This window comes from Seriola dumerili, unplaced genomic scaffold, assembly GCF_002260705.1.
Source record: "Seriola dumerili isolate Sdu_G_001 unplaced genomic scaffold, Sdu_1.0 BDQW01000068.1, whole genome shotgun sequence".
Classification (NCBI taxonomy): Eukaryota; Metazoa; Chordata; class Actinopteri; order Carangiformes; family Carangidae; genus Seriola; species Seriola dumerili.
In genome coordinates, this window is record NW_019174323.1 from 9,390,872 (window position 1) to 9,507,961 (window position 117,090).

Genomic DNA, 117,090 nt, shown 5'->3' on the forward strand with positions numbered 1-117,090 from the left:
CTGTTCTGTGCTTGTACTAGTAAGAACAAAAAACTAAGCACTCATATGGTGCCATCTGCTGTAAAAAGAGCTTCACAGCACTATAGATGTGAACACATCCAAGACAGACACTGACTTAAGAGCTTACATCGAATAATTTTGTACTGTTGATATGGAATTCCTCTGTGGTACACAAAAGGATACCATCCGCATACAAAATCTTCACTCCCCACGATCGAGCGTTGGCCAAAACACTGCTACCCTGCAGTCGTTCCTACAACACACATCCATCAGAATCAAGTCAAGATGACAAACTGCGTCACTCTTCAGTATAATATCACCAATATCCACAAACGAAAACTTAAAGCCTGTACATTTACAAGATAAACCATATTCTGGCTGCATTGACTTACATTGTTGCGAATGGCTTTTTCAAGCAGAGCCTTCCCACGGCTGCCACAAGCCTGAAGAGACAAGACACAGATTTACACTCTATTTCACTCTAGTAACACCCACAGTGATATTTTCCTAATGTGTCATTGATGAAAAAAAGATTAACACAAACAGTATTTGTTTTTGAATGTAGCGTTCTCATAATTTCTCACATGAACTAAAAAGCATCTAAGTATTTAACATTTTAATCCTAAAGCAAGAAATTTATACAATGAGTAAAAATAAATACAGAAATTTTCACCGACACCAAAACAAATACTAAAATCATTCCAGCTGATTTTTGTGATGTCAATATATATTAATTAGGACAATTACAGATTATATAAATATATAAAGGTTACATGAGTAACTGATGTTCAGTACCATTGGTCTAGGAGTTTCTGGGCGCTGTTTTTCACTGCTGAGGACACTCTCCCGACGCTTAATAGGATGTTGGGCTTCTTCATTTCTCCCCTTTGCCCCTCCCTTGGTAACCACACATCTCTCCTCCTTCAGAACCTCTTGGCTTCCAGTCACAACAAAGTTTACGTCCTTGTGCAGGAAACTTTCAACCCTCTTCAGCAGGAAAAAAAAAAGATCTATTCATCAGTGGCTGCTGAGAGATATCTTTCATAGTCAGAAGTTTAACTTGGGCTTCAGTAGGTGTACAACTGATGAAGAAACCAGTGTTAGTTGGGATGCTATCAGTTTAGCTAATACTCCAGTGAACTGTCTGCTGAAATCAGATCCATCAGACCCAAACTACCACATTTTTCTGACACTGAAGTGTTTTTTTCCCTCTGACACAAAATTTTAATCTGACAAAGCAAGGCAGATGAATGACAGTGCAGCCAAATCATGCTATTTTTATTTAAAATGCCACTGCCTAGATCAAAGCCTGATAATAAAGCTTGTACATAAACAACAACCACTGTTCACAGCATATGTAAAAATCATAGGATCCACACAAGCTTACCCCTCCTAGTAGAGATATGGCCTCCAAAAGCAGGGCTGTTGGGCGTTTCTTCACATTGTCAAGGTAAAACGTCTTCCCCTCCAGCTTCTTCTCCCCAGGACACAGTTTGCCTAGAAGGCCTCTCTCCTCTGCATACTGCTGCTTGTGCATGGTCCTGGGGCACTAAAGGAGCTCACAGCTTTACTGGAAAACACCAGAGTCCTACTTAAAAGAGGGAAGAAAACACGTGTTAATGAAATATTACAAGTCTGTATAATTGGTTGACAAACAGTAACTAAAAATATTTTATTATAGCTCTTCTTCTCTACTAACTATTTCTAATATCATTGCTTTCTCCAGAAGTCTTTGAGCAACTTAATACAAGTTCGCCAAAGTGAAACAAGAGTATATCAACCCATAACAAACAGTTAAATATCACTTTCTCAGAGGCAAGATTGAGGTAATAGTTTGGTCAAAACATTTCAAAACAATTTTACAACTTGCCATGGAAAAGTTCATCAGAGCATGCAGCGTTAGTTCACTATCAAACTACATACACAGTGCATGCATTAACATTGCCACCTTGCTATTTAGCTAACAAACTTAGCTGTGGTTAGCATAGCCTGGTAGTTGATCTCCGCTAGCTTAGCTTTCCTCAAAATAGACAACGCCGGGGCAAGAAAGAAAAACGTTTGGCTAGTTTGTAATGAATATTAATCGTCTGGTAAATCGTTTTCCACATCTTCGCGGGGGAAAAGGGAAATAAATACTTACGTTTAGTTACTATGTTACAGAGCTGCGATAAAGAAATTGTGGCTACTGATTCACCATAAGGTGGAGAGGCAACCGCCGCTTTTTTAAAAACACTGGCGGAGACGTCAACGTGAAGTTAGCGTAACATCCGGTAACGCTGCGTTAACGTTCATTTTACATCAGACACCTGTGATTATCAAATAGTAATATCATTGAGCAATAGGGTGAAACGAAATTAAAATCAACTTTGATTATCAGTCTGTTTCTTGCACAAGCCATCCTCGTACTTCCCCCTTAAAGTCCATTTCACGCTGTCTGCTGTATTTTTAAGTTTTACATAAGGTTGTGACAGTACCGTAAACGCAGCACAAAGGCCACTGGCCACTTAACAATTTCGCTACTTAGTTCATTTTTAGAGCTGAGGTATTTTTAATAACAGTAAAAATGTGGATTTAATTCAACAAACACTCGTACTTATAGGCTTTTGCAACTGAAAGAAAAGGAGACCAAGCACAGAATGAGATGGGCATCAATCATAAATATAGCCATGGTCTCTGTTCTGTTGTTCTCGGGTGCAGCTGTAGTTACAAACAAGTATACAAGTATAATCAGTTGTAATTTGTGTATGTAAATTAATTCTCCCCATCAATTTATGTTCTTCCCCTATCAGTTTCAACCAGCGGCTCAAACATTTTAGATACCACAGAAAAAGACGTTCGCCTTTGCCCAGCAGGGGGCAGTGTGCCTGTAAATACAGTAATTCCAATGAAGTGCACTGGCACCTTCAATCTTTCTATTTGCCTGAGATCACATGAATTAAATATATTCATTATTAGTTGAAAATGAAAAGTTCCATCCACAGCATTATGCAAACTTATATTAACATCATGTTTTACAGTCTGTCATGACACCAAATTTGTAAAATGTAAGACAGAGACAGTAAGACAAATACAAATTCTTTATTCAAAACATGCATTTTTGATTTAACAAAGTGAAACACTGGCACGGTGCCAAGAGAAAGCCGTCATGGCATTTGAACTTGAAAATCTGAGTATGTATGGATCAATGACAAGGAAGCAGACTCACAAACTAATGCACGAATGGACTAAAACCTTCATAGCACAAATTTCAAACAAACATCACATATATCAAAGATTGTAACAGGTTGACAACAAGACACTAACAGTCTGAACACTCTATCAAAGCATTAAAGAGAATGTCTCTTCTCTCTTCAGAAAATAACACAAACACTGTAAAATTACCAACTGAAAACATTACTCTCTCATTTTTCTTTATAGCTGGGAACACCATCAGTCCACATCAAACCTGGTTTCGTGAAAATAAAAACAAAATTTTGCATATTCAGTGTTTTAACCCCTGGATAGTAATGAAACTAACCACATAGACAGAAGGACTTAGCTTGTTTTCAGTCCATAGTGACAAATATGAAGCAGCTTTTTGACTGTTTAAAAAGGCACATTGGGTTATAGTATGGAAACCTCAGTATATCCACACTGAATCAAAGACAGCAATAACTGTGAAATAAAACTGTAAAGCACAAGCTGAGGCCACGAACATTTGTTGTTTTCCCAGAAGTGGAGTGGTTTGTTTTAGACCAACTTTATATTTGAACTATTAAAAATCAAGATATTACTACATTAATAAAAACAACCACTTTTGCATACTTGTGTAAACTGTCATCAAAAGTTTACATTAGAGAAAATATGTGTAATATATCCACATTAAAAGTGCTATTTATTATCAGTTTAGGTTTATGGAAGTGTGACAAAGTGTTTTGTTTTTAGTGGACAGAGCTAGCAGCGGGCTGGTACAAGGTGGTTCTTGGCACTAATTTTCACTTAGTATTTTAATTTCATGAATATCATTGAAAATAAGGTAAAGTGGCTGCCCTGTCCTTTTTCAATATGAATGTAAAGGAGGAGGAGATTAACGTTTTACGAATAACAAAAAGTCTTACGGTCTGTACTTCAGATCCACTCAGAGCCCTTTATCACTCCATATTTGCTGCTACTACTGGTGCTGCTGCTGCCTCTGTCTGCATCTGCCTTGCTCGAGGCGTGTTTGTAGGCCTGCCGTTGTTTACGTTCACGGTGAGGCTTGCTGTGATTGTTACTGTGGCTCTGAAGCTGGCTGTAGGCCTGATTGTCAGCTCCCAACATTTTCTGAGGCTGATGGATGTCCTTCTGAGCGCCTCTGGGGGCATCTCCCATACCCAGGTTGTCATCATTATTGGTGTACTGTTGACGCTCCTCGTGGGCAATATTAACATGGTTCTGCCGGCATGCTATCTTAGCATTAGCAAGATCAGTAACGGGAAGTGGTTTTTCATGGTTCCCAGTAGATACCAGAAGAGGCTTGATGGCAATGTTGTACCCTGGTGGAGCTGATGGTGTATTCCAAGAATAAGGGTAGCTGCTGTAATCCTCTCCTCTCAGTTGTGCCTCTTGAGGAGCCCCTTGTCCCTCTGTCAGTCCGTACAACTCATCATTAGGGAGCTGCACCAGGCGGGAGCGTACGATCTCACAGATGGTACCGATGCCCAAGTGAAGCATCTCCCATATATTGAGTGCCAGACAAAGCAGGGACACTGCGTACATGATGAGGAGAAAGATAGTTTTCTCAGTGGGTCGTGACACAAAGCAGTCCACACTGTTAGGGCAGGGCTGGTTTGAGCAAGTGTAGGTGGGAGGTACTGAAAATCCATAGAGAACATACTGTCCACACAAGAAAGCCACTTCCAGTGAGGAGCGGGCCAAGAGCTGAAGCACATAAATGCGCATCAATCCATCTTCTTTGATACGCTTGCGCCCATCATGCCGTGCCTTGACATTTGTTTGCCCTTCACCACTTCTTCCTGTTGCTGCTCTACCACCGTTGCTCTCCACCTCAGCCATTTCATAGATCATTGGATCGTCCTCTTGGTCTTTCTCAGCCTCTTCAATGCCACTATGCTGCTTTCTGGCTGCAAGATAGTGCTTCTTTTTCCTCCGTGAAAATCCACTCACCCCCCCACTGTCTTTACCCTGCTCATCTGCCCGAGCAATCTTGTTGACAGCGTAGCCCAGGTACATGAGTGAAGGTGTGGCAACCAGAATGATTTGGAAGACCCAAAATCGGACGTGTGAGAGTGGCGCGAAGGCGTCGTAGCAGATGTTCTCACAGCCTGGCTGACCTGTGTTGCAGACAAACTTGCTCTGCTCATCGTAGTAGATTGACTCTCCTCCTACAGCTGTCAGCACAATGCGGAAAACAATGAGGACGGTGAGCCAGATCTTGCCCACGAATGTTGAGTGGTGGTGGATTTCTTCCAGCAGGCGAGTCAAGAAACTCCAACTCATGGTAGTGGCATGGAAACTACAGCAAGAGGCAACATACACCTCCTGTTACTCACCTGTAGAGAGAGCAGAAATGGTTAACCTCTTTACATACATCCACATTAATAAACACACTTCATTTAGATCTCCTTATAGTAAAATATTCTACCATTTAAAGACATGCACAATATCTGCCCAAAACCAAGTAGACTTGTTCAGTTTACAGGCACTCCTTCCTTCCCTCCAAAGTCTGATACGTGAAGATTATTTATTAATCTGTCTTAATCTAGTTTTTTGTGTCTGTCTCTCAATTCATCTCTTCCAACATACACAGAATAAACAGACTAGTTTTTATTATACAAAGAAAGAGACCACCCATTATTCTATTGTATTCACTAAGTTTTTTTTAGCCCCCTGTGTTAGCAATGAAAGGTTTGAGCACTTGGCTCTTCTGCCAAAAGTAAAATGCACACTTACAAACCACCTAACATAGTTCACCATGGCACTGATTTGAAACACAATGCAGACAAGCACTTTGTCTTTCCTATACATGGTTATCAAACAGTGTATTTCTCCACAATAACAACACGTTTATCTTTGATTCTTTTAATAGCTGTTCCTTTGAGCGTATGTCTAAACATACCCTTGGCAATAGTACACAAAGGGAAGAGTAATGATGACGATGGAATGTCTAACCATAATTGCTATTGTTAACTGAATGCCCCTTTTCATTTTACATTAGATCGTTACAACATCTGACTATCCAGGTGCTTCAAAGCTATGGACATTTTCTCATCTCATGCCAGTTAAAGTATTATTGACATCATGTACTGATTGCATCATACGATTCATTGTTCTAGCCATTCATTCATTCACTTTTCATTTCATTTTACTAAGCTACACTGATAATATATTTAAACATTGAGCACTTGGCATAGGAAGGTAGTAGTTATAGACCAATTTAAGGAGGCTAATGTGGTACAATACCCCCATTCTCAGAAGTGTGAGTTCTTTATTTATTCCTTATATTCCTCAAATGTATCCACTACTTATACCCAATGATTGTGTGAATTTATAACAAAAAAGTAAATTATTCTATTTTCATAATAATACATTAGCAGACTATTAACAGCTTCTTAACTTTACACATAAGCTGCAATCCTCAGATTCAAATGCAGATCTACCTTCATATAATTTGGTTTTCATATGAGAAGCACTGTGATCAAAATGAATGGATGGAACAATTTGACAAAACAAAAACTAGCAACAGTCTTTGTATACGTGCTACATGCTAGCACAGTTGGGTGAACCATAATTAGCTAGAGAAGGAGGGCTGGAGATGCTCCGAGGCAGTAGCACACTAGATGGCTGGTTAAGTAGTCATATAGAGCTAGAAGAAGCAGCAGACACAATAGAGAAAGTGCAAAGGGTGGAATCACCATGTATGACTGAAATAGGTGCAGATAGTACACCTTCTTTGAGTTCTTAGTTGTATTCATCGATACCCAATAAAATCATTTTTATCTTCTACTGAAGTACACCAAATTTACATTGTGGATATTACTGCATTTAATGTTCTCTTTGGACAGGTTATACCAGTGGCTTTCAAAAGTTGTTGACCAGGTGAGTTTATCTTTCTTAATGGAAAACTCTGGCAACTACATATTACAATGTTATGCTTTGCATGCTGTATATTATTTATTTATTTATCAGCTTTATATCCCAAAACTTTTATCAATGCCACGCGACTGAATTTTTTTCTCACTGCCACTTTCTTCATGAAAGCCATACTGATGCACTATGACAATGAGTCATTGAGCCATTTATAACTGATCCAAAAAACACTTTCATGAAAGCAGGTCCAGCTGCTGCTAACATCAGAGTTAACAATGTTCCTCATGTCTCACTTTGTAAAGAAAAATAAAAAATTCCAGAGTGTCTCATTAAGAGTCACGTGGCTTCTAAAACTGCACATCTGGCCATGTTGTGTAATGTACTATTTGGAGACCCAGTAGCACAGCTATCACCACCCAAACACAAGTCTACCGGATGGCAAGAAACTGGGAACACTCCCTCTTAGAGCTCATTAGCAAAGCCCATCACGGTTTGCTGCACAACAATAGAGTAAAGCAAATTTAATTGCTTACCATTGACTCATGCATTTTTGGTCATAATAATCCTGTGTATACAGTTTAATAATTACCTTCAGAATAACATATACAAATCAAAAATTTAGGTTAATCGGTCATCTTAAATTAAAGGAATAACTGACTCAGTAACAAAATAGTCCGGTCAGGACCCTGCAGGATGAGCTACAGCAGGTATTAGAGTTTTGTCCACATTTTTAATAAATATTAATGCACCTTGTCAAGTTTTTACAATTAATGGCACAGATCATTCCTATTGGTCTTGATAGTATTTTACTCACCAACCAAGTTATTACAGCAGATTTGGAGCCTGCTGTCAAAAAACAACTAAAATCTGTGGCAAGTGGACCAGAAAATAAACCCCACAGATACTGAATGTTTTTGCATGAAACTGCTTAGTCTCAAAATGTACCAAAGGCTCCATAGCCCAGGTTGCTAGCAGTGCCACATTGCATGTCTGAAGTTGGTACAGTGCACTTTCTCCAGATGTCTCCCAGCCCCAGACTAACAGCCTCCAGTCTCCTACAGTGCCAGTAAAAGAACTATTTGAGGAGTGTATGTTAAAGAGCAACCACCCTTATACATGCCTATCTAAGAAGGCTTCAAGCTGTGAATATAAAGGGTTGTGGTTTCCTTCAAAACGCTTTAGGTGATGCACAACCCAAAAACTATCTTGTGAGTATGAAACGCTTAACCATTATTAACTTGAGAGACGACTGTAAAACCTTTTTTAAAGTATTTTTGGGGAGTATTTTTTTCTTGATGAGATACAGACCACACAACAGAACACTGACAGGGTGAAAAAGGGAAATGAGAGGAAGGAATGACACGCAAAAACGACCCTTACACGGATTTGAACCAGGTACGCTACAGGCTCATGGTCAGCATCTTAAATGCAACAAACACCTGCCATGTCATACAGAGATAGTCAAGGTACCATAGCTTTGAAGGCTGATCCAGGGACACACGTTAGCATATGATAATGTGGATTAAGATGGCGCCAATAAGCTGGCTAACATTTAAAATGAGCAATAATGAGGACTACATTAATAAAAAAACAGTGACTGATAATAGCAAGCAGAATAAATCTCTACTTTTAAATCATACGCAAAGGCAGAAATCACCATCACCACCTTTCATACAAGTCCTGGACAACTTCCTAGAATAAAATAATGATATGCCACAAAAAACTATGAAAAAGAACTGCAAGTGTAGTTACCCAAACTTTAGATTCAGCACTTTTCATCACTGTAACAAGTCTTCAAGACACGGAGCCTGCAGGGTATTCTGGGGTCACTTTGTGAGCCATCCACTCAAAATTGTCAAACCACACACAGATGATGCAGTATGTACAACATAATTTGATCTTGACACATGCCTCTAGCAAAGAGAGCTACTTTGTCTGTCTGCATGAAGTCAATAGAAGTACACTATGACTTGAAAACCATTAATTATCTAACTACACCGCTGGGATCTACCAGTATTGCTTACAGGAGTCTTTTGTTATGTTATTTTACCATGGCAGTACACACAATCCACTGACAACTGTGTGCCTCGAGCGTATCTTTGATTTGATTACAAGGAGAGCTCTGAACAAAGTATGACAGAATCCAGGTTTCCAGCATTTATCTTGACCGAGTGATAATAACAAATAATAAAATCAGTTTGTGATGTAGCACATGTATTGGGTGAAAACTGTGTGGACTACAAATAAGCACATATACAGCAGTCGGCACCAGTTCTGCTAGCCCTCCTTCTCCTTCTTACTAACTGCTTCAACTAATCACAATAATTTTAGTGTCCTTACAACACCAGCTGTAAGTCATCATTCTTATTACCCCTTTTTGTTGTATCCTTCTTTTTCCTGGCAAGAATTTTGAGAGATTTCAAACCCCATGTACCTGCAAAGAAAACAGAGATAACACCAAAAACATCTATTTAATCAATATATTTAAATGTTTTTGTTCACGTTTTAATTCATAAAGCCTACTCTTTATAACTCTTTCTCACTTACTGCTGAAAAAATACTGCAAATATAAAGGTTGCACTGCTGTTTCAAATCAAAAGGCTCCAAAAAGGGGCTTATTATTAGATTACGACTTTGTGTTGTACTTGCATTAAAATTCAGCACAAAGGATGATAAAAGGATGACATAGGTACTGCAATGAACAATAGATTAGCTAATCAATTTCACAGAAAATGAATCCTTGGCAAATTTGACAATAGATTCAAATAATTCGGTAGTTAATTCTTCAAAATGATTCAAACACTTTCTCGTTTAGCATTTGCAAATATGTTGTATATCATTATTAACTTAGCTAAGTGAATATCTTTGAGTGTCTGAGTTGGGCCCAAGGAAATTGTCATAGCGTATTTCACTTTTTTCTCACGTCATGAACTAAACCTTTAATTAAAACAGATTAATTGGAATTGAAAATAGTAGTTGCACCCTGAGATCCCATGGACATTAAAAACTTCAACTGGAACATTAAGCTAACATTAACGTGACTTAACGTGACGTCAAAAAGTTATAAACTTTATAAAATTGCTCTATAATGCTTAGTTATGCCAATAAATTGTTATCAAGTCCATATGTCATTTATAATAAATTAAAAGCTTGTAAAACATAACTGGCAAAGATGATGTGGAGGTAACTTAAGATAACCAAACCGTTTGTTAAAGATGACTAGCTTACTCAGCTAACCTAGCACGAAGTCAAAATTCATCCCAAATGACCCTGAAATACACTAATTTCGTGGTATTTCTAGTACTTTACCTTTTCTTTACAGTCTTCTAGTAATTTTTCTTCAAAGTTATTTCCTCAAGTAACGGTAGACTGACACTTATTTGCCTTCCTCACCACAGCAGCATCCTCACCGTTTCAGACGCACATTTGGAGTCGCTCCCATCCGCCAGAGAGCTGGACTGACGTTAGGACCTCACCAGTCAACCGGCAAAATACGGTACTATTGAGCAGGGGGAACAAAATCTTCATCCCCAAATTACAGCAAAACGTACAATATTGTCGTTCACTAATATCCCCGAAGTTTCAGGTGAGTGAAGCTCTTCTTAATTAAAGTGTTAAATTTAGTTTTAATCCTTGAGACTGGACTGGAGAGGGAGAGAGAGCTTGATGGTGTGAGCAGAGGAAGACAAACTGGCTGGTGCAGGGCAAGGAGGGGGTTGTGTGTGTGTGTGTGTGTGTGTGTGTGTGTGTGTGTGTGTGTGTGTGTGTGTGAGAGAGAGAGAGAGAGAGAGAGAGAGAGAGAGAGAGAGAGAGTAAGTTAAACATCATAAAGCATTTTTATTATTGAGATTGTTTTAAAAGGCAAAAAATAAATGCCAAGGTCCTGGTTTACCGTCATTTTCTGCATCATGCAAATGAATACCTTTCTTTACATACATGTATCCATTTAATACAAATCATTTTTTTTAAATATCATGAAAGTTGCCTGCTGTTTTTTTTTTCTTTTGCATCATGATCATTAGTTAGCATGTTCAGGTACAGGCACATGCACATGACCTACAATTAGTGTCACTGGCTGTATATGTCACCTTTTGACCTGCAGTTGAATGCCAAAAAAGTCATCATGTTTAATGTTTCATGAAATACCAGTTCTAAAACTATTTAAAACATTGCACAGCCACAGTCATCATGGAGATGTGGAAGATTATCCAGTGACAAACAAAGACTTTGTCATTCACACACTTTCAATGGCAAATGTATCCACCCCAGACAGGGCAGTTGCACATGTGCTGCTTTATCAACGACTTGTGGTTAGAGAACATTCAGTGAAGCAAAGCATGTCAAAAATGAGTTGTTAAACATGTCACTAACCGACATCTTTTTGTGTAGAATGCTATGGTTCATTGCAAAATATCTGGTTTGCTCCAGTTCCTTCTAGTCAAGCTGAGTCATGAGTCAGGGTTTCACGCAAAGGGCAAACACAAGACTTTTCAAGACAACACATACTGTATATTTACCACAGTTTTCTTGTAGACTGAGTCTGAGAGTGAACAAACACCAACGGTTTGTTTCATCTTCTTCCATCAGGCTTTGGATACAAATCGTAGATCTGTAAAACTTGTGTTGTCAGGAGTATTTTGCCTTCTGCTACCACGCAATGCACCCAACAAAAAAATGGGTGCTCCACCGATTTTACACATAGAGGTCAGTTTATTCATCCTAGAGAAAGACTGCCTGAAAAAAAGAGCTATATAATGCCACCTGTAGTTCTGATGGCAGCTTTCTAAAGTCCCAGAAAATAAAACAGATGATATGATCAGCCAGTGCACAAACTGGGGGTGTGAAGTTTAAAGATGAGTGCAGTTAACAAGCACGGAGGCTCTAATGAAAAACACAGTGTAGTTGCATTGTAGGAATCCATTGTTTTTGGAATCATACTAGAGATTTAAAGTCGGGATATCTCGACTTCTGCTTCTTCAATTTTGATGATTTTTTTCAAAAAGGCTCCTCTCAGAAGTCCCCCCGCTTCATGGAAGTACAAAATTAAAGGAGTTACCCTTTTAATAACACTTTTTGGCTACTTTTGCCCAAAGGTTCGGCTTTGATATATTTCAGCTACATATTTTACCTTGCATTCCCCATAAGATAATATATTTTATAACCTAATATCCCTCACTGAATGGCCTCTGTTCATTTTTCCTCACACTGCTACAGCTTTAGCAGATAACTCATGAATACATGAGGACTTCTCACGTCACAGTGAGGTTTATTGGTGATATTAAACATCTGCGAGGACATGCAGATACAATTCAAACATTGTTTTATTTTCTGTGGCTGGAAAAAAAAACAAAGTCTTTCTACCGTTCATCTCAAGGACGTTAGACAAATGTCAGCTCACACAGCCCACACCTCCCTCATCCTTCTCTCTCCATCTGTTGCTAACTGACTGTTTCTTTCAGGGAGTGCCACTGCTCAAAGCCATTAGTTTGACTTTTGGCTGGCATTGTATTCCTAAACTATCAGCAAAAGAATCGAGCACAGAGGAGTGGAAACACTCACAACCCTAATCAGCCTGATAGCATTTTGGCATAGGAAGCTCACATCCTAATTCAGAGTGACCTCTTACAAGCCTCAAGTCCCTTAACTGAGTTATCTTTCACCTCAGAAGGCGTAATTGAATGGAGAAAAATCGATGAGGTTATCCATAAAAGCAATCATCGGATAGCACTGGCAATTTAAAGCGCTTCAACAGTTGAGTGTCTACTGTTATTGGTGGGGGAAGGGCTGTATCAGCTGGTATCTGGATATTGACAGGGAGGTACAACAAGAGGCGGCGAGGCTGTCATTGACGAGTTGGAGATCCTCAAATACGATTCGTCATCATTCTCCACAAACTGATGTTAATTGGGTTTTCTACCCACTCACTTACCTCTGGGGGTCGTTGGAAATTGGGTTGGGCAGCAACTTATCTTTTGCCTATTTAACCTTAATAGACACAGCATGTACTCTTTCCTTAACAATGTCAGGCCCAATATGACCTAAATTGAAGGATCAATCCTGGTAGGATCAATTGAGCTGAGAGTTGCAGACGCTAACAGAGAGGTTTTCCAAAGAGTGATGGCTAAATCATATTGGAAAGAGAAGAGGTGGACGATACGTACATAATAAAAGCAGTGGGAGTGAGGGCTACAAGTGTTTTGTACAGTCAGCTTACAGTCAGCCAGTGACATTATCATTATGGGTCCTGGACTGACAACAGAAAATATAATGGTAGACAACAACAATGACATGGAATCACCCGAGGGGTGAGGTGACAGAATAAATCAGAGAGATGGAATCGGATGTGGAGGGAGAACAATGTTGAAGAGATTGAATGCAAGGATAGATGTCTATGTTTTATCTGATTTGACAGAGGCCAAACTAGAAAAGAAGAAGGCATTATAAAGGAATGCAGAAACGGGGTTATAGCAGGTGAAATGAATACGAAATGAACTGAACTCCATGCAACTTAAAAAAGCTGAACCAACACATTACTTGTCTGACTTCAGCAGCGTCTCAGACTCACATGATGACATGGAGCACACACGAACACCACGTCATCTCCGCCATCACAGCCTTTGAGCCATTGCTGTCATATTGTCATAAATTCACAGCAGCACTACTGTTTACGCCAAAGAATCCATCCTTCTGTTCTTGTCACTTGGTTTTCTAATTAATCCAGTGCAACACATCTCCCTGATAGCTTGAATGACTGGTGTATTGTAAGAACTGACAGAAGTCTGTCACTGCACAGGACCCTCCTGAGCTTTGATAGAGGTACTCAGATTTGGCGCCATCTTCTGGTCAAGAGATGTACACAGAAGTTATGATTTGCACACACAAACCAGTGGTTCTCAATTTATTTTGGCTTGTGGCCCCTACAAAAAACGCTATGTCCTCTTGTGACCCCTCACCAAAAGACTATTACTTTATTTAAGGGCATCTCAATTAAAGTTGGTATTTCTTGAGGGAGTTTTATTGGCATGAAGAGGTGAAAAAAATCAAAAATATTTCACAAGAAAACTAGAATTACCTCCTGACGGTTGTATGCCTCCACCAATCAGCCAAGTTGCAGAAAATACTTTCACAACCTCCCGCCCCGAATCACAGCATTGAATAATGGCCAGAAGTGTTTTTGCAGAACATTATGATGTCACAGTGAAGTTGACCTTAGACCGTTTGGATATAAAATGTCATTACTTCATTTTATCCTCATAGACATTTGAGTTAAATTGTGTCATAATTAGTGAATGAATTTGTGAGTTGTGGCCAAAAACCTATTTTGTGAGGTCACCGTGAACTTGACCTTTGACCTTTGACCTTTGACCACCAACTTCTTATCAATTCATCCTCAATTCCAGATGAATGTTTGTGCCAAATTTGAAGTTCCCTTAAAGCATTACTGAGATATTGCAGATGGACGGACTCTGGCCCCTGAGTGACACCCGAGTTTTTCTTCCTCAATCTTTTAAAGGGTTAAGCTTATTGTTACTTCTCTCTTATGTTTGACCTTCACGGTGCAGAATGATGTATGAGCAGAGTTTGACACTAGAAGGCTGTTAAGTGTAGAAATCTATGACGGACAAATTATTATTCAAAGCAGTGTATCTTTACATGTCATGTCAGGACATGTCCGGAGGGGACCTTTAATCATAGTCAGGTTTTTGCTGGGAACCACTGCGAACTGCAAACTGTGCGACTTAAGCTCAGATTTTCAAACTTTAAAAGGTTAATTCGCAAAAGTGAATTTCACAGCCTTTAGGCAAGTGATTTTTCACTAAATTCTTTCTTGAGCTTGACAGACACAATACGTGTTCATATCACAGGAAGCTAATGTTTGTATCCCTCAGTTTTCTCTAGCTGTGATGGAAACCTGCAATCCTAGAACAGAGGCATTTTTTTAGATCAGTGGTTGACACACTGTATGTGTGAAACAACACAGGAAATAGTCTGGTAAAAGATACACTACTACAGTAGCCATACCTGTTCAATGCAGCCTTAAAAAAACAGCAAAGATGCATGTGTTTGACTCCACTGGAAATCCATAATCTGGTCGTGACAGGGGTGGATATATTCAAATGACAAATTTCAGCAGAGCCTCACTGAATAAAAGGACACTGATCTTAGACCATAACTCACAAGTCTGCATCTTCTTCTGTATTTACAGGTGGAGCTAATTAATGTGACTTTAGCCTTAAAATGCTTGTGAAAATACTTATCCAGGTCAGAGGAGAAAGCCACTATTGCATTGTGAACTGTTATCGTCCCTTGGCATTTCTGTTATCTAGTCATACCATCCATATCTACTCCCTATCTACACCCAGCAGTCTGCATCCACTTTGAGTGACTGCCCTGGCGTCTGTGTTGACACATTTATTCATCTCATCTCTTATGTCTTCTCAAATCATCACATCTCAGTGCTGCTGTCCATCTTTCCTCTCCTCCCTCTATACTTGCTGACTGTCTTCCCACTGACCCTGCCACCCCCACACTTCTGTCTGCACCCTCATCCATTCTCCTCTAATCCTGCTTCTGTCTTCACTCTGTCCTTTGGCTGTCTGAAGTCCTGCGAGTTGAGAAAGTGGCTTGGATGACTCCTCTCACTCCGGGTCACCTCTGCCCTCCCTCCACTGCTTCTGCCTCTGCTGCTAAATCAACATGTCACCTACTTTGAGACAAAGGATTACATGCTCACTGTCCCTTCCCCTAAATCACTCCCCCATCCTGTTTTTAATTTTTTTGACACTGGCTTGACATTGTCTCACCCTAAACTTAAAACAGTGACTTCAGCAAATACATACCAGCATCACGCCATTTATTTCCTCTCAAAATTCTTGACCCAAATTGGCTCCTTTCTACTGAGACGTTATTGGTCTCTTAAAATGCTACTTTTGCTTTTTAATGTTGTCATCCTCCTAAACACTCAATCTCAACTGACATATCCCACACTATTTTCAAGAATACATTGACCCTTTCCCACAGCATATTTTTATTATTGTGTTTCATTGGCCTAATTTACAGTAGGCTATAGTTCACTCTTTCCTTTTACCAAAACAATGTCAACCTGAGGTCCTTTCAGTACCTGAATTGTCTAGTTTAATATCACATGATCTGTTTGATTCAGTCATTTAGTCTATGAAATTTCACAAAATGGTGAAACATGGTGAAAAAATTGTGGAAAAATGTCCAGTCCAAATAGTCAATCATAAAATCATTCTATTAAATATAAAAATACTGTATTCAAAATACATATTAAAGACGAAAAAAATTTGTTGATTAATTGATTAGTCAATCAACAGAAAAATGATTTATCGTCATTAAAAGTATTTTTTTAAGCAAATATCCCTCAATATCCCCAGATAAAGCTTCTCATTTCTGAATATTTGCTGCTCCGTTTGAACTATATAGGCTATATATCATCATATATAGGCTATATGATGATGATGATGATGATGATGATGATGGTCATGATGATGATGATGATGATGATGATCATCATCATCATGAGCCTAATTGACCGTTCAGGGATATAACTGTGAGATAATAGTTTATCATCACAGTTATGAAGCACACAACAGAAAACAGATGAATCAGATAATGGCTTTATATTCCTGGTACAATGATGCATTACACACATACTTGAAGTTGTGATTAGAAGTACATTCTGCAAAGATACAGCAAACCACAAAAAAGGCAGCATTTTAGTCAAGAAGAGTCCTAACAACACATCATTTTATTTGGTTGTTGTGTCATTGTCTTTAAAATCATATTAAGAACACTATCGTTTAAGGATGTGGGGTCATTTCACATCCCAGAAAATGTCAAATGTCAAGTTTTTCTTCCTGTTTAAGCTTAAATCTATTTGTCATGATATCAAGTATAGTGCTTAATTATTGCACAAAACTCAGTGGAAGTCTTACTGGTACAGTTAAAGTAAACTGAAGTACCTGTGTTACACTTTTAATGATTCTAACATCAGAAGGAGTAAAGCTCACAGAACTTTAGTCTCCTACTCACAAAGCATGAATGGATTAGATTTAGATCTCAAAGAATTTCAGGGTCAAACTCCAGCTGCATTAATTTTTAATCACAAATGAACACTTTGTTCTTAGAGCAGCACATCTGAAAGTGCACATAAACACATTTCCATAAATATAGATTATTACTGTTATGTTAGCTTGTTAACACTTTCTTCTCTACTCCCTGAGAAATTAAAACACTGGTTAAAGTAAATCTCCAGCACTTACACAGCATTATGTTGTTTTTCAAGGCTAGAAGTATTTCATTAATTAGCAAACGCTTTTCATCAGCACCCAAACCTTCTTACTGGTAACTGTAACGGCTTGACGAAGATGTACATGATTCTATATTGTTAGAGATATTTAAAATACAAAATGGATACAAATATACACTCAAATATTTTGTACTACCTCTGGCCTGAAGTCACAATATCAGCGAACCTTAGATAGGCTGCAAAAATCAACAGATGTACAGTACACATGTAGGAATTTAGACCGCTTATTGTAAACATGATGGAAAAATGACAATAGGACCTTGCAACACAATATTCCACCAGTCCCTGAATTTGAACATAATAATAAAATGCTAAAAACAGATTCAGTGAATACAACTGCTCTTCTATATATTCTTAAATACATTTCCCAGTCACTGTCATGAATTTAGTGAGGCAAAATGAGGTTACATGTTGAGTTAATTCTGCAAATATATACCAGAGAGGCTGATGCCAACACCATTCTCTCACACCACTGTACTTGAACTGGGAATACCTTCAAACATAAAGAAGATGTTGGACTTCTTAGAGAACATAAATCTTCCCCAACGTATTCAGCCTTTTATCAATACCAATATTCAATACGAATATTCATTATAAGAGGATTAAGTGAGTGCTAACTAATGACTACACAAACAGAATTTAAAATCTTCAATTGGTGCATTTCATTACAGTTTATTTCATTGTTTCAGAGACAGAGTGTATAATAGTGGGGCCAAAGTGCAGGCATATGGCTACAGCGTTCCCTTTGGATCACATGCTGGTGTAGATTACGTCTGTATAATCAAGCCCTAGATTAGGTTTCAGTAATGAATGGTTCAAGAGTGCACAGGTAGTGTGCCTGCCTCTCTGTCACCTTATCCCTGCTCTACACCGTTCTTGTCCTTGCCCGACACAACATGTGTGGTCTTTTGTTCCAGATAGTGCTATAACACCTGATCCTAGTTATGTGTCCATTGTCGAGGCCTTGGATGAAGTGTTAACGTGCTTTGAACTAGAAGAAGAAGCCATTCAACACAGAGACCCTCCAGAGATGGAATAGGTTTAAGTTGTTGTTCTTGGTCAGTAAAATCTCTGCACTCTATAACAGCACATGTGACCCAAAATTTCACAGCTAACATTGCTCAAAAATGTCAGCTGCAGTGAGATGTTGAAATGTAAAGCAAATTACATTCACATCGAAGGGGATTGGTGTGTTAAATGAGCTGACTGCATTGGATTTAGTTCCACTCCAGAGCAAACTAGACACAATTTTGGTTAAGAAGACCTTTAGTATCTTGATCAGACTTTAGAATCCAAACTTAGTGCATCATTAAATACTGCATATCTCCATTATTGATCCTGATAATCTTAACTACTGAGCTTATCTATTTGCATTCCATTGGGAGTCCTGTCCTGCATACTGCACCTACTACTGCCTAACACTGTATACACACTTAATACTCAATAATTAAGTAGTTCTCTACACTTAGACAAATACGTTTTGGGAAAAATGCTCAATCTCTTCCTTGCTGAGAATTACATGAAAAATACCACTCTCTTTCAAAATATGCTGCTGGTTAGCTTAGCATAAAATTTCTTGACCGGAATGAGTAACTTCCTGGAGTCTGGCTGAGATTCAGGTTTCACTGTCAAAATGAGTTTTACAGGTGCTAGCAGGTGGATTTTGTTACCTGTAGAATGGTTAAGCTAAGTTTTTCCTCCTGTTTCCAGTGTGTGTCTTAAGCTAAGCTAACCAGCTGCTGGTTCCAGCTACATATTTAGACTGATCATCACATCCAACTCTCAGCAAGAAAGCGAATAAGCTTATCTCCCAAAACGTCAAACTATTCCTTTGAAACATTCGATTCAAATAGATGCACACTGTTTGGCTACATCAAGTTGTAACAAGTGTGGCTAATGTAAAATCATGCATACCTGCTGGTCACCAGTACTAGGGTTGGTGCACCTTTGTTATATTTTCCCCCTTCTTTCACGCTCTCTTTCACACACACACACACACACACACACACACACACACACACACACACACACACACACACACACACACACACACAAACGCACAAACGCACACATCTCATCTCTCCATTATTTTCTTCAGGCTGTCCACAATGTCCTCACCACTGGCCCAAGGAACTACATTTGCCTTGAACATGGCTTCCTGGGACTGCTGCATCCCCTGCAGCAGCCGGTGCATGGGGAAGTCCCTCCTGGGGAAGGCCGTGTCTCTGGGCCCCAGAACCAGAGAGGGACAGATGTCATTGGCCCCATCTCCAATATAGAACACCCTCTGGAAGGGGGCACCACCACGCTCCTTTTGCCGAGCCGCCAGATACTCCCGAAGGATCACCTGCTTGCACATGTTGTCAGGACATCGGGAGCACGAGTGGGAGTGGAAAGGGAGCAGCACGAGCCGACCAGTTGCATCAAAACTGGCCGGGTTTGTGAAAATCTTCCGAAAAAGGTGATGCACCCCAGCACGCTTCAGCCACGTCTCAATGAAGTACATGTTGGCGTCTGAGACCACCACTAACTCAAAATCATCCTGGTGGCTCTGCAAATACTGGAGGAGGTTCAGGAGGCCAGGCGTTGGTGGGATCCTCTCTATTGATGAGTGGATGGAGTCCTTAGACACACCCTCCTCCGCCATGTAGGCCAACACCTTCTGCATCTGCTCGTTGTAATGCCCCTCCCTGTAGCTGTTCTTCAGCCAGTCAGGAAGCCGCTGGCCAGGCAGAGCACGCACCACAGCATCATCACTGCTCTCATTGATGATGGTCTCATCAAAGTCGAACAACACCAGGAAGCGCTGTTCCCGTGGCACCGCATGAGTTAAGTTTGATGGAGCTGTCATCTTTGGTGTCTGGAGAAAGTGAGTGGTCCCTCTCTGAGAAAAGGAATGAAACACGATCATAAAGTTGTTTTTTTTCTTTATCAAAGACAACTGATACTGTACAGAACAGTAGTGTGTTATTGCAACCCACTCTAAAAATAAAATGTTAACGGCAGGATGCCAAAACATCACATTGCTGTGTACAGGGAATGAAAGCGCACTGAAACATGCATGGGTTAAGGAAACATCAAAATGTTTAAATACTCTTTATTATGCTGTAAGCTACTGGGGAAACATTTACAAGACACAAGACATTTACAACATTTACAAGAGGAAAGGAAGAGAGCATAGTTTAAATTAAACAAAAGCAACACATAAACAGGATGCCCAAAATGTTTAAATAACTGTGCTGATATGCAGCACACAGTCATACACTTCCTATCCTGATAGCACTTTTCCACAGAGACATTTGTTCATTCCTTTAGGTTTGAGGGGGGAAAAACAACTCACTCGGACATTTGTTTATATATACAGCATGTCTCAGCCAGATCACAGACCAATGCCAGTTCCATATTAACATCGCCAATATATTTGTAGCACAGGGCTTCCACTGTTGGACACGTGTTGTAACTTGAGTGAAGCGGGAGCTGTTATGTCACAGCATACTTTTACCATAAGTGGAACAAACATGAGGGGCAATGTCAAGTCAGCAATGGTGGGATGTAAAAAGCGAATCTATCTGTACTCTACAGGACAGTTTCAATTACTACGTTTGGGGAATTTGTATTTTATGCTACTTTATATTTCTACTCCAATACACACGAGTAATTGCACTTTTTTACTCCTACTACAAAGCCAAAACGCAGTTAATACAAATTTGGTCAAAAGTGAGTTATAGAAAGAATATTTGATTAGCCTAGCTTATCAGAGTAGCTTTAAATACCATATTTAAATGTATTTAGCCGAATTAAATATTATTTAATGAAGCTAACTCATTAGAAGAAAGTGGTTGAAGATATTGTAGAGACTACATTTTCGCTGCACTCTTTAGATTGTCGAAGCATCCAGTGCACTTTCTGTAAATGTTTTTAGCCTTTGATGTTAGGTCTTGGACAATGGTCAATAATTATGTTTTACACTTTATATATCTGTCCTCAGTTTGTCCTCCTTACTTCAAAGCCTTTTTTTTTCTCAACTTCACTGTTTCTGCAGTTACTAGACATACACATACAAAACACATGATCATGTTATCAAATGACACATTCTTGTAGAATACACTAACAGAATATAAAGTAGTTCAAATTACCTCAACCTTGAGCAGATACAACATTAATATTGTATTAATTTATCAGTGACCCTAAATAGTAATAATAAAACAATGGCACAATAATATTCTGCATGAGTACCCTGATATTGATACTCTTGATGATATGCACTTTTTCTTGTAAGTGATTTTGTTTCACAATATGTTTCTACTTTACTTATAGTAAGCCAAAGGTCTGAGAAGGGACCTGCCCTGACAAGGTTCAGATAATGTTACTAGATCAGCCTGTTCGACAAGCAACTTGCACAATCTATTAATGCAAACTGTCTACATCCACACACCACTGTAGCAGAAGGCACTAGGATTATGCCTGACCCTATTGCCTCATAGAAAGTGGAAAGTGCTGCCAAATGATAACATTGACCAGAATTAGATTGGGCCCAAAGAATATACCACATAATCATCAAACAAACAGACTTAAAAATAATTGTATATATTACCTTGTATGTAAAAACACACACATAAAAATATGTTTTGTATAAATTACACATAAATATAGGTATTTATATGCAATGTTCTGGGTTTGCGGGAAGCTTGGCCTGTATGGACATGAGGAAATGCATAGCCTACATACCTTTTTTTTTTTTTTTTTTTTACTGACAATGTCAGCTCATTGACAGTGAGACCAGCTGGTTTGGTGCTCAGGGATCTAAATGTCCTGTAACCTACAGTTTGGTTGCACGGACGCATTGTGCCAAGTGAGCGTGCGCCTGGTCTCCAACAGTAACTACATTATTAATAGGACATATTTACACACTAAGCTATCTAATTTTAACCCCGGAGCGCTATTCCTGTACGAGAGGTTACCACTGAAAGTCATTAGCGCGGCTGTGTCAGGAGTCGTTAGGCTGACCGGGTATAGGCTACTGCACGTCCTAGCGGCAAAGATTAAAAGGCACATTCAAACAGTAAAATCATACACAGAGCAAAAGAAGCGGAGAGAACCCCGTTTGAGGGTTAAGACAGAAAAAGAGGCCTACCGGTGGCGAGCATAAGAGCGGGGATGGTAGGCTAGGTGCCCGGCTCCGGCGACCGCATCCCAGTCAGCATAAAGATTTTTTAAAGGAGACTCCCTCGGCAGCACAGAGGGTATTCCCATTTAAAGCCGCTGCGTCAAGTTGACCCGAGCAAACATAGTACATCCGCCTTCCCCTTTCTAATTAAAAGCACCACAGAAGAACATTCACTTTGGAAGTAATTTACAAAAACAGAAAATAAACCAACGAGCTTAACACTTTATAATACAGCCGTGATTTAAAGTGTAATTCAGTTATATGTATGGCAAACCGTTTTTTATTTTTTTGTTTTTTTTACCGGTTCCCACTGGAATTTAAATGCAGGTAAAATGGAAGAAAACAGTGAGTAGCAACTCAAAATGTTTTCTTTGTAAAATATTATGTCTGAGCTGTTGTATTGGATTGTATTCAAGTTTACAAGTGTACCTAATATCTCAAATACAACTGAAATTGTTATTTTAAAACGAAATTTGTAATTATTTTTTTTAAACACAATTGAGTAAATTCAAATATGGTGAAATCATCATTCAATTGTATGCATGTTATTTACACACTTAAGAGTTGTTCCAAAAGTTACAAATTTATTTCATCATCTATGTGTGAAAAAAAAACTTAAGAATTAATTCTCTTTCACCTGGGATTCGCCTTTTTTTTTTCTTTTTTTGCAAAGGAGATGCTTCCACCTTTCTTAATGTTGTTTCCCACTGGCTTCTCCACCACTGCAGTTCAGTACCACTGATGTAACTATGTCATAAAGTACAGTGTTGTAAATTGTTTAGTGATTTTATATTCAAAGTACATTTTAGTCTGACAACAATATTAACAGATCCACTAATAACTGAGATGATTGAAGATCAAACAGCTGTTGCCCTGCAGAAGAGCCACATGCTGTAGTTTAAACATATGTTGTCACTTTGGCTTGTGCTGGAAAGTTCCATCTAAAAATACATGATGGCATTTCTTTCGAGACAGCAGCAGCTACAAGTATAGGACTGCCATTCACTCCAGACAGCTGAGGCTTAAACAAAGGGCATCTTCTAATTTCACAAGACTGTGTCAAGTATCTGAACTACAAAAGGCTGGAAAAACTAAGATAAATGTCTAGATTTACATTCTGCTGATAAAGAGGAAGGAGATAATGAGCATAATGTTATCACTGCATCAGAACATCAGCTCAGCTCAGCTTCCCCACCCATTATAAACACACTGTAGTCTGTATGCTCAGATCTTTGTGATAATTTGCACAGAAAGATGAGGGAATATAAAATCATACATCTTCAATTTATTTCTAGGTTTTTGGATCAAACTATAGAGGCTCTGTGTGAAGGTTTTGTCTGCGTCTTAGTTTTAATGGGAGATGGGTCCTAAACTCGGCATTCTGTATAACCTACAACACATTTATCAAGGGTGGAGAGTAGCTAAATGCAGGTTCAAGTGTAGCAGGACTAAAGCTACATTATTTTTGCATCACCTGTACATTTGTACAGTGTTTACATTTTATGGCATTTGTACTTCAGACCTTTAAATGTCAGGGTTTCAGATCAGCCAATAAAGCCAATAAATGTGTTTTAAATAAATGGAAGGAAAGCTGAGTGGCATTTATTTGACTCTTTTCCTGTTGCTGATTTATGATTCGATGAAATCTTCATGCGAATGATTAATCTGGGCTATAGCAAAAAAAATTGTTTCATGATTTGAAAAATGCTAAGAATAAAACGCTGTGGTGAACACTGAATTATTGTTTTTTTTGGATGTTTTTTTGCACTGAAAAGGTCAAACTTTAACCCAGGCCTGTTCGGCCAAAAAAAATCCCACATCCCTCATACATGATCATGAGCTGGTCATTGGGGCTTCCTCACAAGAATTGTTTTTTCAGGCAGAACAGGGAGATAAATCAGAGATACTTGAGCAGGCATGTCGAGATCAGATAAAGAAACTTTAGCTTCTCAGATTGGTCTCGACAGGCCTGATACTTTTGCACTGACAGTGGCGACACAGGAACACAACAACTTGTTTATGAAAAGCCAAAATTCTCTGTTGCTTATTCAACTCATGTATAACTACAACAATCCCCATCCAGTTTTACTTAACACAGCTCATAAGATATAATATTGTTGATAATTATTTGTGTTTTAAAAAATTGATGGCTCTGTAGTAACATGAACTATGGGATTTGGAGTAAATGAGTCATAATTTATCAGCGAGGTCCTTTGGGACAGGATAATCGAACAGCTGTCAGTCGCTGAGACTCTGCTCTACATACATGTTAACAGGAGGACCCCTGCTGGTTGCCGTGCATATTTGAGGATAATGCTCAACCAGATAAAAACTGCTTCCAGCTTCAGGTTACTGTTACTTTGCAGGAGAACTGGTCAAATTCACTGGAGGTTGTAAAGTTAAATGTCACTTCAACTAGACTGTTATCACACCCGCGGTTTGTTTTCTTGGCCGCACTTTTCCATTTTGCTGATTTAGGATCACTGCACCAATCACAAGTGGAGTAGGGCTTGATTTCAATAGCATCTAAATATATAATATAGTTTTGTAACCTGTTGTTTAGCGTGGACTCAGTTAACCTTAGGATTTAACATTACCTCACTCACAGTGAAAATAACACTAATTGTAGAAGTCAACAAAAGTCATCATCTCCTTAAAGCCCCTTTAACCATTACGGAAGAGATTCACCAGTTCACAAGCTTAGATGAAGATACGTAGTAACACTTTAATAATACAGGCAGGTTAGTGCCATGTGAACACAGACAGTCTATGCAAGTGTGCATGAAGTGTGTATAAAAATGAAATAAAGGCAGCATTGTTCTATCACACATCAAATCCTTCAGCACTTATTGAGACATGAAACCTGTTCAGAACCTCATGTGTAACAACATGGTTACTTTTAGTAAAAGTTATAAAAAATAAAAAAGAAAGCTAAAGTAAAATAATTCACAAAAATTAAAGTGTGTCTGAATACTTCTTTAACATTTTCTTTTGACTCAAAGGATTTTGACTTTTAAGGCATTCATTAAACAAATGTAACATCTTATTTTGATGAATAAAACATTAGTCCAGACTGTGGAGGATCAACTGTAATTACCTTGGAAACCTGCGTATTTCATGATGTTTCACTTTTAACAAGGCACAGTTTTTAATGGACCACTAGATGTCCCTCGCTGCATGAGTGAATACTCATTCATATACATCAGTTACAGCATATTGATGTCAGATGTTATGGGAAACACTTGTCTCACATTTTAGTGTAGCTTTTAAATGTAGCTGCTATATTCCCTGACTGTTTACATTTGAATGCAATAGCAGGTCTTTGATATAATTATTATATAAATATTTGCAGAGAGGAATTAGCAGACTCCAGTTCCCACTCAAATTCCACATCAGGTCTTACTTCATACTGTGAGAGGGAAACCTGGCCAAACTTAACAATACTTGTCAAAGTGTCCAAAAGAAAAACAAAAATGTCACAAATGTAAATAAAGCATGACATATGAAACTTTGTTACAAGTATTGTTTAGAAATCAAAACAGAGTGTGCTGGAGAGAGAAGGAGGGATCAGAGAGAGACAGAAAGCAGGACAGAGGGTGGAGAGAGGAATGTGAGGAGCTGGTCTAGTGTGGATGGAGGGGAAACTCTTTCTTGTGCTTCGGGAGCGTCTTCTGCGTCACCGCATTGAATTACACCCACAGCTGGACAAAACATTTGAATTACTGAGCTCGAACTCCACTATTATACGCTATCTAAAACTGAAGCTTAATAATCCTTCACTATATGCTGTGAGAGCTTCAAAAATGAATATTGGCTGAGCACAGAAAAAGAAAGTGCACAACAATAGAGGCATGATTAGGACAAGTTGGAGATGAAAGCAAAGCATGATCCCACTTTTTCTTTTCAACTCTTTAACCTACTCCCCTGTGGAGGAATCGCTAAGCACCACATCTTGTACTGCGGTTCTATAAACCTAGCACTGTTCACTTTGATTTTCAGGAGGCAAGAAAAGAATTAGGAAAGCAGCGAATCCACAGGGCAAACTCGAGGGAAGAAAACCTGCTTTCACAAACAGTTTTAGCTCAAGTTCAGTCTGACATTGTTTGGAAGGAAACACACTAGTGATTGCCAAGGCGGGGGAGTCCCGCTAAATGTTATTCACAGTTGACTTGATGGCGGTGGTGAAAGGCTTAAATTTGGCACAAATAAATGAGAAAAGTGCAGTAAGATACTGACCAGGCCATTCCTCACAGCCAAAAGAGACTATTGTCTAACAACACTCATCAAAGAAGAGAGCATGCGAAAAGACACTTTCACCCACATCGTTACAGACATTTCATTAATGCATCTCAATCTGTTAAACTAGACTAAGGTTAACTGCTGCTATTTCTAATTACTTTTACACTGATAAAACACATTTGGGTGGGTAAATTACAGAATTTGATCTATTACAGTTACTAGTTACTTACATTAAATTAATAATCTGTAACAGGTCGCAAGAAATGGCCAAAGCTTAAGTCATGCATTCTGACTACATTCAAATTACTTGGCCAGATTTTAAGTATGATACTGATGGAAGAAAAACAGGAGAAAAAAAAAACGACCACCAGACCAAGATCTGGAAATGTATTTAACGTTTATATACAGACTCGTCTTTTTCTGACACGTTTGATGACGACAGAACCAGAGCCAGTATGTATAAGGCCAGTCAGAGAATATGTTTGATCTTACATGTGTCACAGTTCTGTGAATTAAGTAATTTTGCTTTTATTCCAAAGAATACTAGAGAAGAAGAAGAAAACGTTCATGGATTCAGCAAGAAGACAATCAAAATTTCATATTATTGTAGATTTCAATGTTATAGAAGTTTATGAACTTGCCAGTAAACATTTTATGGAAGAGCTCCATTTTTACATTCCTTATTTGTTGATTAAGCAGATAACTGAATCACACACAAAGCTCTTTTATGCCTTTCCCTTGCATTCTGCAATATAATAAAGCATATATCATGTTAGCTACAATGCATGATGAGTCTTAATCATAACAAGCTGAGCATAAAGCTGTGCACCAATAAGAAGTATAAGACCACTCTTGGGACCATTTCTTAAAAGTTTTATACACACTGGCCCTGGTTTGTTGTTATTACAGGTATCATATAATGTTAGAGCTGTTGTTGAGTTGTTATCATCTGTAATCACAATACATTATTCCTTTGGTAATGTATGAGAATACAGTGAACTTGTGTTGCCAACATAGACACCACACCATAGACATATTGCACAACAAAACTTTAGAAACATTTCAAAATACTGACAAAGAATTCATGGCATCTTGTTTTTTCTTCTAATTTCCTTTCTCTTTTTTTTGACAATCAAACAATATGGAAACTCGTTGAGGAAGTGTTTAAAAATACTATTTAAATAAACACTCTTACTCAATCCTTCTCTGCTTTAACTTCCTCTGTGGCCTCCTCTTTCTTCTCACTGACTTCACTTTTTTCCACATTCTCTCCCGGCTCAGCGTTGGACTTTGGCTTCTCTTCCTGCTTCTTGGGTTCAGGAAGAAGGATGACTTTCCCGATATTTTGGCGCTCGTGCATGCGCCTCATGGCATCAGTTACCTGAAGAAAGACAGGATGTGCACAAAAGTTCATTTTCCGCCTAAAATAAGAGCATATCTCTCACTGTAATGTCCAAAATCTGTTCAGAATTTTGCCACTAACTTTGTGAAAAAGCAAAAACAAGAGAATTTGTTTTAAAGGACAGGTCAAAGGTGTCTGACTGAACACAAAATTAACATATATTCACCATAAAAGGCAATATAGCATTTTAGCTCATGGTTGCTTATTTCGCTATGGTAGCTAACAGTATCCAGTGGTTGTTTGGCACGGGGATACCTGATGGCTTTGGAAATGACGCTGATGAGAATGAATCAAAACAGTAAAGTTGTAGGTTGTAAAAACAATGAGCCAAAAGACGCTAAAATGTTCAGTAAAGTGAGCTGTTTTACATGAGACATAATCATTTGATCCATGTCTAACACTGATTAGAGCAGCTTTAAGAAAAGTACCAACAAAAACAGGTTCCCTGAGTCATCAGTTAGTCAGGTTAAGCCAAGTTATTGTTGTAGTTTAGTAGTTTAGACGGATTTGTTTTGTTTAAACTAATGTAATATAGGTTTTAAAGATTTGAATTGTTTAATGTTATGTTTTTTTTCTGTCCAGATTTTTACCATCTTGAGACCACAGAAACCAGACCAGGAAAAATGTGTTTTCACTAAACATGTCATCCCTTTGATATGCTGTGTTTTTTTACATCTACAGTATAAATAACCGAACCAAAACAGCAGCATATCCAGAGTATATTTTCTTTTGCAGTGACTACATGAACACGCACTAAGGACTGATGAGTCATGGGGAGGAAGGATTAATGAAATAAAAACAATGGATATCTCTGCTCTGTATCTGTGCCATAAATCATCTGCACTTCCTATTATTTCCTGCCTCAGTTATTGTCTGTATCTTGCTCGCAGACGCACAGCCAGGATTGTCTTGCATCATACTCCGGCCTATCCTTGAAACCAGTCAGAGAAACTCAGACATCCCCGCTAGTAGTGGATGCCACGGCAACAATTAAGATCGTCACCTAGCAACGACCCTTAAGTACCATCTCATCTACCACATCTACCACAGCACATCATTGATGGAAAAGAGGAAAACACCGGGAGGAGGGTTTTTTTCAGGTTGGGATGCAGGAGAAGCTTCAGTGGAGCTTCTGTTTTACTGCATCTCATGTCTGTGAATACTGTCCAGTGATGGAGGAAGTATTCAGATCCTTTCCTTAAATAGTAATACCACACTGTAAAAATACTCCATTACAAGTAAAAATCCTCTATTGAAAATATCACTCTAGTAAAAGTATGTAAGTACAATCAGGAAAATGTACTTGAAGTATTAAAAGTAAAAGTATTCAGTCTGTGCAACTGTTACATTATTATATATTTATATCATTAGCTGTATTACTCATGCATTAATGTCTAAGCAGCATTTTTATGTTGGAGTTGGTTGAGGTGGAGCTAATTTTTAACTCTTTTAGTTATCAAATTAGTTTAAGCTCTACTTGTGTTTACTGTTGAGTAGTTTAATTTATAGCAAAGCATCATATTCAATATATTCTTCATATGTTTTGCATGCAAATATTCTAACCTGTAGTAGCAACTACAGCTGTTGGATACATGTGGTGGAAAAAGCTGCAATATTCCCCTCAGAAATGTAGTGAAGGAGAAGATGGCTATTTCCACTCTTTATGCTAAGCTAAGCTAACTGGCAGCTGGCTGCACAGCAGATTAGTAGTGGTAGATACCTAAGCAGTGCTATCTGGCATGCCACTATAGTGGTAACTTTTAGCGATAGAAGATTTACAGTGAACATGATCAAACTAACCTCCTCAAAGTGATAGCATGAGTCGATGCGGGGCTTGATCTTTCCCTGCCTGTAGAGCTCCAGCAGCTTGAACATACACCTGCTGATTAGCTCCTCGTCAGTTATGTAGCCCAGGTGGAAGCCACAGACGGCCTTGTTGGCCTGCATCAGTTTCAGGGTGTTAAGAGAGAGCTGGTTGTACCAGGTCTTTGCCATGGCCAACAGGTTCTTCTTCTGGCCCGTCACACAATTGGCTGCACCTGGAATGACGGAATAGAATAGAAAATCACACAGAGAAGAAATCTGTTTAGTGGTGCCTTTTTCTTGATATTGTTTTTGTCTTTTTGCAAACTTACCGGATATGATATTGGTGTACACTACCTTGGGGCACAGTTAGTATAAAAGAAACAACATGTGCCCTAACACATGTCAAACTGTGACCTTGGAATTCCAATTAAACTTAACAAAAAGGAAATATAAAAACAAGTCCGCACTTTGTTTTCATTTTTTCCAGCTGCGAGGAGCTCATCCATATCCTTTCATTGTGAGACGATAGTGCCCATTAACACCACACTCATAAATGTTTCTGCTGTTGCTTCTCAAGTGTGAATTAACTGCAGAATCAAAACCTGGTTAGAATTAGTGTGTAGTATCCAAGTGGGACATTTAGTCTGAGGATCTCTGGTTACTGGTTAGAGCTGATTGTAGGACTCTGATTTTAAATATATGAAGGGAGACATGTGGGGAAAAGACAGGGACAGCATTACAATGACCTATATTTTATCTTATTTGTACAAATTAAATAGCTTGTGTTGGAGGAAAAAATCTATTTTGCTCCCTTCTTTAAAATTTTTTTTAGTAATATTCCTTTGGGAGGCCTGAGAGTAAGAGATACTGTATCAGCTACTGTGTCAAATCTCATACCTAATCACTATTGCATGTCCTTTCAGTTTTAAGATTATGGAAAACACCATTACTATGATTTAAATGGGATAAAATTCAAGTCATTCCAGCAAAAACAAACCAAAAGTACAAAAACATTAACGCAGACTCTGTTTCTAAATGTCTTACCAAAGACTATAAGCGTTCCCAATGGTTTCAACAAACTAAAGCCTTTCTGGGTGTCTGAGCCACCAAGTGGGTCGAGGACGATGTCCACACCTGCAGAGAGACATAAGGTGAAGAGCTTTTCATGTCTCTGTATCAATTTTCATATCGAAGACACAAAAGACTGGCGAGGAAAGAAAGGTGAGGCTTCGAGGTTTTTGTGCTTAAACACTACAGTGTGCAGAACAAGAATTTGACAGGAGTCTCTTTTTCTCACCCTTTGGGTTGATTTTGCGGATTTCCTCCACGTAGTCTTTGGTGCGGTAGTCAATGGGGTGAGTTACCCCGCCTTGAGCAATGGTCTCATGCTTGGAGGCTGACGCTGTACCAAACACAGTCACATCCTGCACCGTCTTACACAGCTGGGTAGCGGCAATACCCACACCACCTACAGATGTGCAGACAGTAGCACAAACAGACTTGAGAACAGTAGCAACAGTCAGGTTTTCTTTTCACTTTCAGCATCAGACCTTCTGTGTGTTCCCTCTCAGTGATTTAATCATCAGACAATAAAATTACACTGGCTTTAAGTGCTGCGTTAGCACAGTGCTGATCTCATAGAAAGAATGACTGAGTACAGCTACTTCCTGCCTGACTCACACCTGATTTAATAAGCACCTAATAAATAAGAGAGTTGATTGAACATATCTTTCCACTATCTTCAACAAGGACTGTAAAGCAACACAGATTCCTTCATTGAATGATCTGAACAACTTCAATCCATTTTTCCTCTTCTCCTTTTAAAGATAACTGAAATACAGAGAAGTATAGAGTATGTTTATATTATACACATACCATTATATATACACAAGACTTTCATATACAAGTGGAAACTGGATTTAAAGGGTTTAAAATGTCACCCATAGATGATAGATTAAACCTTAACAGCGGTGGGATTGGGGTAAGTTTCATTTCTAATAACAACTCCAGGGGCGGTAGTGGAATTGAAGTGAAGCAATCTTAGGGTGGTTGACTTCTTGGAAGACTGAGGAACAAACACCTGAACTAGCAAACAGCACTTCCTGGTCTCTATGGCTTCGTAGCATTTCTTTTTTTTTTTTCTTTTTTTTTTTTTCAAAAATGATGACCGCCTGGGAGTGCTGGATCAACACTAATCCTCCATGCCCTCTTCTTCACCCTGGCCTCGTGTGGCTGATTCATACAGGTCAGCTGACAACCACCCACTCAACACTGAAGCATGGACACAGAAGAGCACTAGAGCGTGATGGTGGATGTTGAGATGCTGACAATAGCTGACCTTTATACTTGGACTACGAGTGGCTGTCATATCCTGAGCAGCATCTATTAACGCTTTAATCTTGACTTTAAGAGTGAAAGAAGAAGAAAAGACACAATCACTCCTGAGAAAATATACTTTTCTGTTGCAACTCATGAAATCTCCATGGTTATACAACTGAACTGTCTTTGGTGTGAGGAACATCTGAGCCTGTGTCTCAGGTTTAAACATTGTTAAAATAGCAGTAAGTCACAGGTAATGTTCAAACAGGACTTTATTCAGATTTTATCTAAAACTTAACACCAGTGGACATTTTGCTACAGCTTGGTGGCTAAAGTCATAATAATTCTGATCCTGTTCTGATTACTTTAATGCTACTAACACCTAGTTCATTTAAACACCTGAACACACGTAGGAAATGAGACATATTTGCTTGTTACAGTGCTGGAGCCCCTTTTTGAAATGTCAGCTGTTGCCAAAGCAACCGTGCCTGCACACTACATCCTCACCTGTGACCGATGGTCTCTCGGCTGATAATTTTTCAGCACAGAAATGTGGCTGCATTCAGAGGAGTGATTAGTGACCTGGAGCTTTGTTACTCTTCACATGTTGCCCGGGAGACTGGGGGAGATGTTTATTGGGTTTATTACACTGAAACAATTAAATCACAGGGGAGACTGTCTGCCCAACCTTGCAGCATGGTGAGTGCCACTGATAGAATTTGAGGAGATTAGTCATGTTTAAAATCACAACTTTGATTTATTTCTCCATGAAACTGAAAAAAAAAATTTGCTCATCACAACTTTCAAGAAAAGAAAATAAGAAAAAAAAGAATATATCTTCACATTGCTTGATTTTTGGGCATTTTTTTGCCAGATAAATGACAACTAATTTATTATTTATATTTTTATTACTGGATTTATCATAACTAATAATACATAATAATATACATCTAATTATTATATTGTCAGATCAGACACTGATCATTTGAGAAAGGGGAACTATATCATTTATTTGCACATCACAGTGTCAGTCAGTCATCACTGATTTTATTTTGACAGAACAGGGGGAAATGATGCAGGATCCTTCACTCTTTACATTGGGCTATATGTACTGTATATACTGTATGCATCTTACCTGCGGCCATGTGTATAAGAATGCTCTTTCCTGGCCTCACGTTGGCCATCTCAAACAGCATCATGTAGGCAGTGATGTAGTTAACAGGAAGAGCGGCGCCTTCCTCAAAGCTCATCTGCTCAGGCATGGGGAAGGTGTGGTCAGCGGACACAACGACCACTTCCTGCCACATGCCGCTGCGACTCAATGTGATGACACGGTCTCCCACCTGAGGGAGGAGAGGGAGGAGAGGGAGGAGGGAGAGAGTCACTGAGGGGATCACGGTGATGATGATTATTTGCGGGCAGCAGAAATATTCATTTCCTGATGTTTGTCAAGATCTTCACATCAGCTTAACATTTAGAGGGTTGGCTCACCAGGATTACTAAAAAAAACATTGTATGTAGCCATGCAAATATTTTTGGTTTAATTTGTCCAGTTTTTGACAGTTTTGTCTTCACTCCAATACAGTGGAGGTAAACGGAAATTTTTATATGTAGTTTTCACAATATTGAAAAAGTACATTTAATTAAGGCTAAGAGTTAACGGCCATGTTAGGGACTCTGTGAGGCCGAGACAGGAGCGTGCACGCTACAATAATCACAGTAACAATGATAATATGCTGACGCTAAGCAGGTATAATGTTTACCATGATCACCATCTTTGTTTAGCATGTTAGTAAGGAAACATGGTAACAACTGAGGCTCAACAAGGGCGTCAAAAAGCCAAAAATGTTAACCTCATGGGGGGTGCTAGCTAAGTGCTATCATTGGGATTCATCCTCTGTGAGCCATGAATGTTTGTGCAGAATTTACAGACAGTCCAACCAACAGCTGAAGAGAGATTTCAGTCTGGATCAAAGTGGTTTGCCTACTGACCAACCCGCACTGCCATCCATAGAGCAGCACTGCTAGAATGGCTAAAAATTAAACAAAAAGTGTCTTTCCAGGGTGAAAAAAAAGTCCCTGTAGCTGTGAATAATCTGCAGATGTCACTGTGAACATTTGGCACAGGCGCTACTTCTTCAGTGGAAAGTAGAAAACGAAAATGTAATCACATCCATTGCATTAGGGTGGAAGCAGAAATCTGAGAGACATATCTCAAATAAAACTAAAACTAGCTGCATGAACATTAGAGGTGGTGAGAAAACATGATTCCTAATCACTCCAGGTGAGCTGCCTCTGAAAGACTAAGAAGGGAAGAGTATGGGACAGACGTGTGAACATGTGAGAGAGAAGTAATTGCTTCTTCTGTGAGCTCAGTTTCTTGTGTCACTTTGCTCTTGACTATTGGAGACAGTGAAGCCGTTTGTTTTTCCACCTACAGTTCATCTGGTGGAATCAAATGACAAATTGAGGTCAAGCAGTCAGGAAGCAGGAAGTCATCTGATGTATCTTTGATTTGAATGACACCAGGGCCAGTTATTACACTGCTGCTCTATGTCAATATCCACATTCATCCTTACAAAAGACTCGTAGGTAAAAGTATAGAAATTAGCGCTGCAGCTAATGATCACTCTTATGATTGTTTATTCTGCTAAATATTTTCTCAGTTAATCATTTGTTCCTGCGTTGTGTGCAGCTTTCTCCCACAGAGATGTGCTCTCATTAAAGTATCACCGCCTTGTCCAAAAAAAAATAAATAAAAGTGAAGGGCACAGGAAAGAAGTCTAATCTGACTATGAATGCTGCACTGCTTCCTGTTAAAGCAGCTTCATGAGCACTGAGCCACACCCACTTCCTGCTGCACACAAACCCGTGTCAACAGACAGATTTATACATATATAAAAATATTAAAAACACGCACACATGCACAGGCAAAACTGACACATTTTGGGTGATTGCTGCGGGGAGATAACTCTTAACACTTCCACTTTTGATGGTCTTTGTGTGTAAACTTGGATGACATGCTCGTTTTTGGGTTCATAACATTTCTCAACGTCTGGTGTTATGAAACACTTTCAAACCCCCTCTGGGTGAACTCAAAAACGCATGACAGTCAATTCAAAAACAGCTGAGCTCAGTTCCTGGAAATCTGACGTGAACTTAGCCAAAATAATGTTCGAAAGTAGGACAGTGAGGTTTGTGTGGAAACCATTACAAAGTTTATGCCAGCAAACTAAGTGTGACAGTACAGCTTTCCCCACTGCTTGTGTCAATGCATGACGATATAAACACGGTGTGAGACGTGTCACTTCTTGCTGAAATCTTTATGAACATGTTTAACTATCACCGTCTAACTGGACAAACACTCCTCAATAGCAGACAAGAAAAAGCATCTCCAACCACGGCAAAATATGTTGCTTTGTGTGTTTTACAATGCTCACACACACAGACGGGCCGTGCTGGAAGAAGTACTCAGATCTTTTGTATAAGTACAAGTACTAGTACCATAATGTAAAAGTACTGCATTCAGATTCCTACTTGAGTAAAAGTATGAAAGTATTAGTGTGACTAGTGGCGAGTGTAAGCACTGTTTTACTGTTGTAGCTGGTCAAACTGGAGCTTTGGAGGTTCCCAAAGTAAGGGTCAGGCCGATCCAAAGGGTCACAAGATCTGAGGGGTCATGAGATTATTAATGGAGCAGGAAGTTCTTCTCCACAAATATCCAACCTTTTGGTTTTTTTTTTTTTTTACACACATTTCGCTAATCTTTTCTGTTATTTATAAAATATTAGATAATTTTACTCCTTTGGGAACAATTATTGAAACGTGTCTCATAGACAAATGAACGTTGACCCCAACTACACATTGTTTGTTTGTTTTATGTGTATGAAGTCACAAGCCAAAAAAGTAAGTACTTAAAAGTAAGTAAAGTTTATCATATTCTGTTTTAGGTCAAATCTCCATCTGCAAAGTAGCCGAACTAAAGCTGCCATGTAAAAGGGAAACACTCATGTTACTCTCAAGTGCATGTACCTCAATATAGTACTTGACCGGCGAGCACTGTACTGACCTAGCTACAGAACACGTTGCTTCCCTCATCACATAACAGAAAGTTGATTAAAGAGCTTATTTGCAGAACAGATGGTGTGTGTCTTTCAAAGCGACCAGTTGGAACAGTTTAACAAAGAAATCGTGGCTCTCATCTTCCAAATATCAATCAAGAAGCGTGAGGCGTAATCACAGTCCGTCCTCTGTGACGAGGTAATGCAGAATCTGGAATCTGAAAATGCAAACTGTAATGGGATCCTACATTAACACATCTGCTCTATCTGCTTCCCAAGTATCGTATGAAGCAGCCACACCCTTCTGGGCTAGTCTGGAGAAGCCTCTCTGCTTGGTCTGCCCTGTCAATCTCTGAAAACACCGTGGCTTCCCCCTCTCGTACTGTCTGCTGCTGTGTGTGACTGCAGTACGAGTCCCACCACAGCCCCACCCAGTTTCTTACTCTAACCTAAACCAACCACCTCCAATCCTTAACCCAAACACATTTGCCCCCCCCCCCCCCCCTAAACTTATCAATTTTTATACTCATACATTTTAAATACCCTGCTTCCTGCACTGCTATATCTGGTGTTCTGTGGTATCTCATGTTTTGCTGCTTCCTTCCAAAAAAAAAAAAAAGGTGTAGGAACGCACCACTCCCCTTGTAGGATTCTTGTTCTCCGAAAATGGATAGATGGATGGAGGGAGGAATGAGAGGAGGGAGGGATAGGAGTGTAGTAAGAGCCAGAGGAGGAGGAGGGGGGAATTCCATAGTGACACTGAGGGTCAGGGAGGGGTTTTAGTCATACTTACAGATGGATGCATGTCTGCATGCACACAGCCGCGGTTTGAGCCTCATTTGTATTGACATTACATTGGATTCACAGAGCTGAGCATCTGATGTTCTGAAAAATATGAACCATGCAATGTTTGGAAGACCAAGAAGGTTGTTTTCCAAGACTTAGTACTGAACTGAAGATTTCTCCAAAATCATTAAAGACTCTTACAACAATTTGGATAAAAATATATTTCATTGGTTGCAGCATAAAAAAAATAAAAAAATGTATCCCATTTTACAACTTGCGATCCCGTTTCCTATCCAGAAAGTACATATATCCTTATTTTTTGTAATGATGCAAAATATTTATGTGTTATTTGGGATGAAAATATAAATTATTGGACAGTAACATCAATATATACCAACATTAGTAATAAGAAATGTTTAAATTTTAGTTCACATTGTGTAAACTGAGCAAAACCATGTCATTCCAGGCTTCCATCCTTGTTTGGATTAAAAAGGTTCAACGGTTTAAAATCATTTTTTATCAGGCAGATAAAAGAGATGATGGAATATTTTTTCGTCCAGATAAAATAGTCTTTTGAGGATTGTGCAAATACCTTCAGAACAGCAGAAAGTGTTGTAAAGTGATCTTCTGGGAATACATTTTTTCAGAAACCCAGATGCATAGCAGTGTGACTCGAGAGGCACAAAGCGGGGGTAGGATGCACAATAATGAAATGTGCGAAGTTCACTGAATGCTTCATTTGTCTTGAAAACATTGGCGCAGACGGCAGATCAGTTTCCACTTATTTTGATCCTGCAAAATGTTTCTTTGCTCTGAAAGGATGGCAATATTCAGAAAAATATGAGAGGATCATCATCAGAGTTCTTCCTTGATGTATGCCTGGGAGTCATCTGTTGCTGAGATTTCCATACAAAGCAAATAATGCGCCTCTTATCAACCCAGTGACACAGCTGCTGAGTCCCTGTTACTCATTCAGCTGTGGGTGTTTTCCCTCATCCATATACATGAGTGTGCGCACACAGTAGCTACGTAAGCACCTCCAGTTAAAGATCAACAGAGATGGTGTAAAAAGATCCTGCTGCTTTGATTGTTTTAACCAGCGCAGGAAAACACACCTGAACCTGCCAAAACTAGAGAGTTTTTGAAAAAAGCTGTGACGTAAAATCATGGAGGTCGCTTGCAACGGGGTCACTTTGCCTTCATCCTCTATCTGTTCGTGTAAACATAAATGTCGTACACATAACCTTAGCATCCTTTGGCCTCAGGATCAGCTCTGCAGTGTCTCTGGAAAATGTGCTACAACTAGAGGACACAGGTAGGCTTCACACAGACCAATCTGTGCATGACTGGATTTAAATTACAGGTACTCACATCTCGCATCCCCAAAAGCAGAAATGGCATAAAAACAAACTCCAGGCTCTCAAATGTGGACATTTATTGGGTTTTATGCATTTTAAGGAAGCACAGAAACATACTATCTAAATGTTTTGCACCTTTTCATCAGACTTAATAAATGAAAACTCCATAAAACCCGACCTTTGGAAAGCTCTTATCAAAGCAAAGGTAAATGTACTGTTGTGCCAGGGAGAAACACTTCAAGGACACATTGTAAATCAAACACTTACTATTCATAATGGCAGGATGTTACATTTTCCAGTGAGACAGCCTCTTTCCACGCAGTTTTTCAATTATGGAGACTACAGTACATTAATAGATAGGACAGATGGAGGGTATAAGAGTGGCTGCTTTTTTCAGTCTGCATATAAATCATATTGCATACAGATGTTTTAAAACTTAAAACAAAAAGGGCAAAAATGTCTTAACTGATTGTTAATGGTTCAGAAAGGAGTGTCCATAAAAAAACACGTCATTTAAATAATTTTGAAAATTGTTTTGTGTCTACAAAGCATTTAACTGGGTCTTCCAAGAAGTCAGGGAACATATTAATATGCTTTTCACATCAAAGGCCAAGACTTTATAGGTTTTCTTGATTTCTCTACAACTTTCACAAAAGAAAGGGGGTGGGGACTAACGAGAGACATAATCTGGTGTAGTGTTTGGAAAAGATTAGGAGCATGTTTTGGCCAGGAATGAGAACTAATTTGCCTTTGAGGATCAACTGGCTGCAGATTTCCTCACACTCTCAGTAACTTGTGAGTGAACTCAGCTGCTCAGTTTAAATACACTGCAAACTACATCCATAGCAAGCAGCTTCGCAGCGCATGTGGATGTTGATAATGGGTAATGTGGTATGTAGTGGGCGTGAGTGCATTCAGCAGGCCTTTACTCACTTTCCTGTCCTTCACATCCTCCCCGACTGCCTCGATGACACCGGAGCCCTCCATTCCCATCGTGACCGGCGGGGCTGGCAGCATCTCGTACAGCCCCTGTCTGCCCAGCAGCTCGGCGAAGTTGAGCCCGCACGCCTTGACGCGCACCAGGACCTCTCCTGCCTTCAGCTGCGGCTGGCTCTGCGTCTTCACCTGCAGCCTGACTTTGTCGTAGCCCCCGTACCCCGTCAGGACCAAAGCGCGGCAGGAGAGGGGCTTCTCCTCGGCTGCTGCAGGGCTGCTCCCGGGCTCCTGCGGAGCATCCGAAGCAGCCGGTGGAGGCTCATCCGGCTTCTTCTCCTGCTCCGGCTGTTGTTGCTGAGTTGGAGCTTCTTCACCAGACATGATAACCACTTGTGATGTGCGCTCTGTAGGTTTTCAGCCCAGATCAATAGTTCAGCCTGACTGGGCGTTCCTGGAAAAAAAGACTAGAGGAAAAATAAAAGAAGCCTGTTGAACGCAAATATATCCGTTTCATAAAATAAGATGCTCCTCACTGAAGACAGTCAGATCCTTTGCAAAATGAGATTATAACTGCGTGGTTTCCTGTGTGCGCGCTGCACTCAACAAGTGCCCAGTGTCAAGACGGGCACAATAAAAACACCAATTCCAGTTTTGATTTTCACAATAAAACACCTCGATTCTTCATTACGATTTTCTAGCCTAATCTTGAATTCGTAATTTCGATTAAGAAATCCTAAAATCGAAATTACACTCCTCATTTAATTCCAGGGTGATACCCTATTGATATTTCAAAGATAAAGAAAAAAGGCAAAAAAAAAAAAAACATTTAAAAAAGCATTGTGCTGGTGACAGACATACAGACAGATAGGTAGAAACAATGTCAAATAAATAAGATTTTATTAATGAATCCATTAGCATTTTATCTATCAAAGTTAGTCCCAGCAAACCATAAAGTTCTCCTGATGCTTTGGGCGTTGTTGTGGACGGGATCCGGTTTTTAACACTGATGTTTTATAAAAGAAAAAAAAAGGTTTTATTTTGAATGTGAAACCAGGAACCTTCCGGTGCATTTCTAGTTGTTTTCAGCTGACTTGACGCAGCTCACAAAGTGACCAACCCGTTTTGTTGGCAAAAAGCTCAGAGATGTGAGCCAGAGGGCTGCGGAGAGCTTCAAACCCCGGACACTGGAGCGCTGGGAAGGCGAAATGGGATCATTTGAGGTCTCATGCAGCTCCCACCCACCTGCCTTTCAAGTTAAATAATATTAAGACCACAGTATCTGTTGCATGCAGATATGGATTAATTATTGGTCACTACTTCTCCTGCAATAAAAATGTCCCAGTCTGAAGTGGGCTCACCCCCACATACCCCCCATGTAGCTTTGAGACATTTTTAAGTTATTTGAAAGAGCCTAATCTTACTGCCTTAAGAGAAGAAAAACAAGAGGAGTGATATAGTCTATTATTTGAATAGCAAATGATGTATTTCAGACTTTAACAGTCTGTAAACCTGGATGTGAAACACCTGGCACAGCTGCACAACTGATATTAAGACATATTCAGGGGAAACATTTGCAGTGAAGGCCATTTCCTTCACAATGGCAATTACTTATCAGCCAACACACAGAGTCTCTGCACACACACACACACACACACACACACACACACACATCACACACCCACACTACACACACACACACACACACACACACTGTTGTGCCCTGCAACTGGAGCTGCTTTCTCATCTCGTCACAGTGGTAGAGTTTGTCAGACAGGAAGTGAACGGATGGTGAGAAAGAACAAGGTAATTTTCAAAAGGGAAGGGAATTTCTTTTTTTGATATGAAGACGTGTGGAAGGTACTTAAGTTGCTTTTTTACACTTCCTTCATTCATTCCAATCAAGCTGAGAGGAAGCTGCCAGGAGTGTGTCTACTATACAGACATGTACACTGGTAAACACATAACCACACTAGCATCAACTCATACACACATACAGTGCACAAGCTCTTGTGTACACACAAATACACACAGCCTGTACAAACATGGTGTTAGGTGGGAAAACAAACAGTAACTAAGTCTGGTCTGAGGGAAATGTGGTAAGTAGTCTCAGATGCCACACACACATACACACACACAAACACACACACACACACACACACACACACACACACACACACACACACACACACACACCAGTTTTTCCTGTCACACTCAGGATGTTTTTGAATGCACAATGTGACTACTTGTTGGTGAAAAGAAGTTGTTGTTTGAAAAGGTTCTAGGTTCTAGCCTTAATAACCAATCAACAATTTTTACTCTTGCACCATATTTTCCTCATAAAAACTGTCCAGATTGAATTCAGACCTACCTGTGAACTGATTTAAAGGGAAGTTCACCCAAAAAAAAGAAAAAAAAAACACCAGCAAAAGTAAAAATAAACAAAGTAAGAAGTTGTCTTCATATATTTTTAAAATCAGATGAGCAAGCCATCACTCACCCTTTCAATATTTGATTCCAAAAATGTAAACAGTTAATCTATAATGAAGCATATTTACTCAAGTATTTTACTACACTTCTATTCCTCATCATTTCAGGGGCAAATATTTTACAACAGACAAAAGCTGCTGTGACTTTTTATAATATGATGCATTATAACAGATGAAACTCCACAAAAGTATATTTAGTAGTTAAATTTGCCACAAAATGAAAGTTCTACTAAAGTGTACAATACAATGACAAAGTGTTCGATTATTCTGACATGAAAAGGAGCCATACTGCATATTAGGTATGTTTACTTTTGATAGTTTCGGCACATTTTGCTGAATATAACATTCTTCTATACTTTTACTTTTGTAAGATTTCGAAGGCAGGGTTTTTATTTGAAGTGAAGTATTTTTCCCTTCGTGGTATGGCTACTTTTACTCGTGTACAGGATCTAAGACAGAAATGTTGATTCCTCAACCATCATGAGAGCATGGAAGGGAACAAAACATACTGTTAAATAATAACAACAATCATGTGAAGAACAGAGTGGGGTCCATATTTACTGTACAATGCAGTCTTATGTGCCTACTTTGTTTGACCAGAAGATGGCGCTGAGGCACTTCTCAGAGGTTGTTTCTATTAAGCAATGCCAGCTCACTGATCCTATTACAAATGACAAACAGCCTATGATGAATTGAATAATGTAATTAAATAATAAACACGTACAGTCATTCATGGGCTACCGAAATAGTCAGAATACACACGTCTGGGCACAGTAAAATGACAATGAATCGAGTATCTTTTCGTGAGCCTGTGTTTGTGAGTACACACTATACTGTGTAGTACATTGGTCTGTTGACTTGGGTCATGGGGATAATGATAAAGCAAAACAGTACAATTTCATGCAGGTTTTACTACATTAAAGATATGTCAGATTTTCTCTGCTGTGTGAACTGGGATCATTATAACTCAGAATGTGGGCAGTGGATAAACATTTACAATTCACATGTGCTACTATGGACTGTTTGGGACAATTGATATTGATGTTACAGTTCATAATGTAATGTCTGTCGCTTGAAACGCAAGATGAGTACATTAAGTCAGCCAGAGACAGCCAGAGGAAGACAGGAAGTACGAGGGTTTTGCCTTCGAAATAAAAGCATTATAAAAATAATAGGCCTAATAGTGGTAAGTATTAATAATAAATAGACCTGTTGATTTGTTTTTCTGTGTAAAAGTTTTCCAGCCTTAGTAAGGTTTTTTTGTTTGTTCTATTCATTTACATTGGCAAATACGTAAACTGTATGTCTCCTTATTTGTTTGCAGTTTTTACTTTGAAACGTCTAACAGGAAATTCGTTTTTAATGACGCGATTCTGACAGGTATCACCAGTGTGCCTCACTTCACCGGTGGAGCAGAGGAGCGCAGCATTACGCAGAGCATGTAGCCGAAACTACACCAGACTGTGGAAGTTGAAGTTTTCGCTTTGTTTTTACGACATTTAGATCTTTGCCTCGTCCCTCAACTTGTTCGGAGCTAAATGACAAGTAGGCAGAGGCACAGAACCATTGAGTGATACAAGGGGCACGATGGAGAGCAAGGGATTACTTCGCTGTAAGATCGTGGTGGTCGGTGATACGCAGTGTGGCAAGACGGCTCTCCTCCACGTTTTTGCCAAAGACTCGTACCCAGAGGTAAGAGAGAACATTTCATACGGAGAGACACATGAGTGATGACTGCAGCGCAGGCGTGTGGAGTCCCCGAAACCACACGGCGCGACAAAGTCTCCATCTGCCCTGAAATTTACACCAAAACTTCTAAACCTTTTCACACCATCAGTTGGGAGCTGATTGATAACTCACAATTTATTCATTTACATTAATTTCTTTTGATGTATTTTTCCTCCTTTATTATCACGAGCTGACACGCTGTATTAGACCAGATGTTGCCCAAAGGGGATTTCGTTACAGAGGTTAAATCTTTCTTCATCATATAACTTTTTTGCTGGATCTTTGTTGTCAGTTATTATGTAAAAATGGGCCAAAATCAAATATAGACTCTTTCAGGCTTCAGATTCGTGTCCATTCAGCTGTGAACTTGTCACAGAAATCCGGGCCCTCTGCGCTTTTACGCATCAGTCCGGTCTGTAAATACGGAAGGATCACGGGTTTGACCACAGCAACAGTCACAGTGAGCACAACTGCCTCTTAGCAACACAGTGAATCACCAGTGTTTTCATATGGCAGTTAAATACTGTGAATGTCTTAATTAGAACAATCAGCATTAAACCGTTCACACAAGAGAGTTTATCCTTACTGACTGGATGACTTCCTCTTAATGATTTTCATCATAAAAAAACAAAAAAAAACGACACGATAAGCAATTTGAAGTCATCAGGAAGAATAAAGGTTTGTAATATTTAAACCTTAAATATTTTGGAGCTAACGAACACTATCCAATGAGCAGTGAACATTTTGGACAATATCAACTGAGATTTTAAATGGATAAATATTAGAACATATAATTTCCATCAAACCTGTGTTGTAGTTTTGCCAGTATGTTGATAACAATTCAATATCAGTACATATATAATGCAGTTAATTTGTAGATATTGTACTGAAAAAAACAAAACAAAAAAAACTAAATAAAGAAAAGATGTACAGATGTGGGCTAAAATGTCTTCTGTAATTGTTGAGGTTTTCTTTTTTCAATTGAGCTCTCAAACTGTTGAGGATAATGAAATCAGGGCTTGTTGACCTAAATTTCTGAATTTGGAAATAGGTCAAAGCTTAGAATTGGCCTCATCTACTTTCCACGCACACAGGCCTCTGATGTTCATCACGGCACTATCATCTGCACCACAGCTACTTGAATTAATTAGTTTTTTTTCTTCCCCCCCAACCATCACACTATCTTGATGTCCCTTAATTTGATTGTTTCGTGTAATGAAAATCACAACAAACTTCCAATCTAATTTTCGCCACGCACACGTCTCGTTTCAGAATTATGTTCCCACGGTGTTTGAGAATTACACAGCCAGCTTCGAGATCGACAAGCAGAGGATCGAGCTCAACATGTGGGACACGTCAGGTAGGACGCACTTTGGGTTTGGTTTCACCTCTGCTTTGTGTGGCCAGATTATCGTGCCAATGAGATTAAACCTGAGCTGCATCATCATCCTGTGAGGTTATTCATACGAGTCCTTGGAGCGTGCGCCGAAAACATGAGCAACCACAGCTGGAGTGTCGGGAGTGTGGTGAATGAGATTTTTCTAAGATGTGGACACAGCGCTGGCAGACGCTGAACTTGTCTCTGTTCATACAGTGTTTATGTAACTCCACTCCTGTCACCACCTTCACAGTCAATGTGACACTTGTAGTTCGTTTTGAACAGCCACTCCAGAGTTATATCAGCTCTGTGAGAGGATAAACAACTCCTCATTCAACACTTGCCTGCTCCAAGTATCTGTCACATCATAATCAACACTTAAGAGCTTGTAAAGATGGCGGCATATGCGACTTTATTACAGTTAGAATTGGCATCATGAGTTTTTCCAGTGTTTAAATAAGTTGATTTTGTTGTTTTGAGTTAACAAGTGTTGATGTCTGAGTTGTTTGTCCACTCCTAGTGCTGATGTGGCTTTGGGTCAGCTGTTACAAACTATAAAGTTAAGGCTAATGTGTGAGTAATAAGTCATTTTGTATTTCTGAGACAGAGAGAGAGAGAGAGAGAGAGAGAGAGAGAGAGAGAGTTTGTGGAGCTCAAACAGTCAGATTCTCTCAGTCTCCGGCAGAGAGCTAACTTTCTCCCTTTGTCAGCCTTTAGGCCCTTTCACATTTCATTTCCACTTCCACAACAGCACCCGAAAACTTGTTCTCACACAACCAGAAAGCAGCTTTGATACGCAGCGTTCTATTAGCCACCACCCATGCAGACAGACAGAAAGACCAGCTAGACAAGCTGGAGATTAAGAGCTGCAGCTGCTGAGGCTGGTGTTGCCTGTTGGTTCGCAGTGGGTGAGGCCACTCCACTGTGTTTGAACAACACCCATTTAAAATTAGAGGTTGTTTCTCTCTCTCTCTCTCTCACACACACACTCTCACACACACACTCTCACACACACACTCTCACACACACACTCTCACACACACACTCTCACACACACACTCTCACACACACACACACACACACACACACACACCTTTCTCTCACCGAGCTATGTGGTGTTTAACAATTATACCATAGCAATGCTTAAACAGTAATTTACTCCACCACAAGAAAAAATGCAATTAATCCTTTTGTGTGAAGCATGTGTCATTCATTATTATGTCATATTAACACAATAGAAAGCAAACATAGTGGACATAGCATTCTCAGGTGTGAATGAATGAACTTTTATGAACAACTTGTATGGTATTTCTGAAAAAGAGCCTGCATGCTCAGCACAGCGTTGCTTAACCTTCTCCATAAATAAATTTAACAAAGTCTATTCCTATCTGAGCATGTGTGCTACTGTCAAACAAAATAGGTATTACTTTTTAATAAGGATTATTTTTTAAAGGGTTTTACGAGGATACAGATCAGCCAAAGGAATTCTTTACATCCTTGCAACGCAAATGCTGAAAATATTAATGGCTTCTAACTTATGAAGCAATAACTGTTAGTGTTTAGTGTTTATATAACCATTCACTATAAGTTAGAAAGTTTGCTAAATTGTACTGAAAGTTAAAGCGGTAAAAGTAAAGAAAGGACCTTCATGGCGCCAGGGTTTAAAGGAATAGTTCAACATTTTGTAGTATTAATAATAATAAGCTGCAGACAGGAGGCGGTTAGCTTAGCTTAGCACAAAAACTGGAAACAATATCTGCCTAAAAGCACCTGTAAATCTCACTGATTAACACCCTATATCATGTCTGTTTGATATGTACAAAAACCAACAAATTTGCATGTCTGTCAGAGACAAAGAAAAAGGAGAGAGACTGGAGGGAAATGATAGCAAAGAGATATGTGGCAAAAAAAAAAAAAAAAAAAAACACAAATTATCTAGATGTGAAAATTGTTCAAATTATGCTAAGTGAAATTGCCTTCACTTTCTGTCTGAACACACCTTTAGAGGAGCTAATAACCAGATTTTTTTTTTTTTTTAACCTTTAGACAGAGGCAGTTTCAGCTGTTTCCCAATGAAATCCAGTTTTTATCTTACGCTAAACTAGCTAGTTGTTGGCTGTAGCTTCATATTTGCTGTATAGACAAAAGAGTGGTGTCACTCTTCAAAATATCACTTGATCACCTGAATGATCCACATTATGACAGGTGATCCATGTCTGACCTGAGCTGGCTTCTTCCAGCTCTCCATAAGTCACTGAGAGGAGACGTGTGCGTTGCCTCGCAGCACCCCTATGAGCTATTCTGGGTCAGTCTCAGGAGACAGGTGCATCAACACCTACATGAGTATTAAATTCCCTCTGGGACCTGCCTCTTCATACTAATGACTGAATAGGGAGGTGACTGGCACTTGGCATGCTTACAAGGATGGTTTCGTGTAAGCCTATAATACCCTTAAGTTTTTATGCCTCGGCGCCAGGCATAATGTTTTCAGGTTGTCTGTCCGCAATGTACGTACTGTATGTCCATCAATCCATCCATACGTCCCATTCCCACACTAATGACCCTCAATCAACGCTGTAACTCAGAAGGGGGAGATTGTGACCATATTTCCTGCGATTGATTGGCAGAGGCGGTAATTCTAGTTAACGTTTGGTCTTGCTTACATTTGCTGTTTCTTATGCAATCACAGTTGTGTTTGAGTATGTGTCCGTGTGTGTGTGTGTGTGTGTGTGTGTGTGTGTCCGTGTGTGTGTGTGTGTGAGTGCATGTATTCACAGGCATGTGCAGGCATGCGTAAGAGACAGCAGGGCAAATGTTTGTAAGCATTCAATTTGTCTGTGTATGGCATGCCACTGTGTGCAGCTTGCATGACAGCAGGTGAACTGAAGCATTGAGAGCGAGGCCGTGACTGAAACTCAGACATGAAACAATTATCATAGATAGATCTGTTGTGTTTTCATCACCAAGTATCATAACAGTTTGTTTTGAGTGCTTGAAATAACAGCAGCATTATATAAAGTCACAATAACAGGCTATTTTCAGTGTCAATGCTCCATCAAATTTCAGACTTGTCCTGCTGACGTCGTATTAATTATACGTTTTTTAAATTCATTCAGAAAGTGCTTTTAACAAAAGAGATTTGTTGTAAGTGGCTTCAGAGAATCGAAAGACACAAATACAGACGATAAAAGCACAGACTCTCAGATATTTTAAGATATAAAGGCCTGTGTGGATGACAGAGGAAAAGATAAGATTAGATGAAAGGGTAGATAGAGGAGAAGAGAAGGAGCAGGATGAGGGTTGTTGTACAGGCCCACCGAGAGGAGAGAGTGTTAGGCAAGGTGCCAGGACGAGCCTCCGAGCTACCCGCTCATTGTGCAGAAACAAACAGTGGATTTAATTAATCAGGCACTTGCTGGGTGACCAAACACTTGCCCCCTGTCTCCCTCATTCTTCATCTCGCTGCACCACCCACTGCCTCCTCAACCTCCTGCCTCCTTCCTTTACATCCAAACATGCTTGTTTTCAGACTCCCTGTCTCGTGGGTTAAACTCTACTCCTGCGTTTTTCTTTCTTCCTGCCAAACTAAATTGCTCCTTTAGTCTATTTTGTGTGCATCTCTGTTATCCCTTATTCTTCTCTCGATCTTTCTTCCATCTTCATCTCTTTCCTTTTCTGTCTCTCATGTATTGTTGTAGGTGGCACAGAGTCGAGATAAAGATCAGAGCAATGTGAGTCAAGCTGAGATTCAAAGTTCATTCTTGGCCTTGGAAACAGCAGTTGACAAAACAGCCTTGTCTCAAGGTTGATTTAGAAGCTGTTCATGGAGCTTTTGATTGTATCACTTCCCCAGCAGACAGGTGTCTGCACAGTTTTCATAGAATTACAGATGTTCAAATGTCCCCTTTTTCTGAGCACTTTGAAGGCTTTTCATCCATGCTGGGTTAAAAGATGAGACTCAGAAAAGTCAAGTGAGAGTCAAGTTCAAGAGCATTACTGTGGCTTTGCTGATCTTCAATCGTGACAAGGGGTTAAAGTGCTACAAGGCCAGAATAAACTTAATAAGAGGCAGTGGGGCAAATAAAAGCTTTGGGCCCCTATTTCCCTGTTGGAAATCAAAGTGCCTTAGCCTGATAATCAGACTAAATTACCCTTTTGTATTCATGCTAGCTGTCAGCAGCGAGTGACATATCCATCCCACAGACCCTCATTGTCAGTCAGCACGGGGAAGGGACAGATATATATGCTGATTCTAAAGTTGTTATTTCTGTAAATTGACTTGCAACAACCTGTCTAGTTGCATCAATCTCATCCACGCCCGCCACCATTTTTGTTCCTTTTTTTTTTTTTCTGTTGCCATTTTACCAGCTGTGGCGCAGGAACATGATGCCCTCCATTCATAAATCTGTGACTTTTTATGACAAAATCAGTTCACTCAAATTGAACTGCAGTGATACGTGAATTGGGGGCAAAGTAAACCATCATGAATTTAATGAATAATGAGTCAAGTTTAACTTTGTGATACATCTTTTCAATAAAGCGTGTGACCTTCTTGTCCTGTTAGCAACTGAGCTAACTCGCTTGTTAACTGACCGCTAGCAGGGTCACTAGAATGAGAAGGTGCCCTGAGAACAAAATGTCAAGGGGCGTAAATGCAGAGAAAATACAAACAAGCTTAAAGAGCTGTTGAGATTACCATTAGCTTTGCTAGCTAGCAGGTTAGCGGCCATCTTCAGTTCACCAACTACCGCTGTTCATCATCACAATGTTATCAAGGTTTCACTTTCTGGCACAATTTCTGCTCATAACAAATTACTCAAGTAATAATTCTCCTTCGTAAGAAGCTTCTGCAATATTTTAATGTGCAATTGACCTTGTGGAGTCATCAACTCAAGGCAATTGTTCAATCAAATCACCATAAAACAAAAAACAAATTAGACTCATAACTGCAAGCATTGTTGATTATGATTACGCAGCGGTTGTGCAGTGAGGAGCTGTTGCTCTCCAAATAAAAAATAAAAGACCCAGGTCCTAAAATGTGATCCCAGCCAACCTTATGTACTATAACACAGTTTTCATTTCTTGATTTGCCCTTCTCTGCACTTTTTCTCTTCCTCTATTTAATTTCATCTATTTCAAATATCCAGTCTGGCTGCCAACCTCTCACCAGTCTATTTCTTTCAAGGTCAGGAGTCCCACTGTATTGGGGCAGTGCCCCCTCAGCACTCTTGGACTTGATTAGCTTACCCTGCGTTTTCTTTGTCTGTCTCTCTATCTGTCTTTATGTCGCTCCCTTACTTGCTCAATCTTTTTCTCATTTCCTCTGAAAACCCCATACTCCTTTCCTCCGTGCATGCTGGCGCTTAAGACATCACATATGGCTTACTCTAATCTGTCTTTATGTGCTGTGACAAAAACAGAAAACTTGGTGGAGAATGATTTCACCGTTGATTGATTTGTTTCTGGCTCACCATCCTGCAACGTAGCAACAAATGATCTTTATGCAGCATGTATGAGGTGTTTCGTGGACATCTGTGTGCCACTGGCTGTGTGGTATATTATCTACCAGTGTGTTTTTTTTACCAGTGGATTTCCTCTTGCATTGATTGCCCAAAACGACTGTGTGTTAGAGTCAGAGCAGCTCTGACTTTGGCCTAAAGGAATTCACTTTTCACAAGCATCTGTGTGAAGCAATTATCACCCAATTTGCCAATGTGCAGTTTAAAAAGGTCATAAATTACATTAATATACAAACTCCAGGGGTGACCTTTTTATTCTTAATCATCTGGTGCTGACTTTGAATATGCACTAAGATCACGATTTTCTAGAATCCAAGGTTATTATAAGCCATCAAACATGTAGTGGTGGTATAACAATTTCTTTGTGCAAAGCACAGTGCACAATAGGAAAAAGATTGTATTTACAATGTGGGGCAAGGGAGCCATATGAATGCTAATGTTGCTCCGTCTGCCTGATGTGAAAATTGGCAGATGTTTGCCATGTGATGTTTATCATGTCAACTTAAGGTAATAAAATGTATTTTTTTTAGCTTGTTTCTGCTATTGCCGGGTTAGAAGTCTTTGATTAGGAGAATTTTAACAACATATTTCATATTTTAACTTTAGTCACCTAGTGACTAATTATGCTGAATAATTAGCAATTTCTCTACAACATAAGAGCTTTACTCACGCTGCAGTAATGCACATAACAAGGTTTGAAATTGGGGTTTGAAGTTTTATTTTCTTATCTTTGTTGGACACATTAAGAACCAGTGCAGAGAAAATGTCATTTTAGTTTAATTCTAAGTTTATTTTCCTGTGTTGCTGGCGGATGAGAAAAAGCGGTTTCATGCCTCCAGGAAACTCTTGCCACAAAAATACAACCTCCCAAAAGATGCGGGTTTCACAGCTGAGAATGTGAAAATGTGAGGTAAGAGTCAATCAAACAACTGGCTCAACCTGCAGCGTCACACCTTAAAACAGCGAGCAGCAAAGGAACGCATTGAGGTTTGCTGCCTTGAACTCCGTCCTCCAGGCAGCTTCCTGTTCAGAAGCATGAAACCTGAATTTTCTGTCATAGTTCCTTCAGGGCCAGACGAGTCAACGAGTACATGTCCCAACATGTTTTTAAACACACGTACCATATATGCGCTGCTCTTTCCGTCACATACAGTGCAAACATCGCTGGCACTGTACACCCTTTAAAGACCCTGTTGCATCCCTCCATACATCCATCCCAGGTTGATGGGAGTCTGTGGCACAGATTGCCTTAACAATCCATCATTCATTCATGAGCAGCTTTTATGACCCCAGTTACATGTTGGCTCCTTGAAAGCACTACCAGAATGCGCCCTGACCGAGCATCTGTGTGTGAGTGTGAGTGGCACCTGGCTCAATGACAGGAATGAACAGAGAAAATGGCTTGTTATGTTGTAGCGTTTCAGAGGCTTTTTGGATAGGAGTGCAGATAGCAGGGAACTGGGTCTTTGGTCCAAGTGCTGTTGGTTTTTTCTGCTTACCATGTGCAGTGGTGTGTATGTTAGTGTGAGTAAGCGTATGAGTAAGTGCTCTGAGAGATCAGAGGAGTGGGAAAATATATAAATAGAGACAGTGAATAGACAGAGGGATATAGTGTCAAAGTGAAGTGCTCAGTTTTAAGTGCTCATGTATAGGAGGAAGCATGCTGAGTGAGGACTAAATGAGTGTCAGTAGGTTTTCATGATGTGAGCCTGTGCTCCAGTCAATCTGGTCTGACGCTCCTCTGCTCATGCAGCCCATTAGAAGACCAAGGGTACATTGAAAATCAATGGCCTACATGCGTCTCCACTCTCATTCCCAGGGGATGCCCGGTCTGTCTCTCAGCACTGGTGCATGTGTAACTGAGCGGTCTGTCTAGAAGAGACACCAAGTCTGGATGAACATGCACACAGTAACACTAACTTCTAGATACAACTTTTGTACTTTTGCATGAGACCTTTTTTTTATTTTTAACTTATTTTCAAAATTCACTTTCAGCACTCATGTGACTTTTTAACAAATTTAGTAATTCACTCACACTCTACCAGACCAGACCAAGCATCATCAGCTTTCATTATGTCCCAAAAATGTGGTTTAAATTTTCTTTTAGACATGGAGGCACTGTTTTGTGAAATGCATACCTGCAAACTGTCCACCATTTTCAAACATTTTCATGTTTTTCTTTTTTCTTTTTTTTCACAGTTTTCTGTTTAATGTATTGACGTTTTTAAACATTTACTTTCATTCAGTTAAGCCATGACAGGAGGGAGGTATAACAAATTCAAAACCAAAACACCAGCTAGCAGTAGCTCCTGAGCTAATGCAAACTTCTGTGATAAACAGGAGGGTTGAAGACCATACTCATGGAAATGTTTGACAGGACAACAAAAACTGAACATTTAAAATGATACCAGGCCATGCAGGTACACAAAGGATTAGTACAGTGGTTTAAAAATACAATGGCTCAGTTGTTACATTACATGACTGGAACAAGGTAATTAGACTCTGTAGTGCACTTTGTTTAGACACAAAAACACACACAGAGGGCACTCATGGGGTCTATCCATCCACTTAAGACCCCGTCTGTCCCTTATCTATAATGCAAGACATAGCTATGACCACTCTGTCCAACCCCCAACACCTCAGCTATTACTGAGAGGACTGGAGGGGATGGGGGCGGTGGTGACCCTATTTCTACTGTATAGTGATATTCTGTCATTTGTACTGTGCAGAGAAACACTAGTGTTCCCTGGTTTTATCTTCCTTTATATTCGTTTTGATAAGTGACTTAAATAAATCACAAAATCACTAAGCCATGTCAACGCAGGAAGCAGATCAATAATGGCTTATAACAGTCGATCAGGTGATGGAAATGCTGAGCAGAAAAATCAAATAAATTGCAAACTGATCCATTTTGCAGTTCAGTCGGATCAGATGAGCTCAAGCCTTTCTTCACTGCCACCTCGTCATGTTACAAATGTCTCAATTCTGTTATCCAACACTGTTAATCACTGATTTACTCTACAAAAATTATAGTAAAAGTGAGTTTGCAATGACTTATAGTAGGGCTGCAAATAACTTCCATAATTGATTAATATCCCAGTTATATTCTCGATTCTTCTCAGTTGTTTGGTTTATATTACATCAGAAAACACATAAAAATACCCACAATTTCCCTAAAGCCTAAGATGATGTCATAAAATGTCTTGTTTTGTCCCGTGAACAGTCCAAAACCCAAACATTCCCTGTCAGTTGATTAACCGACTAATCTAACTGTTTGTTTCAGCTAAACAACATGGATCAGGGGTTCATATATTTTCTCTGGGTTTGAACCCACATTCGGGACTGCACACAAACTGCTCCGAACTTTACAGCACATAAAATCCCAACAGGAGCTGGCAGTTTTAATGTGAAGGGGAGATGCCCAGATGCCAGTCGGTTCGCTCCGTCATTAATTTTAAGGAATCCTGCAGGATTACTGCTGATTTCCGGCACAACTGTGCTCACTGGCAGCTCCTTCCCTCTGTGCCCACTGAGTAAGAAATATGCCAGAGCATCACATAGAATCTCTCGCTGAAATCCAGCCTGATATTCTGTTATTGGTCTCCTCTATACATTAAAAACTTAGGTCAGACTTGAGTAATCTCATGAGTAAATGTTTAAAGAATATCATAACCTGACGTTTCAGAGCAAAGACTCGTCAAACTGTCTTCATCGAAGGACTTCAGTGAAGTACATGTCAGATACTGTACACTTCTGCAACATGTGTGTGGTATGGAAAATTAAAATCTGTAGCCACACTGCTGACAGGCACATTGTGCAGAGACTGTTTGCCACTTGATATGATTGGCAGCACCACCATCACTCATTCCTCCACGCTGCTTTTCAGGCTATTGTTTGCTATTCAATAAGAGAAGTGTGCATGACAACAAGCACCGTTTACTGCAATTACATAAATCCATGATTTATATACATCTAAACTGGATTATTCTGGTTCAATTTCACCACGAAGTTCAGTCAAATTTTGAATTAAATTAAGCACTTATCTTCTCAAGGTCTGTGAGCATGCAACTGTTTAATTGGCTGTGGTAACATTTCAAATTAAGTGATACTCATCAGGCATTTGAACATATCGTAATCGCATTGTAAAACATACTGCTAGTGTGCTTTCCTTATTATCTTATTAAGTTTTGTGAAACTACTTTTCCAAGGTCAAGAATGAACTTTTAACAGCATGTCATTTTCCTATTATTAAAAGGATATTCCAGTGATCTAGTATTGCCCTTCCATAAAGTTGAGTTGTGGGACTCACAAGTCACGAATTTGTAGTCTCCAAGCCCAGTCCATTATAATCCTGATAACATTCTGGAGTCATTTTCTCAGACTTGACAAAGCTGATCATAAACTGATCATCATGTGTAAATTTGGTTGAGTGTCCCTTTAACTTCAAGGTTTTAGGCCCACTGAGACATTTCTCCTGAGGAGAAACATCAAGACACTTGTTACTTCAAACATATTACAAACATTTGTAAGAAATCCATCATATGATCAGATATTTCTAGCTGGATGACTCACAAACAAAATGGTTAACACCTTCATGTTAAAATTAAGTGAACTTTAAAAGTAATTCTGAGCAGACACAAAGACAAGCAGCGCAGCACATTGGCTGCTCTGCAGGGTGTCTCAGAGTGTTTGTGCATATATGCTGAATGATTAGCCACGCTGAGCGAGAGTGTGTGTGTCTACTGAGTGGACCCTATTACTGTATGATAATCATCTGAAAGTACAGGCTGATTTCTCTTCTGTTATTTACTAGACAGTCGTATTGTTCCAGCATTTCACACAGCATGAGTGTGCAGCACTAATGCTTAATCTCAGCAGGTGGCATTATTTATATGTTCAGGTGGTGGAAGAAAAATACATTAATCAATAGCATTAAATTGTACTGCCGTGTCCTCTCTGGATGTATTTCAGGAACCCAGACCTGCATGAAATTCTTAAAAAGGCATTATTTCTTCAGACGGGCATAACTGGGACAAACAGGATTTTAATATTAATGAACATTACTATGCAGTGATGGAAGCTGGCCCATAAAAGAGGATTAATAATGATTTTTCTGTGCAAACATCTCAAGGTGCATGTGTTTCTTCTGAATCATGCGGCGTTGTGAATTCTGAGAGATACGTCATGCCGTCTCTTCTCAGTCACTTCACAGCTTTGAGGTTGACTAATTAAAGAAATTTCCCAAAATACAACAGTGGATGTTTAATAATGAACTAAGACAGTATGAGGAAACCTTTTTCCTCATACTGGATATCTCCGGAGCATTAAAAAAAAATCACTAACAAGATTTACCATATTTAATATAGAATAGATTATATGACTCTCCTCATTTCATAATTAAGAAACCTGCCCAGTGGGGCTCATTAAAAAGGTCGCTCGTCAAGTAAAAACTTCTGTACCTCCAAGCTGAACTTGCAATACAATCTGGAATATACAGATGAATAAAAGAGACGAACCTGAAAACATGATTGGAGAAACACAACAACTGCAGATGCTTCCATATGCCATTTGTCAATGATGTATTTGTGTATAAATGTGTTGTGTTGATCTTTATCGTGGTACATGTGTCTCTAATTTAGAATAAGGTTTTACCGGCATCAATTTAGTGCTTAATTTTTATTTTCTTTGTATCATAGACACAGACAGATGTAGAAGTGTTGTTTTGCCATTTTTGAATGGTTGTTATTTTGATGTTTCAAAAGGTTGGACAAAAAAGGAAGATGGACTATTTCATTAGTAGTTTATTCAGATTTATGAAATTTGCTGCAGACATGAACATTTGAAACCATTTAAATGAGAGGTCTTTAATTTTTGATTGCACACACGCACGCCAGTAAGCAGAATCTTACGTTGGACTGTTGGTCAGACAAGCTATTTCAATATGTCACATTCAGCTCTAGGAAATAGTGGTGATGACACTCATCATTAGATGCAGCCTTACTTCCCAGAAAAGCAGCAATTTCATCACCTTCACACTTTCTCCCTATCCTACCTGTCTAACTCATTTTGTTTTGTGACACACCTGGCATGTCCTGCACCAAAAGGACCAGTGTGAAGGATTTAGGGCTTTTTCACACCTGCGTGTTTAGTCCGTTTAAACTAAACCCTGGATCGTTTCCCCCCTTAGTACGATTCGTTTGGGCCAGTGTGAAAACAGTAATCACATTCGGGTGTGGACCAAAACAATCGCACCAACACCCTTACAAGTAGGTGGTCCCGATCCGGTCCCAAACGAACTCTGGAGCAGTTCATTTTTGGTGTTTCAAGAGGTCTGCACTCAATCCGACCCTACTAGCAGGTGAACTCACAAGTTTGAGCTAGACGGTTCCCGTAACCTTCTTCCTGTGTTTACTTTCCTGCTTCAGCCAGACAATCTGACCGATAAGCTGAGTGAACGTTTTAACGTGGTTTGATGCATTTTGGGTCACTGGAATTTTTCTCTGTGTGAAAGCAAACTGAACCAACGGGAAAATGCCACAAGTTTACAAACTCACCAACTGATTCGGACCAGAGCAAACAAACTTTAGGTGTGAAAACGCCCTTAGTGGCATCTACCAATGAGGTTTCAACCAACTGAATACCCTCACACCTCCCTTTCCAAGCAGGTAGGAGAATCTACGGTGGCCTTTGAGTGACAAAAAAAAATGCAAAATGTCCTCTTTAGAGCCAGTGTTTAGTTTGTCTGTTCTGGACTAATGTAGAAACATGGCGGTGCAACATATTGGGCTCCATGGAAGAGGACCCACTCCCTATGGAGATATAAAGGGCTCATTCTAAGCTAATGAAAACACAACGATTCTTAGTTTCAGGTGAAAATACACTGATGAGAACATAGTTATCAATATTATATTCCATTTCTACCAACAGAGTCCCCTAAATCTTACACACTGGCCCTTTAAGCCCTCTGTGCATTTACATTTTCAAAGCATGGTGACAAATTTAGCTTCATGAGTTACATTACTGTAGGAAACTTGGTCTCGTAAAAGATACCATTCAGACATTACGTGAGTCTTTCAGGGGGGGCAAACCTCTCTCAGCAGCCACAAACTACAAGCCAAAGAACAAGCCTTTAAAAGCAGAACACAAGTGGATTACATAAGACGACAAGAGGGCATGGACAGTACAAGCTTACCCGTGTGTTGTTGCGAACGACCAAACAGACAAGAGAAAAAAGGAAACGCAGCTTTTTGTAAGCATCAAACATCAAACACATGACAGCCCCATGTGGAGTCACAGCGTGGTGTTTCTGTTTCCTAGGCTGTTGTGCGTCACTGTGCCAAACGTTGCACAGCAGCCACACACTAAAAACACATCTGATGTTTCATTGGTTCCCTTTAAGTGAAACTTAAATATTAACCTGTATCTGTGTTCAGTTTTTAAGCTAGTTATGAAGCTTGCAAATATTTCAAAAAGATTTGTGCCGGACAAAAATGTAATTCTATGTGACCGGTGGCGACGCGGAAGTAAATGAACTGTAAACGTATTAAATGACACTCATGTTGTCCTGTGAGAGCAGCTAAATACATGTGGCCCTCCAGTGGCTGAGTGTCTTTTAAGAGTTTGTGCTGGATCAGAGGGTTTTAGACAGAGACAGATGGGGTTGAAGTTTCTTTGTGCTGCTGCTACAACAGCAGGAATTTTCCCATGAGGGGCATCATACTACAGGTCCCAGAGAGGGTCAAAAAAGCTCATAGATCAATACACATTAGCTGCTGCTCGAGCACTGAACATGGATTAGTTGACATCGTGGAACCTTGAGGCTCGCAGTCTGGACGGTCTGTGTGTGTGTGTGTATCACTGTGAATTTGTGCTTCTTACAAAGTAAGTCAAGTAAGCTCCACCATTATCCAAGATTATATTAATAGCAGTTTCATCAGGAATAGTGAAGCTGAATTAATTTTCTAAGCATGAATAATTTCCTGATTCTTTACATCTGAAGTATATTTTAATGATCACAAACGTGAGATGATCATTACTGTAACCTCAGACCTTTTTTTTCCCCTCAGACTTTCTGTTCTTGATGCCATCAATCACTATATTCTATAGAGTATTGACCTTTATTAAAATGATTCAACACACACATTTTGGGAAATACACATAATCACTTTCTTTCCAAGAGTTCGATGAGAAGATTGATACCACTCTAATATTTGTGCATTAAATATTGTATAGAGCGAGAGCCAGGAGTTGATTAGCTTAGCTTAGCATAAAGACTGAAAGCAGGGGGAAACAGCCAAAGTTTATGAACACATAGCACATGGCTGTTGTTGCCAAGTAATTGTTACAGCAGGTAACTCGCTGTTGGACCACAAACCAAGGGCATCAGATTCATTTCAGAGGTAGGGGGGGGGCAAAAATTTTGTGCTACCCATATTGAGCAACAACTCAATTCCATTATTTTTTGAGTACATGGAGCTCTGTGCATGGCTCCCTGCTGAGCTCACACACCTCCAGCTGCTGCAGAGACCATGGCATGGGGCGTGCAGGCAACCAGGAGAAGCCACTCCTCTCTCCGGCCTGGTGCCTGCGTCTGCAGGGTGTCACCACCGGCTGGCTGCAAGATTGTGAATCTGATAGCCAACACGGTGCAGCACAGGGCTCCAGATACTCAGCTGAACATGAGAGAGGCACAGAGATGGTTTGAGGTTCTCTCCAAGCCTGAACTTCAACATCCAGCAATACCTTACAATGTCTGCAAACTGCATGGCATCTCCACCAGCAGCTTGCAGACACAGATTAATCATGTTATCGGAAGGCTAAAGCTGTCATGCTTTTTATGTCATTTCAAACATTTTATTCTCATTTTGCCACACCACTTTTCAACTATCGTTTACTTCATATCACCCATATTTCAGTGAAAATCTTGTTAAATGTGTGGTAAAAAATTAAGTTAACACTGTTAACAAGTTAACATGAATAAGCGGCATGTGGAGACATCACTGAAACCACACAGGTGTCTTGTGTGTAAACCTTGTTTTTGGCAGGAGGGAGGCTGGTCTTTATATTACATTTACTCATTTGGCAGATGCTTTTACACAGCGTCTAAAGCCTCAGTGCAGTAGGAGACCTTGGTGTAAGTACTAAGTACTACATCTATTCAATAAGTGCAGGGAGATCAGGTAAAGAAGTGCACCAAAAGTACATAGTAAGTGCTAGTAAGGCATGTTAAGGTGTTAGGAGAGGAGTAGCTCTTGGAAGAAATTAATCTTCAAGAGATTCTTGAGCATAGAGAGGGACGCCTCTGCTCCGACAGCATTCGTTTCCACCATCGGGGAACTGCAGTCGAAAGCAGCGATTGCCTTGTGTACAAAGATGGAAATGCCAGACGACATTCCTTAGAGGAACGCAGTGGCTGAGAAGGAGCACAAGCCTATGTGAGTTGAAGTAGAATGATGCAGATCCAGAAGTCACTCTGAGGGCAAGCATTAGTGACTTGAATTTGATTTGGGCGGCCATGGGTAGCCAGTGCAGGTCGATGAGTAGCGGAATGACAAGTGCCCTTTTAGGCTGATCGAAGACCAGACAGGCTGCTGCGTTCTGGACCATCTGCGAGGGTTTCAGTGTGAGTCCACCAGAATGATATTGCAGTAGTCGAAGCCAGAGATAACCACGGTCTGGACCAAGAGATGCTAATGCACTTTAATCTGCTATAATCCTAAATATCCTTCATGTGCAAACAAGGCTTCTTCTGTCAAACGCAACACTAACATGTGTCACTGTTGTGACCTGAGTCATTTTCTGCATAATTCCATTGACAGAGCTCTAAAACAAATGTACTGATGTGAAGCAGACAGAGTGTAGGTTTTGAAATGCTCTCCGCCTGAATGATTTTCTCATGCTCATGTTGCAAGATGTCTCAGGCGATGAACTGAGTCATGGAGCCTTGGGTCTGTTGGTCGGTCCCTCCCTTTTACCTGTAAATTGTATTGTTTACTCGTGTGTATTGAAAAAACAAGGTGCAGCATGTTAGTCAGCTTAAAGAGACTGGTAATCAGATTTTGAATTTTTTAACCTGCAATAACTGACTTCTTGGCCACTTGCGGGCAGCAGAAACAAGCTGTAAACGCAAGACTGACATATTATCACCTTATAGTCATCAGATTAAGTTGCAAACTTGTTAGCAAACAGTTGCCTATTCACACATGATGAAGATACAGAGTAACTTAAGTTGTGTTTCTGGCTACCTGATGAATGTAAGCCTAATATTCAGTGTCCTTTTAGTTTTGGTCTACATCAAACCTCAGCTGCTACATGTTCCATTATGTTCACCAGCTAGTCGCTTACTTTGTTTGTGTGCAGTTTGGTGCTGGGCAGGTAGTAAACAGTGTTTTTTTTTTTTTAGAGATTTGTCAGTGTAAACAGCCTCGTCCTGCAGCCAAAAACACAAATGAGAGCGGCGACCGTGAACCAAAACAGTAAAGAGAGTTTGCCAGAAAACCAAAGCGCTAAAATAAGCTGTAAAGTACTGTAGAGCGGAGTCTGGTGATCATTCTCTGTGGGGTCATCACAATGAGCAACCTCTTTCACATACAACTAGACATGTGATCTATTATTAATATGAAAAACTGATTATATGCTGCTTTAACCACAGTGGTATCAATCTTTTAACGAACATAAAGAAAGCAAGCAAGCCTATTTCACAAAATGTACTATGTGTATGTAACTACTCTTTTAAGAAACATTTCTAACATCTAAACAACCTCTTGCATGTTGTCAGGATGGTTGATGACACAACCCAAAAGCCTTTTGACAGCTTAGTTTAATGAGTTTTATTCAAAGCCGGCTTTGGCAGGTATCTGTTTTTGGAACCACTGAGACGACGAGGAGGATTCAAGAGCAAAGGGACTTTAATCCCAGGAGGGTCTTGGTGCTTGTTTATTCTGGCAGGGGTAGGTAGGTAGACTGAACAGAGGAGGACTTGGCAGAGCAATAAACAACTACATTACTGAAGAATTACCAACTAACTGAATCCCGCAGAGAGAAGCAATCACCTTCACTTGATAGACAAGTTACTGAATAAATGGATCACGTTTTGTTTTGTTTTTTAAAGGGCAGTGCAACTAAAACAAAGCAATCTGAATACAGAATCCCACACAGCTCGGTTAGATAGCACACACTGATCCCTGGTTACCTGCAACATGGGAGCTTGTGTTCCCTTGGCGCAGTGACGGTTGCAGAGTGGAATCAGCACCCTGGACAGTTCTTGTAAATCAGCTTATTTGAGAGTCAATTTACCAGCCATGTTGTTGTCTACAATTGTTACTTGCTGTAACATTTATAATAGAGAATAGATTTCCACTTACATTATTTCTGCTTGAAAAAATGTAGAAGAAGTACTAGGAAGTAGCTTTTTAAAATTACATTAAAGCATAATGGAGTGCCATTATGTTACTATTCTGCATTCTGCCATGTTTTTTTTTTACTTCTCGTTGCCTTGGGAAGGTTGGGAGGGACTTAATTGTTTTGATCTGATGTTTTATACACACTGAGGGGTGGTGGTGAACTGAGGTAAAGTCAAGTTGACTCATACTTTATACTAGCTTAAGTTGTTGTTCAGACTTCCACACAACAAAATACGTAGCCTATAAAAATATCATATATATATATCTATATATATATAGATATATATATACATACACATACACACACACATACACACAGTTGTTATCATGTGCCTGAAGTATGGAACTTCAATCCGTCTCTGTAGAAACTGTGTAAATTCTATCTGCTGAGGAAGACCATGAGATCTGGTTGAAAGCAATGGAAAAACTAATTAAGTGGACATTGAGTTAAGAAGTTATTGTGAAACTATTGTTTCAATGGTCGAGAATGAAGTTCCATGCTCAATTACATGAAGAGAGTAAAAAAAAAAAAAATTTCTCTCCAACATAACAATGAATTCATGATGAAAATAATGTGTTATTGATTTAATTTAATACATGTTTCAGTGTAAATGCCAGACATCTATTTAATGCATTCAAGGGCAGATATAATCTCTAAATATAAAGACTGAAAACAACTGTGTCTTATGTTGGTTGTATCTGAACATGTAATAGCTTTAGGTGTGTGGGCAAATACATCATTTGTTAAAGTATTTTCCAATAGTTGGTCTGAGTTCTAATGATAGCAAGCGACCAAAAGACATTACTCTGCGTAGCTGTAACCTATATAGGCCTGGAGTACTTGCAAAAGTGCTTACTGAGCAGCTCTGCAAATGACTTGTTTTACAGCGTCCCATCCTACTGCCCACATTTGACCAACAGTATTTCATAAATACAGTTTGCATGGCTTCAGGTGGGCTGAGACTAAGACCATGAACTTGTTGTTTTCACACTATTTTTTTTTCGGTTCGACCCATATGTCTGGCAACAGCTTAAAAGAAAAACACTGTCAGTTACATTCAAAAAGAAATGTCTGAAAATGTCTTGTAGAAGAGCAATTCCAGTGTATTGTTACAAAGACAAAGACTCAAACTTCTTAACACTACTGTTGATCACAGCTGCTGTCTGATGCAGAGGTGGAACTGACGGTGTGAAGCTGAGCCACAACTGTTAGAGCCGCTTCACTGCTGTCAGTGGGTGTGTGTGGAAGCTGTGGAGACCTACGGGTGGTTTATGGAGACTGTTGGCTACACTTCCACTCTCCCCTGCTGCCTTCGCCTGATATTGAATCAATCATCCTCATTTTCAGCAAATGTTAAGACTTAATCTTCAGCTACAAAATGCTAAAAACACAAAAATGAAAGTGTGTATGTGCGCGCGTGTGTGGATATGTGTATGTGTGCAACCCAGGCGCAGGAATTAATCAAGAGAGACAGGGGAAAGGAAAAATGGTTGCAGCAACACATGTACACAAACACATGTTTTGCTTTGGGGCCAGATTTTGACAGCACAACACAAATGAGGGTAAATGTTGCTGCTTCTTTTGGCCTGTGTCTTGCACACATCCAGTAAATGTAAACTACCCTCCAGCCGTGTTGATGCTGTATAATCAAATTTTGAAATGATTTGGCTTTTTTTCCATGCATAGTTTTGCCCATCCATATTATTGGTTATGATTACATTTTACTCCCTAATTTAACTGCTGAAATTGGGAGACAGGTTGTGAACAAATCCCATTTTTACCATGTTATCATCATGTAAATCACTAACTGGGAAATAAAAGCATACAGTATGAATTAATTAAGACTTATTCCCCAAACTATATAACGTAAACTGTATTTTACATTGTAATTGACAATTGTGCTCCGCATTTTGGTGCATTTGTCTTATTTTAATTTCCAAATCATCTTGACAGATAAACTAGATAGCAAGTAAATACTCAGAACAGATAAAAGATGGTCAAAACTACAAAAATAGGGTAAAATAAATGTAAATGTAAAATAAACAGTTTTAAAGTCACAGTGAAATCACAGTTGGATCGTCTTTTAACATCTGAAGTGTGAAACTCCTGACACATTTCAGAGTGAAATGGAATATCCAGATGCAGTATAAGTTTGAGAAGCATTTGATTAATGCTAAATTGTTCAAGGATTTAATTTAATCAGTAAAAAATGAGTGCGCTACAGGGAGATTTAAGTGTCTGGAAAACCACGGTGATTTGGAGCAGTAGATCTGGCCGCCTCCTCCCACCTTCCCCATAAATGAAATGAATACATTTGTTCACAAGTATGCACAACTGGACTACAAGACTAAGTTAACGGTTAAGCATGAACTTATACGAGTTAGTCACATTTGATTAGATAACTTTCAACAAGGAATATTTATTGGGACATTTTTTTTTTTAATATATTAAAAGGTTGGATTAATTTAACTATGTGTGAGACATAATGAACTGTGTTTTTGTGTTTGTGCTATATGTGTGAGTTCTATGGGAATTTTCTATCGGACCTTTTGTTTTTTTGTTAAGTTGCCAAAGCCCTGTGCACGGTGACAAAAGCACGTAGTGTTGGAGACAATGAGGGAAATGGAGAGGGAATGCTGCCCTCCCCCCCCGGGTAGGAATGTGTCCCCTTGCCCAGGTCACAATGCTCAATTCAGCCCGGGCCCCCAGCAAAAACACATGCCATTCTGAAATACCAGGTGACGCTTTGTGAGAGCCATTCATTATATCACTGTCACATGTCTGTCTGTTGGCTTATTCAAGACTATCAGACAAACAGACCAGGGGTTGTGGACGAGGCCCCTCTGTTCGTTTCGAAAAGCAATGAATCACACCCACTCATTGTCATCTGAAGAGTGGCTTAGTTCATGGTAATTACATTTAATCACAGTTATTACTGCCAAAGCTGCTCTGTAATGACTCACTTTGTGATAAAAAAGTTAACTCTTCAGCAAAGTAACTAAATAACATATAATCCACCTGGAAATGATCATGTCTGTGTGTATTTTTCGCCCGCAGGTTCAGCCTACTATGACAATGTGCGGCCGTTAGCTTATCCTGACTCAGACGCTGTACTCATCTGCTTTGACATCAGCCGTCCGGAGACACTGGACAGCGTTCTGAAAAAGGTCAGTATCACATTAACAGAAGTGTGAATGTGTCCTCTAATTTTTTTCCTAACATAGCAGAGACTATTTTTAAAAGGTACATTTTGTGTTTTATTAGAACAGACAACTGAGCAGCCTTAAATGATGGGTTCTGATATTTTCAAGCCTATCGTAATACAATACTTACATGCCAGATACAATGAAAGAGATATGCGTCAGTGTAATCATTTCTCCTCTTTATTCTGGCTGTGAAATGATTCCTTTGTAGTACAACTGCACAGTAAGAAACAGGGACAAAATCCAGTCCTCATTCTGTGAAGAACTGCCTTCATAAACCTGAAATTACTATTTTTAAGGCCACATGAACAACATATCATCAGAGTTTAAGATGCTAATGTGAGCTTATTAGCAAACATTTGCTCATTTACACATCCAGCAGTTACAAAGGAACATCATCATTCATTTGGAATTGTGTTTCTGACAACCTGATGAATGTAGGTCCAATGTTTAATCTTTTTGCTCTGTTTTTGGACTCTACCAACTCCTGATGGAAACACCTGCTAAATGCTCCACTATGTTCACCAGCTAGTCGCTCACTGTGTCTCAAAAACTACCGCTACTCTGAAAACTACACTACAAGAGTGGTGAGAGTGAACCGAAACGATAAAGTTAAACAAGTTGGATGAATTTCAACAGAATTGAAACAGAGTTGAAACTCGCTATATTAAACTCCGTGAAGCCAATGGAAGTTGCAGTAAAAACTATCTGTACCAAAAAGACAGTAACTTTGGAAAATGTTCACTCAGTTTGGCCAACTCTGACCACTGAAAACTCAAATTAGCTTTCCATTTAAGACAGACGAGCACTATAGATTTTGGCCTCCATTTCCTATAATGTACTTAAGCAATGAAGGAATCGCTATATGACCAGTAATTGACAGGAGGAATGATTGCAATTGGAAATAATTTTCTCAAGCTACATGTGGCGTGGGGGTATTCTATTAACAATAACTTGTCAAATTCTGAATTTATCCTTTCAAGCTGTAATTTTCATATATTGTAAGTGTTGGGTAATTTAATCTGCTTGGAACAAAAACAAGCTTTTGTGAAGAAATTTTGTGAACTAGTATCATTTTTAGATACTGATCAATCGTTTTCACTGCTAATGAACATGTGTGAGAGGTGAACATCAAGGAGTGTTTCTCAGGCCACAGACATTCCTGCAGCCAGCGCCATCACTCACCAAGGACATCATCAATACAAAACAAAACATTTATCCTTCATGGTGGGCAAATTCTCACAACTAGAGGGGGTCCACTTGAGAACTAACTTGAACTTTAACCTTAGTAGTAGCGGTGAATAAACTCATCTCACAATGCATGCGCAGGATGCCAAAGTGAGTTGAGGGGTCACTCTTGTCACAGCTTAGAAGCAGAACGAAAGAACTTATCCTCAAGTAAGTTCTGAGGCATCTAATTTAAGTACCTAAGTATGGTAATGTGCCCTCATGTCTTGTTACTACTTTTGTGTGTTTTTTAGCTTAATTTCCATCTGCAAGCTTCCCATTCTCAAATAACACCCATTGCAGTACATAGCACTTTTACCTGATAGCCTTGTGCCTAACCAATTTTTGCACCCTCCACTTTTCCTTTTTAGAGGACCTTTGCTTTTTTCAGCTAAATTACAAAAATACCCCTCAAATCCTTACCATTTCCTTTTTCCTTTTTGTATGTGTTGTTCTCTTCAGTCCAATCTCTCTTCAAATGCTCATTCAAATCACACCTTAGGCTGTCTGTATATCTCTATCATATAGCATTACCTAACCTAAGATGTTATCCTGATCTCTACCCTGCTTTCATCCTTTTTTTTCATTTTTTTTTTTTTTTTTTTTTTTAAATGCTTCAACCCTTGCTTCACAGCTGGCAACAGTTCCTCACCTTTTCCTTTTTTCTTGACTTTCTGACTAGTTGCCTGCCAACATTGCTGGATCTCCATCATTTTTCTATGTTTCTATTCTCCTGCCAGTTTGGATTGGATTATCAAATGTTTTGTGAAAGATATGCTGAGGCCATTTCTGCATTCAAACTGCCAGACTGAAGCAAACAGCATCCTCAACACACCACATCTTTTATTATGAAGGCCAGAAGCTGTTAAAAACAAAAAAGAAGAAGACAGACACACAACACAAACAGCTCTCCCTGATAATGTAAGGGTATGTAATTGTAATCACAGGTTTTACAGCTGCTGTTTGAGTATCAGCATCCCAGTGTCACTGCTCTGATTCACTGATGACACTCTGGGATGTAGCCATGATTTTAGAAACAACTAAGTTCTTTCCAAGCACAATTAATCCATTTAAGAGTTTTTTGAATTTATTGTTTTCTGTGAATTAAAAAAAAACAACAACAAAAAAACACTTTGTTTATTCATTTAACTTCCACATTTTCTCTCTCTCAACATTATGGTGTAATGCTGTTTGAAAGCCCCCTCCATACTGCCATGTCTAGTATAGTATTTAAAACAGTTACATTTAGTGTAAACAAGGCTAAGAGTGTAGCATCTAACATGCTGATGTTTCGCAGGTTCAGTGTTTACCATGTTCACCATCTTAGTTTAATGTGTTATCATGACAATATTTGCTCTTTGGCACTTACACAAAGTACGGCTGAGGCGGTAGCTGTAACTTTACAGATACTTGGGCACAAACCAAAGTATTAGACAATGATGGGGCCAGATGAAAAGTCAGAAGATCACCAATTATTACAATCGTTAGTGAGACGGACATGAATGTCCAACACAGATTTCATGGAAATCTACAGTTGTACCGTTGTCATGACATTTCCCTAAAAACATAAAATGGCAACTTGAAGGTAGCATTACAGGAAAAGTCAGGGGATCACAAAAGTTATTAGAATTCACTGTTAATCATATAGTTAACATCTCCTCAGGTCATTAAACCTCCTAAATAGGAAATATTGTGTCCAGTGCAGTTACCTTGGTGTCATATATATTCTTAATCAGAATTGTCAGCTTCCATTTTTTATCCTTTGATAAACCAAACTCTCTGCACCAACAGCTCGCATTCTGCATTTTATCAGGGACAAAACTATCACCAGTTCTTAACATTAACGAACAATAAACCGCTCTTCCCATGGGTCCTTTGTGACTCATCTAAATTGCTGCTATTCACCAGTTGCACACTGTTTGGCGGAGAGGCACACTGAAAAGCAAGTGCTCGCTCTGCACAACACGCTGGAGCCCGTAACAGCTCTGACACAGGCATACGGGAGAAAAGATCCCTTTGTAAGGGAGAACAAATGCAGCAACAGTGCTCAAAGTGGTTGCCTGTGCCATGGTGTGAGGAGATAATGAAAGGAGTCTCAGAGAGAACGACAGCGATAGAGAGGAAGAGAAAGAGTTAGATAGTTCTGAGTCATGTTTGTGGTCTGTAATGCGTATCGTCTGTCTCTTTATGTCTGTCTTCTCCCAGCGTTACTGACCATTAGCATCACGCTGTAGTGAGCTCATGCTGTAGCAAACAAAACAGCTATATTGTCGTTCTGTTACAGTATTTGTTTGTCGTCTGCTCTACTGCGGTCTGTTGAGGACAGTTTTGATGTCTGAACATTGTTCTGGCAAATGATCATTTTAGGATGTAATGGGCTGCAAGTTCAAAGCTCAGTATCTAAATACAAGGAGCTGCGACGGTGTGGGTGTAATGTTACAGACAAAAAGTCACAGCGACTTATACTTCTTATATCCAGAATTTAACAACAAAGTTATCAAGGCAGCAAAACATACAAAAAGGGTTCGGAAGTGAGTAACTTCTATTACGGCAACGTATGAATGCCCATGATTTTAGATTGAGATGCAACAAATTAAATGTTCAGGTGTCAAAATACTGTTCTCCATATACTTATTTAATTTATAAAGGGCTCTGTACATTGATATTCATTTATCTTTTAATACACAGTGGCAAGGTGAGACACAGGAATTCTGTCCCAATGCCAAAGTGGTGCTGGTCGGCTGCAAGTTGGACATGAGGACGGACCTCAATGTAATGAGAGAGCTTTCCAAACACAGACTCATTCCCGTCACCCACGAACAGGTGAGGAGTGCCGAGAAAATGACAATCATATTTTTAAGTGTGTTTGTATTTGTGTCCATTTCATCTATGACCATCTGCGGTGTCAAACATAGCTTAAAATTAACTGCTGTTCCTGTTTCTACAACCTAACAATGCCACAGTAATTTTGCATGTGTGAAGAACTGAATGATGTTTATTTAATATATTTAGCATGACATATGGTTTTAAATGTACAGTCCTTTATAATTTTCCACCGCAGCGATTTTCATTTGCCTATAGTAACACTGATTTACGCACAAATTAAATAGTATCATCCCAAACAAATGACACCTATTACTTTGTTCTCTTGTGCACATCAACAAAACCTCTGAAAATGAATTTGGAGAATGACATTCGCTTCAGATCATAACTTCCACAAATATGGAAACACAAGGAGTATAAAAGAGCTGGGACTGAACAAAGAAGGAGACAAACAGCAGGATGTGCGATAATACAATTGTTTTGTTTGTGTCTTGGAGCGATGAACAGTGGCATGCATGAATTTTAATAGCCTATTTTCATGTAAATGTGAATTCCCACTTCTTGGCAGCCTTTTGTCAACAAATTAATATTTTCTCATACCTCTGACAAAGCAAAGGTAACGACCTTCATTGTCCTGTCAGTAATGGCATCAAAATTGGTCCATCAAGATCTCAGATTAGTTTTCTCTGCATGAATTGATTTAGCTCCAAATTCACAAAAGCCTGCGATTAAACCAAAACATCTATATGTTTTTCCTAAAATGTAACTGCAGCTACTTTCAACTTTGAAACTATTTTTCCAACTTTTCTATTTTCTTTTGAACATCTTAAAAAGTCACAAATGTTGTGAGAAAGACACACAAAGTGGGAAAATGGTAAATGAAGCAAATGAAGGATTATTTGGGCTAAAAATGGCAAGAGTTGCGCTTAAAAGTGTGGTGTGACCTAAAGAGCTTTTCTTAATCATTCAAAGGGCTGCGCTACAAATGGCCACAAACTGGGATCTCTTCATTTAAGCCAACCAACTGATGTGATCCCCAGGGGACGTGCATTCACTAGAGCAAACCACACAGTTCATCTGCGAATAAATCTCACATGATCTGTGGGACTACAGCTGTAATCTGCTTAAGGCTGTTGAAATGGACACTTTATGTGTTGGAGAGTTTCCATTAATGCCGCCCTGCTAGCACAGCTAAAGCCTTTATTATTTTTCATAGAGAGGGAATAATATTGCCCAATCTGGTAGCTCGATACTTCTTCAGTATGGTATATCTCTAACACTGATAGCTGAGCACCTATGCTGTCACATAGTGTACAGATTGTTGAGGCAAATTTGTGATTCGTGATATTGGGCTATATTAATAGCTTAACTGACTTAATTGACTCGACTAGATTAAAAACCTAAGAAAGGACTGGTTAAATCAATGTAACATCTACGTTTCCCTTTTTTTTTATTACAATATATACCTAAGCACACAGAGTCAGTGTTGTTGGACAGGTAAGCAAAATGAATGCACCACATACAAGTTCAACCAGTCCAGATTTAAGATGGTGCTAACCACCACTGGGAATAAGCTGAGCTTTTACGCTCGAGTTTTATAGTCACACAGATAGGACTTCAATATTTCATAGCTGTGTGGGGGATCTTAGCTATCTGTATGCCCCAGCTACCAATCATGCTTCTGAGAGTGTAGGCTTCTATTAAGTGGGGCATTTTTACTGTACAAGACCAAGTACAATGGTCTGATTTCCACAAAAGTAAGGTAAGGATAATGTGACAGCACGTAACAAGCTGTCATAATAATAATCTTTTATAGCATGTTTTGAAAGTATGTTCCAAGTTCAATTGTGTATGCATGTATGCACTCAGGACTGAATGGCTTTTTAAAATACAAAGAATTCACCAAATAAAAAATGTTACAGTATGTTATGTAAATGCTACATTTGCTTCTATTGAATTACACCAGGCTTCCCACACGATTCAAGTATTTCAGAGGTTCAACATGGTTTAAGGACATTTAAGAATGCAAAATGCATCATTTCCACCACAAGATCCCTCTCCGTCTCTCTCACACATGCACACAAAATTTTTTAATCATAGCTTTAAGTATTAGCTCTGAGCAGCTCTCAAGCTTAGTCACTCACTTTTGGACTACAAACAAACACAAACTGAAGCCGAGTGCTGGATAAATGCTTGAATTTTAAAGCTGCACTAATCAATATTTTACGGTAACAACTGATCAAAAACTACATGTAATTAGAGAGAAGTCGCTCATGGTGAAGAACCCCTAGAGAATTATCTTCGGACTCTGAAGTTCCCGCAACTCATTCTCAGCATCTGGAGGGATTTGTTTTGAGTGAAAAGGTGCAGACAAACCAACTGCACATAACCAACAACACCAAACCGAAGACCGAACTAAAATTACTGCTTCATGGTTGTATGTCTCCGCCACTCAGATCAGTTTCAGGTTACCTCCCCTTTTATCCAGAATCATAAGAAATAGGAGACTGAAAAAAACAGACTTAAATTTGCCAGGCGGCTAGAAACAAAACCCATAATGAATAATGTTACACCATGTCTGCTGGACGTATAAATAACAACTGTTTGCTGGGTGCTGCTGCCCTTAAGTGACCAAAAACATCAGTTAATGCAGCTTTAAGTCTTCACTGTTTATTCGTCCTCTTAACCAACACATGTTCTGTATTTTCCTGTGTTTTCAGGGCACTAATTTGGCGAGGCAGATCGGTGCCGTTGCCTATGCAGAATGCACCTCAAAGTATTCGGAGAACAGCGTCCGTGATGTTTTCCATGTCACCACGCTGGCGTCTGTGTCCCGCGCCCATCGGCCTCAGCTCAAACGTGCTGGCTCACGTCGCGGCCTCAAGCGTGTCTCCCAGCAGCCGCCTCGGACTGAGATCCATGAGCACCCACCTCCCATTAGAAAGGACCGGGCCAAAAGCTGCGTGCTCATGTAGGACCAGTCTACCAGCGACCTGACCCGCGTGTGCTGATGGACGTGAACCATACCACACATGAACTTAATTTATTGGTGAATTCTTGTCAGATCTTTGCACTGCATAAAAGGACAATGTGATGAAAACAAGAATGAATACTATCCCTGTGGAATTCTTTAAGGAATTGTTTGTCCATCTTTACAAAACTCTCCTTGTTATTTTTCTCTGTGGCTGTGTTTCATCATGGGGAGGGGGCATTGTAGTGGGCAAAGCTATTTTACTTTAATGCTTTTACTTGAACAAGTAGACAAAAGTTGGCATGGATGCAAACAGGCTGGTTATCAAATGAAACACAAGGACATAAAAAAGTGTGTGGAGATTAAAGGAAAAAATAATAATTTGAAACACCTTGCAGGAACCAGCGGTAACAGTGCTGGTCTTGACCTCTATTCTGTTGTTTCCCGTTTTAAAATTCTATTCTCTCTTTAAGTGTTTAAGTAAATGAAGCACAATACAATGCACGCAAACTGTAAATGTTGGGGAATGAACTTCCACTTCATATGACAAGTTGAAAAGAAAATCTGGACAGGCAAAATACTCGTGGGCTGAGATGACACTAATTTTCTGAAACCACAAGTGCTTTTAATATTGAAAACTGAATAATCACTCACCACATAATACTGAAGTGTTGTGAAATTAATACTGTTCTATTAATCCACACTGGGAAGGAAAGTCACAGAGGGAGTTAAGAGGGTGACTGTTATGTTGTACATGTAATAATGAAATAAAAAAAACTTGCTCTGCTGAGTGGTGGAACATTTTTAATATATAAGTTATTAATTTAACTGATTTTGCCTTTCTCTTGAATAATTATGCTTAGAAAAGTTAAGGGTATAAATGGGAGATCTTTGATTCATTCTACTTTAGTCTTGGCCAGAATTTCTCTCAGTGCATCTCAGTTCACTGGAGCAAAGAGCACAGTGTAGTTTCTACCTCTGAACATTTTGTCTCAGGACGACACGAACATTTCTCTTTGAAAAAGTTCCTTCTGTATCTTGGGGAAGATAGAATTTTACACTAGAAAAAGATTTCCAAATCGAATCAACCGCACAGAAAAAGTAACAGCAAATAGAAACTTGGCTGAGAAAAAAAAATACACAAAGACATAAATCTACCAGATGCAGAACGTAGCCTGTTCGCTACAACTCAAGACAAAATCATTATTATCACGATCAAGAATGAATTTAACAGCATATAACCATACAACCCCCCCTCTTTTTTTCACAATTCTAAGAGTCTACAGCCATTAGCAGGTTTGTGAGGCTGTACTTAGGTACAACAGTGCTGTTAGCTAAATGCTCCTGTTAGTATGCTAACATGCTCACAATGATCACAATAAGAAGCTGATGGAGCAGGTAATTTACCATGTTCAAGATCTTAGTGTAGGGGTTTAGTATTTAGCATGAAGTACAGCTAAGGCTCTGAGATTTCCAGGTATTTGGTCATAAATACCTGAGGAAATATTAAGCTATCACCAAAGTTAACAATTCATCCTCCAGGGATCACGAATGTATGCAAGTCAAGCTGAGACATTTCAGTCTAGACCAAAGTGTTGGGCCGATCAACCAACAAACAAGAAATGTAAAGTAAGTCCTTTGTAATAGTCATTGTCAAGTCATTGTACACTAATTAAAATATCAACTGTCCAACCTGAAGTTATTGGACTGTAAAGGGGAACTACATTGATTTCACACATCAAAGTCTGTTTGCACATAAAAAGTTGTATAAAACCCTTTGTGGCTCCAGAGGGTATGATTGTCTGCAAATGTTACAGGTGTACAATACAAAATAAGTTCAGTGGCTTTTTAATGGTGGCAGTAGGTTAGGAGTTTTTTTTTTTTTTTTTTTTTTTTTTTTTTTAAATAAAAGGTTCAGAATTGTAATTCTCGGAAAACAAGGGAGGCTGCTAAACCCCAATAAATTAGTGTGAATTCAGAAAGCAGGGAGGTTAATTATATTTTGACTCAATCATTCTCACCAGGCTAGTTATAATAGCAACTTCCAAATAGCCTATTTATAAGATGCAGTAGAATTATCAAGGTTACTTTATCTCAGTCGTGCAGAGTTTTATATCTCTATGAGCTTATAATACAAGGAAAAGCTGTAGCTGGAAGTATATGCCATCTCTGTGAATGATCTGTCCTGACCTATCGTCCTTTACAGTCCAGAGGATTACTGGAGTGATTGCTTTTTAAGGGGGGCAGCTCTAATACATTGTATACATTGTGCTAGAACTGATATAGTTCACATATTTTCTTTGCTGAAATGACATGGTGAGAGAATGCACTCTTTTTCAAAAGAGTTTGGTTTGCACTTCTGTCTTTCTGATTTTCACAAAAACCAGTCAACATTTGTCAGTGGTATAATCAAAATGTTCATTTTCATACTAGCATTATTTTACTTAACATCTATTCAGCAACACCATATATGAATATATTCCACTCACATTAAAAATGAATATATAGCTGTTCTGGACTGTATTCATGAGCCTTGTAGTTTGACCTTTAACTGTGACTCTTGTTTCATTTGTTTCCCACCACCATGGATGAGGCCCTGCAGCAACTCGCTGCCTCTGTGAGCAATGGCAAAGTGACATTTCACAGCATCACTGCCATGTTGCCATGCAGGGAGCGCGAGGTCGCACCACACGCCCAAGGCGAGACCAGGGCAGAGCTCCAGTCAGAAGGGAGAGGACATCTGCACAGATGGCAACAACAATCCGGCATATATACAGAACATGATAACATCTGCATAGTAATTTAATCTCAAGTGCTAGTGGCAGTTAATAATAACTGGTCAAACTGATGGATAATGATGATGAATTCTGAATATGGTGAATTAAAATGAGTTTATTATCCACATACAAAGTCATGTTTTCTATTATCATTATCATAGAAAGAATAAGCCCTCTGGCTAGCTGTACTGAGATAAGAGAATCTTATTATGCTTGATTTTTCAACTTACATCTCTGATACTCTGCACTTTAATTCTACATACCAGTTGCAGTTCCTTTGAAGGATCAGTAAGGTCAAGAAAGGGGAGAAATCTGCAGGCCCCAAAGACCTTTGCCTCAGGCACTGGGTCAGCCTCTGCTTTGATGGAAGAGATGTTTGTTGATGCTGCAGAGAATGTGAAAGATGTCACTGTCTTTCTAGCCTTTGGGTGAAGTGAGCAAACAGACAGTACACTCAACCCCCTTGTCCTTGCAGCCTCACCTGGCTCAGTGACATTCCACTAAAAAGCCAAATATTGAGGCAAGTGCAGAGCATACTGTAGCTAAAGCTTTCTGGTGTATTAATGGAAACAATCTTTCATCAATTGTCAGATGCTTCCCATTTAGTCGAGGCGATCTTTGTGAGAAAAGCAGCCCACATAAGTAGGTATGTGGGAGAAATGAACTCAAAATGGCCCAGAAGGTATGAGACTGAAGACCAAAGAGAGAAAAGGCCCATTAGACACCAATGTTTCCTTTATGAAAAACCAGAGTACCCCCGAGGTATACATTTCATCTTGATATTACAGGTAATGTTACGGCGTATAGGTATCATAACCAGAGTACAGCCAAGTGTGTTTTACAGTGGTCAGTTTTTCACATTCATCTAACACTCTCAGCCAGAGGAACTAGCAGTGAGTAGAATATGATGCAGTTCCTGCATAAAAGCAACCAGCAGTGAGTCCTTGAAAACCTGACTGTATAAATAACAGGTGTAAAAGGAAGGAAGAAAATACAACATGTATGAAGAAGCAGAATGGGTTCAATGCAAGAGTAAACTGAAGAGTAGGATAAAAGAGAGAACAAAGTGCAACTCACAAAAAGCTAATGTGATGTATGTCTTGAAGGGTTTTTAGTCAACAAAGTGACATCACTTCACTGTCTACTGTCAGACAATTTTAAAAAATGTACCAGCAGTGGTAGAGTGCTGAACATCGGCTGGACCAAGCCCTGGAGATACTAGGCTGTAGTTTTTAGCAAGGCTAGCAGCATGCCTGTATGGATGGCAATGTTGGTCTGTCGGTCCACCACTTTGGTTCAGACTGAAATATCTTAACAACTATTTGATGGATTGTCATGACACTTTTCAAAGACGTGCACGATTGTGCATGATTGCAATGAAATTCGGTAAGGACATTCATGTTCTTTAACTTTTTATCTAACACCGACAACAGGTCAAAATGTTCATTTGTCCAATGCTTTTGGTTTATAACAAAATACCTGCAAAATGAGTCACAATTTGACAGCTAGAGAAAAAGTCAGGGGGTCATTAAGGTCAGTAACTCTTTCCCTGGGAAACATGAATCTCTGTACGATCGACATTGCCATCCATAGAACCATGCCGCTAGCATGCCTAAAAACGCTGCATGCCTCAGGTGAGATTTAGTTTGAGGCAGCATGTAGATATTTGACTGAAAATACCAGCAAGGCAAGTAGAGATGTATGCCCCATGAACGTAGGTTATTTTGGAGGTTATATCACTGATGGTGGGCTTATAACAGAAACACCTCTCTTTCAAAAGCATAACAGTTTAACAGCAACACAAACTCACAAAATAACCATAGCTGAATCAACACCCCTCTGAAACAGTTTCAACAAACACTGAACATTACAGCCTTCATGAAGGAGGATTTGTTCCAGGACTGTTGCATTTGACTGCATCAGTGTCAGCTGCTGTAGGTGCACCAAATAAACAGGCAGCTGAGCGAGACAGAAAAATCAGACAAGTAAAGAATATAGAGATACTGAACATTCTTTACTTTCAAGGTAATCTAACAGCAATCCCAACAAAATGGTGTCCCAGGCTAATACAAGCGTTCCATAACAGTCTGCTTACATGCAGCAGATGTCTTTTAACTTTCTAACTCATGCATGAAATTCGCAGAATCATCTTTAAAATGAAGGCCCTTGAATGTACCTAATCAATTTGTGTCTTATTTCTCCGGGGGGCAAATTCTCTTTATGCTTATGGTTGGGACACAGGCTCAGGTAAAGCCGTCCAACTAGACGAGCGGTTCTTTGTCTTGTGCCTCATGATACAGAGCCTTTCTGTTTTCCAATCCAACCGTCTAATCACAGAGCATTTACCTGGGATGTGAAATGAATGTGTTACAGGGAAGCTACAACACCTGCATTAAAAACCCCTTGGGAGATAAGCCAGCCACATGTAAAATAATGTGAAGTCATACACGGTCATGTGTAAATTTTGAATGTAATTATAGTAATTTTAACATTTAAAATACATCATGGTTTTGCTGCAAAAAGGATGGAAGTTTGTTTGCGCACTTTCGAGTGAGAAAGGAATCTATCTAGATGTACTGCTTTAACCGCATTATTATTATATGCACCATTATCTTGATACAAACACACTTTGCAGGGGGTCCATTTTTCATTTTAATTCCACTATAAAGTAGCACTGATCAGTGACCACCGAGGCTCAACCCTTCTGCATCTTTAATGCTCTTCCTGCTTGCACAGTATCTATAGCCATAAAACTACTGCCTAATGCTCCGAGGGTGGAAGATGGCCGACAGGATTGCTCTATTATCAGTTCAGTTTTGCTCGAATTCCCGCTTTTAACATCACAAGGAAAGGAAATTCAGTGAAATAGGACCGGCAACAGGCATCAACCACCCAATACAAGCAACACAATAGTAATACCAGGATAATGGTTGCCGTGTCAGAGGGAGAGAGTGAGTCATTAAAAATTTAAGACCCATTTAAACAGTATGTAAAATTGAGCAGATTAAAAATATATGTGCCCTGTGTCCATGAGGGGTAGGGCTTCTCCTCCTGTTTTCTCTGCGCAACAATGAAGGCGGCAAATTTGTGGAGTCAGGGCTGGGGAAAGGACGTACACAAAACAAAATGCATCCGCACATACAAGCTTGTGTATGGTACGCACACACACACACACACACACACACACACACACACACGCAAAATAAAAAAGGCGGCATGTCTGAAATTGGATTTTTATTACGGTGGAACTCTTGCAAATTTAACTAGGAGTAAACAAAGCTCATACTGGAGGGCCTGACATTTAAAAAAAAAACAAAAAAACAACAATTTCTCCCAACTATGTAACATCAACGTCCATCTTTGCGCAAGGGAGAAAGTTTTGGAGGCAGTGTGGACTTGTTTTTGCAAGGAAACCAAACCGGTTAGTTTTTCTAAATAGTTTCCCTGTTCATGACCCGGCTTTAAGTACTTTGTTGAAGAGACACTTGTAGACAGCGTTGTGGTTACAGCCAAGGGTGCGACCAAAATGCTGTTAAAATACTCCTGGAGGCTTCAGGCCAGCAAGTAATGAGGATCACAGCCGCAAAGTGTCAGAGCAGCAAGGGTCATAATGGACAAGTGCACTCATTATTCAAAGCTACTTGACTACAGAGAGCTGACATGGTGTTTATAATGTGCACACGAACATCTTAAAACTTCAGTATCTGAAAATAGCTAAATTAGTCAATAGCCAATACAGACGCATGACAGTCGGGACTACAATCTTATTTGGACACACAGTCTTTTTACTTTGGCAACAATGTCTGTGTCAGTGGTTAAATTTAATCTATTGGCTCATCTTCAGGACTTAAATCACATCTTGATTCAGTCTTCTGATCAAACTTGTGTCCAACACAGCTGGCTTCTTTGTATCTGTTAGTTTTTCATGTTGTTACACTATTTTTTTGACATTGTGGGAAACAGATATGGGTACAGAGTAAAGTCTGTCATGGGGTCTGTTTACTAACCCAGGATGACCCTAACATAAAAATAAACTGCAGTTTGTGACACATCACAAACAAGAAAATAAAAGTTGGAATGTAGGGCTGCAACAAATGATTATTTCCATTATCAATCAATCTGACTATTATATATTTTAAGTTGTTTGATTAATCTTCTGGCCTTTAAAAAGTAAAAAAAAAGAAAAAAAAAAAGTGAGAAATGCAAATCACAATTTCCCAAAGCTCAATTAAAAGCTTTGCATGTATGCTTGACTGTCTGAAAAATTTCATTCAGCTTCCTATCACAAAAGATAAAGAAAAGCAGCAAATCTTCACACTAGAGATGCTAGAACCAGGGCATGCTTGGCATTTTTGCGTGAAGAGTCGGCTGCCATGCTAAATGACAACACGACATCTGGGTCTCTCCAGTGGGCCTGCCCTTGTAGCTTCCCTCGTAACACAGTTTATGGCAGTTGTTTTAGCTCTTGTAGGAGGTGCAGAACAGTCCAAAGCAAACTGTCACTGTAAAAAAACAATCACTCTGCTTATGTTGAATTTAGCTGCGGGGTGAGCGACTGCCCTCAAGTATTGAAGAAAATGCCAATCTGCTTGTACATGTTTGCATACACACACACATACACACAGATGTGCAGCTTCACAAACAAATAAGCACAATGAAACATTCCAGATGGCCAAGCAGATTGGTCTGTGCTAATTTCCCCTGCGTAACGCATGAACAGAAATATCTCCCACGATGGGATACCCCAGACAATGCTTAAGCATTAAGACTCAACAACTCCAGACATGTAACAAGCAGCCTACTTTTTACACAAAGACCAATTCACACATACAGCCATAACTCAGTTAGAGTTAAAGGCTCTAACACAGAACTGTCTTTACACAGAGAAACTACACCTTGTGACTAATAAATTATATTTAAATTGGTTATTCCCTATTCCTTATTCCGAAAATAACCTCAGTGATTAATGACATAGTGACACTCTTTTTGGACCACCCAGTTGTGATTTTAATGGGCTGACTTTCTCAACTGACTAAAACATCACAAAAAAAGTTTTAGATTATATTTTTATCCATGCTAGTGGCACGTCCATCAGTCAGTCTACTACTTTTTCCCCCCTAGAGGATGAATCCTACTGACACTGACCTTTTCTCTAGCTCCATCATGAAGTTCACATTTTTGTTTTTTAGTGAAATGTCTCAGCAACTATTGAATGGATTGCCATGAATTTTGAAACAGACATTCATGGTGCCCTGAGGATGCACCCTAAAAGACTTTGACCTTGTGCAAACAGCAGGTCGAAGTTAATGTCTCGACAACTATCACATCATTTGCCATGTTGAAAATTTGGTACACACTTTTACATTCCCCTCAGGATGAATTTTAATAACGTTGGCATTGCCCAGAATTTTCAACTAGAGCCTTCAAATCAGTATGTTGGCATTGTATTACATTTACTGTTAGACATCAATTTAATTTATTGCTGATGTGCTGGAAAATCATCTTTTAGTCACCTGACAGTTGAGGAACAGGACTGGAATTTAAACTATCAAAAGTCATTTCACTCATCGTAACCATTTACTTAATTGTGTAGTAAAAGAAAGCAAACAGTGTTGCATTGTGAGCTTCTGTTCTGTATCAAGCTGTAACCACATCTCTCATAAAGAGTAACTGAGCTGAATGTACGCTCCGCTGCAGCTCTGCAATGAAAAAAAAAAAAAAAAAAATCAGCTGACTAGAGGAAAACAACGTCCTGGCACTCTGGCGTCTGGCACGGCACATCTGGCATTTAAAAGGCCTCAGAGCAAGCGTGCTGACATTACTGTTTTGTGTGGGCTCCTTAGCCACCTGGTTTTTGATATCTGTTGTTGTTATAGCGATGAATGACACTGAGTCCAGCATTTGTATTTATCCTTCAACCAAATTTCACAGACACAAATTGCTATTAATCGCCATTAATTTATGGAAAAATTAAAATAATGTTCCCATGGTATTCTTTAAACTGGGCTTATGAATTTATATAAAGAAGTTCTGTAGTTAAAGAAGAGAGTCTGTCTAATGTGTTAATGAGTCTGGACGTAAATTTTAGCATGTAAAATTACCCCACCTTAGTAACCTTATTACGTATCCATCCTTCAGCACTAAAAAAACTCTTCTAGCAAAATATAGGAGGTTATAATCATCCCTTTGGCCTTCAAGCCGACATCTATATAAAAGGTTGATATAGGGTTCAGTCATTCAAGTAGACTCATCCCCTAAAGGCATAATTGTTCCAAGCTCATTCTGCTAGAAAAGTTGAGCGTGGCTGCAGGGGCAGAATGTTTCTTTTCTACTACGTCTCTGCCCTTCAAACATTACTCACTCATTTTCATGTTGTTTCAATGGGTGATGTTTCATGTAGATACAATTTCCCCCACAACATTCATTCTGGTTATTGCATGGATTACAGTCAACACTGTGCAGATCACCAACATCTCCTAAGGGACCTTGACCTAGTGCTATAAGTAGAAACATACATTATTAAGGCGGTATGTTTTCCTTATATGAAATGTTGTCTACACATTGTACATGGTCTCATTTTTCATGAATGCGAGAGAGAAGACCTGAGCTTATGAATGAAACAGAGTGCCAAGTAGAGTTTAGAAACTTAAACGAATACTTTGACATTTTGGGATCTGTCCAGTTAGTATGAAGTTGGAGCCAGCAGATGGTTAGCTTAGCACGAACGGAAACAGGGTCACAGTTAGCCGGGCTCTATCTGAAGGTAACAAAATCGGCCTACCAGCACCTCGTAAGCTGACTAACAGTCTTTAGTCATAGTCATAGAGTCCTATTTTGCTATACACAGACAACTAACAACACTTTATTATCACTACAAACACTGTGTATAATGAAATCTGCTCATACATTATGAGGCTGGAATTTGCTGACATTACTACACAATGTCAGAGAGCTTGAATTCCCCATTTTAAGTGATGCCGAATCTTGCCCCTGGAAAATGATCCTCCAATAAAATACAGAAGACAGAGGTGGATAGGGAGCTGGTGATGCAAGAGTAAAAACAGAGGGTTGGATGAGGCAAAGACAGTAAAGCTTCTGTCTCCTCAGAACTATATCGGTGCTGCATTCAGCATTTTGTTAGAGTGAAATATATATTTTTGTTGGTGAAATAAATGCAAGGAATGGCAAGACACTACAATCAAAACTACATAGGCAGCCACTGGTTTCTTACTTATATTTTAAAAGCAGGAGGAGTCACATATTAATGAAAGTGGATATGTGATAAACCTAAAGTGTTTGTTTTGTTTTGCTTTCCAAAAACTAGAACACTTTATGAGCATGAAAGTATAGAAAATATCAATTGTTATATAAAAGTATTTTCCCCACATTTCTTGTTTGCTTTTAACATTTGACAACAGCATGTGGATTTAGCAACAATTGGTTAGGAAATGTTTTATGTCTCTGTGTTTTATGTTACTCAGAACAGGTAAGAATGTGGCCTTGTAAATAGGGTTGGGTCAAGAAGTTTCATTTACTGCAGTAGTGAAATTCAGTTTGTTCGTTTGAGTACATCTGGGATACTAACAACATTAAACTGTTAAACTTAATGTTATTAGTGAGCCAAGTCTGATAAAGCATAGTTTAGTTCACACTAAAGATGTAAAACTTGGCAATGGCACTCAAAGCTGATAAATTTGTTTGGTTTTAGTGCCCCTGCATATTCGTAGGGGGCGTAATGTGAGAGTAGAGTAGGAGTAAAGTAGGGGCTCTGTCTTATTCCATTAGTGGGCAGACATTACACATGTAATTACCTCATCCACATAGTGAGAGCACACGCAAAATCACAGCATAAATTGGTGCTGATCGCAACCTAAAATTTCAACTAGACCCTAAATAATAAATTGAATACTAAACTAGTCAATCAGAAAAAAAATAAAGCTACTTTGATAATGATTAAAATGTTTATTTCCCATTTTCAGCTGTTCTTTATTGTATGTGATAGCAAACGGAATATCTCTGGGTTTTAGGTTGTTGGTAGGACAACGCAAGTAAAAGGTTCTGTAAGTGATCGTTACTGTCACTAGATTTCACACTAGACCACCAGCATCCAGACCACTACAAATACTTCGTGGACCACAACCCTTCCTTCCTTTTTACTTTGTCGGTCAGCAAAGTGGTACAAAGCCCAGTGAAGCGGACACTAAACACATCAAGAAACACAACCGAATAAAGTGAACGTGTAACAGTAACAAGAAACAATCAAGACACAACCGTTAGCCCACAGTATTGCCGTGATATGCTCCACAGCAATGCCGGCAGTAAGCTAGCTAGCGGTAGCAACGTTTGCCAGCACATTCATAATATCAGTAACAGCAAGTTAGCTAACGTAACTGTACCTTATGTAGCCGGTCACTAATGAAAACAGACGTAAAATTAAGTAGCAACCAAGTTACTTACAGTTGAGGAGAAGAGAAGCCAGTTCCGAGTCACACTGGGGGCCTTTGGCAGCTCCTAGTGTTCTCCATCTTGGTAAAGACAGTTCAAAGTTGGAGCCAGAAAGAAATTCAGCTGGCGGCACAAATGACATTGACGGTGCCAGTAAAATGTTTACAGATGTTTTAACCAGGATTTGAGCCAGAAGTCGCCATGGCAGATAACCTGTGCTAACTTATCTCTTTCTTGGTCCGAGGCCTTTTTAAACAGTGGAGGAAATTCTGGAAGGTTGCATTCTCCTGAGTACTGCATGCTGCACTGTGCCATCTCACCTGTGGGCGGTGCCTCTGTGTGGAGGGTCAGTTTAACAGTGAGGGACTCCTGCACTATCATGCACACGTACATGCACTAACATGCATGTGCTGCCAAACCAGCTACCAAAACAAAGAACAGAAAAGCTGGATCACAAGATCACAACCATACAGAGGGGTGGTTCTATGCTCAGCACGCCATTACTTCTATATCTTCACATAGAAAATAGTGGCTTGCTGCTGTATTGTTGTTTAAAATCTCATTTAGACATCATATTGGACTTTAGAGGGACTGTGTCCAATTTTGACATTTTATTGACCAGATTAATCAAGGAAATAATTAGCAGATTAATCAATAATGAAAACAATCTTTATTAGCAGCCCAAATTACAGCACCATCACATTATAATTAAGGAGGATTTCAATCTGCTCTGACCCATTTTACCTTTTACCTAAAAACCACCCTACACACCCAAGTGTTACAGCTGCATGATGTTCTAAAGCAATACTTTAATGTGGCCTTATCTGACATGCACTTTTATCTTCTTGAGATTACATAAAATCTTGTACACATAAGGGGGGTCATTTTGTGCCCTCATATGGCCCATTCCTATAAATCTCTTCCCTGTCATTTTATTCCCACACGCTGGTTGTAGAATAATTTATGAAAACTCTGTGCAGAACATGTTACAGCATACAGGCGATGTTCAGGAAAGCTAGAAAGCTGGTATTACACTAGGGATTTGCAAACAGTTGCAGAACCATGGAACATCAGTGGGAACATTGGAGAACAGGGATGACAAGAGCTTATTAAAATACATTAAACCTGACAGGAGACATCAAGTACTAAATACCGTAAATTGTTCTCTCTGAAACCCCCAAGGATGATATTGATCACAATGACAACGTCAACTTAACTTTGAGTGTAGCATTTAATTAATTTGGATGCCAAGGGAGGTTACTTAGGTTACTAGTTATTGTGGGTATCAATGTTATATTTATGTGTGCACTAATACCAGTGCAATTCAAACAAAAAGAAAAAGACTCAATTCAAACATCTTCTGTTTATAAACTTTATATATATTGTGTCATGCACATACAACACACAGAGCTTTCAGCTTATTAATGAAACAGATGACAGTATAGTGACAGCATTACACATAACAAAAAAAAACAAACACTGAATTTATAAAAAAGACCATGAGAAGAAAACCCATGGCTGTGGGTGGTTATAATGCACTGGGTCCCTCAGCTCATGTTGAGTAGCTTTTGAAGTTTTGGAGGGTGTAGGTTGCAACTGTATCCAAGAGCCAGCCGCGTGTCACAACAGTGGCTTGTCTGGAGAGACCTGTGGGGTGGATAATGTATTAAGCACATCTAAGAATGAAAGAATCATAAGCGTGAACAAAAACAACATCTATAAGAACAGGATTCTTGTGTTGGTGCAAGGTTGGAGCAGATCACTTTGCATCAAACAGTGTTTGTGTTTTCAGCTGTTAAATACTTCAGCTCTCATGTGATATTCAGAGCTGAGCAGTACCAACAGTATGTCAGTATTCCTCATGTGCAGACTCTTACAATCTTCCTCTGTTAAAACTAAAGGAAAATTCTGGTAATTATGTTGTATATTTCTTATTGTCAACAAATACCATTTCTGACTTCCCTACTCTGCCAGTGGCTCTCAGCCCAAGCCCATCAGTTCTACTGAAGATGTAAAACTGTAAAAACGGGTAACAAATGATTAGTTTCATTTTTTAAATAGGGTAAGTAATTTCCTAAAACAGATGAGTGCTGTTGTTTTCACTCAAACAGGAGTAAACGGTGCATTTATCTGGGGCTGTTTTCAGCAGTGGATTAATACACTATGGTTGCCTGTTGAGTATTTATGAGACTAAAATGGTGTATTTAGCATTGACTCAAGATCAAAGTGGGAACATGTAAGCCAATGCAACAGTGTGGCTCATGTTTTGTCATTGGTTTTGGACAAGAATAGGTCAAAACTGTGGCTTAAGATGACGACCACGCACCACAACATCCCCAGTTCAACTCAAGCTGGGAACCTTGATGTTCTCCCTCATTTCCTGCTGCGTCTCTACTGTTGCTGCCTTAATGAAGGCATAAAAATGCCCCAAAAATTATTTAAAAACAATTTCACAAAGCAATAAGCTCTGGCTACACAGGCAACACTTGTTCGCAGAATCAATTTTATCGTTGATTTGGGTCTTTAATGGGATTCCTTTTTGACAAAAAACTAATATACAGTAAGATATGACCTTTTTCTTTTATGTTTATATTACTAATCTAAAAGAAAGATATACCTGTATGATTATCAATGCAGATAATGAAAGATCACTGACAGAGACATAATTAAAGATAATTAGCAGACTTAATCAACCAATCTGAACATAATTCAAACACAGCATATTCCTTTAAGGGAAAAACCTGAACTAACAAGTCCAGAACTCTTATAAAACACAATCAACACCAATGGCGTGTGTGCACAGATACTCACACATTTCCATTACATCAGAGGATGGTTGAGAGAAAGAGAGATGTGTGTGATTTCAATCAATGGTGCAGAAGAAGAGGATAAAGGGGGATAGAGAAGGGGAGGGTGGAGGGGCTCCTCCATTACCTGGGCTATGAGTGCCAGAGGACATGGAAGAGGAAAAGCTGCATTAAATATGCAGCAGTGCAAATTAGGATGCCAGGAGGAGGGAGGACTCAGAGCCACTTGCTCCATCTCTGTTTCAAACTGTCAGCTGTCCTCATGCTATGGCAGCCTCTCTCTTCTGTGGCCAACTTGTTTTGACATTTCCCCCCGCTCCAATCTGACATTTTCTCTTCTGCTGCCTAACTTCCTTCACACTCGCTTTCCTGGCAAGTCACTCCCCTTGCTCTTGTTGGGAAACTGTCTCATTTTGGCTGGCAGCGTCTGCCATTTCACCGTTCTGTCACCCTCCAACTGGTCCTCACACAGACACAAACGCACTGAAATCTGCGGACTAATGAACAGACAGGTGCACAGATGTATGCCAGCCAGAACATCTAGGCTTGTGAGGACCGTCTATTCACTACAGTGTATTCAGGTAAGAAAACTGACACTAAAATATATTTCAATCAGTCATCAATACAGTAAATTGATGTTTCATTTACTTAATATGTACTCACAAATTTACTGACTTTAACCCAAAACTTTCCCCTAAACAGCCCTTTTCAAAAAAGGAAATCTTTTTTAGTTTTTATAACACACACCAGAAAATTTTGTGAAATGATAATAAATAATGTGGTATAATGACAAACAAGTGAATGAGTTTTTTATTTTTATTTATTTTTACTTTAATGTTCAATGGCAGTCCAGGAATATGTAAAATTTCAATGTAAAGCTAGCGCTAGCCTGGATCCAGACCGGTGAAGCACTGCCCACATTAAATTTTGTTGAGCAACAGAAAAAATAGGTGTTACAATTACTAGATGTTGTTTCCTCAGACAGACTGGAGCATCCTAAACAGAATTATGCTCAAAAGTTCAACCACTTTTCTAATTCATAATAATAAATGTTTAAGGTCTATCCTTTTCGAAGACAGAAGGTCTTATCAGGCATCAGCAGATACAAGCTAATGAACACAGTCTGGCTATGCTTGCTGGCTAGCACTGGCTATGATAGCTAACAAGTTAGCTCCTGTTAAAACATTCATTTGTAAAGCAATTCTTTTTTTGTCCCCATATCATGACAAATGTTTAGTTACATTTTTCTTTCATGTAAGAAAAACCTACAAAAATGAGAAAATCACTTTTTAAGGGCTGGACACAACAAACTGGAGCTACCTAACTAACTATTTGTCTCAATTATTTTGAGAGTTAATTAAAAAAATCAGACTCCCCTGTGTTTCTGATATAAAAAGAAAAACTGTCTTTATTTTGACAACATGTACTCTCAGTAGTGACTAATTTTCTCTGTAAACTTACTTAATCTATGGCAACTGATTAATGCATCAGTCAATGATAACTGTATATGTTTTAGGACCTTGTAAGATACAGATGAGTGGGGTTGTACCAGCCTGAGTAAATCCTCTTGGCATGTTCCTTCGGATGCTTAATTTTAAGGTGGTTGAATACATTTGTTGTATTTCCTCCAGAAGTGCCGACTGTTGCCGGACAAAGTTTACAGATAACTTTGCTTCGAGGCTCTGAATCTCCATAGGTCAACTCCTGAGCCAGGTTTGAACCCCCAGATGAAACCATGAATGAATTATTTAACCAGCTCCTGCTGCTGCTGTAAATCTAATCTCTATCTTTATGAACACTGTATGTGTATGTGTGTATGTGTGTGTGTGTGAGAGAGAGAGAGAGAGAGAGAAAGAAAGATTAAGTGAGAATAACTACAAGATTTAGTGGTCTGGTATAAAAGTAGTAGGTGAAAATGAAATGTAATTTTCAGATAAGACTCACTGCTGTATGTGGACGACGATGACTCTAATCCAGGCTGTACAATGACCAGATGATGGGACTTCTGTATAATAAAGAGACAGAAATGAGGTCCAGTTCAGAATTACAAAATTAGCAATAAGTAGAACGTATATACTTATAGCCTACCATATTCAAAAGAAATGATATTTTCACCCATGTCTGCCAGATTATCTGTTAGCAACATAAAGTATCTTGGCGGAAACTTGCTGGTTTAACAATCTGTGATTAAGCAGTGGTGGTTATTGGATCTAGGTATTTTTAGAGTGTGACATTTGCTAAACAACACTGAATCAATGTGCTATTTTTAAAAAATAAAATCATACCTAGGAGACAGAGTCATACACCTTACTGAGTGCCCCCTAATCCCTGCAGGTAATAGTTTCCCTATTTTGCTTGCAATACATGAGTCATAGGAATCATAAATGAACCGGATTCATTAAAAATGAAACATCATGTACAGGAATGAGGGAAAAACCTGAATATAATAATGAGAAAAGAGGACCTGGCTGATAGCTGTGGTAATTGCTCACATGAAAACTCTAAAATACAGCTGATTAGATTTTAAAACAATCATCGCTGCAGTTCAGCTTTTTTAAAATGATACTGACCAACAGGAAGGCAATAACAGTGACTTTTTTTTGAGTTTATTATTTTTTCAAGTGGAAGAGGCTTGACACTCGTACCTGTTTACTGTCGAGGAGAAGTGGATCTTTAATGACAGCTGCTCCACAGAGCTCCACCATCCACCCCATTTCATCTAGGATAAACACACACACACACACACACACACACACACACACACACACACACACACACACACACACACACACACACACACACACAAGTGATGACTTTTTTTTGGGGGGACTCTGTTTGAGAATTGATAAGCAGTCACACCTAAATTTCATTCTTTCTACTCTCACCCCTTTAAGCCTGCGGGGATACAGAGCAGATATATTTCAAGCTCAGACTTCCTTTGATCAGAGGGACGGAAAACACAGATCAATATTTCAGTCTCCACTCAATCAATATGCACATCTCACTTGATCAGTCATCGCACATTTAACGTGGTTTAGGAAAACGTGTTCATATTCCACCATATCATAGCAAACACCAAACACCTTCAAAAAAAAAAAAAGAAAAAAAGAAAATCATCAGCTTCTCTTGTTTATTAGGTTAAACATGCTCAACACGTGGTATACGCTGAAGATAACCTCATCTAACATACACAAACTTGAGCAATTAAATAATGGATGAAATCCTCTTAGGCTGAAGAAAACAGACTTCATCCAAATGTTTGTGCCATGTAAAAGAAAGTCTTTAGGCTCCTCACGCAAGCTAGCAGATGTCAACCCATTAGCAAAGCTTCATCGATCCAGCAGTCAGCAGGAGGATGCTGCAGGAGCACTCTAAGAGCCCCAGGAAGAAGGAAACTAAAGAACGCTGCCTTGTGGGTTTTTAAGCAACGTGCCCCCTGAGACCTTCAACCATGATCTATCTGTCCATTCATCCATGTTGGAAGGGTGAAGCAAAAAGTAAAATGTATGAAGGGCAACTAAACTCCTCTCCATCTTGAACTTGGAGGTCATCACCAGTTTAATCATTTGGACCAAAGCTCAAAAAATAGGCTCGTGCAGAAACTGGGGGACCAGCGTATTTACACCAATTTTTAATAGAGGAGAACTACACAAGCACTTTGGCCACAACTGAAAGCTCATTTCCACTTTCTTTTCAAAAAATAACCTCCAGGCAGCTAACCGACACCATAGCAACCGCTGCGTTATATGACAACACCACACCACAAGTCCGTATTCAATCCACCCACATGCTGAAATCACTTGACATTGTTCTCCGGTGCTGAAACGACAGAGGTTAAAAAACAGCACAGGTTTCAAGCTGTTCTCTATGTCAGTCAAAACCTGTATGAGCTACTTTAACCATCCTTCTTTTTATTATCAGTTTTTTTCTTTATAGCGGAAAGTCTATCAGGGGCCTGCAGGACACAGATCAATAAAACTGCACAAGTGAGGTTAAGAAAAAGTTATTCTTAATTGAGAAAACTGAACAGTGGACAGCAGCTGGAATAAGGAAACAATACTATGAAATAACAGTCTTTTCTTTGAAAGACATGAAAGAGTAAACATCCTTTAATAATCAGAAACATTATCTAGTTGTTACAATTCCTGTGGTGTCTGAGTGATGCATTTCTTAGAGAAACAGGAAACCAAACAAGAATGAGCTTCAGAGAGGGAATCTGAGACGCCTACCATGTGGATGACAGATATTTTATGATATATCTGACAATAACTGAGCCTATTGAGCAATCTTAGCCTCTCATTGCATACACTGTATGGTATAAAGAGTTAAACTTCAGAACTACGTGATGGCAGATTATTATTTTTTTCTTTCTTTTCTATTTTCAAGTTTCTCATCACCTCGTTAAAACTCAACACTTCACATGCCTCCCTGCAACTCGCAGTGCTGTCACTTACAGAGCTCAACAAATAGCATGAGGCGTGTGCTGGCACACAATTGAGACAAAGAAAAAAAATAAAAATTAAAAACTGAAAAGCTCACTTCACTAGCTCTCTGCTAGGCATGTAAAGATGAACACTGTTTGTATAGCATACGCAATAGCTACACATGAGCACATCACTCCATGAAGCAGGGAGTAATGTAATGGCATCGCATCACATTTGCAAAGTGCACTGTGGATTCTAGCCAAAGTAATTCCACTAAATTAAACTTTCTAAATAATCTTAACATATTTTTTTCATGAATTAGACATGAACCTGGCTAGAGTGACAATTTACAAATAGTGTCACTGCCACCAGAAAGCACAGTTTATTTTCAACTGTGAAATTTCTCTCTCAGTGCTTATAAGGTATTGGTCACAATATATGCACACAAAGAAATAGCTCAGCATTTTTTGCTCGCATGCTCAGAGTGAGATGAGAAGATCGGCACAACTCTTATTTCTGGGTGCTAAAAGTGAAGCTACAGCAGACGGTTAGCTTAGCTTAGTGTAAAGAGTTGTAGGTTTATGGCAAGTTACATGCTGGAGTGATTTCTTGGGCGGGTGCAGTGAGACACAACCAGTACAAGATGACTCGTCTCATCGAACTCTTGGCAATAAAGGAAATAAGCACATTTATCCAAATGTCAAACTGTTTTTAAGAATCATATTTAACTTATTAAAACACTCAGATATTAATGTCAGTCTCAGAACGGCAGTACTCTATGACATAGTGCTAAAGAGAGATGGTGAACATCTACAGACACTGTCCTTGTTTCACTCTTTCAAACAGGGTCAAATTAATTTCCTTGGTCAAACATTTTTTTCCAGATTGAAAACATCAGGTTTTGAGTTGGAAATGTCACATTGTTGATGTGATTTACCTGTAGTCATGTCTGTAAAAGGCCCCTGGAAGCAGATCTTGAAGCCCTTCAAGAGCAGCTAAAGAGAAAAAGAAGAGTAAGGATAAAATAATCTACAGATTATCAGATTTCTGCCAAACTACCTGCAAAAACTCTACAGTAAAGCAAGAGAGACCAGTTATTCGGTGAATTTAACCTTTGGACAACGTTCAGTGGCACTATTTGAGAATGGCCATTATAGCTTCTACCATTAAGGCTGAGTGTATTTCTGAACGTTTCACCTGTCTGAAGGCTTACACCGGTAGAGCTGAAACACTTCACCAAGCGTAACTCCCAATTTATAACAGGTATACCTCACTTACTGAGTAAAATAAAACCTCAGGACCTTGTTAATTCCTCGCTCTCACTGTAATACCGTAAATTCAGGAATAAGTCGAACAGAACAGAGCAAACAGAGCCGCTTTCACCGAGGTAATATCACGCTTTAAGCACGCAAAGAAAAACGACCTGTCTGACACCGGGGACACATTGTTTTATTGCACCGAGGGTCAATAAGCTTTCTTTAGATGGGAATGTAAAATTGTTTCCTTGAACCATGGTAACTGCAAAAAGGCAATGTGCAACTTACATCACAGTTTCATATACAGCGTGTGATTGGATGTTAGTGTTTTGGAAGATAAATGTCCGAGCTGCCGGAGAGAGAAATACTAATTTCTCACACCTCCCTGTCCGTCCATAGCCATCATTAGCCAGAGGTGCTCGGTGAGATGAAAAAGGGTTTCGGTTACAGATTTTTAATTTAGACAACAGCTAATGTCCTTCAGGAGGTATTAGAGTGTGTGATGTGATAACGTCCAAACCCTACAAACACACACACATACATATATGTATATGTATATGTATATGTATATATATATATCTATAGAGAGAGAGAGAGAGAGAGAGAGAGAGAGAGAGAGAGAGAGAGAGAGAGAATTTCTGACTGATTTCCTAAACATCAACATTCAGGTGACAGACTCCCTGTCCATTTCATCTGTAAGTCTGTTTGTCACCGGTGCAGGTGACAGAAAGTGAATATGAACGGGACAATCTGTCTGGCTTCATCAAAGTGCCGATGCTGTGTTGAGGCCACTTAAATAAGCCTGAAATTACTAGCTAATTCAATTAGTGGAGGTTCTTCAAAGGCAGCGATACGGCCAACATGACATCTAGCCATTTCTAATTTTCCCCCTCAGTGGCAACAGAACCAGTCCTGCTGGCCACACACCAGGGGGAAAATTACGATAAGCTTTCTACAACAAGGTCTGAGCTAAGAGGCTGGTGCAAGAGCAGGAAAGAGGTTCAAGACCTTCCTTATTCAAATTTACTACCTTAGCTCCTTCCTTTCTTATCTACTCCCTTCCTTACTTCCATATTTGCTTATTTCTTCCTTCCCTACTTCCTTCTTTCCTTACCTTCCTTATGCCATACTTCTTTCTTCCTTTCTTCAATTTCTTTCATCTTTCTTTATATACTTTTTCACATTCATAATGCCTTTCTTATCTACCTCCTTCCCTCTTTACTTCCTCCCTTCCATACCTCCTTCCTTTTTTCTATTCTTCCTTCCTTACTTAATTGCGTCCTTCCTTCTTTACATCCATCTTTACTCATGTCCTTGCTTCCTTCCACAATTACTTCCTTCCTTTCTTCCTTATATCCTTAGTAACTTCCTTTGTTCCTTCCTGCCTTCCTCCCTCATTCCCCTCCTCCCTTCCTTCCTTATTAATTTTTGTCACTTCCTACAAGATGTTTGTGTTAAGAATCAACTGGTGTTAAGAAAATTGAAAAATAATGTCAGAAAACAATGTCAGTCAATGAAACAGAGAGCAAATAGCTATATTAGCTATAATAGCTATGTTTTTATATGTTGAGAGAAATGCCCCTTCACTTGGTACTGTAATTACAGTTTTCATTTGGCTTTACCAACTGTTAAATTACTTTTTAATGGCAGTGACCTTGTTGTCCAGTGGTTGTCTGAGTTCGACTGGTGCAAGTCATTCCTCTCACTCTCTATATACTTCCTCTCTCTCTCTTGTGCTGTCTAATAAAGGCAAAATGCACAAAAATATCATTAAACTGCACTTTTTAATGTCCGTTTCTAATAAGTCCAGATATTCACATGCCTACATGACAAATGTTTCTGTAGTTACGTTAATATTTCAATATTTTCTAATGGTATGGGTTAGTCATACACAAAACAGCTTCGTTATTCTAGTCTGGTCTTAACAAATTATGTTTCTGCTGCTTCTTAGCTGAAGCCTCAGCCATTTCTTCAGATTAACCTAGCCAGGGAATGGTATCCCACAACTTTGACCTGACTTGTTGTGGTCAAGCCACATGAGGGATTGAACTGGAACAGACACTGTTACAAGTTCACTTGATTGGCAGTTGTTTCATCCTCCCCAGGGAGGGCCTGCAGATGGTAAGGAGCTAGAAGCTAAATCTGTAACAATGCAGAGATAACTGCTTGAGATTAATGTGATTGTGCTAGGTCCCTGACAAAAGGTTTATGAAGATAAAAAATTTAAATTAAAGATAAATGTATGTAACGTTAGCTTGATTGTAATTGTTTTTATTTCTAAAAATAAGAATGTTTTCTTGTAGTCTGGGGAAGCACTAAACCACACACATTTTTTCAATCATACTGCGATTATTTTTGCAGATATTGCGATTGTGATATGAGTTACAATTTCTTTCTTTTTTTTAAGTTAAAAATTAGAAATAAAACATTTTAGCCACAGGAGAAAGACAAGAGTCATACGATGCTACTGCCAAATTCCTCTGGATAAGATAAGATCCCTGACTTTAGTTTTCACCTTTGAGTCAGTTAGATCAATAAAGGACTGAAGGACTCACATTATTGTCTTCAGTGGTACGCGCTCTTGAGGGGCCCTGGTGGTTGGGTCCATTCACCACGTCACCTTTCACTTCATAGAGACTCTGTTGGACAACAAAAGAAAATGAATCAGGCAATGAATCTCAATCACAATGTTAGAACAACTATGACCTTTAAAATAAGTGGAGCAATTATTTACTCTCATTTGACACAAGGACTGATTGTAAGATGTCGGATAGTTCATATTCATTTCATTTATTCTAAAAGTAAAATACGCTCCAACAACAACAACACTGGACATTCTTCAGTTTGACAGTATTCATCTTATAATTGCATGGGGTCCATTTTTACAAACACCATATGATGCATAAAAATGGTAAAAGTTTGCCTGGCCGACAGGGAAATAGTTTTAAATTAATGGCGGTACTAAACTAAGCTTGGCAATAGATTATACTTGCATAGCAAAGAAGCGGATGCAGGGATTGCTAAAGCAAATGGATGACAAATAATTTATGAGGTATCACAATGAACCTCATGGAGAGATTCATCATGCAGCATTAATTCAGCATCAAGACATACAGAGATGTAACAGGAAATCACCGGCGCGCAAATTCAAGGCGCACACAGGCGAGCATACCTCATCTAAGAGTTTCTTTTGTTTGAAGCACTCTGAAATCCCTGCGGAGAGGAAGTAAGAACAAAAACTTATGAGCGTATTGTCAGGCGCACAAACACTATTCTGGTGGCTACTGTATTATGTATCGCTCCATTTATTCTAGCCGATCCCTCCGTCATCATGCTGTTTTGTGTTTAGACTAATTGTTTTTAACTCATCAGTGAAAGAGCTCGACAATAAAGTGAGTCAGGACTTACACTGGAAGCTCACCACCCACTTCCTTCCTGCAATGCCAAGGAAGTACTTCAGTGTGCGCTCACATACCAGCTGTTCATCTGGCAGAGACAAGACAACAAGACATTATTTGGATAAACTGAGCACATATTCGAAATCTAAATGGAAACTTTCTCGCCTGAAAAAAAAACAAAACATCAACACTTAATAAAGGGTTAGGTTAGTAACACAAAGTCTGATAATAGATACATTGTAACATCTGCTGCTTTTCCAAATTGAGCCCACCACTCGCCCGAGCGTCTTTCAATGTAGCAATTCCGTTTGCATGCGTTTCGCCTAGTTGTTTGTGTTCTGGTATTTGTTACATTTCTGGATTTGGAACACGTTTGCTTTAATGTTTGTGCTTACTCTCTTGTATGTGCTTTGCCCTTGGTGGGCAGGTCACTTCCACATTAACACAGAGGGGGAAATCAAAGCAAGACATTCAAAATTTTTGAATTTTGTTTGAAAACAGCTCACATGAGGATGATTAGGATCATCGTTAGTTGAGACTATGACTGGACCTCATGTGCCATATCGCAACATTTGTGGCACATTAAGAGTAAAGGAAATGAGGCTTCCTGTACTGTGTATGATGAGGTTAAGTGGTTGCCACTATCAAGTCATGTTAATGCGTAATGTATTGATTAGCTTTTGGATTCATACATGTGGTCTGGATCCCCCATGAGATGAATCAGAGGGGGTCATAAGATGATTAATGGGATAGGAGAAAATTAAAAACATACACACAAAATTATATTTACTTTTTTCTAATACTTCTTGTTAAATACTGCAGCTTTACCTTTTCAGCCAAGTGATATCTTGATATGGTATTGAACCCGTAACATTAAATTCATGAGGTCACAAGCAGGCATTACTTCTTTTTAAGGGGATGCAGCCAAAAAGAGTTTGAATTTTCACAAGCCAAAATGAATGAATCGTTCTTTTAAACTGCACCAAACAGTTTTATAATGAACACATCATAAAAAAAATGAAAAGCTTCACAGACACAAATCATGGATGATCAGCAAGATCAAGGGGTTAGTCTTCCCTCAAGAAATATTGTAATTATCCATTCATTTGTATTCCAGGCAACATTCAAGTGCAAATTATTGATGCCTCAAACATTTCAAATGATTTGAAATTATTTTCTGCAGAAGGTTAGAACGTGACACCTCCTGCTCCTTCTTCAACCTTTAACCACAAAGATCGAGACACCTCCTCTTCCCATTTTTTGGTTGCCTGGGAAACAAGCTGCCATTAAAAAAGGCTTCTTAAACAGTGACAGTTAATAAGGTGCTTTGGAGACAGCGAGCTTTGAAATTAAAAATAATCTATCAGAGAGAGTAATTAGCAACAAGTGGATGAATGGAGGAGTGAGTGTGTGGGTGAGAGAGAAACAGAGCTTATCTCTAAGGAGCGTTTCAAAAGACGCACAAAACAAGCTGGAAGTACATGTAGAAAGAAAATGTACTTGTGGAAATGCAAATGTTATTGCTTCAGAAAATATTTAAAAAGAGGAACGAGAAAGATCTAAAGCAGAGCTTTAAAAGCAGATTTAATTGCTTTACTGTGTATCAAGCCAATTTTGAACCATTAATTAAAGTCCAGTGGATCAATTCTTCAAGTCAAAAACAGCTGAAGTCTTTAAAAGAACAATGCTGTTACATACTCACACTGCCTGTATGTGAGCATACTTACCAGTGCGCATTATGATGTGGGTCACCTCTGGTGTCACCTGGGAAACCACATGTGCTCCAACTCGCTTGGCAAACTTCTTCACCATTATCTGTCAGCAACAACATCTGATTGATTAATGTATCCTGTTATGGAAAGTGCTAGATAAAGAAATTCATTGATACCCGATACCTGTTCATTGGGCCCCAATCCAGATGACACTAGCACCAGTTTAGCTTTACTTCTGTCTCTTGAGGGTGTGTTGCTTTCTTTGTCTTCTTGCCCATCTGCTGTTGAACTACATATCTTTAGTGCCTTGGCTGCTGAACTTGAACTAGGTGTCTTGGAGGCTTCAGTGCCTTTTACACTCATCCCTGAGTGTGTGGAGCTCTGCACTGCTGAAGAGACAGAGACAACAAACACACAAGCATAAAGAGAGAGTCATCGACAGGACTTGATCTGATCAGACCCAGTTATCTTTAAAAACATACAAACACAATTTTTGATTATGTGACACATAACGCTGAACGCCATAGACCACACAAAACAGTTGAAATTCTCAACTAAGTCAAACCTTGCTGGGAAGCAGTGAAAAGCTACAATCCCCAGCAGAGAGTTTTCCATACATATCTCTCTGTGCATATTTGGAGAAACATAATGAAAAAGTGTGAAATCATTCAGCTATGAAAAAAATGACACAGACTGTGATTCTCTCTGCTAATGCACTACTGACTGTTAGAAATGCATTTAGGCTTCCGCAGAGAAACAAAATCAAAACACTACACCAGTAGCTTTACCCATCTCTGTAATACTGCCATGCTTTGACACGCTGGGTTGCGTGACCCCTCTGCCATCGGATACTCTCATGCTGAGCTCTCGCTCCGCATTGGGAACATCTTTCCTGCAAAAGAGACATTATATTAACCTTCATTGAACAATGAAGTAAAAGAACCAGCATGGTGTTAACTGTGGATCCAACTGCCAATATGACTGCAGGGATCTCCTGAGCTGACATGCAGGATCACAATACTGAATATATTATCTTGATCCATTTCAGATCATTGGTGTATTTGCATGTGCAGGTTGACCTTTGCTCTTAAGTGCTGATCTTTGTCTTTTGTTCATGCTGGAGATGGAGGGAGCCTAACCAAATCCTGTTAGGATGCTCTTCTTTCAATGGATATTATAAAGAACAATATAAACCACCACTAGACCCAAGAAACAAAAGAGTATAGGTATTTAACAGTGAGGGATTCAGCTGTCAAATATATCTAATCTGGTTTGGCTTTACTAATTTGAGTGTAGGGTTATTCCAGGGTACACTGTATGAGGACAGTGACGCTCTCCTGTTGTGTTGGCTGCAGCACACTATGGTGCAAGTGCTGAGTCTCAGCTTTAATTTGAAGGTGTCTGCATCCTGATGAGCATTTCATCCATTTGTACACAGTTTCTGCAGTTTCGGTGTACAGAAAGTACTTTTTGCTTGTTTCAGGGGCTTTCTGCCTTCAGTTTGGTCTTCAGCAAGTGAAACACAGTTGGACTGAGGTCAGTGTGATTCACTGTTGGGCTATTAAAAAACAAACATCCAGGGCTGTCTTGTCTATATGTTTATGGTGATTATCTTGCTGCAATGTCCTAAAATAAGGAGACTGTGTTCCCCTACAGCTGAATAACAGCAATCTAAATTTACTGTCATTGTTTCATTTCAAATCAAATATGCCAGAGCAGAGCCAAAACAATAAAAAGCACATCATTGTCCAAATACTCTCTGACTGCACTGTAAATGTGCACTGTGCAGTATTATGTTTGAGGTCGGTGGAGCTCAATATTGACAGAAAGTCAATATCCAGTTACTCGTGTCCTTTATCAGTGGATTACAAGCTACTTTATGACTCATGTGAAAGTATTGGAAGTCTTTTGGATTCATTTCTTCACTCAGAGACTCAAATAATACCGACAACTGGCTGCGCGCCTACATTTAAATTACCTGTACCAAGGTGATAACAGCCCATTGAAAACTTGTCATATACTCCAATGCCAGCTATTCTTTCCAATTTCACCACTGGGCTCATGGAATAGGTGCTTTTTAATTTAGAACTTGTATAGCCAAGTTCCTCCGTGTTTTCATATGCCGTCTCTTTCCGTTTCTCCCTCTCTATCGCCTCGAGGACAGCACTTAGAATCCTGCGAGGCAAGAGGTTGTGGGGGTAGGTGGGTGGGGGTAGTGGGGTAGTCAAGCGGGAGAGATAAATTACGGTGGCAACACAAGTTTCCCTCTAAGTGCTCTAAATGACATATAAGATGCAGTCAGTAATGACTTTTTTATTCTCCACAGCATAAGCAGATTCTGGGTTCATTAGTGAGATTATCCGCCTGTCCTCTTGAGATGCATCACCCTCTGAGAACAAGACGAGCAACACACACACAGAGACTCGCTAACTTTCCCCATCAGTTACAGACTGAAAGAGACCAATTACATGCCACTTGCTCCAGTTATTATTCTCCTTAATATGGCTGTATTGAAATATAGCGCCATTTAAAAAGTATTAACAATGTATACAACCTTCTGAGAAGAGAAATGCGACGCACTGAGGCAGATATTATTTAATTAGATTTGTTATTGACATCGAGTTTGACTTTAAGGATTGTCACACGACTTGAGGCCAACATCGGGCAAGCTGATTGGTTCACTGACCTAGTGAGGAAAAAAAAAAAAAAAACCTTCATGCTTGACTGAGAAAGTTTTTCTGTGTCTTGCAGGGTCCACTGGTCCACTCACCCTGCTTTTTTAATTTTAGTTTGGAAACTGGTCTCTGTTTACTTAAAGGACGATAATTCGATGGCAGAGAGTTTAACTGAGAAGATAAAACCCCTCCAAATATCTGCCAATAAGTATGAACAACAACAGTCAAGCAACCAGTTAGCTTAGCACAAGGACTGGAAAAAACAGGAAAACAGCTGGCCTTGGCTCTGAAGCAGGGGTAAACAAAAATGCATCTATCAGAACCGCTTCCCAATTACACATTTGTTTAATCCAGACAAAAAACCTTAGAGCAAAGCAACAAATCTGCCGGTTTTACTGAGGGTATGTGACTATTTTCGTGGCTGGGAGCAGTGTCTTCTTGAGGTTTTCCGCTAAGCCGTCTCCGGAAAGACATGCGAGTGTTAACAATTTTTCTCATCAAAACTCTAGTATTTTTCCCTAAAATTCTACTGAACTATTTCTTTAAAAGTTACATTGTATTTGTTAGCCATGACAATTTTCACAAAAGCAAAAAAGTGATGCCTACGATAAGAACAGAAAGATAGTTGCAATTCGAACAAAATCTTACTATCATTTTTCAAGTATTGATATCATCAATATCATCAAAGAGATGACTACAACCTCAGGAACGTTCCTGTCCTGTTTAGGAAAATGAAAACAGTTTTATCACATAGAACCGGTTTTTTTTCTAACTGTACAGTTCCTGAGAATCCTTGCAGCTGTTGATTATTAAAATTAGCGCTCTAATCATTCCTGCTATACCGCAAACAAAGACTCATTGTTTGAGGAGGCAAGCTTTCATGGTCTTCATGTTAGACAGGAGCTAAAGAAGCATTTATTTTGTATTTGATTGTGGTTTGTAGAGAGAGGGTTTTCTGTTTTTAAAGTTAGGCACTTTAGTTTTTCTTGCAACAGAGATTAAGGGCAACAATGCTAAACCTAAAAAGCACACACACTTAACTATTTGTTACTTTCACTTGCTGAAAAAATAATTGTGTTGATGAGATTGGTTCTTTTAATTAATTAATTTAACTTCTAACTAATTTCTTGTTTTATGAGCAACTCAAAATGTTAACAATTCTTTCCTTTCATTATATTAGTAGTACTAAAAGTCCACGTATGCCATGCTGTTTACTTAACATGTCTGACCTGGGCCTGCCATCCTGGTGAGGCCACAGGGGTCTTGTGGGTGTCTGGGCCGGGGGACACAAAAGTAACCAATCACGTTAGGTCACCTTTTTGAATTTCTTGCAGCAAAACTAAAATCAATGAGTTTAACTTAAAATCATAAACAAATCGTTAAAAAAAAAAAGGTAAAATGTAAGTAAAAATCGAATATCTTTGCTTTATTTAAATTCAAAACAATGGGTAAACAGTCATGGGTTATGAATTCCACTAATGTCACATTATATTTCAGTCTTGGCAGCATTAACAAAATGGTCTGCAAGAACTAGTGATTATTTCCATTATAACTCATCTGCATATCATTTTCTCAATTCGTCGATAAATTGTTTTGTACAAATAATTGCTTTTATTTATTCACATTTTAGAGGCTGGAAACAGATGAATATTTGTGTTTTGCCTTAAGTAAATATAATAAAATAATCATCAGCTAATCTGTCGACTATCATTTCTAAGAAAAATCCTAACACTTGTTATCTGTTTCCCGTGGTTTTGAATGTTTGATTTGTTTTCTGTGGGGAACTTCTTTTGCAGGACTGCGTGTCTTTTCTCCTGAAGCACCTCTGACAAGTCACCAGAGCCATCATTTCTCTCCAGACTCACCAGCTCCTTCTGCATTTTCCTATCTTTTGCTTACAGAGGAGAAACAAGTAAAGTAGAACAGCTCAATAATTACAAATGAGTCATGCACTTTAATAAAAATACAGGGGTGGTGGGGGTAAGCAGAGAAGAAATGCTTGCAATGCCAACATTACAACATTTTACTATACAAAATAAAGGGACACTACTGGCTGCACATCTGATGTCTTGCACTGATGTATGAATTACAATAAAACCGTCAAAATCAGCGAGGAGGGACTTACATTCAACCAGTTATTCATTATTGAAAGGGAGTGGGTGCTTTTTCGGCCAGACCAGCAGCAGAGAGCGAGAAGATTAATTATTATACCATACATAATATTTAAGATATTTAGAGGGAAATCAGAAAGCACAAGAGAGAAAAGGTGACAACAGCTTTCTGCTCAGCTGGAGCTGGTTTTGGAAGAAATAGAGTCTATGAATTTGTATGAGTTTGTACAGCGAGTGCACTGATTAATGTATACAGAGACACAGCACAATAATAACCAACACCTGTATTCTTCAGATGTGTTGTAATCGTGCTTCGCCTCTAAAACCCCAGGGCGTGAAATTTAACTCCCAAGTCAAATACAGTCGACAGATAAAAGTGATGAGCGCTGGAAGATGGATGAGGTAGAAAACAAGAATCATCTCCAGGGGGCGGCCATTTCCCTCTAACAGTAAATGAAAATGCAATTTAAGAAAGCTGCTGAAGGGGCATTTTTTACAGAGCTAGGTAGTCTGTCATCCAGGAGCTGACAGTTTTCTGCTTTAGGAAAAATGTTGGTGGCTGCCCTCCTATGGGGCGTAACGTGACAGTGCATCACTGGGAGCACAATGCAAAATGCCAGAACGCCCTGAACAAGCAAAATGGACAGAGTCAGAAATTTTGGTTTTGAATTAATGGAAATCTCAACTGTGTAATTCTTCAGCACTGTTATAATATATAAAATGTGGTGGTGTATATTTTCAAATCAGAGAGGATGCATTTTGCAGCATTGCACTTACAACCAAGAGAAAGTAATTGAGAAGCATTACCTGGTGAGAGAGGAGAGAGAGTAGAGAGTTCCATGGAAACACTGGCGTCAATTTACTGGGACATCACCTTGCAGAAAAGAAAATAATTGAACTGCTTCTGTGTCTGAACAATTTGAGAATTTTGTTTTTTCACTCACATCCCAAAGATACAAAGATTTCTTACTGTGGGAAAAGACATGCACATATTTGGTAGATATTGTTAACAAAAGAAAAGATTTATTGTATTGCAGGCTGCTTCCTTTTGAACAACCTCAACCATCTGAAGAAAAAATATCTCCTCTACTTACATTCATCTGGTGTTCCAAACAAGTCCACAGAAAGCTTGGCTAGAATTAAACAAAGTCGGGGCTGGGGCATGCAGTGTGACGCTGAAGCGTTCTTCTGCATCAGCTGGAACACATGCCATCCTGCAACATATTAGCTTCAATTGGAATCTCCCTGATCCTGGTCTACAGCAGCCGAGGAGCTGACCTTCCGAAGATTTGAGCCAAAGTTGGTTAAAATTCCTCTTTTGGATTCCACCTGCAGTCGGACTCGGATGAAGACTCCAGCTCTTGAACGTTCTCTTTTATTCCTTGGGTAGCTCTTGAATGGAAGGAATGTGCGCTGAGCTCTTGCGGCTCCATTGCTGTTTAGGCTTCGTTTTTCGTGACCCATTTGGACAACTGGTGTTACAAGGACTCGTCAGGAGTTAAAGAAGGACTTCTGCAACCAAGATGTGGTTCCAGCAGTGTTGAATGAATGTTTTTCCACTAGAAATGCCATCTCCTATCTCCTTCCATTTGTCAGTCATCCACTCACTGTACTAATCAAGGCCTGACTGTTTGAGATTTGAGAGCACTTTGAGGCTTCATGTAGCTTCCCTCATAGTTCAACCAGCTGTGAAGCAGAGCCCAGAATCTACCAATTGAGGGACCAACTGAAAGATGAGGACTTTCCATTTCACGGTTTTTTGACACTTTATTAGGACTAGGGCACTGCCTAAGACTATTCCTGGAGAGACAGTTTCCCCAGCAGCGGCTGTCCTGACCTGAACTATTGGTATCAAAGGGAATTCAGAGCTTGTACCAACCACTTGATTTTGTTTCTCAACAACTGTTTTTTCTTGCCAGGGTGGGTGAGGTTAGACGGGGAGATCAAATCACTTACAAGATGAGTTCTTCATTGTCTTTCAAAGCCTCCTGGTTGGCGATCTTCAGATGTCTCTTTTTTTGGCAGATTCAAAACTAAGAACAAAACAGGACCATTATCTTTGCTTTCAGCACCTGCGTTTCTCCTTGGTCTGAGCTACGGCTTCTTTTATGTTTTGGGGACCACCAAGATGGAACGATTTCCCTTTTTAGTGGCTTTTGAAAGCGCTCCTTGAGCAGTTGCTCTGTGTCCAGCCACTTGTCCGTTCCTGTCCTCCTCATTTTTCTGTTATAGCGCATTTAAAGTCTCGCAAGCAGAACGTTTTCCAGCCTGAAATACCTTTTGGGAAGTTCATTCTTCGGATTGTCACTTTCAAGTGTTGGAGCCACTACAAGCTGCCTCAGTTGGACTTGTAGAACTTGGTAGCCACAGGGACATTAACAAGCAGCACTGGCTTCAGACAGAGTGTCAGCATTCGGACACTTTTATCAAGCAATGGGCTCTTTTAAAACATCTTCGTTTGGTTGGTCAAGATAAGACGTTCTCTCACCAGACTCCACGTTTTCAATTCGCTCCTAAATCTTGATCATTAAATACAGTGTCCATTTCCTTTGGCCAGCTTTGTTCATGTTTCCATTCTCAAGGGTTGATGCCAGTTTTATCATGTTGGTTTCACCTTTACTTCCTCTATTCCTTTTGCAAGCATTTGCTGTGTTTTTTTTCCAAGGCTAACACTGATTTTCAAGTTTGCTTTTCCGTTGACCTCCCTGGACTTCCTCAAGCAAAGAGTTGAGCCTTCTGCTTCTCCTGGTGCTCCTTCATGAGAGGGGTTCCGGTCCTCGCTGCTAGGATAGCTCTCAATTTGTACTCTTGAACTTTCTTTTCTGATCTCCAGTCTGGTCTTTGGACTGGTTTCTTTCCATTTGAACTGAACCAGAAAAAGAGGCTTCGGCAAGTCTAGCAGGCCTTGCCTTTCTCTGACCTTCGTGTTATTTACTTTTTTCTCTTGTCAAGTTTTCTTTTTGCTCAGTACTTTCTGACTTTGCCTGCAGCTTGCTGCTGCAAAATCACTGTCAACTGCCGCTATGTTGTAATCGTGCAGCCTTTTCTTTGGACTTTCTTTCCGAGTTTGGCTTGTTGTCGATATCAAGACACAGAGGAACCCTGCATCTTGCCCTTTATTTTTTGTCACGCCATGGCAAGTGTTCAAACTCTTCCCCATGTTTTTGTCTAATATTTCATTTGTCCTCCACGATTCCCATCTGTTCTGCTTCTTAAAATGTCACTGCTGGTGTCATTAACTTCTTCTGTTAGTTGTTGCTCTTCCTCAAGTCGCCTTTACATTTTTAAATTCTTCAGAGCCTGTTTTTCTTGTTTTTTCTAGTTGTTGATCGCCTTCTTGACAAAGCATTGAGCGGAAGAGAAGGTGTTCCCTGCACCCTCTTCTCCTCGTGTTTGTAGACCAGCTCCGAACACCTGCTTCTTCAAGGGCTTTAGCACGATCATCTCTCTTAGGATTCAAGCGAACACATTAGTTAACATGAATCCTAAGAGAGATGATCGTGCTAAAGCCCTTGAGATGAGGCAGGTGTATCTGAAGCTGTCTACAACGGAGGAGAGAAGAGGGTGCAGGAACACCTCTCTTCCGCTCAATGCCTCGTTTGTCGAGCAGATCCAACCTGAACAGAAAACAGGGCTTTGAAGGATAAATGATAAGCGAACTTTGGGGAGGAAGACCGAACAAACTAACAGAAGAAAGTTTTAGATGACAAGCTAGTGGACTTTATCTTATGTTTAGGAGATGCAGAACAGATGGAAGTCAGTGGAGGAAAAGTGTATTTATGCAGCTAGAATCCATTGGGGAAGAGTTGAACACTTGGCGTTCAGAAAGTGACAAAACAAATTAAAGGCGAACAGTATGTAGGCTTTCTTCGATAGTTCTCGATATTGAACAACAGCAACCGGAAAGAAAGTCAAAGAGAATGAGCTTACGACTTACTCTCAGCAGGTTGACAGTGAGATTTGCAGTTATTATTTTTGAGGCAAAGTCAGAAGTACTTGAAGCGCAAAAAAAACTGACAAGGAGAAAGGTAAAAACACAAGGTTCCAGAGAAAGGCAGGCCTGCTAAGACTGCCGAAAGCCTCTTTTTCTGGTTCAGTTCAAAATGGAGAAACGAGTCCAAAGACCAGACTTGGAGATCAGGAAAGAAGTTCAAGTACAAATTGAGAGAGTATCCTACCGCTATGCCGAGACCAGGAAAGCCGCTTCTCATGAGGAGCACAGGAGAAGCAGACATTTCAACTCTTTGCTGGTGGAGAGGAGATAGAGGAGGTGCGGAGGGAGAACAAACTTTGCACAAATCAGTGTAGCTGAACAAAACAAGCAATGCTGCAAAGGAATCAGAGGAGAGTTTAAAGGTGAAAACACTGGAATAAAACTGCATACCTGAGAATGGAAACATGACAAAGGTGGCCAAAAAGAAATGGATGTATTTATGATCAAGATTTAGGAGGAGATTGAAAACGTGGAGTCTTGGTTGAGAGATACGTTTATCAGTGGGGGGGAAGGGGGGCGGGGGGGGGGGGGGGGGGGGGGACCAAAAACGAAAGATGTTAAAGACCTCATGGTGCTGATTTTTGTGCGAATGCCTTGACACTTTCTGTCTGAAGCCAGTGCTTTGTTCTTGGTTTATGTCACGGCTGTGGTACCAAGTTCATCTCACATTAGTCCAACTTGAGGCAGCTGTAGTGAGTCAGAGATACTTGAAAGTGACATATCCGAAGAATGACTTTCCCAAAGTATTCAGCTGGAAACGTCTGCTTTGCGAGACTAAATGCGCATATAACAGGAAAGAGTGAGGAGGACAAGAACGAACAGTGAGCGTGAGCTGGACACAGAGAGCAACTGCTGAGGAGCTTCAAAGGCCACTAAAAGGAATCGTTCCATCTTGGTGGGTCCCAGACATGAAAGAAGCCGTAGCTCGGGGAGAGAAACGCAGGGTGCTGAAAGCAAAGGATAATGGTCCTGTTTGTTCTAGTTTTTGAATCTGCAAAAAAAGAGACATCTGAAATTCGCCAAACCAGGAGGCTTTGAAAGACAATGAAGACTCATCTTTGTATTGATTTGATCTCCCGTCTAACTCACCCACCCTGGCAAGAAAAACAGTTGTTGAGAACAAATCAAGTGGTGGTACAAGCCTCGATCCTGATACCAATAGTTCAGGTCAGGACAGCGCTGCTGAGAAACTGTCTCTCCAGGAATAGTCTTAGCAGTGCCCTCAGTCCTAATAAAGTGTCAAAACGTTGAAATGGAAAGTCCTCATCTTTCCAGTTGTCCCTCAATTTGGGTAGATTCTGGGCTCTGCTTCACAGCTGTTGAACATGAGGAGCTACATGAAGCCTCAAAGTCTCTCAATCTCAAACGATCAGCTTGATTGTACAGTGAGGGATTGCTGACAAATGGAAGGAGATAGGAGATGGCATTTCTAGTGGAAAACATTCATTCAACACTGCTGAACACATTCTTGGTTTTGCAGAGTCCTCTTTAACTCCTGACGGCCTTGTAACACCAGTTTGTTCCAATGGTCCACGAAACGAAGCCTAACAGCAATGGAAGCGCAGAGCTCAGCGCACATTTCCTCCATCAAGAGCTACCCAAGGAATAAGAACCGGCTCAGAGGCTGGGTAGCTTCATCCGAGTCCGACTGCAGTGGATCCAAAGAGGAATTACCAACTTTTGGCTCAAATCTTGTAGGTCAGCTCCTCCGGCTGCTGTGAACCCAGGATCAGGGAGATTTTCCAATGAAGCTAATAGATGTGAGGATGCATGTGTTTCCAGCTGAGCAGAAGAACGTTTCAGCCGTCCACCTGCATGCCCAGCCCGACTTTTGTTAATTCTAGCCAAGCTTCTGTGGACTTGTTTGGAAAACCAGATGAATGTAAGTAGAGAGATATTTTTTCTTCAATTTTAGGTTTTGTTCAAAGGAAGCAGCCTGCATTACAATAAATCTTTTCTTTTGTTAACAATCTTTCCAAATATGTGCATGCTTCTTTTCCCACAGTAAGAATCTTTTGTATCTTTTGGGATGTGAGGAAAAAAAACAAAATCTCTCAAATGTTCAGACACAGAGCAGTTCAATATTTTTTTTCTGCAGGTGATGTCCCAGTTAATGACGCCAGTGTTTTCCATGGAATCATCACAATTTTCAAGCGAAAGTCTCTTTGTCACACCAGGTATGCTCTCAATTACTTTCTCTGGTTGTAAGTGCAAGCTGCACAAATGCATCCTCTGATTTGAAAAATAACACCACATTTAAGGTTTTTAGCAAGTGCTGAAGAAAAATGAGATTTTTCCATTAATTCAAAACAAAATTCTGACTTTTCCATTTGCTTGTTCAGCGTTCTGCATTTGCATTGTGCTCCCAGTGATGCACTGTCACGTTACGCCCCATAGAGGGCAGCCACCACATTTTCCTAAAGCAGAAACTGTCAGCTCCTGGATGACAGACTACCTAGCTCTGTAAAAAAATGGCCCCCTCAGCAGCTTTCTAAATTGCATTTCCATTTACGTTAGAGGAAAGCCGCCTCGGAGATGATTCTTGTTTTCTACCTCATCCATCTTCCAGCGCTCTCACTTTTATCTGTCGACTGTATTTGACTGGGAGTTAAAGTTTCACCGCCCTGGGGTTTAGAAAAGGGAGCAGGATTACACACATCTGAGAATACAGAGTGTTGGTTATTATTGTGCTGTGTGTCTGTATACATAATCAGTGCACTTGCGCTGTAAACTCATACAAATTCATAGACTCTATTCTTCCAAACCAGCCTCAGCTGAGCAGAAGCTGTTGTCACTTCTCTTCTTGTGCTTTCTGATTTCCCTCTAATATCTTAAATATTATGTATGGTATATAATTATCTTCTCGCTCTCTGTGCTGTTCTGGCCGAAAAAGCACCCACTCCCTTCCAATAATGAATAACTGGTTGAATGTAGGTCCCTCCTCGCTGATTGACGGTTTGTTATTGTATTCATACATCAGTGCAAGACATCAGATGTGCAGCCAGTATGTGTCCCTTTATTTTGTATAGTAAATGTTTAATGTTGCATTGCAGCATTTCTTCTTGCTTACCCCACCACCCCTGTATTTTATTAAAGTGCATGACTCATTTGTAATTATGAGTGTTTTCTACTTTTACTTTGTTTTCTCCTCTGTAAGCAAAAGATAGAAATGCAGAAGGAGCTGGTGAGGCTGGAGAAATTGATGGCTCTGGTGTCAGAGGTGCTTCAGGAGAAAGAACGCAGTCCTGCAAAAGAAGTCCCCACAGAAACAAATCAAAGCATCAAAACCACGGGTAAACAGATAACAAGTGTAGGATTTTCTTAGAAATGATTAGTCGACAAGATTAGCTGATGATTATTTTATTATATTACTTAAGCAAAAACAGCAAATTATTCACTGTTTCCAGCCTCTAAAATGTGAATAATTAAAAGCAATTATTGTACCAAAACAATTTATCGACGAATTGAGAAAATGATATGCAGATGAGTTGATAATGGAAATAATCACTAGTTGCAGACCATTTTTTTAATGCTGCAAGACTGAAATATAATGTGACATTAGTGGAATTTAACATGATGTTTACCCATTGTTTGAATTTAACATAAAGCAAAGAATATTCGATTTTTACTTACATTTTACCTTTTTTTTTTTACGATTGTTTTGATTTTAGTTAAACTCAATTGATTAGTTTTGTGCAAGAATTCAAAGGTGACCTAAACGTGATGGTTACTTTGTGTCCCCCGGCCCAGACACCCACAGACCCCTCGTGTGTTCACCAGGATGCAGGCCAGGATGCAGACATGTAAGTAAAGCATGGCATAGTGGACTTTTAGTACTACTAATATAATGAAGGAAAGAATTGTTTACATTTTGAGTTGCTCATAAACAAGAAAATAGTTAGAAGTTAATTAATTAATTAAAAGAACCATTCACACACAATATTTTTCAGCAAGTGAAAGTACAATAGTAAGGTGTGTGTGCTTTAGTTTAGCTTTTGTTGCTTTTAATCTTTGTTGCAGAAAAACTAAAGTGCCTAACTTAAACAGGAGGCGTCATGTTACAACCACAATCAAACTACAAATAAATGCTTCTTTAGCTCCTGTCTAACATGAAGACATGAAAGCTTGCCTCTCAACATGAAGTCTTTGTTTGCGTTATGCAGGAATATGATTAGAGCAGCTGATAATATATAAGCTGAAGGATTCTCACGGATGGACAGTTAGAAACCGGTTTCTATGTGATAACTGTTTTTCATTCCTACAGACAGGACGTTTCCTGAGTTTGTAGTCATCTCTTTGATGATATGATTGATATCATACTTGAAAATGATAGTAAGATTTGTCGAATTGCAACTATCTTTCTGGTCTTATCGTAAGGCATCACTTTTGCTTTTGTGAAATTGTCAGTGGCTACAAAGTACATGTAACTTTAAAGAAATAGTTCAGTAGAATTTAGGGAAAATACTAGAGTTTGATGAGGAAATTGTTAACACTCTCATGTCTTTCCGGAGACGGCTAGCGGAAACCTCAAGAAGACACTGCTCCCAGCCACGAAATAGTCACATAACCCTCAGTAAAACGGCAGATTGTTGCTTTTGCTCTAAGGTTTTTGTCTGGATTAAACAAATGTGTTAATTGGGAAGCGGTTTCTGATAGATGCATTTTGTTACCGCTGCTCAGAGCCAGGCCAGCTGTTTTCCTGTTTTTTCCAGTCCTTGTGCTAAGCTAACTGGCTGCTGACTGTTGTTTCATACTTATTGGTCAGATATTGGAGTGGTATTTTATCTTCTCAGTTAACTCTCTGCCATCGAATTATCGTCCTTTAAGTAACAGAGACAGTTTCCAAACTAAATTAAAAAAGCAGGTGAGTGGACCAGTGACCCTGCAAGACACAGAAAACTTCTCATCAAGCTTTTTTTTTTTTTTTTTCCTCACTAGGTCAGTGAACCAATCAGCTTGCCCGATGTTGCCTCAAGTCGTGTGACAATCCTTAAAGTCAAACTCGATGTCAATAACAAATCTAATTAAATAATATCTGCCTCAGTGCGTCGCATTTCTCTTCTCAGAAGGTTGTATACATTGTTAATACTTTTTAAATTGGCGCTATATTTCAATACAGCCATATTAAGGAGAATAATAACTGGAGCAAGTGGCATTGTAATTGGTCTCTTTCAGTCTGTAACTGATGGGGAAAAGTTAGCGAGTCTCTGTGTGTGTGGTTGCTCGTCTTTTCTCAGAGGGTGATGCATCTCAAGAGGACAGGCGGATAATCTCACTAATGAACCCAGAATCTGCTTATGCTGTGGAAGAATAAAAAAGTCATTTACTGAATGCATCTTTATTGTCATTTAGAGCACTTAGAGGGAAACTTGTGTTGCCACCGTAATTTATCTCCTCCCGCTTGACTACCCACTCACCACACCCCACCCCACCACCTACCCCCACAAACCTCTTGCCTCGCAGGATTCTAAGTGCTGTCCTCGAGGCGATAGGAGGGAAGAAACGGAAAGAGACGGCATATGAAAACACGGAGGAACTTGGCTATACAAGTTCTAAATTAAAAAGCACCTATTCCATGAGCCCAGTGGTGAAATTGGAAAGAATAGCTGGCATTGGAGTATATACAAGTTTTCAATGGGCTGTTATCACCTTGGTACAGGTAATTTAAATGTAGGCGCGCAGCCAGTTGTCGTATTATTTGAGTCTCTGAGTGAAGAAATGAATCCAAAAGACTTCCAATACTTTCACATGAGTCTAAAGTAGCTTGTAATCCACTGATAAAGGACACGAGTAACTGGAATTTGACTTTCTGTCAATATTGAGCTCCACCGACCTCAAACATAATACTGCACAGTGCACATTTACAGTCGCTCAGAGAGTATTTGGACAATGATGTGCTTTTTATTGTTTTGGCTCTGCTCTGGCATATTTGATTTGAAATGAAACAATGACAGTAAATTTAGATTGCTTGTATTCAGCTGTAGGGGAACACAGTCTCCTTATTTTAGGACATTGCAGCAAGATAATCACCATAAACATATAGACAAGACAGCCCTGGATGTTTGTTTTTTAATAGCCCAACAGTGAATCACACTGACCTCAGTCCAACTGTGTTTCACTTGCTTGAAGACCAAACTGAAGGCAGAAAGCCCTGAAACAAGCAAAAAGTACTTTCTGTACACCGAAACTGCAGAAACTGTTGTACAAATGGATGAAATGCTCATCAGGATGCAGACACTTTCAAATTAAAGCTGAGACTCAGCACTTGCACCTATAGTGTGCTGCAGCCACACAACAGGAGAGCGTCACTGTCCTCATACAGTGTACCCTGGAATAACCCTACACTCAAATTAGTAAAGCCAAACCAGATTAGATATATTTGACAGCTGAAATCCCTCACTGTTAAATACCTATACTCTTTTGTTTCTTGGGTCTAGTGGTTGGTTTTATATTGTTCTTTATAATATCCATTGAAAGAAAGAGCATCCTAAAGGATTTGGTTAGGCTCCTCCCATCTCCAGCATGAACAAAAGACAAAGATCAGCACTTAAGAGGCAAAGTTCAACCTGCACATGCAAATACACCAATGATCTGAAATGGATCAAGATAATATATTCAGTATTTGTGATCCTGCATGTCAGCTCAGGAGATCCCTGCAGTCATATTGGCAGTTGATCCACAGTTAACACCATGCTGGTTCTTTTACTTCATTGTTCAATGAAGGTTAATATAATGTCTCTTTTGCAGGAAAGATGTTCCCGATGCGGAGCGAGAGCTCAGCATGAGAGTATTCCGATGGCAGAGGGTCACGCAACCCAGCGTGTCAAAGCATGGCAGTATTAGCAGAGATGGGTAAAGCTACTGGTGTAGTGTTTTTGATTTTGTTTCTCTGCGGAAGCCTAAATGCATTTCTAACAGTCAGTAGTGCATTTAGCAGAGAGAATCACAGTCTGTGTCATTTTTTTTACATAGCTGAATGATTTCACACTTTTTCATTTATGTTTTCTCCAAATATTGCACAGAGAGATATGTTGGAAAACTCTCTGCTGGGGATTGTAGTCTTTTCACTGCTTCCCAGCAAGGTTTGACTTTAGTTGAGAATTTCAACTGTTTTTGTGTGGTCTATGGCGTTCAGCGTTATGTGTCACATAATCAAAAATTGTGTTTGTATGTTTTTAAAAGATAACTGGGTCTGATTCAGATCAAGTCCTGTCCGATGACCTCTCTCTTTATGCTTGTGTGTTTGTTGTCTCTGTCTCTTCAGCAGTGCAGAGCTCCACACACTCAGGGATGAGTGTAAAAGGCACTGAAGCCTCCAAGACACCTAGTTCAAGTTCAGCAGCCAAGGCACTAAAAGATATGTAGTTCAACAGCAGATGGGCAAGAAGACAAAGAAAGCAACACACCCTCAAGAGACAGAAGTAAAGCTAAACTGGTGCTAGTGTCATCTGGATTGGGGCCCCAATGAACAGGTATCGGGTATCATTGAACTTTCTTTATCTAGCACTTTTCCATAACAGGATTACATTAATCAATCAGATGTTTGTTGCGACAGATAATGGTGAACGAAGTTTGCCAAGCGAGTTGGAGCACATGTGGTTTCCCAGGTTGACACCAGAGGTGACCCACATCATAATGCGCATGGTAAGTATGCTCACATACAGGCAGTGTGAGTATGTAAACAGCATTGGTTTCTTTTTAAAGACTTCAGCTGTTTTTTGACTTGAAGAATTGATCCACTGGATTTAATTAATGGTTCAAAATTGGCTTTGATACACAGTAAAAGCAATTAAATTCTGCTTTAAAAGCTCTGCTTTAGACTTTTCTCCGTTCCTCTTTTTAAATTATTTTTCTGAAGCAATAACATTTGCATTTCCACAAAGTACATTTTCTTTCTACATGTACTTCCAGCTTGTTTTTTGCGTGCTTTTGAAACGCTCCTTTAGAGATAAGCTCTGTTTCTTCTCCTCACCCACACACTCACTCCTCCATTCATCCACTTGTTGCTAAATTACTTCTCTCTGATAGATAATTTTTAAATTTACAAAGCTCGCTGTCTCTCAAAGCACCATATAACGTGACTGTTTAAGAAGCCTTTTTTTAATGGAGCTTGTTTCCAGGCAACCAAAAAAATGGGAAGAGGAGGTTGTCTCCGATCTTTGTGGTTAAAGGTTGAAGAAGGAGCAGGAGGGTCACGTTCTAACCTTCTGGCAGAAAATAATTTCAAATCATTTGAAATGTTTGAGGCATCAATAAATTTGCACTTTGAATGTTGCCTGGTACATACAAATGAATGGATAATTACAATATTTCTTGAGGGAAGACTAACCCCTTGATCTTGCTGATCATCCATGATTTGTGTTCTGTGAAGCTTTCATTTTTTGTTAATGATTGTGTTCATTATAAAACTGTTTGGTGCAGTTTAAAAGAACGATTCATTCATTTTGGCTTGTGAAAAATTTCAAAACTCTTTTTTGGCTGCATTCCCCTTAAAAAGAAGTTAATGCCTGCTTGTTGACCTCATGAATTTAATGTTTACGGAATTAACCAATATCAAGATATCACTTGGCTGAAAAGGTAAAGCTGCATATTTAACAAGAAGTATTAGAAAAAGTAAATATAATTTTTGTTGTGTATGTTTTTTTAATTTTTCTCCTATCACATTTAATCATCTTATGACCCCCTCTGATTCATCTCAATGGGGGATCCAGACCACATGTATTGAATCCAAAAAGCTAAATCAATACATTTACGCATTAACATGACTTGATAGTGGCAACCACTTAACCTCATCAAACACAGTACAGGAAGCCTCATTTCCTTTACTCTTAATGTGCACAAATTGTTGCGATATGGCACATGAGGTCCAGTCATAGTCTCACTAACGATGATCCTAATCATCTCCATGTGGACTGTTTTCAAAACAAAATTCAAAAATTTTGATGTCTTGCTTTTGGATTTCCCCCTCTGTGTTAATGTGGAAAGTGACCTGCCCACCAAGGGAAAGAATACAAGAGAGTTAAAGCACAAAACATTAAAGCAAACGTGTTCCAAATCCAGAAATGTAACACAATACCAGAAACACAAACAACTAGGCGAAACGCATGCAAACGGAAATTGCTACATTGAAAGACGCTCGGGGCGAGTGGTGGGCTCAATTTGAAAAGCAGCAGATGTTACAATGTATCTATTTATCAGACTTTGTGTTACTAATACCTAACCCCTTTATTAAGTGTTGATGTTTTTTTTTTTTTTCAGGCGAGAAACGTTTCCAGTTAGATTTTCGAATAATGTGCTCAGTTTATCCCAAATAATGTCTTTGTTGTCTTGTCCTCCCAGATGAACAGCTGGTATGCTTTTGAGCGCACACTTTGGTACTTCCTTGCATTTGCAGGAAGGAAGTGGGTTGGTGAGCTTCCAGTGTTAAGTTCCTGTTACTCACTTTATTGTCGGCTCTTTTCACTGATGAGTTTTAAAAACAATTAGTCCTAAACACAAAACAGCATGAGAGGAGGATCGGCTTAGAATAAATGGAGCGATACATAATACAGTAGCACCAGAATAGTGTTTGTGCGCTGACAATTACGCTCATAAGTTTTTGTTCTTACTTCCTCTCCGCAGGGATTTCAGAGTGCTTCAAACAAAAGAAACTCTTAGATGAGGTATGCTCGCCTTGTGTGCGCCTTGAATTTGCGCGCCGGTGATTTCCTGTTACAATCTCTGTATGTCTTGAATTCGCTGAATTTAATGCTGCATTGATGAATTCTCCATGAGGTTCATCTGTGATACCTCAATAAATTATTTTGTCATCCATTTGCTTTAGCAATCCCTGCCATCCGCTTCTTTGCTATGCAAGTATAATCTATTGCCAAGCTTAGTTTTAAGTACCGCCAATTATTTATTTAAAACTATTTCCCTGTCGGCCAGGCAAACTTTTACCAATTTTTATGCATCATATGGTGTTTGTTAAAAATGGGACCCCATGCAATTATAAAGATGATACTGTCAAACTGAAGAATGTCCAGTGTTGTTGTTGTTGGAGCGTATTTTTACTTTTTAGAATAAATGAAATGAATATGACTATCCGACATTCTTACAATCAGTCCTTGTGTCAAATGAGAGTAAATAATTGCTCCAGCTTATTTTAAAGTCATAGTTGTTCTAAACATTGTGATTGAGATTTCATTGGCCTGATTCATTTTCTTTTGTTGTCCAACAGAGTCCTTCTATGAAGTGAAAGGTGACGTGTGAAATGGACCCAAACCACCAGGGCCCCCAAGAGCGCGTACCAAACTGAAGACAATAGTGAGTCCTTCAGTCCTTTATTGATCTAATGACTCAAAGGTGAAACTTTAAAGTCAGGGATTATCTTACCAGAGGAATTTGGCAGTAGCATTGTATGACTCTTGTCTTTCTCCTGTGGCTAAAATGTTTTATTTTTCTAATTTTTAGACATTAAAAAAAAGAAAGAAATTGTAACTCATATCACAATCGCAAATATCTGCAAAAATAATTCAGCAGTAATGATTGAAAGAAATGTGTTGGGGGTTTTCCAGTTGGCTTCCCTTTTAGGAGACAAAGAAACATTCTTATTTTTTAGAAATTTAAAAAACAATTTACAATCAAGCTAACGTTTATATAACTTTATCTTTAATCTTTTTAAGATTTTTATCTTTATCACAACTTTTCGTGCATTGTACCTTAGCACAATCACATTGAAGTCTGCGAAGCGAGTGTGATCTTCTGGCAATTTGTTCTAGGTAGATTTGAGCTTGTCCTAAGCTCCTTACATCGCAGGCCCTCCCTGGGAGGATGAAAGCAACTTGCCAATCAAGTAAACTTGTAACAGTGTCTGGTTGCGCAGTTCAAATCCCTCATGTTGGCTTGACCACATACAAGTCAGGTCAAAGTGTGGAGGTGGAGGTCTGCAGTTCCTGGCTAGGTTTAATCTGAAGAAATTGGCTGAGGGCTTCAGGCTAAGAAGCATGCAGAAACATAATTTGTTACAGACCAGACTAAGAATAACGAAGCTGTTTTTGTGTAAGACTAACCCATACCATTAGAAAATATTGAAATATGAGACCGTAACTACACAAACAATTTGTCTTTAGTAGGCATGTGAAATGAGCGTGGAGCTTTATTAAGAAACGGACATTAAAAAGTGCAGTTTAATGATATTTTTGTGGGCAATTTTGCCTTATTTAGACAGCACAAGAGAAGAGAGGAAGTAATATAGAGAGTTGAGAGGAATGGACCTGCACCAGTCAGACTCAGACAA

General features: G+C 39.4%; 5 protein-coding genes across 5 annotated transcripts in view; 1 reads left to right on the forward strand and 4 right to left on the reverse strand.

Moving 5' to 3' along the window:
- Nucleotides 1-4,107: 4,107 nt before the first annotated feature.
- LOC111220145 (gap junction gamma-1 protein-like) lies at nucleotides 4,108-5,478 on the reverse strand. The gene has a single exon (XM_022743132.1). It carries the CDS (start codon nucleotides 5,476-5,478, stop codon nucleotides 4,108-4,110), a length of 1,371 nt encoding a protein of 456 aa, XP_022598853.1.
- Nucleotides 5,479-19,475: 13,997 nt separating this feature from the next.
- LOC111220061 (probable phosphatase phospho1) lies at nucleotides 19,476-22,559 on the reverse strand. Its single transcript, XM_022743007.1, has 2 exons — nucleotides 22,536-22,559; nucleotides 19,476-20,285 (listed from the first exon to the last, which is right to left on the reverse strand). Exon 2 carries the CDS (start codon nucleotides 20,250-20,252, stop codon nucleotides 19,476-19,478), a length of 777 nt encoding a protein of 258 aa, XP_022598728.1. The 5' UTR covers nucleotides 20,253-20,285; nucleotides 22,536-22,559.
- Nucleotides 22,560-25,268: 2,709 nt separating this feature from the next.
- On the reverse strand, nucleotides 25,269-40,088 carry vat1 (vesicle amine transport 1). The gene is made up of 6 exons (XM_022742788.1): nucleotides 39,473-40,088; nucleotides 33,470-33,677; nucleotides 31,313-31,483; nucleotides 31,060-31,149; nucleotides 30,010-30,248; nucleotides 25,269-28,188 (listed from the first exon to the last, which is right to left on the reverse strand). Exons 1-6 carry the CDS (start codon nucleotides 39,854-39,856, stop codon nucleotides 28,003-28,005), a joined length of 1,278 nt encoding a protein of 425 aa, XP_022598509.1. The 5' UTR covers nucleotides 39,857-40,088; the 3' UTR covers nucleotides 25,269-28,002.
- Nucleotides 40,089-43,388: 3,300 nt separating this feature from the next.
- LOC111219857 (rho-related GTP-binding protein RhoN-like) lies at nucleotides 43,389-73,001 on the forward strand. Its single transcript, XM_022742692.1, has 5 exons — nucleotides 43,389-43,653; nucleotides 44,962-45,049; nucleotides 65,047-65,156; nucleotides 69,108-69,242; nucleotides 71,963-73,001. Exons 1-5 carry the CDS (start codon nucleotides 43,549-43,551, stop codon nucleotides 72,215-72,217), a joined length of 693 nt encoding a protein of 230 aa, XP_022598413.1. The 5' UTR covers nucleotides 43,389-43,548; the 3' UTR covers nucleotides 72,218-73,001.
- Nucleotides 73,002-84,831: 11,830 nt separating this feature from the next.
- brca1 (BRCA1, DNA repair associated) overlaps nucleotides 84,832-117,090 on the reverse strand; it is a 41,173-nt gene continuing 8,914 nt past the window's right edge. Inside the window, exons 14-25 of the mRNA XM_022742325.1 lie at nucleotides 108,734-108,757; nucleotides 99,290-99,297; nucleotides 97,821-97,919; nucleotides 97,216-97,382; nucleotides 97,048-97,135; nucleotides 95,331-95,408; nucleotides 95,095-95,135; nucleotides 94,478-94,561; nucleotides 91,604-91,661; nucleotides 88,888-88,961; nucleotides 88,187-88,247; nucleotides 84,832-85,082 (exon numbers count right to left, since the gene is read on the reverse strand). Of these exons, the coding sequence (XP_022598046.1) occupies nucleotides 84,988-85,082; nucleotides 88,187-88,247; nucleotides 88,888-88,961; nucleotides 91,604-91,661; nucleotides 94,478-94,561; nucleotides 95,095-95,135; nucleotides 95,331-95,408; nucleotides 97,048-97,135; nucleotides 97,216-97,382; nucleotides 97,821-97,919; nucleotides 99,290-99,297; nucleotides 108,734-108,757 (877 nt within the window). The 3' untranslated portion in view covers nucleotides 84,832-84,987. The remainder of the gene's footprint in view (nucleotides 85,083-88,186; nucleotides 88,248-88,887; nucleotides 88,962-91,603; nucleotides 91,662-94,477; nucleotides 94,562-95,094; nucleotides 95,136-95,330; nucleotides 95,409-97,047; nucleotides 97,136-97,215; nucleotides 97,383-97,820; nucleotides 97,920-99,289; nucleotides 99,298-108,733; nucleotides 108,758-117,090) is intronic.

What these genes read in the sequence shown, in the direction of transcription:
- LOC111220145 (XM_022743132.1), bottom strand. Translation starts at nt 5,478, where the DNA reads ATGAGTTGGAGTTTCTTGACTCGCCTGCTGGAAGAAATCCACCACCAC.
- LOC111220061 (XM_022743007.1), bottom strand. Translation starts at nt 20,252, where the DNA reads ATGACAGCTCCATCAAACTTAACTCATGCGGTGCCACGGGAACAGCGC.
- vat1 (XM_022742788.1), bottom strand. Translation starts at nt 39,856, where the DNA reads ATGTCTGGTGAAGAAGCTCCAACTCAGCAACAACAGCCGGAGCAGGAG. An exon ending in TCTTATACACATGGCCGCAG is followed by an intron (nt 31,484 to 33,469) that starts GTAAGATGCATA and finishes GCACATCTGTAG; the next exon opens with GTGGTGTGGGTATTGCCGCT. An exon ending in CCGCAAAATCAACCCAAAGG is followed by an intron (nt 31,150 to 31,312) that starts GTGAGAAAAAGA and finishes GTCTCTCTGCAG; the next exon opens with GTGTGGACATCGTCCTCGAC.
- LOC111219857 (XM_022742692.1), top strand. Translation starts at nt 43,549, where the DNA reads ATGGAGAGCAAGGGATTACTTCGCTGTAAGATCGTGGTGGTCGGTGAT. An exon ending in CAACATGTGGGACACGTCAG is followed by an intron (nt 45,050 to 65,046) that starts GTAGGACGCACT and finishes TTTCGCCCGCAG; the next exon opens with GTTCAGCCTACTATGACAAT. An exon ending in TGGACAGCGTTCTGAAAAAG is followed by an intron (nt 65,157 to 69,107) that starts GTCAGTATCACA and finishes TTTAATACACAG; the next exon opens with TGGCAAGGTGAGACACAGGA.